At 39.9% G+C, this 124,092-nt stretch overlaps 4 protein-coding genes across 7 annotated transcripts in view; 2 read left to right on the top strand and 2 right to left on the bottom strand.

Annotated features, from left to right (window-relative positions):
• The first annotated feature begins 12,448 nt into the window (after window positions 1–12,448).
• On the top strand, window positions 12,449–15,362 carry RPS20 (ribosomal protein S20). Its single transcript, XM_083876779.1, has 4 exons — window positions 12,449–12,570; window positions 13,826–13,925; window positions 14,659–14,732; window positions 15,145–15,362. The coding sequence occupies exons 1-4, from the start codon at window positions 12,568–12,570 to the stop codon at window positions 15,325–15,327; spliced, it is 360 nt and encodes a 119-aa protein (XP_083732905.1). The 5' UTR covers window positions 12,449–12,567; the 3' UTR covers window positions 15,328–15,362.
• Window positions 15,363–17,676: 2,314 nt separating this feature from the next.
• LOC310919671 (kinesin-like protein KIF20A) lies at window positions 17,677–40,915 on the top strand (the record flags this gene model as incomplete). The annotated part of the gene is made up of 18 exons (XM_083879106.1): window positions 17,677–18,035; window positions 19,191–19,265; window positions 22,318–22,437; window positions 23,343–23,481; window positions 23,572–23,756; window positions 26,986–27,082; window positions 27,576–27,773; window positions 27,858–27,969; window positions 29,436–29,507; window positions 30,974–31,120; window positions 31,728–31,893; window positions 33,329–33,499; window positions 34,158–34,297; window positions 35,744–35,909; window positions 37,454–37,571; window positions 37,654–37,721; window positions 39,290–39,409; window positions 40,640–40,915. The coding sequence occupies exons 1-18, from the start codon at window positions 17,823–17,825 to the stop codon at window positions 40,913–40,915; spliced, it is 2,583 nt and encodes an 860-aa protein (XP_083735232.1). The 5' UTR covers window positions 17,677–17,822.
• Window positions 40,916–43,009: 2,094 nt separating this feature from the next.
• Window positions 43,010–93,821, bottom strand: LYN (LYN proto-oncogene, Src family tyrosine kinase). Of its 4 annotated transcripts, none has more exons than XM_083874957.1 (13): window positions 92,799–93,167; window positions 71,461–71,597; window positions 70,207–70,255; window positions 70,009–70,114; window positions 69,467–69,565; window positions 69,258–69,361; window positions 67,630–67,779; window positions 66,277–66,429; window positions 60,265–60,447; window positions 58,665–58,741; window positions 51,139–51,292; window positions 49,671–49,802; window positions 43,010–44,637 (listed from the first exon to the last, which is right to left on the bottom strand). In XM_083874957.1, the coding sequence occupies exons 1-13, from the start codon at window positions 93,022–93,024 to the stop codon at window positions 44,435–44,437; spliced, it is 1,773 nt and encodes a 590-aa protein (XP_083731083.1). In that variant the 5' UTR covers window positions 93,025–93,167; the 3' UTR covers window positions 43,010–44,434. The 4 variants fall into 4 exon arrangements, with proteins under 4 accessions (XP_083731083.1, XP_083731084.1, XP_083731085.1 ...); XM_083874958.1 differs by having other exon boundaries at window positions 71,524–71,597; XM_083874959.1 differs by lacking the exon at window positions 92,799–93,167 and adding an exon at window positions 87,696–87,982.
• A 29,773-nt stretch (window positions 93,822–123,594) lies between these two features.
• TGS1 (trimethylguanosine synthase 1) overlaps window positions 123,595–124,092 on the bottom strand; it is a 21,622-nt gene continuing 21,124 nt past the window's right edge. The window contains exon 13 of the mRNA XM_083875511.1: window positions 123,595–124,092. This exon is cut by the window's right edge and continues 686 nt beyond it. The gene's annotated coding sequence lies outside the window, so the exon portion shown is untranslated.

Here is a 124,092-nt window from a genome sequence, read left to right as displayed (position 1 = left end):
AAAGCTCAGGAGGATTTTACCAGTTTGTAGAAATAATGATGAGAGGCAGTAAAGATGGAGCCAGTCTCTTCTCAGTGCTGCTCACTGACAGGAATAGATGTAATGGACACAAATAGGACAGGAAACCCCATTTAAATGCAAGAGAAAACATTTTTACTGTGAAGATGGTCAAACACTGGAGTAGGTTGTTCAGAAGGATTGAGGAGTCTTCATCCTTGGAGATACTCAGAACCCAGCTTGACATGGGTTCTGAACAAGCTGCTCTAGTTGACCCTCCAGAAGGAGGGGGTTGGACTAGAGTCTCCAGAGGTCACTTCTAACCACAGAAGTTCTGCAATTATAATAACATTTTTGGATGTTTGAATTTCAGACATCTCCTGAATTCTCCTACAAAAATTTTTCTAGCTTGAGCCTATTTTGTGTTTCCTTCAGGGACAACATGCATGCAAGGATCACTCTGCTTCTTTTCAATGGCTTTGTTGTCTTGGGGGGAAAACTGGTTAAAATGTTTAAGTGGTGTAGTCTTGATCTTAGTTTTGGGGTTTTTTTGTTGTTTTATTTTGGCTTTGTTTGCTTGTTTTTCTTTTAAAAGCCTGACATCAATAGATCTGCCAGAGAATCTTGGCAGATTTCTTCTCCTTGATAGTCTGAAAATAAAAAAAATATGGAGTTTATGTTAGTTCCTTGAAGGTTTTTTTCCCCCTCTATTTTTATATGTAATCCACCAGACTTTTATCCTTTTTGTTTTCTTCATCTGGATGCAGCTTTGGGTTTTTAAAAGATTCTTTCCTGCTTCTAAAGCTGGAATGAGCTAATGAGTGTAGCTGCACTTTGCTCTTAACGTTGTCACACTTGCATACCTCCAAATAAGGTGTTAGTAGAAGGCACATGAGCCTATCAGAGCAGTTGCAGACAATTGTGTCACAACTCTAAGGGGATTCTGTTCATCCAGACTTTTCCCTTTCTATAAACTGGTTTTGTCCTTTATCTCTCCTTCCCGATACCTATGTATGCAACACAGTTCCAGGTGGTTAGCAAGACATGGTTATAAGTTATAAACCTTAAGGGCTACTGTTACCTAGTTTATTTATTCTCTTTGTTTCTGGAACTGATTGCCAGTAGCTTGATCAGCCTAAACAGAAGATTTATTGAAGTATTGCACAGATTCAGATGATGCAGCATCAGTGTAAGTCTGGGAATGGTGGCATTGGAATGTCTTTGATGGCCAGGTATGCTCTATTCAAGGCATGGGTTCTCTGATGCTAACATCAAATAAAAGTGTACCTCCTCAAATAAAAATCACCACACATCTTGACTGGAAAAAAGCCTCATTTCTCCCAGCTGGTAAATGTAAAGGTCAGATCTCTCGTGTCTTACTATTAACCGAGTTTCACTGCTTGATATAATTATTTTCCTTGGAAACTCAACTATTCTGGTGTTTAGTTCTGTTTGTTTGTTTGGGGGTTTGTTTTTAATAGCAGCAACCTAAATGCTGTTTCTGGGACTCTGGGATGCCATGTCATAGTAGCCAGTTTCTCAAAGTGAGCTGCTTTTTGTTTTATGTTCTCTGTCCCTAAGCAGCACAAGCTGCCTTTCAAACTTCCAGCTCTGCAGCACTGAGAGCTAACTATTCAAAACTGGGTGGGTAAGCTCCTGCCTCATAGCAGTCTGGGGTAACCACAGCCTGCATGGAAACTTCAGCTCTTTCTCATTAATCTCCCACCACCTAACTACCAAACCTGGTTGCATTCACTAGTTTTGGAAAGCACATAAAAAGAAGATGCTGTAAAGTGCTTGCATTCTCATGGGTAGTAACCAACAGCAGTAGCCCTGGACATATTATCCATATTAGAGTGTTGTATTTTGTGTTTTCTTGGTTATACAGACAGTATTGTCCACTAAGGGAAAGCATGAGTTAAAAGTTCTAATTCTGCCCTTTTTTTCTTTTCTTTTATACCAAATGGCATCACCATCCCAATCTCTCCTGACATGTCTCCTCTTCTTCCTCAAATGGGCACATGTGTAAAGCTTGACAGAATGCACTTAAGAGATTTTATGTAATTTTACCTAATTCAAACTGAATCCTCAGATAAGATCCAATACTAATTAGTGCTGGAATTGTTTTAGGTCAAAATTAGGTTTTTTTCATACCTTACAACGACAAGCAACTTCTACATGCTATCCTGAGTTCTGTGAAGTGCAACAATTATTTTAGCAGTCAAGTAATTACAAGAAAGATAAGAAAAGATGCCTAGAAGTATGGGAACAATGCAATTGTAATAAACAGTTTCTAGGAAAAATGAGAAATAAGGAAAAGAAAAAGCATGGAAGCTTATAATTATGTATTAATCTTCAATTACTGTAACTATTACTGAATAATATAACTATTACAATTACTGCATTATTACTGATCTTTGGATCCCAAGTAGAAATATCAAGAGACATTTCATAATAGGTTTTAAAAGAAGTTAGCATAAGATACAATGCTTGATGCTATGCTCTTTATTTGGCTTGTTCTATTGTTTGCTCCTCTTTCTACTTTTTTGTTTGTTTGTCTGTTTTTGTTTTGTTTGTTTGTGTATTATGCTTTATCTCAACCCACAAAGAAAGTGGTAACATCACTATTTTCAGACAATAAAAAATACTTCACCACTTGGAAGGGGGCACATCCTCAATTCAAGAGGTAGGATGGGAAGCATGAAAACATAAGTCTGAAAAAGTATGGGTTGCTTCTGTATTCTGTGGTAAGATATACCACAGCAAAGAAAACAAACAAAAACTGTTTTATACAATATACCACAAATATTTGTAAATTCAATGAGTTTTTAAGTGGATGCTTCCCATTTGACTCATGTATCAATTTTTTGCAGTGTTAGGATCTGTGTACATAATTTCATCTGCTACAATAAAGATGAAAATAGGGATAGAAAATGGTTATTTTTAAAATTAACTCTACGTGGAACATTCTACTTTTACTTTGTTCTAGCTATTTATCTGCTGCACATACCTTCATGCAGCACTCAAAAAGGCTCTTTCTATGCTTCAGTTAACCCAGCTGCCAAATATTTGTCTGCCCGTCAAAGAAAAGCCTTAAAACCAGCTAAAGAAGACAAATGGAACAAAAAAGTCTACTGGCATCTCTCCCAGTCCGTCAGTAGCTAAGGATGCCATGGGACACTTTGACAGTAGAGGCACCACCATGCACCACCCCTGGACTTCTCTGAGCACGAGGCTGAGCTTTGCTGTCGACCCAGCCTGAAGTTCAATGGCCCGAGTGTTCAGCAGAGCAGGGAGGTGATTGCATTTGCCTTTGCAGGGCACCTGGGATAATAGGGCAATTCATAACTTAATAAATATTCTACTGCACATGTGCCAGGCTACAAAGAGCAAAGCAGGCTGCAAATTGGAAATGTAAATGTCCAGTCCTTTTTAAGTCACTCCCTTCTCAAGGGCAGAATGAAAACCAGTTTTATTTTCAAGACATGTATTTTTCTCGACCACTTGAAAATGGTGAAAGGGTTTTGATTCAGATATGGCACAAATGAAGGTGGTCCCAGAGACGAGTATAGAAAGTTGCACCTGAACAGAGATTGTGAAAAAACTGAATATGAATAAGGGAACTGATAGGCTGGGGAGGCTGGATTTCTTTTAATAGTAGTTGATAGAATACATTGCATAATATAGTAAGCTTAGAGAGATACCATACACCTTTTCCACATCCTTGTTTTTCTCTTATCCAACAGTTCCAATGAAATGGTTTACAGATAACACAAAAGCTACATGCAAAGCCTTTGAAGGAATGTATCACTGCACTAACATGCCAATAGATGAGTGTCACACTGATTTCTCTTTATTAACAACGTGACAGAACCCCAGACCTCCCCTAAAGTTGTCAATCCTTGTACAGCTTTTGGGAGTGAAATGATTACTAGTAAATGTTTTCTGATTGAAAGGGGAAAAGTAGATATTCCTAAAATTTAATAGGTCATTCCTCCCAACAGATGACTTTCAGAGGAAACAAATGTAGTTACATTTTTTAAAATGTTTGCATGGTTGCGTAGTTTGTTTAAAAAGTTGTATACTGAATTGGAAACAGCATTTGAAAAAGTGTCCTGATCATAAAAATCAGCACTACCTGACTGATTATAGGGAAAGAGCTATTTGCCCAGGGAGATAAGGGAGGGGGCTGGAGGAGGCAAGGATATAAGCCAGAGACAGGGAGAGACGAGATCCCCCAAAATCCAAACCTATTTGCTATAACCTTTTCAATCAGTGAAGCTCTCACTGAAAAATAAGTTTTTTATTATCATGTGGCTTTCTGTGTTGTACGCTGGAGATACCTGCCCACTGGACTGTCATCATCCTGCAAGACTAAGGTCTTGAACTAGTGCTTAAAATCAGACAAGGCCACTGATTCAGTTCAGAGTTGTCACGATTCCACCAGGTCAAAGTAGTCTCTTGGTTTGTTGAAAGAAGCACAAACTTCCTCTCACTCCCTGCCCCTCAAAACCCCAACTGGTCTTGAAAATTTGTCTAACTTAACCCTCTGCAAGCCATTACCAGTCCCCAAACTGCCTAAGAGAGCTTTTTTATTTCCTTTTCTTTGTGATTGCACTATTACTAATTATGATTAGTTAGTGCTATATTTATGTAGCACCAATAACTTAGCAATGCATGCTAGTACACAAGTAATGGTAGATTCTTCATTGGAAATTTCCTTTATATACAGAAGCTTTTAAGAGTAAAAAATTCCATTTTCTGTATCAAAGGTGTGTTGCTGCTTTTGCCTTTTTTTTTCCCCTAGGAAAAATAAGAAGCAATTCCTAGGTATTAGCATAAGCATTTGTTCCTGCCAGAATAAAGGGATTGGCTCTACCTCACACCAGGAATATTTCACAAGAGGTATGAGAATCAGTTATTCCTCTGAAAGGACATACACCTGTGGCAGTGTGGTAAGGGGCTATTGGCAGGATGAAGTGACTGCTGGATGCTCTCAGAAACAACTTCCAACAGTCATAATTATTGAAAGACTATTTTTAAACATATGGATTTCATATATAAACTAAAAACATGAGGTCATAATGCTGAAAAAATGACAAGTGCCAATAGAAAGTGGCAATACAGAAGCATTAATACTTCTGAATTTTTTTTTCAGGGGAGATGGGTACCATACTCAAACCCACTTTCTGTGTTTACAATACTTAATTTTACTTACCTAAAAATTGAATGCTTGACCACAACCCTAATAAATGTTAATACTACCTTTTCCTCAGCTTTATACTTGTAGAAAATACTGCTTCCCTTGATTGGCATCTGGCAAACCTGTTGCTGGGGATTTCACTGTGCATGGAGGCAGGAATATTTGATGTGCAATTGTTTGCACATCAGAGCACGTTAATCTACATGTAGTTGCTCTCATGTTATTTAAGTGATTGCTGCAGGGGAAAAAAGACTTTTCTGTTTTATATAATTTCCTAGGGGGAAAATATAGCAAACTATATTCCACATTTACAACCACATTTTGTAGACTGGTGTGAGAGGCCATGCACATTTTCATGAAGCAGGAACTTCTGGCATGCATTTAGGTGAAAGATAAGTTTAATAGACTTGCTGTAATCTCTGAGTAAGATGTTCTCTTAAACAAAACTTCTGGGTCTTCTATGAATGGTATTACAAACTCTATGGTTGTTGTTCCTGCCCTGCTACTGCAACCTCAAACTTCCATGCAGTAAACTGCAGCTGCCACTTTGCCACATTAGCCTTGGGGAGAAGTTAGTAAACCCTTTGAAACTAAAACTTCTTCATATTTGATGCCTCTTGGATCACTTTCATGTTATGTTGTGGATCTGACCAGCTGTTCTGAGCAATCACAGCATGATGGTTTCCTCAGTGGCTACTAACTCCTGTTTCTAAAGCACATCTTTAACACTACAGTATCTCCTTTAGTTCCAGGTCCTAAGTTCTATATTACTATTCCTGTTTCTGTTGGGTTTTGAGTAATTTAGCTTGGCTAGTTCACAGAGGGTCACGTCATAACAGGAGAAGTATTGCTGAACTGGCTTTAATCTTTCCAGATGCCAGGGTTGGGAAGGGCACCTCGAGTCCCACAGAAGCCCAACACCTGGATGCAATCTAGATAAAATTCCAAGTTGCAACTAATATCCAGCTCTAATAGTCCTGTAACACAAGGTGGAAATCACCCCTTTAAGTCTCTTCATCATCTGTGGCAAGCATTTGCTAAATTTTGTGCTTGCAAACATCCACCATCTGAAAACCTGCTGGATCAAGAATATCACAAAAAGATACCAGTTCTAAAGAGATGGGGGAAAAATCTTCAGGAACAAAAAGCCTAAACATGAGGGAATGCATTCCATATGAAGAGAAATTCTTCTAGTCACAAAGCAGTGTGAGGCCAGAACCATTCCTTAAATTAACTCTGTTCCATGACAGAGAAGCAGCACAAGCACCATGAAACAATTCCCTAGTACTCTGTCTACATTAGATTAAACTGGTCTTTGGATGAAAAAAAGCATGAGCAGTGACTTCATAACTGGGCTCTAAAACACATGGGCAAATATGTGCTACATAGTGGTAAACAGAATTGCTGTAAAACTTAACACCATTTTACCATTTTTTTTCCTCTAGGACAGACACCTAACCATGCTAATACCCTGCAGCTGGCAGCTTCCCACAAAGTCTTTGCAGGAGGCAGACATGAGGAGGACAGACAACTCCAAAGTCTTCCATAGCACAGTATTGTGACAGTTTGTATGCACCAGTATGTGCCACTAGTTCGTTAACACTCTCAGTACAAAGCACCCGTAGAGAAGCCAGTGAGGTAAGAGCAGCAAAACAACCTGTGTCCTGGAAGCCATTTCCAATTCTGGTGTTAAAACAGCTTGTTCTATTCAATGAGTCACATAGATATTATTCGAGTAGGTGCAAGTTTTCAACGTGTTCTACAGACTACTGCAGTCTTGAACTATTTTCACAAAGTGAAACAGATCACAACAAACAGTGCCAAGTGGTGCTGCCTCAAGTGGCCAATTCCGGATTGGAGATTGGTGTGGCTTTTTTTTTTTTTTTTTTTTTTTTTTTTTTTTTTTTTTTTTGTATTTGATTAACTTTTCCCCATATGAAGTCTTCTGAGGTGATTTCCAAAATGGAAACTGGATGCAAAACCCCCACAGTTATGTTCGTATGCCCACTAGTTCTGCTTTCACTGGGCTGATGCTGGGGATTTTTTGTACAGGAATTGTATGCCCCACTCTTGGTAACCTGGCCTGGATAACAACAGATGATAGAGTAGGAATGTGAGTATAAATAGTGTGTGTGAACAGAATACCCAAACTGACATGTTCTGAGAAGATGTTTGCCCAAAACCTGATAACACTAAGAGGAAATTAACTATAACAAAGCTTGCTTAAGACAATGACCACCCAGATTAAATGGTAACTAGGAAATTAGATTAACAAGAGCCTTTTGAGGGGGAAAAAAAAGCTCAAAAAGCAGTATGAGAATTTGTGATTATTAGAAGAAAACTTGTGGTAGGTGCTAATATTTCCTAAGACCCTCCTCATCAGACATGGCAAGTAGTTGCCACCCTCCTCCTGGTGCAGACTGGGGAGACTGACAGGATGAAGGAAAAGCGGGGATCCACCCCTCCTGGTATGTGGAATAGCTGCACAGGCTTCCAAAGGTGGGACTGTGTATTGTAACACACACTTCTTGCAAGAGTGGAAGTGCATATAAGAAATGTGTGACTATGTAAGTGGGATCAGTTGTAGAAGGGTATGAAATTAGGAGGTGCTCACCAGCAGTCTGTAAGCCTCTAATATTGTGATTTCTGTTGTAGTGCTGATACTTATCCACAATATATAGTTCATTGATTACCAGCAATTCCATGTTGCTAATCAATAAACCACCTTAGTTGCTATCAAGGCTGTGTGAGTTACACAGTCATTTTCTGCAAAACGTGGTTTTTCCATTTTTCCATTATTACAAATTTGACAGAAGCATCCCATCTGCAGAGCAAGGATTGGAGAGAAAATAAACATTCCTGCAGGAAAGCAGAGAACACATAATTCATCAATTTGAAAAAAAAATTAAAATTGAACTAGAACAGGATGAATTCAAATGTCCTCCTGAAAGTTCCCCAGATGGACAGATTCGATGTCACTAGAAATGCTGTAGCATATCAGCAGCTTTGTAATTTTTAAACAGTGATCTGTGTCAGAAAAACAAGGCAAAACAGGCTGCAAGGGAAAAGTTTTGCTCTAACCACATCAATATTAGAAGCCAAGTGTATTATCTGCAGGCATAAAGCACATATTTAGAAGAGCTTGTGGTGATAACAATGAAGTTCAAGTTGTCCACTTGAAAACATCTTGTAACAATCAGTATTTGTGGCAATGTTTGTCAACAGTAAAGGACTCCATCAAGGCACAGTTGCTCTTTTTCTGAATCACAGGCCTAGTTCATGTTTTCCACGCTTACATGAGGAATTTCTAAGGTAAAGAGAGCCTAGTGTTTTGAGGGGTGGTTGCATTTTTATATGTTGAGCTTTATGCTAGAATTGGCATGAAAATTTAGAAAATGTAAAATGGACAGGCTAGGTGCAATATGAGAACTCCAGCTGTGCATTCTGTCTGCCTGCTACCTGCAGAGAGCAATCCCAGTCAGCAGCTACCCATTTACACAAATCAGTCTTTTAATGGGGAGTATTTTTTAGTTCCAGGTTTTTTCCTGAAGTTCCAGTAGCTCGGGCACTTGTAGAGATAGCTAATTGCTGAGCAAAGAACTTGGATGAGAGATCTGCAACATGATACAAATGAGAAACTTAACACAAGAGGATCAGCAGATACCTACATTTAAGAACAAGGAGATGCTGTAGCCTTTCTTAAAATGGTTGAAAATAGCTTTCATTGGATTTCTCCTGACTGGTTTAGAGACTCAACCATCTATTGATGACCTTTGTGGAAGCCTGCTTCATATGATCCTGCTTCACAGGTATTTGAAGACCAGAAGCTCAAACAAAACCCTTAGAAGCATGTTCGGATCCCAATGACCTTGGAGAAGGAAGTGATTTACAAGTAAACAGCAATATGTTGATCACCACTAAAAGCAAATACTGGAGGTATTAGGCTGGCATAACCAAGACAGCTTCCAGGGAGCTGCCCACATGAAATAACCACTATGAGAAGTGACACAGCAGATTTAAGGAAGCTACTGTGAGCCCTGCCAAAACCATCCACGGGCCACCAGCGTGAAATAAGCAGAATAAATCTACTCAAAATAATGAATAACATTCACAACCCAAGCAGCAAAGCCTGGGGAGTATGTCTGTCCTTTGACCCAGCCAAAGGTGCATCAGAAAGGTTCAACATTCACCAGAAGATAACAAAAACTTGCATTTCATTAAGTTACTACAAATGACCTGATTGACTTCTGTCACCTGTAGAGACTCATCCCAGGATCTACTCTTCTGAAGGACTAACTAGTCAAAGGAAGAGAGAAAAAATATCCCCAGTAATCTGTAAACCCCAAAACAAAAGAAAGAAAGTATCATGAATGCACATGGACTGATACTCTGCATGATAAAACATTAAATTAGGTATCAAACTGTTTCTGCTACAGACTACTAAGTCACATCAAAAGCGTGTCTTTCTTCTTAATCATTTATCTTCATAATTACTTGACATGAGAGAAACATTCCTGGAAGCTTAATCTAAAAAGCACAGGCTGTTGTGTATTAATTTAAGTCACAGAATCCCAATCTTTTAACTAAAGTTAGCATTGTCTGGGGAGAAAAACCTACATGAAAAGTTATATGCAATAAAAGGAAAACCAGGCAGAATACAAAATATTAATTAGAACTTTAAAATGACAAAACACAAGATAAGCAAAAAGTTATATTTAGACCAGTATTTTACCCTCATGAATAGCAAGAAGGAGCATTTTTTAATTTATAGTGTATTTCAGAGAAAATAGAGTTTAGATAAATCTTTGTGAGAAAAACAACATGTATCAGAAAATTCCAACAATAACCATGGAAAGCCTTAAACATAGGAACAGAAGCGAGGCGGTTTTTAAATCAGCAGCTCCAGATAGCCTGCATCCAAGAATTTTAAGAGCTGGCAAAGGTGACTTGTGTGCTGTTAATGTGGATTTTCCATAAGCTCTGAGAAATCTGGGGAAGCTCAGGAAAAAAAAATAAAAAAAAAAAGAAAAATCTCAAAGAAAGCTGAGGTAATGCCAATACTAGGGAAAAAAAGTAAGAAAGGAACAAATTCAGGAACTTACGGTCAACCTCGCCTTAATCCCAGGGGAAAAAAAACAAACCCAAACCAACTTCTTCATATAGGAACAAGAAATAAATGAGCAAATTGTACTTAAATTACACAGCTTAAACGTATGGAAAACATATCTTTTTTGGGATTACTTTTTTTTCCTCATGCAATTATAGAATTTATTTGGTAGACAATAGGAACAGTGTTGATATAACACATTTACACACTGACTTTTTCAGTAGGACACAAAGAAACTGGCACAGTTGTGCAGATACAGTTAATAGCAAGCAAATTAAAGCTAAGGCTACAGGTCTGTGTCAATCAGACATATTTCTAATTGAATCCCACAGGAATTAGTTCTTGGCAGCAAGGTACTCAGTATTTTATCTGGAAATAAAGTTTACTAAGAACATTCATAAAAGCTCTAAGCAAATAGTGCAGCAAGACTGCTGATTGGGAACCATCTGGATTACTGGAAAACTAAGTGCTTCAGCATGATCACTGTGAGGTCATGTATTTAAGAGTGATGAATTTAAAACACTTATAGATGGAAAACTTCCTCAGGAAGTAGCTGGAATAGCTGGTAACAGAATAAACATGGGTTCCTTGTGTATGAGTTCAAAAAATAGTATATATGTAATTGTTAAATGGCTCAGAAAACAAACCACCAGAACCAAATGATGTTTTTGTTGCAGGGAGGAAGAGACTAGAGAAACGTGACTATCATCAAAACAGATTTTCAAGTATTGAACTCCATTGGCAAAAGACATTGCTGCATTTCAGGAAACAGCAACAGGATGACAACTTCTGTATTCACATTTCTTGGAGCTGCTTTATCAGAATACAGCCCCTAGTATACTCAAAGAAGATATTAATAAATTAGAGATTTCAAAGAGTACATATAATCCAAGTGCAAACAAGCCTAAACAATGGAATAGTTGGTAAATAAAAGTTAACTGCATCACATAAAGTTTAAGAACCAAATGAAGACCTCTAAAGCAACTGGTAGGGAAATATATATATATTAAAGAAGAGTGTGATAGGTGAATGTAAGCTTATTTTAAAATACCAAGCAAGCTTTCTTGAATAACTGTAGTAGTAACTAAGCTTCCAGAGGTGCAGTACTTATGCTGCCACTATACATGTCTATGATTCCTGGACAGAACTCCAAATTAGAATTTAATTATTAATTTTAAGAGACAGTCATAGTGACCCTACTATAGGCCATCATCTCAATACACGCTTCTCTGCTTCTCCAGTGATGTAACCTGAAACAGACATATATAAATATAAATATATATTAAGCAAAACGCTTGGTTTAGGACTAACAATTATCACTGTCCAGGCCAAATCAAAGACAATGCTCAGTAAAAAATAACCCTCCAATGCCCAGCCTGAACAGATAATGGAACTTCCATTAAAAAATTCATTTACGTTCTTAAATTTAAGCATGAATAGAACTTTTACTTAAAACTTCTGCTCTTGCAGCTCCACTGGACGGAATCACAGAATCCCCTGGGCAGGAAGAGACACCCCTGAGCCCAGCCTGAGACCGAGCACTCCCACCTTCAACCGGACCATGGCACATCCAGCCTTTCCTTAAACACCCCCGGGAACAGTGCCCGCCATCCCCCTGGGCGGCCCATTCCAATGTCTAATCACCCTTCCTGTGAATAAATCCCCACTAATGTCCAACACAACCCTCCGGTGGCACAGCTCAAGACCGTGTCCTCTCGTCCTGGCGCTTTCAGTGATGAAAGAAGATGAAAAGACCCAAAGGCCCAGATGGGAAGGGGCTCGCCATCACTGGAAGCGATAAAGGGCCAAATCCCGGCCCTCCTCCCGGCAGAAGGCCGAAATCTCCCGGGAAGGGGAACAGGAGCCCAAGGGAGCCGAGCGGGAAGGGCGCTGTGTCCCGCAGGACGGGCCGGGCCCGAGGAGGGGGCACAGCAATGCCGGCCCCAGGCCCCGCTCCGCTCGCCACCAGCCCCAGGCCCCACTCCGCTCGCCGCCAGCCGGGACTGCAGGGCCACCATCCCCGCAGGAAGCGCAGCCAGCCCGGCCTCCCCTCCTCACCCCGCCCCGGCGTTTCCGTGCCCGGCGGGCGGGTGAAAGGTCCCGGGACACCCGGATGGAGGCGGCGCCACTGCCCTATATAAGGGCCCGCCGCCGCCACGCCCGCCTCTCCCGCGCCGCCGCCTCCTGGCTCACCGCTGTTCGCTGGGCCCCGCGCTCCCGAGCCCGGCAATAAGTCGGTCAGGAAGGCCCCGCTGCCGCCATGGTGAGGCGGGGAGCGCCCGGGGCGGGTGGGGAGCGGGGCCGCGTGTCCGCCGTGCCCGCCCGGGCGGTGAGGCCCTCGGCCCGGGGAACGGATGGCTCTGGGCTGCCGGGGCGGCTCCCGGAGCTCCCCCCGAGCCGGCGGGCGGGGAGGGCGGCCCTGGGCCCGGCAGTGCTGTTCCCCTCGGAGCGGCACCGCGGGGAAGCGCGGGCGGAGGGGAGGCGGCCGCGGCCCGGCCTGAGCGGGGCTGGCCCGGCCTCGTGTCGCTGCCCTTACAGGCCGCCCCTGTTGGGGAACGACTAACGCGGTCAGTCCATGCGGCAGGTAGCGCCTTATCGTCAGTGCAACATCCCGCGTTTCACAGAATCACAGAATAGGGCAAGCTGGAAGGGACCGCAGTGGGTCATCCTAGAGCACATGGCACAGGATTGAGTCCAGACGGCTCTTTAATATCTCCAGGGAGGGATATGCCACACACAACCTCTCTGGGCAGTCTGTTCCAGTGCTCAGTGTTCACCTGCACAGCGAACAAGTTCTTGATATTCAGGTGGAACTTCCGTGCATCAGTTTCTGCCCGTTGTCTCCTGTCTTAACTGGTTGGCACCACCGAGAAGAGTGGCTCTATCCTCTGGGGAACCCCCTATTTATATTTTTATAGAGACATATGTATATATATTTCATTTTTCTTAAGGCCTTCCTTTATCCATATTTTTACTCCCATTTCATCAGCTCACTTAACTCACATTAATGCCCCATTATTTGCAAATGCTTAAATGCTTGAGCTCCTCAAATCAGTTTCCTGAGTGGCCGCATTAACCTTTCTGGCCAGGTGCCCCCCCTTTTTCTTTTTTTTTCTCGTGGTGTGAGTTGTTGCAGGTTTGTTGATCAAGACTGCTACTTTATTTGTGGTGAGGTTAAGTTGTAAGATACATGAAGTCTGATTTTTTTTTTTCCTGGAGGAAAAGGAATGTTTGTGCCAGCTGTATATAGGCAAACCAGGGAAGGGTTTGCTTGCAGCTTCCCACCCTGAGATGCAGTTAGACACTAAAAAATTGCTTTTCCTTAGAGTTAGGACTTTGCCCTTTCATTCTCTTCCCATTATTTCTACCATGCTGCCATGCCCTTCAGATAGCTCTTCTACTTAATAGTGTTAAATAGTCCCATAGCTTTACCCTTCGGAAATCTGTTTCTAAGAGGCAGTGGATAGTGTTAGTTGTGTTCACTGTAATGTCTGACATTTGTAACTTCAACCTTTTAGGCGTTTAAAGATACTGGCAAAGCACCTGTGGAACAAGAGGTGGCGATTCATCGCATTAGGATTACGCTGACAAGTCGTAATGTAAAATCACTGGAGAAGGGTGAGTAGTACTTCTGTTTACTTGGGTAGCTTGTCAAGTAATGAATAATAGGTGCCATGTAAGGCGTTGCAAAATACAATGTACTGAAACTGGTTGTAATTAAAGACGTTACTGTTTGCCTTTTTGTATGTGCCTTGGCTTGCAAAGCCAACCCGAAGTGCTTCATGCACCAAAAAGTGAATTCCAATATAATTTTTAATGAAAGTTAAGTGTTTTGGAGGTTTTAATTATGCAGAAAACTTATGTCATAATGAGTAATGTAAGAGAGTGCAGCTTCTCCCCTTTAGTTCCTATGGGGAATTTTGAAATAGTTATGCTTTGAATGTATAAGAACTGGAAGTCACTGGTTTATCAATATTTTGTCATTTGTGTTATGAAGAGTTTAGTATAACAGTCTTCAAAAAAAATTCTTCTTGTTTAGGAACTACCTTTGCCACTGTTTAAACATATAATAAAAATGTAAAAAAAGTTACTAGACACAGGATCTTCAGGCCACTAACAGCTTAAATATGGTTTAAACTTGTAGTAATGTTTTTGCTTACTGTTGCACCATATTGCTCATCATGTCACAACGCTTCCAGTTGTACCTGGTTGGCTATGAGGATAATGCTTAAAATGAATGGCAGTGATCACTCATACGCTATTCTGAGCCAACATCTTGTTTAAAATACTTGCTTAAAAATCAAGAAAGTAAAATAGTTCCAAAACTGACCTATTGCATGTCTTTTTTCAGTCTGTGCTGACTTGATCAGAGGTGCCAAGGAAAAAAACCTGAAGGTGAAGGGACCTGTTCGCATGCCCACCAAGGTACTTGATACTGTTTTCCTGTCTTAAAAGTTGGTTTTCTTCCTGCAACTGTGTGCTTAAAATCATATTTGTTAAAGGACAAAAGATGAGATGAAAAGCAGTGCTACTAAACCGAGGGTGACCCATTGTAAAAAGATGATTTCAAAAGTTACTTTGACACCTAGGGTAACAGTTAAGTGCAAAACATGTTGAACGTGGAAGAGGCTTTTCTGTTCAGTTTATTTTAATAATGAACTCGTTTTTTAAATAAAAATTAAATATGTAGGGAAGGAATGTTAACATCAGTAGACCATAACTTAATAGGTAGCTTTCTAATGGCATAGATGCCATACATTAGGTGATCATCTCTTTATGTGATTGTAGATGACTCCTCTCAGTGCATCACCTAAATACCTCGTGTTTGGCTTTTCAGACCCTGCGGATCACTACCAGGAAAACACCTTGTGGTGAGGGTTCCAAGACCTGGGATCGCTTCCAGATGCGCATCCACAAGCGGCTCATTGACTTGCACAGCCCTTCTGAGATCGTGAAGCAGATCACTTCCATCAGCATCGAACCGGGCGTAGAAGTCGAAGTTACTATTGCCGACGCCTAAATGATGGTCATCGTTGAATAAAGCCGATTTACAAATTTTTGTCACTTGCTTCTTTTCTTACGTGTGCCAAGAGATAGTTCTGTGATGGTTTTTGTGAAGGAGGACAACAGAAACCACAGGCAGAATGCTATGTGAGAGGACTGTATATTTAAGGAAGAATATGCCAGCTGTAAACACCAGGAAAATTAAACTTTGGCATCCTGGTTTCATTGGAGGCTGGCAACTATATGGTTGTTCAGCACTTAATGAAAAATATTTTTTTTAATAATTTAAGGCCTTGATTTTTGGCTGAAATCTTAGTTTATACACAGACAACTACCTGTATTAAAATTCATATTTAGGTAAAATTACCAAGCTTGGATCTTGCTGTGCAAGACTGAACTAACGCTTAGATTATTTGGAATTTTTTTTCCCATGTGTGTTACCATCCTGGGGGTGCTAGTTATAAAACTTGATAATTTGTGGTGAACATACTGAAATTAACAAGTTTATTCTTTTGACATGCATACAGAGTCACAAAACTGAACTATGGAAGTCTCTAGTTTTCAGGTTTAATTTCCATAGATAATAATGCTAAGAGTAAGCTTCATATGTAAAGCAACAAAAGAGACATTTTTAGTGCTGCTTTTAAGTCTCTCAAATAAAGGAACTGTGATTAATTCTTAAACCAACAAAACAAAGCCCAGAGTCATAGAAAACAGTTTTGTTTAATCCATTAAGGATCAGGTTGCTGCTTCTGCAAGCATAGGAGAGAAGTTGAATTCTAATTAAAACAAGTGGTGGTTCTCTGCAAGCAGCTTCAGGTCCTGCTTATGTTAAGGCCTAAAACTGACCAAAGTTTGAGCTTTCTTACTCAAGAGATAAAAGAGGTCTTCATTTTCCTTAAATTTAAAGCCTTAAAAGGATTCTGACCCTCAAGCACGCTTGAGAGCTTTGGCAGAAGGGAGGTGAGTGAGTTAATGTGAACAGATTGTGTCAAGCCCAGTTCCTTGAGAAGCAGCTCAACATGTGAGCAGAGGGGAAAATACTCAACACAAAACACCTGTGTCTTCCATATAGTCTGTTTCTGGTAATATGCCACAAATACAAGCTGCCTGACAAACACTTCTAGCTGTATTTTTTAATTTATTTGTGTTACATGGGTTGCTCTTTACAGGAATAAATGGGCAAACAAATAGCACACAGGGATAGTTTACACTAACTGACATAAATCACTTGTATTCCGGTAGTCTTTTGATTATCAGAGTAGCCCTGTGACTGAAAGCACTTGGAGGGATTTAGGCACGGCTGGCTGGGTTTGACACCATTTCTGCCTTTGGTTTTCCCTGCTGGTCAAAACTGTGGAACAGTTTTGTATCTGTTCACATCTGGCTGTACCTCTGCCTTCCAGGGTGCCTCTTAAACACACACAAATGACCTGAAGTCCCACCGATCTTCTTTCAGCTGCGGCACTTCAAGGATCATTTCCTGTGTCTCCAACTTACCCATAAACACCATAAAGATGCAACTCTACCTTTGTGTCTGTGTCCCGCCCTGTGCAGAGACCCCGCTGCCCGCCGCTGTGCGACCAGGCCGGCTCTCCCAGCAGGGCTGTACCTTTGTTACCGGCGGGTGGAGGGCGCTGGGCCGCGGGCTCCTCCAGGCCCATCCCGCTTTCCCCGCACGTTTCGCGATTTTATTTCTTTTCTACTTCGTTCTCTATTTCTACACCGCGGCAGTGCGGGCACGGTTACACAACACCCACGCTGACTTTATATAAGTCTCTCGGATGGAAATATTTAGGTACCCGCGCCTCCCCCGCCCATCCTCCCCCTCCCTCCTACTCCCCCCCCTTGTCAGGCGGAACAGCCTCCTCCTCTGGCCGCCCGGCCGTCCGTTCAAACCTCTTCTTCACCGCCATGCCTTACTAAGGACGATAAGCAAACGCCGTGACTGCAGCACACGCTGCTCTCTCCCGCTCCATCCCGCTCCCCCCCGTCCCTCCCTCACGACCCGGCGGCTCCACAGCCACGCGCTGTGCGGCAGCGCCCCCTGCCGGGCGGAGGGAGCACCGCCCGTGCCCACCCGCGCTCGGCCAATCAGGGCCCGCCTCCTCCGGCGCTCGGCCAATCAGCGCTCGCCTCTCCGCACAAATTGCCCCTCCCCGCGCGGCCCGGCTGGCGGGTTCCCGCGGGCGCCAAGGTAGCGGCGCTCCCGGGAAAGCTGAGGGGGAGCGGGGCCAGGCCTCACCCCGGTCCTCACCTCACCCCGGTTCTTTCCCCCGGGTGCCTGCGGGTGTTGGGCCTTCTGAGGAGGGGGCTGCAGGTGGATGAGAGCCGTGCCCAGCCGAGGCTGTTAGCGCGCTTTCCCTTCTGTGTTTCCTGGTGTAACCCGCCAGGTGTTTGGTTTGGTTTGTTTTTTTTACGGTGGTACTCCCCAGACTTCTCTAGATAATCCCATCTCCTTCGGAAGTGCTCGTTTATATACGAGCTGGCCCCGTCTGTGTTATACTCCATATGTATTTTTGTCCGTTCTCTGAGAAAATGATGGGTTTGTTTGTTTTTTTCCTTTCCCTACAAGTTCCTTTGCAGAGAGCGATGGCTGATGAGGGGAAAAGCTGTATTTCCACGGAAACGTGTGATGTGTTGGAATCGGTTTCTTTTCTGAGTGTGGAGGGTAAACCTTCACCTTTGGAGTCAACAGTGTTGCCTAATACAGAGGAACAGCAGGTGTGGCTTGGCTTTGCAAGGTGTCTTCTGGTGATGCTGGGTTGTTTTTTCGTGGATTTTGGGTTTTTTTTAAGCTTTAGAAACACTTTTTGATAAGAACTGCTGTACTCCTCTGCCCGAATATGTGTTTGATTCTTCCACTTATTTCTCATTGCTTAGACACAGGTCAGAGCCTGCACCAAAGGCATGGTCAGTGCTATGCAATGTGATGTGCTAAACTTTGAGGAAAAAAATGTAAAGGACTTCAGTAAATTTGAATGTAATGAGGCTGGATTGGGTTTTTTTTAATAAGCTTTAAGAAACATATGGTTCCTCGAAGTGAAAGCTCATTAAGTGCTTGGAAATAAAGATCTATAATGCTCTGCTGGGCTCAAGCAGAAGAATAATACAGCCAACTATGGGTTTTTAGAGGGATACCTTTCCTGGGTGACTTTTCCTCAGGTGACTTCATTTTGTCTGATTAGTGCTGGTCATGACAGGTCTGTGGAGGGCTCTAGTAAATTCATCTGCTGAATGAAATGTTGCCAAAATAAAGACTGAATCTCCTTGGCAAAGGAAGGAGTGCTGGGATCCCTCTAAAATTCTCCCTGCTATTATTACTTTACCTGGGCGGGGATACTGTTGTGTAATGGTTGGGGGGATGGAAAAAGCCACCTGAGCAACTGAGAGTGGTTGTTACTGTGAGGAAGAGGAGGGTCTGCTGCCTGGATGGTGGTAAGGAAGTGATCTCTTGGGGCTAAGAATGCACCAGTCAGTGCGAATTGCACATATTCCGTACACAGTGCTGTGTAGCAGCTGTTAGAATAACACAGCTTGAATTCAGTACAGCGGGAGACCAGAAGGTGGAAGCACTGCAGTTTGTGCCTCTGATAGTGTGCTCTTTTAAAAATCAAAATACTGGCTTTGTCATGAAAGGATGCTAAAAGGAGGGGAGTGGGGAGGGGACACAAAAATAGGGTTACTTAAGGACAGTAGAAGGTAAGGAAGGAAATAAAAGCTTAGAGTCTGAACTTGACATGAAAGGAAAATGTGAGACATTGATATACAATAGGAAACACTGTATCAGATATGTATGCTGATACGATTTGAGGCTGTTCTGTTTAAAAAGTGGCAATTATAACTGTGTTTTGTGTCTTTCTTCTTTTTAATGAATAGGTATATGAGCCTTTGAAAGTCTTCTTGAGAGTGAGGCCCTTTTCTATAGCAGAGCTTGAAAGCCATGACTCCCAGGTTCGTTGTAGAACTAAGAAATAACATTTTTCTTCTCCTCTGAACAATGCATGGTATTATAAGGCAGAACTTTCTTTTACATAAGCCATGTACTGCCTGCACATGGAATTATTGGGCACCTGGATTGATGCAAGATTTTTTTTTTTTTTTGACCCCCACGATTTTTAATAATTTGTATGGTATGGACATGCACACCTGTAGTTCTTCAAAATTCCACTGAGTGTGTTATTTAAAAATTGGTGTCAGCTCTGTGTAGTGCTCAAGATACAAAGGAGTTCCATGGGAGAGATGATGCAATTCTAGGCGTAATTGGAGTATTTGACCCTTGAGTTTCTTTGAAATGCTTGAATAATTTATCGCCTTATCCTGGTGACTTCTTGCTCAGCCTGTCAAAAATCTTCTGTACCTCTACACTATCAGATTCAGACGCTTCAGCATTTTATACGTACACATGTACCAACATGAAGAACTGCTCCCCTTCCCTTCATTGTGATCACTGATGTAAAGAATTCCTTTTGCTCTCTTTGGAGGACAAGGTGTCTGTATCATAACTCTCAGCCCTTGTCTTTGCAGGCTCTCTGATCAAAGAAAGGTCAGCTTGAAGAGCTCTAAGAAGGATTTAATAATAATTCTTATTTGCTTATTGTAAATTACTTTTTAAAAATGCATTCTTGCTTTTGATCTATCAGAGTTGGGACATTTGTATTATTTTCACTTGGATAATTCTTTTCCTGGCCTCAACTTCCCTTTGTCTTTGCTTGGTCAGCTCTCCTTGAATAGTGTGTACTTCCACAGTGTTTCCGGTTTGGTAAATGACAGTCTGAGCTGGCTCCAAGTGTAAATTGATTTGCAAAATTAAGTTGTTTCATGAGTTGTTTAGCACTTTCCTCTTTGGAGTGAGACGTTTCTTAAGCGCAGGGAGGAAAAAAATGAACATTGAAGTTTGTACCAAGTTTTTTGTTTTCATGTAGTTCAGGCTGAAATTGTTGAGCTTCCAACCTATTAGCTGTATAATCTGTTTTGCATGTGATGAAGGCTTTTTTCTCAGCCTCCAAAAACAGAACGATTGAAACATCTTCAACATTTTCAGTGTTTTCTACTTGCTTTATTATCATCTGAATCTAATAAGAAAATGCTTGGTAACAAATGGAAGAACCCCACACAAAACAGTAAAGTAAACCTCACTTCCTAATTGTTAAATCAAACAGATCAATTTAATTTTTAGGTCTTTTATTCCTCCTTGCCATGGATAATTTTCAGGAAAGCCCCTTTGTTCCAAATATGTGGCACAGAAAAAAAAAAAAAAAGAAAAAGTAGAACTTGAGACCTATTTCTTATAGCTGTAGGCTGATGCTTTAAACAGAGACAATCAGCAGGTTTACTGATCAGCTGATGCATATAATGATTTATGGAAGTACAGCTTAGGAGCTCTGGTGAAATTCTCTACTCCTTCCAGTGATTCTCCAGAGTCACTTGTGGGAAAGCAGGAAGTTGTGGTTTTTTGGATATAAATGATGTGTACAGTGCCAGAAATGGTCCAGCTCCTGCCAACTTTACCTGCAGGGTTAGCTGGGGGAGGCAAGTGGAGTGAATTGTTACCAGCTGGCTTCCATCTCTGCAGATCTGATTGCTCTGGGCCTCTACTCGCAGGCTTTGGTGAGGTTGGTGGCAGCTGATGGCACATGCTGCAGATCCTGGATTATTCTGTAGCTCTCTAGAGTTTAGTACATCTGACCTGCATTCCTGTCCCTGGTGATGTGAGAGAAATGTTAAAAACTATATAGGTTCAGGGTCTGGCACAGTGAGCAGGTGATTGCTCTAAATTCAGAAAGCAGTTTCTTAGAGCTTCTCAGAATCACAGAATAAGATGAGTTGGAAGGGACCTGCAAGGATCATCAAAGTCCAACTCCTGGCCCTGCACAGGACAGCCCCAAGAGTCACACCGTGTGCCTGAGAGTGTTGTCCAAATGCTTTTTGAGCTCTGTCAGGCTTGGTGCTGTGAGCACTTCCCTGGGGAGCCTGTTCTAGTGCTCAACCACCCTCTGGGTGAAGAACCTTTTTCTAATTCCCAAATTAAACCTGCCCTGACGCAACTTCAGGCTATTCCTTCATGTCTTGTCACTGGTCACCAGAGAAAAGAGAACAGTGTCTGCCCATTCTTGTTTCCTCGTGAGCAAGTTGTAGGCTGCTGGGAGGTCTGTACCAGTTAATTACTGGCATAGAGCTTCTAGATCAGTTAATAATCAGACTTATTAATTGAGACTCCTAGGAACAACAGTACTTGCTATGTACATACCACACATGGATTATTGGTCTTAGAAGTTCTGGCCAGTCTCTGAACATAAATGTCAGATTAAGTTACAATCAATCCTTTCAGATGATGCATCAAGACATTGTTAAGCTATACTGGGAGTTCAGTTTGCATCTTTGGTAGCCAATCTGGTGTAAAAGAAATTTTCCTTTAACACTGCATCCTACATTTATCTAGTTAGTGAGTGTTTGGTAATTATATTTCACCTTTACTTAATTGAGAAATAGCAATCAAATTACTTGAAACTAATTCAGTGTCTTTCATTATTGGTATCACTATTTATCAATCAAAGGATAATGCTTCAGACTTACTTTACTTTGTTAATTCTGCTCTTAGTCTATTTCACACTGAAAATGACTGATGTGGAAAAACAGTAGATTTCTATATAATTTTGGTTTTGTAGTGATTGTGCAAGTCACAGTCACAAAATATGAGGGTTTAGAAGGTGTTCCCAAGGAAAGGTTGCTGGAAGGAATGCTGGTAAAATTTTTTACCTCTTAGAAAACCCCAGAGGATTGCCTTGTCTATACTCTGGCTTTCATGTGAAGTGAATATCTCTGTAGTGAAATGCCTCAAGATGATATATGTAAATTGTGGGATTTTTTGTAGCTCTGGTGAGTGGGTGAAGACACTATGCTTCTGGGGAGTTGTTGGAGGGGATGTTCATTCTTTGTTTTGTTCAGATGGTTTCTTCCTGAAAAAATTTGTTGTGTTTTGGTTTACCTTGTCTTGTTTTTTAAGGGTTGTGTAACTATTGAAGATGCCCAGACAGTAATTCTTAATGCACCCAAAGAGTCTTCTGCAATGAAAAACAGTGAAAGAGGGATTGGTCATGCTGTGCATAGCTTCACCTTTTCTCAGGTAGACCATTCAAACTTTTGGCTTTTTTTTTTTTTCACTATAATGAAAGCTGAATTTTGTAATATGTCATGCAACATGATTTTTCTTTTAATTACATATGGTGGTACTTACCTTTTTTTTTTTTTTTTAAAGAAAAGACTGCTTATTAATTACTGATAAGCTGTCAGGAAAGCTGTATTACAATGGAGGTGCCTATCAGATGAGACAAGGAAGCTTCTTTGGCAGTTCTCTTGTTTTCTTTGATTAGATGCTACAGAAACATCTTGTAGGCACCAACTTTCTGTGGTTCTGCTGTTCCTGCAGGTGTTTATATCTCAGAAGTCTTACAGGAAACCTTATATTTGTAGGAATTTATGTAAGCATGTATTTAGTAACTTCCTTTTGAAATAATAGTAGCTTTACTGCTTAAACCTTCTATACTGAAAGCAAATGTCTTAACTTTAACAAGAAGTTCTGTTCTTACAGTACCAAAAGATAACAGTTCCAGGGATTGAGTTTTTTAGACCACTGTAATGCTGATTTCCTCAGCTTTACATCTCTTCTGATTTTCAATTGTGGGTACCTGGTGAAGAGTACATCACCAGCAGAGCTCTTGAAAGTATCCACTGAACAGTGTGTGCTCAATAGAATTCTGAGCAGCTTATTTTAGGAGTAGGAAAATATTCAAAAATGAGTGCAAGCCTGAGTGCCTCTCAGAATTAAGCAGGTATCCTGTGAGAACCCAGCAGAAAACGTTGAATCAGAAGGGGTTCATGCAAGACAGGAAATTAAACTGGTGTCTTACCCAGCGTACTCTCAAAAATTAGTCATTTCTAATCAGTACTTAATATTTTGGCTTATCAAACTTCTGTGTGCTGTTTGTTATTCCTTCCTTTTTTTTTTTTTCTTTCTTCCCCTTATCCTAGGTCTTTGGACCAGAAACTACGCAGAGTGAATTTTTTGAAGGCTCAATGAAAGATATTGTAAGAGCATATGTTAATGGAGTGAATGGACTGGTATTTACTTATGGAGTTACAAATGCAGGCAAGACATTCACTATCCAAGGTATTAAATATTTGCATGTATAAAAACCAAGTCAAAACCAATGACAAGTTTGCATGAATGTCTACACTTAATTTTTAAAATATTTTTAAGGGACTTCAAGGGATCTTGGTATTTTACCTCGCTCACTTGATGTGATTTTTAACCACATAAGAGGAAGACATTACCTGAAGATGAACTTTAAACCATATTTGAGCAATGATGTTAAGAAACTAGAAGATGAACAAGTTAAGCAAGAAGAAGCCTTAAAAACTTCTGTTCTTGCATCACTGAAAGAGGTTGGTGACCAAATGCTTCTTAAAGCTGTTCTCTAAGACAGAAATTTTTACAAGTCTTTATTCCACTACTGATTCTTTATATATATATATATATATATAAATCTATAGTATTCATACTTGGTGAACCTTGGAATAATAAGACAATTGGCTGGTTTTGGAGCTCAGGGTAAACTGGAAGAACTTTCTGCAGCACACAGTTGAAACCAAAAACCGTCACAAAGCCGAATCTCAATTTCTAGAGAGAAGTCTCCTCTTTAGAGGAGCAGTTCTGACACTCTGACAGTAGCCTTTGAAAAGTCTGAGAGCTACACGACCTATCTAAAACCTGGTTCTTGTGAAGTGGCCTTTCTTGTAGGTTGGGTTCCCAGGCTGGATCTTGGTGCAGTCATTTAAATGCTTGTACTAGCTCAGGAGAGATGATGGCACTGTCTTAGCAGAGACAGTGAAGAAGGCAGAGTCTCTTTTGGTGGAAGACAATCTTAAGGCAGATCAAGAAGTTTACAAACCTGTGATTTATGTAACCTTTAAAGAAACTTTGATTCATCAAGTGAAGTGAGATGCCGCAAAATGAATGTCCTAAAAGGATTCCTGTCTGCCTTAGGGGATAGTATGTGACTAAGGCTGGTTTCTGAAAACTATAGGTAAAATAGAGAAGTCTTTACTGTGGCAACCTCCTGTTCTTATTTTCTAGTAATTTCTGTTTCTATGGCAAGAAAGTGTCTCACCAGAAAATGGGCATCCATGTATTTGGGACTACTTTATACTTTTAAGTCCAGCTGCAGTTTGCTGTCAGTTTCCTTTTGTTCAGAACATTTTCCCCTAAACTGTGATTCAGTGCATCTAATCCCAGTATGCAGTAGGCTCAGGTGGTTATCATTCAAAGCAACTCTAAATTAATTCTGGGATGCATAGAAATAATAATTGGGTTATCTTTTTTCTGTGGTCTTTAATACTAACCTTGTTTAAGTTCTCCAGTTAACCCTGAAAAAATATTCTTCTATGACTCAAATTCATATGTGAAGTTCCACTCTAAGTTCTGTTGCTTAATTTAAACACTGCAACCCAAAACTTTGTTTAGTCTGAGTCTGGTTAACACTTGAGGAAATATCTCAGATGAAAAATCTGAAAGATTTGAAATATTACATATTTATTTTGAAAGTATTTCTGTGTATGTGCATGGAGGATGAGGGGTCTTAAAGAAAAGTTGAAATGGTTAAGAGGATAGCAAGTAAATATGTTTAAAAATTTTATGGAAGCTGCAGCCTTGAAAAGAAGAAGCAGGAGCCCAGGGTCTGGAACAAAAGGTCAATGTCTTATTTTAAGATAACTCTGTATTTCCTTCCATTAAATCACTATCTGACTTATAGCTTAGTAACTGAATGTTGCAGTAGGTGAGCTAGATGCTGATTCACTGCAGTGGAAAGAGAGCAACACTCCACCATCAGGAAGCACAGGTAAAAATGAATCGGGAAACTATTACAGGACAGGACCTTGTTTCTGTGTTACAGCACTTCCACGGAGATAGTTCAATGATCCCCAGTTCTGAAGATGTGCCTCTTGATAGCTTGTGAATGAATAGCATCACTGTTTGGATGCTCTCTCAAGCTGTAATCTGAGAGCAGATTCGATTTTGGGCTTGGCTTTGGTTTATGTGGATTTCTGTCAGCTCATTTCCCAGGCTCAGTTTACACGTTGTACAGAAAGACCTTGCTGTTCCTTTCATTTCTCTTGGTTTTAACTGCTCTGAGTTACTGCAGCACTTAATGTCCTACTGTTTATGTTCTGTATGCAGTACTGCTGCAACAACTCTTGCTTAGCATGGTTCATACCTTCCCTTTCTTTCCCTTTTCTGGTTCTCTTCATGGAATTAACAAGTGTTTTTTACTGGATTAAAGGATGTGTTATGTACATTCCTATTCCAACCTGTTCTTGTATTTTCTATTAAATGTCAGCTTCTGTTGGCAAACAATGTCAGTTCCTGTTCCCACTTGTTTTTAGGCAGTCATCTTCACGCTCTTTTCAGTATTTCATTTTAAGAGCAGTGTAGCAACAGTTAATTCACTCAGGTTTTTTCACAAAACCTTTACAAAAACTTATAACATGCACAAGTAATGTGGAACTGGCTTTTCTAAATTCACCTGCATTTCTGACATGCATAGATGAGACGCCATGTGTGTCAGTCCCATATCCTGCTTGGCACTTCACAAACAATGAGTAGGATCCCTGCTGTGGTTAGACTTCTAATACTCAAGGAACACAATCGTATAGACAGTGCAACTTTTGCAAAATGGTCATGTATGATTTTGTTGTAATTCTATTCTATGCTATTTATCTTTAAAATGGAAGATCTCAAACTGTGGTTTTGTGCCTCTCTGTAAGAATTCTGGTTTGGATATACCAAGTGGGTAACATTGGCATCAGTAGTCAATCCACAGTCTATTAGTGCTGCTTTTGAATAGCTCTAACACTAAGGTTTGTTTCTCTGGATCTGTTCTCTTTTACTGTAGGATGACCCTCTCTCAGGAAAGAGAAATCAGGGTGAATGCCCTGATTTATAGGGGCTATAAAATACTGAGAGAGAGGTAGTATGTAAAGATGCTGGGCTCTAGTGAGAGTTGCTACTTTGTTACATCAGTTTTTCACCAAAGAACAGCCCTTTTACCTCTGGAATCTTGACGGGTTTAGGACAATTCTGTTGGTGTAAAGAAATTCAGCAAATGTGTGTATTTAAAGAAACTATGCTATTGTCTATTTTTCATAGCCTTTTAGTTTGGTCTGAATTAAAGCAACATAAACTGTTGTTTTATCATAACTTAAGTCCTACTACCTTGGCAGTTAATGGAGGAAGCTTCTCCAGTTCTTTTGGATGACTGAAGCACTGTTCAGATTTGGTCAATAGCTCATAAAGACATTCTGGGCTGTTGCAGTCTAACAGAATCCTTTGTCTCCCAGGACTCTAAAGTTAAGTCTCCAGAGTCAGCAGCAACTGGCCACCAAAACTGGTTGCTGGGAGTAGCGGCAAGCAATAATTCATGTGATGGACAGAGCATTTATTGATTATAGTTCAGTGTTATTAAAAAACATTTCACTTTCAGCCAGAGTGAGGGTGGCCTAATACTTAATATTACTTCAATATTTAAATCTGAAGTACTGGAATTGCTGTCATTTTTAACTTCTGCTTTTCTCATTGCCTGTTTATGTGGATTTAATAGTCTTTTATTTTCTCAAGGAGACAGAGAGCATCTCAAATGCTATAACAAATTCCTGTGATGCAAAGTTGGATTCTTCTAACTGTACTTCAGACAATCACCCTTCTAACTCCCTAGGTAAAGTGGAAAACTGTTGTGTGTGGGGAAAAAATATCATAAATTAAGAAATATTAGTGGGTGCCTACCAGTGGATTAAAAAATTCTCTATGCTGTACTGCTAAGTAAATATATATAGGTTTTGACCCAATTTTTGTCTCTTTCCTCTGTAGAAAGGGTATCCATATAAAAATATTTTGATAGTTTCACTCCTTTTGGGGGGAAGAGGGAGACTTAGTTTTGCAAATATAATGTATAAACTGCTGGAAGTCTGTGATAAAGCGAGGCCATCAGCTTAGAACTTGGGTGTATTCTTGTAACAGATGACTGCTGAGAAATTTGAGCATTTTTGAATAAAGCTGAAGTTATCCATGTGTATCTAATTGTACAACATGGATGTCTCTAAGCCTTCTCCTTTTAGCAGTTTCTGTAGGTCCTTTTAGAAGATTCTATGTACTGATTTAAAAATCTGTCAATGAATTCATCTTTGAACTCTTCCTCTGTTTTGGGCTAGGAGAGAAAAACTTTGCTCCACTTGACATTCATACAACTAATACACACCAAAGAACACAAGCAGCTGTGTGGATTTCCTTTTGTGAAATTTATAATGAGTATGTGTACGACCTATTAAATATTTTGTCTACGTCAAAAACTCAAAGGCGCAGAGTTTTAAGAATTTGTGAGGATCAAGGAGGAAATTTTTACGTTAAAGGTAATAGCACTGTTTCATGACCTAGGAAGTTTCACAGAATTTCTCTGGTGATCAGAAGTGTGTGTAAAAGATCTCTTTTTGCAGATTTAAAGTGGATTAATGTTCAGAGCACTGAAGAAGCCTGCAAACTGCTAAAAATAGGAAACAAGAACCGAAGCTTTGCCTGTACTAGAATGAATGAGCAATCAAGTAGAAGGTTTGTTCCTCTAATTATAAACATACTCTGTCCCTTTTGAGGGGAAGGGAGGGGATTTTAGAATACGTGTGAAATGAACCACTCTTCAATAATAGTTTCATACTTCCCTTGATTATTCTGGTTTTGTTATGAAATTCTCTCTGAAAGAAAACTAGGAGGGACTCTGTGACTAATAGCAGCTGGACTCAGGTTACTATTCGTGTCTTTGGACAACCAAAAAGATCAATCACATTAATTTTTGGATGCTAACAGGGCTCTGCATCTTGGTAAATGTAGTGGTGCGGAGTGAGAATGGCTATGTGAGGATGTTGAAGGAAAAGCTGGTTAATTTTTTATAGCTGGCAGTATAATTCTTGGAAAGCTGGAGCCTGTCACTAGGGGATAGAGGAGGGAGCAAGTCATGTGGTAACTTGCAGTGCTGCTAGATTTTCTAGATGCTTTTAGATTGCTTTGTTCAAGCTGAGCTTACTTTATCATAGGTATTAAACTCCTAGCTTTTTACCCAGCTCTGGACAGGGATCAGGGAGAATCTGGCTTTTGATGGAGTGAGAGAAAATAAAGAAGGTTGTATAATTTCCATTGCAAGTGCCTTCTTTCTTGATTTTAATGACCTCTTAATTTGTCCTTTAAGTGTGAAAGGGCCATGTTTTATTTTTAGCTAATACAATCATAGTGTTACTAAGCCTGCTTTTTCCTCTAAAAATCAAGAATTATGTTGTTTTGTATTAGCTAAAGACAGCTGCTGTTAAGTTTCATGCTCTGCTTACAGTTTTATGGCTAGAATGCTCACTGCTTAAGGCATATACTAAAGAAGTTTGCGTGCTGTGTTTCCTGATGAATCAGAAAAACTGGGCACTTCTGGTTTCATGACTTTTCTCTTTGGTTTCAGACAGCATGTCCACTGCCTGTGTAGATTGTTCTCTAAACTAGAGTTACTGCATTTTCAAGTGTTACAAATTCAACCTTTCTGGAAAACAGATTTATTTCAAAACCGAACAAGTAACTGTTTATATTGAAGTAGGCAAAATTATGGGACTGTAAAATTTGAACTTATTCCCTTCTCCCCACCATTTGTTTCTAAGTTAATCCTTCAGATTTGCTGAGTTCAGATACTGCCTAAGGTTTTCTATATGAAGTGGCTACATGACTACCCATCTTTTGATCAGTAGACTTTAGTGAACTGGCTTGTTTGTTTTTTTTTTTTCCAAGACAGTTTGTAGGCTTCATGTGATATTTTTCCTTTTCGTTTGTGGAAAGAAAGTCATAAAATACAGCTTTTATTGCTGCTTTTTGCTACTGAATGAATGCATTGCAAAAGTTACTAATGTATTAAGGTAACTAGTGATTTAATTCTTGTCCTTTCTTTGGCACTGAGCTTTCTGTAGCATACAAATTTTACTTTGCTTCAGTGCTTCATTACCTAATTTTCATAACTGATTATTAAAAAGGATTTCTTTCCATTACAGTCACAGTATATTTTCCATCAGGCTACTCAAGCTGACTGATGAGCATCAGCCACGTGTTCTTGGAGTATCAGAGTAAGTGAATGTTTCATGTGATTACCAAGAACGTAAATACTTTGGAAAAATTAATAAGGTATTAGCATGCCAGACTGGTGAACTTTCTAATAAGCAACAAATCCTCCAAGAGTTGAGAAGGAAATCAGAACTCACTGGGCACATCAACTGACTGGAAGCTCAACAGGGACAAGCACAGAAGTGTTTTCCTGTCTTTTACTCGAAGGTTTTGCTGGAGCAACTCTGTCAGTAATGCATAAATTGAGGAAAATGTGTATTGTCTCACATAATGGGCAGGTGGTGGCAGAGTAAGACTATGCAGCACCAGACTGTATGTCCTGGTAAGCACAATTCAGATGTCTGGCTGGTAGAGGGTGATCTCTACAGCTGGAGGGCAGCACTTGGTGCTGAAGGCCCAAGGCGCAAGTTGGGCCAGTCTGTCTTTCTACTCTGGGACCAGACTGGGCTTTATGGGTGGAATGTTTGTGACAACACATTTGGTGTGCTCCTAGAATGCTGACTAAAATCCATCATCCCAAAAGAATGCTGGTGACATGGTCTCAGACTGCTCCAAGGTCCAGTGTACAGTGAGAGGGGATTATCAAATGATTTGCTTAAAAACCACTCTCCATTACTATAAAATTCTAATGTAAGTGCACCCTGTGAGAGCAGTGTTAAGTCCTTACATTTAAGTCTCTGCTCTTTTATGGTTTAGAGGAAGTAGCCTAATCTTTTGGCCTGAAGCCATTTAGACAGCTTTTTTTGGGATGGTGTCTTTTTTTCTTCTGATTAATTTAGCTTGATACAGAAAAATGAAGACAGCCTGTAACAGAATGTTTTAGTTCAGTCCTAGCTCCTACTGATTTCTCCTGTCTGCTGAGCAGAGATGGTAATAAATATATCTCACTGTGAGATAACACCTTTAAATGTCAGATGTTACAGTGATAAATACTCTTAAGAAAAGATAACTTGAGAAAATGACTGCATCTGTATTTTTTTGCTGTTCTCTGCCATAGTCTATCCCCCTGGCAAAGCTTGCAGCAGCTGTTAGGTGAATGACAGAGTTTGTATGTTGCTTAAGGAAGAAAAACGCTTTTCATTTTGTGCTAGAAAGGATAAAGAACATCAGGCTTTTGTACATTTTGATACATGTGCCTTAATAATTTATATAGGGCTTACATCAATACAAAAGGTTATGGTCTTGCAAATTATTTTTAAAAATAAATTTATAAGTGGGTAATGGTTTGGTCACATAAATTATCCCATTTCCAGAGCTTCCTGTATTTCAGTAGCTTTCCTAATATAAAGTAAAATTTATTGAATTTCTTGATTATCCAGGATGATTTTCTGATTGTAACATATTGTGCCATGAGGGACAATTCAGTGGTCTGAGTTTAGTAACACATGATTGCTATAGCCAAGCAAAGAGCTCTAAGGTGAGCTGGGAAGGACTTCATGTGTGTGTTCTGGATAACTCTTTCATTCAGGTTGTCTTTCTGTGACTTGGCTGGTTCAGAGAGGTGTAATAAAACACATGTCTTTGGAGACAGATTAAAAGAAGCAGGAAATATTAATAACTCTCTTCACATCCTTGGAAAGTGCATTGCAGCATTGAAGCAAAATCAAAACCCAAAGTAAGTGACAAGTTATTTACATGCCAAGTTTTAGGTGGAAACACTAAGTATCCCTTTATGTTTCTGCAAGCACTGTGCACAGAGAAATATGTAAATCCACAAAATCTTGTAAGTCTTCCTTATTATAGATGCCACTGGAATACCTGAAAAGAATGTTTTCTTCATAACTGGTGTTGGTGGAGAGCAAAAAAAGTCAATTTGCAGCAAACTATCAAATTTTTTTTTTTACTGTATATGAACAATACACTTTGTGTACAAAGCTCCAATTTTGTCTTCTTCCCTTCCACTTGCAAATTATGCAGGCAGATTCATCAGGCAGCTGATAGATGACCTGTACTTAGCTGTTGGCTTGTTTTACTATCTGCTTTGGAACACTAGAGAACTGTCATGCAGACACTATGCTAATTTTACTTTTAAATAGTTCAGTTTGTTGGAGAGAGTCTATGAAATCCAGGAAGAATTTAGATGTAAAATAACTTAGGCTTAAATATGAGCTACTGGATCTTTTTCCTGAAAGAGAGAAACAGAATTAAGATAAGCTAGAATAGCTTGCAATTTCACAATTTTTTATTTTGTTTCATAATTTCCTTTTTTTTCCCTCCCTGAGGATGAAGCCAAGCTATATTCCATTCAGAGAGAGTAAATTGACTCGTCTGTTTCAGCCATTTTTTTGTGGGAAAGGTAAAGTTTGTATGATTGTAAACATCAATCAGCATACTTCCACATATGAAGAAACACTGCATGTGATGAAATTTTCAGCTATAGCCAGACAGGTAAGAGTGTATCTATTTTCACTGTTAGTCTGGGGGTTTGTTTGTTTGTTTGCTTTGGGTTTTGTTTTGTTTTTTTTTTTTTTTTTCTAGTGATTTGTGAAATGATCAGGTTGTATGGCTTTGAGTGTGATTTGGATTCTTGACTGATCATCTTAGTTCTTCTGCATGTGGCCTCTCTCTAAAAGGCTTCTAGTAGTCTTGCCCATCTTCAAACCTATTTGTGGTAAGAAGTTAAAACAACAGCAGGTGTCTGGCTGTTCAGTTCAACACCACTGATGTTCTGTGTGAAACACAGGGCACTTTCAGATGTGACTGATTTATACCATATATCTGAGCAAATGCAGGATTTCAATTCGAACTGTGGATGACCTACTTAACCTGGGTGGAGTTAAACATCCATTGCACAAGATGAGTTGTTTGTAACAGCTTGGACAGTTGGTGATTGTAAAAAGAGTATCTTCTTATTTTGTAGTCTAAATGAGATCTGCAACTGCATTGCTCCTATTTGACTAAATGCAAGTAATTAATAATAAAAAAGTCTCTTGGCAAGCTTTTCCTCCATCTCCTTCAGTACCCTTGTGTGGATCCCATCCAGCCCCACAGACCTGTGTGTGTCTCTGTGCTGTAGCAGGTCAATGACCATCTTCTCCTGGATTATGGGGACCTCCTTTTGCTCACTGTCTCAATCTCCCATTAAATTCAGGATTTGGATGTCTGGCCTTAAACTCATTCAAGTTCCCTGAAGCTGCTCCTTGCAGGGAGTGGGATGGTGGGCTATGCTGTGTTTCATGGCAGAAATACAGTGGTTTTTTTAGTCTGGAGGCACAGATTAGTTCTGGCATGTTATTACAAATCTGTAATAGCAAGTCTAATATGATCTCAGAGAGGAAGATTTTTCTAATTCTCTTCAGGTGTGACTTTTGTTATAAGTGTGTACTGTGGAGACAAACTTCTCTGATATGTTGTCCCATGACATAGTTACTTAAAATCTTTATGTAAATAGCATGAATTGCTGAATCCTGGCCATGGTATTTCAGGAAGGAGCGAATATTATAGGGATTTTCTGCTTTTCATTAACTTTGCAGGAAACTACACCAAAACCCTTACATTTTAGAGGAAGAGAAACCACCTGTCTAGACAAGGATGCTAAGTTTGCTAGCAGATATTTCCATTTTCACTCTTTCTGGAGTACTTAAGTCTTATATTTATATTAAAAATATATTGCATTTTAGGGTACTGAAATCTTATATTCATATAAGAATTATGTTATATTGGTAGATTTTTTTTTTCTGCTAAAAGCCATGTAAGCTTTTGTTGACATCCAAGTAATCATTAAATATTATGTAAATACAACAATGCATTTGTGCCACTTCTTCCTGGTATTCTGATACCTGCAATATTGACAGCATTGGTAAATCAACTCTGGATTTTTCAGGTTATCCAGACAATCCTGCCCAAAAATTTTGGTTATTTTCCACCAAAGCTAGTTGGAGGTGATGGCAAACCTATCATGCACTTTGATGCTAACACATCTGTAGGTGACTTTGCTGACATTACTGAAACCTCTGCAGAAGAGGAAGTGGACATCACCATTCTGAGTCATGAGGTAAATGCATGTCTACTTAGAACTGCACTCAGGAAAGCAACTGCTATTAGTTCTAATATTGTTTTAGCATAAGAGATGTGCTGGAAGCTGCATCAAATGGGAAGTTCAAGTTTCTGTTCAGTATCAGACTGACTACGGGTGGCCTCGTTCAGTGTAGTTGTGGAAGGATCCCCTGTGGCTTTCTAGTTAGGTCAAGGGCTAAATTTTGAATTCAACTGATTGCCCAACAAGAAAGCTAAGGAAGCAGTACGTATCTTTAAAATAACATAATTTAGTTTTTTGTGTCTTTTTTTTTTTTTTTTTGGATACAGCAGTAACAAGTTCAGATGCAGCACTTAAAAAAGAATTGTATACAATCTAATAGCAAGAAACTGTAAAAATCAAGTAGGCTGTATGTTGTTGCACTGTACAGACTAATATTTAAATGCCAAAACAGAAGTAAACTTTTTGATAGCAAACACCATCAAGATGGACACAGGATCTATTTGCAGTGGAAATTCATGTGTGAAAATATTTAAACTTTGGTGCAGACCCCCCAAAAACATAGGCTTGTTAAAAGTTCCCTCTGTGGATGGCTGCCTGTATGACTATTTTGTTTGAGATACATGTAAATATGTGTTTCAGTCTTGGTTTTTGTACTGAAATATTTAAAATTTAGGACCTCTTGAAAGCTGCAGAGGATTTAAAGGAGAAGTTAGTCGCAGAAAGGCAAAGTAAGCTCCTTCTGGAGGTGAAGATACGTAAAGAGATGGCAGAAGCAATGTTTCGACAGCTGTTGGAAACAGAGGAAGCCTGGAGGCAAGTCATATTGCAGTCTGCTTTGAGGCTGAAAGAATTCCACGTGTATACATGCATACATATGGATGTATACACATCTCTGTGTATATTCAGGACATACTTACTCATGTTATTTAGAGAAGATAGGGCTGGACAGTTTCAAGACTTCTGAAGGAAAGCAAAGAAAGAACATTCCCATTTACAAAGAAAAAGTAATCCTGCCTTCTGTTGAACTTTCCTCTGTTTAATTTGTAATTACTGGAGCTTGTCCTGGCTTGTTATTACTACTTAGCAGATGTGGAATATTGTTATAGGTACCCCACTGAGACTTATGATTCTTCCAAAACATACACTGTCATGTCAATATGCATGCATGTGTTTAAGGTAGCTTGAAGTGTATCTCTTTTGAGCTCCTCTGCATGACTTATGAACCATTGTTAGTTTACTGTCTTAAAAATTACTGTGGCTCCCTGCACTGATGTTAAGAATTTAGGAACTTCTTTTTCAAGTTCAGATTCCTCAAGTTGAATTCACTTCCTCTTAACTCTTCTTTAAATCAGTTTCCTGCTGTTTGAATTTTTAACAAAAATTAACACCAGGTTTCCAGCTGAGCACATTCTGGTTTAACACCTGCACTAGCTTTAAAATTGTTTGCTTGCTTTTAGCCAAACACATGAATTAGCACTGATGCTTTTTCTCTGTTGAGATGATATTCTGCATCACTGATAGGCCATGTTTTTAAATTTTGACAGTAATGTAGTAATATGTAATGTATCGAAATAATAGGTGAAGAGGGACTTCTCACAAGAGTATGAAATGACAGGACAAGGGGGAGTGGATTCAAACTGAGAGTTGGTTTAGATTATTTTTTCATAACAACCAATGTGAGTGTGATGAGGCACTGGAACATGTTGCCCAGGGTAGTTGTGGATGCCCCATCCCTGGAAGTGTTTAAAGGATGTGTGGGAAAGATCTGGTGAAAAATGCCTCTCCCCACAACAGGCAGGTTAGAATTAGATGATCTTTAAGGTCCCTCCCAACCCAGGCCATTTTATGATTCTATGGAAATGAATTTGGCATTTATCTTAAATGGAAAAAAAACCCCCAACCAATACCCAAAGTGAAAGATGCCCCCAGGATATTTGCTTCAAATATAACATCTAAATGGGTGTGGTCAATTCTATTATTATATGTTCGTGGATTTTCTTATAGGTTTGTTTAGGTTTTTTGACAGGTGTTAAGTGTGTGTTCCTCTATGGAACTTTTTTGGTTTATGCCAAGTAGAAGTTACACTTTGGTGCAAGTCTGTAGGATCATTGAGATTAAAAGGAAAAAAATACTTCTTTGTCTTTTTGTTTCACTATTTCTGATTAGAGAAATAACTTTAATACTGACAGTTGAATACATATAGTCAAATATTATAGCTGGGATGCAAACATATCATAAATAATAACATGTTCTCTTCAGCAACCGCTTGGAAGATATGAAAGACAGTTATGAAGAAAAACTTGAGAGCAAATTTGAAATGTATAAAGAAGCCATTAAGAAACATGCATATATGTGTGCAATGGAACAAATTGAAGACCATTATGTTCCCATAGAAGAATTTCTAGCTGAACAAGAGAAAGTTGAGGTATGACTTGACTGCTATTAAAATATGTTCTAGCCTCTTAGCTGTAAATTTTGCTTTCCTTTAAGAGAATCACTCTGGGATTTTGAATGTAACACTACACAAGGAAAATAACTAGCAGTTCAACCGTGCTGTTCTGTGTTCAGTGCTCACCATAAGCATACAGATATCTTCTCTCTGACACCACCAGCTTTAGCACACCTAAACCTCATTATCTTTGAGGGCACAGTTCAGTTAAAACCAAATAATCTTTGTTTCTGCAATGATTGGAACACCCAGGGGAATAATGTATACAGGAGTCTGGATGTAAAGTAAAATGTTGCTCTGAAAGGCTGATGGGGAATTTGTTACAGGATAGCTATTTTAATTATAATTGATCTCTGCTCTGGAGGTGGTGGGAGGATTGTGGGATAAGAAACTGATGAGAAATCAAACTTCATGCAGGAGAGAACTGAATCTCCTGAATGTACTTGAACATAGAATTGCTCAGAGTTGGCATTGTAAGTTTCTACTCCTTTTGCAATGCAGCCAGGTTAGCAATGAACAATTCAGTTTTCTAACCTCTGCATGGATGGTTAAGTGCATCCAGGCAGCAGATGAGCCCTGTGGGTCTTGTTGTTTTCAGAAGGTTTTTAGTGGAAGAATAGAACAGCTGTGGTATCCACTAGAGGAGCTTTCTCACTGCACTCTGCTGTTCTGGAACTGATAAGACATCGCATTTCATGGATAGGCAGCTTCCTTTCAAGACATGAGAAGTGGATTTCTCATGTAGATTGTGGTATATAAATGTTTCTGCTTTTACAACTCTCCATTCAGGGGCAGAAAAGCAACATCATATTATGTAATGGCCTGTGTTTTTCCAGCTCCTTCACATTTGTCCCTTTTCCTCACTTAGACTCTGTTTCTATGTTCAGTTAAATCCTAGCTATATACTATATTAAAGTGGACAAAGAGAGTTTTATTAGTGCTCTTATACTGACCAAGAGGCTCATAAGGGAAGATTCAAAGAGCAAGATGCTTTTGATATGAAAATATGGAAATCCCTGACATATAGAAGGGTTAGTTGACAAAGGAGGTCACAGCATGAATCTGAGTGGGCAGCTTCAGAGAACCAGAATTAGGTGAATAACTTTTCCTGGTGATGCCACTTGTTTGATTTCTCACTCTGAAATACCACCCCAGCAATCTGACAGATTCTGGAAAAGAGTTTGAGATTGAAATGTAGCTCTATGAAGTATCTTCTTCCTTAGTTAGCAAGCTAACTTGCAACAATGTTTTAGCACATACACACTGAAGTTTCCTTTCTGCCATGTGGCTACTTTTAATGCAGTTTGGAAATCCTCAGACTGGAAGAGTTGACTCCTGCATAAAGACACTTCCTCCTAGATGGTTTTGTGACCTGGGTGTTATCCCTCACTGTGATTTCCTAATAGTGATCTGTGAAATAATTTAAAATTGTGTGTGGTGCATTTGATGTATGTGCAGTAATGCATCATATTAAGCAGAAATGCAGACAAATTCTGCCATATGCCCTTATGTTTTTTCAGGATAGAGAGAGAAAAATATTGCAATTGGAAAGGCAAATTGATGAACAATCAGGGAGGCTGTTGGCTCTGGGAAGTCTGAGCTCAGATATTCCAACTACTGAAAATAACATGGAACGAGGTAGGAATGTAATCGGGGTATTCAAAGTTCAGTTTAATTCTGGTAATGTGTATAAGCAAACAAACTCTTCTTTTTCCTATAGATCGTATGGACGGCACAATGAAGAGAGCCAATGAAGCATTGCAGAAACAATGTGAAGAGAAGGAAGAGGTAGCTCTTGCTTAGTATTTATCTGGGGGTAATGATTGTAAACTGTGTCCTGGTTCAGTGCTTAAAGGTGTGCATTGTAGACAAAGGCATGAAGATCCTGCAAATGAGCATTGAGTTTATAAAAGAAAGCCCTTGCTCAGTTGTGGATGACTTTTGCAAGACACTCCTCTGGTTTTATTCTGGTCTATAAAACCATTTGCTACCGTAACAAGTCATGGTGAATGTAGTGTGAGTTGGAAGTAAGGAAGTATGTTTAGCCTTGTGTTGGAATTTATTGTAAATATTACTGCTGCGACCTTGGTGCTTTTCTTCCTGAAATTCTGCCTGCTTCTGCACAGGGGAACAGTTACAGAATCTGGTAATAGTTTAGATTTTAGATTTAGAGTCAAAATAGTGCCTTAAAGCAGTCCTTTCTGGTAGTACTCAACTCCACTATAACCCTAAACTTAACTAAAGGTGAATATCTCTGTTTTTCAAACAAGATCTGTGTTCCAAATACCATATAGACATGGGAATTATGGTAAACATTAATTTTTAAGTATTCATTTTTATTCTCTTCCTTGAGTGATCTTCTTATAAAGATACAGCTCGTTGCCCATGTGTAAAGAGGATGGGGAGAGGGGAAGAGATAAGTCTTGCTTCCTTCTCTAATATCAAATATGAGTAGGGATTAGAGAAATAGTTCCAGCTGGTTCTAATAAACCGTGTAAATGGAAAGTTAACTTAAATCCCTTTCTATTGAGAAAGAATAATCCAAAAATAACTTCTCCCTTACAAAGTTTAATGTCTCGTGCTATAGCCATAAGGATTAGTTTTCCACTCCTGTTTTTGAGAGCTCTTCATTTTTCCCTATCACTTTCAAATTTTGGTGAAAGTTTGGCTTTTATGCTTGCTATGAGTATACAGTTATTGATTGTTTTGTGTGGCTAGAAAGTGTTAGAATTATGAAATTTATTCCTGGCAATAACTGAAGTGAGAATGGTTTAAACCAGCTGATTCCATCAGTGCCTTTCTGCTGCTTTGCCTCAAAGATCAGTGGATGTGTGACTTGTAATTCACCACTCTTTTCTTCCTATTCAGCCATTAAACACAGGCAAAGGGTGTGAGATTTTTTTAGCAACTTTGTAGAAGTAAACTAATGATAATATCTATTGTTCTACTTTGGAATTTTTTTGCCTCCTGGGGCTTAGGCTTAATTCATTAATATTCCCATCAGAAAGGTGAGGTCTTCTGTGGTAACTGTGCTCCAGTTCTTTATATAAATAGTGTTAATGAGACAAAAGTGTTCTTTTAACTACTCTTACTGAAATGGAGCAGGCTGTTCCACATGCAGCACAGTCTGTGCTACTGGTCATTGATTGGCAGGTCTGTAAATCATAGCACCTTCAACAAAATAGCCTTTAAATGCTCCAGCTGTATTTTATCACCTGAAATGATGAGCTGGGACATAGGAGGTTGACAGAGGCAGACTTTGTTTTGATCTTGCAGTTTGCACTGTTCTAGTCATAAACAAAATTAATGTAAAACATGCTGTTTTGAACTTCCATATGTATGGGCTTTATTTTCAGCTTATAAAATCTCTGAAGTCTAAAATACAGAAGCTAAATGAAACCCTTCTAGAAGCTAATGAAGGCTACAGAAAAATGGCGGAGGAAAATAGTCAACTGAAGCACACAATCATGCTCAAGGTTAGTCAGTGATTAGAAAACAACTTTATGGCTTGTATCAATACTTGTACTGGATGCTTCTGCATCTCTTTACATGTAAAACTGTTAAATTAGAAATTTGTTTTGATGTTAGCATTTTTTTCTGTGCCTAACTTCCTGAATTATGAGCTCAGAGCCTTTGCGTTTCACTACTTGACTCTGAATCTTGGAGGACAAAACTCATTTTTCAAATTAAAGTGATAAGACTGTCAACAGGGTTACTCTGCTGACAAAGCCTGCTAATCTAAAGTTGTTGTGAATTACTGTCAAGCAAAGAAAATACTACTTAGAACTCATAATGAAGCATGTTGCTGAGGCAAGCAAGGCGTCAGTGCACAAATATTACTGTAACAAGGCCTAAGGATCTATGCCTTTGGAACTATACTTGATGGTCCTGCCAGAAGTGGCCAAACTGGATGAGAGATACAGGCAGATAAAGAGTTTAATACAGAAATAGACATACTTCCTTCAAAAGCAGGGACTTCCTAAAGTTTGCAGCACCTGACCTCAGATATCAGCTAGATTCCTAAGTGGAAAAGAATGAAACAGAAAAGAATGAGACTTTTGAACTCTTGTCACTTTGAATCTATGCCTCACTTGTCATCTGCAAATCTACAGATAACTGCTTAGTGATGTCTTTCTTTGAACATTAGATTACTTTCTGGATACTTTTTAGTTTAAATCTGAGACTGAAAATTATTTGACTTGAACTTCTTAATTGGAAGATACCTTCCTATCAATTCTTAATTAGAAGGTGATTTTGTTAACCTCAGAGATTAGAGAGTGTATTTAATGCTCTGTATTCTGCCCACTGGAAGCATTCAGTCCTGGATAGCAGACTTACGGCATAAGAGGTTTGATTTGGCCAGTTTTGCTTTCAGAAATTGCAAGGCAGGAAAGCCACCTTTATCTGATCTAGAACAGATCTGTTTATCTCTTCCTAGAACAACATCAATTCTTTGCATAGTGTGGCAAAGCATTTTAGCATCAGCCTTAGTCAGACTTGGTCTTTAACTAGATTTTATGGCCCTGTAGTTTGCTGGGTTTTTAATTACTTTGATGTAATTTAGAGGAAATGGGTATTGAATGGCCATATGACATAGTAATTACAAGGGTGTTTATGAGTTTAATAAAATAATGTGAACCAGAAAATGAAGTGCATGAGAGAGACCATGCAGTGTTCACATACTTAACACAGCCTTATCCTCAAAGGATCAAGAAATGAATAGTCTTCAGAACTGGGCTAAACGTGTTCTGGAGCTTGAAGAAACAGTGTCTTCCCTGCAAAAAGAGCTTGAAGAACGGAAAAAGCATTTCTTGGCGGAGGAGTCAAAACAGCAGAAACCCAGGAGAGGTTTGCTGGCTAACCTGAAATCCACAGTAGCATCCACTGCCAGTACACCTCTTGGTAAAGGCTGGGGCAAGTATGAAGAGGCTTCACCCTATTCAAGAAAACAAGTACTGTTGCCTCATAAAGGCAAAGAATAGTATTTGGTAAATCCAAGTGTGCATTTACTGGGCTTATTTATTAGTCTTAAACTGTTGGTAGCTCTTTTTCACTCTTAAGATGCCATCTTCACTGTCATGTTGACTGACAGAAAAATGTTTGATACAGAACTTTTTTACTTGAATCAGGGTTGAATTTAGAGCTATAAAAGTTTGGGTCTTTTAAAAGCACAAAGATGTGCTTTTACTGTTGATATAGGGATATGATTTGAGAAATATATATTTTAATTCTGGAGTAACTGCTATCATGGTCTTCTGTACTGATAAATGTGTGGTTCATGCAAAATGGGATGTCCCTCATCTGCTGTTCATGATGTTTTTAAGTTATTTTATTTCATTGCTAATTCCTAGAAATCTGATGGCTTGTGAACTTAATCCTAAGTAGTTAAAATAGCATGGTTCTTCAGTTTTCTCCAGGTCTGGTTTTGACCTGGAAGCCCCCTTCTTGGGACCAAACTAAGCAAACTGCTAAAGAAGGCAATGAAATGAAATCTGATCTGGCTCCTTGCTATTTCTCAGCTAACTTGGCTTTGTAAAGAAATTTGTTTTAATAAAATTTGAATTTCCACTAGGAATATGTATTAAACTTTGAAAAATTATTTAATAAAATTTTCCTTTGCTAAATTCAGCTCTGACTTAATTTTGCAAATCAGCAAAACCAAAATAAGGAAAGATGTTATAGTTAGAGCCCAAATAATGATAGTGATTGGTATAGGATGATCTTGAGTTGAAAGAATCACATCCTTGATTATATTGCGTAGCTTTTATCTAGTAGCTTAAGGATGAAAGACTGTATCATGATAAAATTTGAAATAGCTTTCCTAGAGTCCTTTGCAGTCAGTGAAGGTGATGGGTTTTTATAACTACTGTTGAAGTAAAATGCCTGTAATTGCTGGAGGCTTGCTGTGGAATTGTAAGTAAATTGGATTGATCAGTCCCTGTAATGGTGTTTCTCACAGTGGAAGGGCACCGAGCTCCAAGTGAGAACCTCACCCTCCCTGGGGAGACAGTATGTGGTGCAGCCTTCCCCTGTGACAGGAGGACAGCCTGTCTCTGCTGGGACTCCTCTTGCCAGGTCCTTGAGAGTCTGGGATCAGTAATCACTCTGAGATCTATTTAACAAGGCTGTAAAGGTTGTACTTTAGCCATTGCTTTGCTCATGTTTTGAACTGTTTCTGTTAAATACAGGGTTATCTGGCTTTAGTAGTTCTGAAGGCCTATAATCCCTGCAAGGTAGAATTTCTAAAATATTTTTCTAGTCCCACATAAACTATTCCAGATTTTAAAAAATATTCTGATGCAGTTATATAAAACACTGAATGTTGCTCTCTTGAATAAGAAAGCTGTTACGTACAAATTGCTTTAGGGGAAGCAATTAAAACAGAAGTTTAAAATTCATCAGAACAGGCTCATACTGGAAAATTTCCATAATACATTTCAAACTACACATTGGCAGCCTGTCTAGCAACTTTATGTACCACTACCTATAACCTCCTCTTCCCTGTTCTTTCTGTGCTCCCTCATAGTTCCCAGAGCTCTTTGGTTGGCTACAAGAAATGGTTTGAAAGTCAAAGTTACATTATCTTGAGCATTTTTTTCCTTCTTCCTTTTTTTTTTTTCTCTTTTTCTCTTTTTCTTTCTTTCTTTCTTTCTTTCTTTTTTTTTTTTTTTTTTTTTTTTTTTTTTTTTTTTTTTTTTTTTTTTTTTTCAGTCTTAAAATAAAATGAAGTCTGTAGTGAACTACTGGCCAGTACTGAACTGTTAATGTTTTCCCAAGAGTTGCTAAAGCACAGTGTAGCTATTGCATTAAAGGTTTTTGAGAAGCTGTTTTCAGGAACAGCTGAGGGTTGGTTCTTCTCTTCATGCCCTCCAGCACAATAACAAACCACATGATGGATGCAAAAATGGTTGGTTTGGTCCTTTTCAGTATCTCAAAGGTGATGGGGTGTAAGGAAAGCAGAATCCATTAATCTCGGTCGTGGTGATAATCAGAGATTGCCCTGTTCCACGTGAAGTTACCACTGGACAGAACATCAGCTGTGTATCTCAAATTACTACCATACAACTTGCTTCAGATTAAGTGTTTATTAAAATTAAAAATCACCATACAATAGAAACTATTTACATATTTAACTGATAATCTATTTAAACTGCACAGTCTGACTGAAGGAAGCCACTGGAAAAGAAAAGCCACAAATACTTCTGCTGCTGAGCTTCAACTGCAGGCACACTGAAGCTTTCACAGAAAGGTTTTAAGCTTCTGCAAAGTACCATTTGCCTAAATAACTGGGCTGAAGGATGGCAAAGATGTGCACCGGGTTTCAGTTGTAAGAACCAGTGTCACTTTGAAAAAGAAGTAATCTATGCTGTGGTTACATTGCAATTGCACTAACTCATCTGTTTGGGTAACTTGATAGAACAATTCAATGTAAAGAGCTTAGCAAATCGCATTCACTTTAAGAATTAGATTTGTAATACTGAGCAATGAACAACAGTGTCACTGCAATGTAATTTGATATCCTATTGCATGTTTCCACAAATTGTTTTTGATAGAGCTAGAGCTAGTTTTAACTTTCAAACAGATTTGAGGTTAGTTGATTAAAGCAGCAAAAATATAAGGAATATTCTTGAATAACCACAGAGGATTAAAAATGAAGATTAAAATATTTTCACTGGTAACAGTTTCAGTAACTGCAATGAAAGTATTAACTTCCTTCAAGATCCTGTGCTTTTCCATGGACTTCAGATGATGACTTTGGCCTTGTAGGAAGCTGAAGGTTGAACACAGAGTGAGTGAGATGTGCTGCCACGTCTGCAGTCATGTGTGTTCATCTTGCACTTCTGCATCTGTGATGGTTTTGCAACGCTTTGAAAATTATTTTAGATTTAGGGTTTTACAGCAGTAAAACAAAACTTTTTCAGTATAAAGAATTACATATATAACTCTTCCTCAAAGGAAACACTGCTGTTTAGAAGTCTTACAATAGGTGACATTATGCCTGATACTAATGTGAAATAACAAGAGTATAAAAATAATTTTTGCAATATGCTGTATTTCAAAAAAGATGATCTAAGAACATCACTATGTCTTAAATCTGTAAGTTCTCCTTTTTACCTTTTTTTTTGAGAACAGCTGTTCATGTATCCTCTCAACCCTTTTATCAAGGTCTCCTTGTAACATATTGCATGACGTAGATCCTAAGAAGGTCTTGTCAAGCTGTACCAGGGCATGATTGCTTTCCTCCCTTCTCCCTCCCCACCCCAAAAAGCCTGTTTGTTTGGGGTGTTTCTACAGATGCAAAATACAGAGCCTTTAAGGAGAACTTGAAGCTTTAGAGGAACTGTTTTAAACAAATAAAAACATGATTTCTCTGCAGAATTATTCTTTCCTTCAGCATTTCAGCTTCCACGCTCAGTTAGGACATCTGAATGCATGAAGTAACTGATTTGAGCAGTCTGTTCTAATGATAGTCTGTGCCAATAGAAAAGGTGTTCTTTGTTCTATGGCTGTTGCTGATACTGCCCTTCTGTTGCTGTGTAGAAGTCATCAAGCACACTCTGTAGGTAATCAAAGGTTGGCCTCTCTTCTGCTTTGTCTTTCCAGCATGTTTTCATGATATCATAAAGCTCAGCTGGGCAGGTTTCCATGCGTGGCATTCGGTACCCACGCTGAAGAGCAACCATCACATCAGAATTGCTCATACCTTCAACAAAAACAAAAAAAGAAGAAAGATTTGATGAGATTCTCTATTCCTAGAGAATTTTTTTTCTTGTTTTTTACTTCACTCTAAAGACCTTCACCCATTAGTATAAGACCCTTGCTATTTATTAAAGGTAGCTCCCAGCATGAGTTCAATAAACAAGGTCAAGGTGTGCACCAGCAATGAGAGACTTGCTCTGAAAATTCTGGTGGGAACCTTTCCATTTCTGCAGTTGAGCATCACAACCTCTTTGGTGCCTAGTCTAAGAAGACTGTGGGAAATATCACAAGGGTGTTCCGTTCTTCTGACCAGTCCTGTTCCAATTTATTCTGCTTCCTGTGGTGGTGTGATTCCCAGCAAAAGCCTACCCTGGCACCAGCCTTCATCTCTAGCTGCAGAGCTACTGTTCTGCTTGCTGGAGACCCATCCATTCTGAGTTGGAGAGCAGCCTCTCTGTTTGATCACACTGCCAGGCAGCCTGCCCAAAACTTTCAGGTTTTCTTCTTCATCAGCTTTTGTGTAAATGCTGCTGATTGCAAGATAATGATTTCATAAGTGACTCTGCAGTAATTGTAATAGGCAGTTTCCTCTCTTGTCCTGTTCCTGTCACGCAGAACCATCTTGCCAGCTATGCTGAGCTTTGCTTTTTTTTTTTTTTTTTTTTCCTGCTGTTTTTTCTTTCAGAAGATAAGAACTGTAAGTACCAGCAGTGCATCCTTTGTCTCACATGCCAGCTAATGTCACATGAGAGTCCTGCCCTGGACTCCATCCTCCTTCCCTGCTTTTTTTTTTTTTTTTTTTAATTTCCTGTCACCCCTCCCTCCCCCCTTTATCAAACCTTTCAGAGACTGGTTCACAGAACAATTTCAACACCTACTCTCAGAAGGTCAGCTATGCTAGGGCCAGCTTTTGCTATTTTAGGCTCACCACTTCCTACCCAGAAACCTGTCTTTGAGCTTATCCCTTCCTCTGCAAATCTAATCAACCCAGTGGTGCATTACCTCCTCTGGACACAGACTCTTTTCTGTACTGTTTGTTCTGATGGCTGGGCATGCAGGAAGCACCTGCTTCAGCCCAACGATTCACTCTCACCAGAGAAGGCTTTCCCTTTTGAGAAGGGTATCCCAGAGCTCTCAGCCACTGGCCCCTCCTCAGGCTAAATGCTCCATGTGGTGTAGTTCTGCCCAAGACTACAGTTCCTCCAGGTTTTCTCAGGCCATTCAGCTTCTGGTCAGGGTCATTCAGGACAGACTCCTGCCCACACCAGCTCCTCAGAGCAGCTCTGCTGGGCTGAGAGGAGGCAGGATGGGTCCTGCTCTGAGCAAGAGTGGAGATGCAGAGGTGGTGCTGCCCTCAATCCTTGGTGCAGCTCTGCTGCTGCAGACTGTGCAGACCTTCGTATGTATTATCTGACTGCTATGGTTTAAGCCACTTGGCAGGTAAGAACACATTTGAATTACAACCAAATGACAACTTTATCCAGTATAACTACTTGGATTATTCAAGATGACCATAGTTCATATAGTTGACTTCAGCTCAAGCCTGTTGGCTTTAAGCTTTTCCAAAAATACTCTCAGCCATGTAATCTGAGTCTGGATCAAAGTGCTTACTTTGGGCACATCTTTTGTATTTTCAGTTCCTCTCTGGAAGCAGAAGGGAGGTTTTCCTGAACTAAGATTGCCCATGTGCAGAGAAGAAGTATTTCAAAGTAGGGGAAGGGTGTGTTGTCACAGAATAAGGAATTACTGCTATATAGAGACAAATTAAATACAGGAAGAAAGTCAATAAAGCATTTTATAGAGAACAGTGATTGGACTGCTTGAAGCTAAAGAAATTAATTGTATATAATATATATAGTAAAATAGTTATTCCTGCCATACACAATCGTAGTTAACTGTGCTGCTACTGGGCTTTTGTGCAGAATGGGAATGATTTTTTGGGTTTAAGTATTTCATAGGACTGTGCTTAGGTCTGTTGTCTGCAGGACTGATTGTTACATTGTGAGTGCTAAGGACAAAGCCTGTGTTTCATCTACCTTGCAGGAAAACTATCTGTTTAATATCTATTTGAGTTCAGAAGCAAAAACTGAAAACACTTTTATCAGTATCCCATAGTAAATATGTTGTGTACATACTTCCATGGTTTTGGGGTTTTATTTAAAATAAAAAGAGTTACCCACAGTCCACACAGTGTTCTCAAAATAGCTACTTCCTTAACTTTACCTTTTAAAAATTGTTTCAATTTTTTCTTTTTGTAGCTAAATAATTACCTGTCTTACCACATCCTGATCAGTGAAAGAAATATATCCTACATACATATTTATCACACCCCCTCTTGAATGCTAAAGTTTTGGTACATGTCTGTTAATTTATGCTGTGTTACCTGTTAGGTTTCACAAAGACACATTTCTTTATGAGGGCCTGGCAAATGATGTGAACAGAGTGGATGGAGGAAGAATCCCACGGTAGAGAAAGGGCCGTACCTTGTGAAGGATAGCAGACAGAACTGGAAAGCAATTATGGATGTTCCCAGTCCTGACACACTATGTAATCACCCAGAAATTAGGTTTTAACTACCAATTAAACTTATGTGCCCAGAGAATCAGATACTTTTTTTGTATTTCAGAGGTAGTTCCTGAAACCACAGTTCCACTAATGGCTTTGAGTTCCTCAGGAGGAGAAACAGGTGTTAGAATTTAAGAACAAAGATCACAAAAGCTCCAAGTTTCTTGGCTAGAAATGCTTCCTACCAAGTTGAGTACAGGTATTAGCTACTTGCCAGTTTCAACTCCAACTGTTTCATATGCAGCTATATGCTGAATAATCTGGTTGCTAGAGCTGGTTAATAATTGAAAATAACTGAAAATTTGAAGCATTCCCATTAGAAGTGAAAAATCAATTTACTGTTTCTGTCCAGTGGCTACTGGTTACAGCCTATCACCAAGTTACTATTGCCATACTGGGGTAATTTGCCCAAATCTGTCACATCTCTTCATGTAAAGTAGATAGGTCACCCATGTATTTTGCTGTGATTCTGATTCCCAGAATGAACTTTCAGTCTAACAGACTATTTCAATTTATACTTCTATTCAAAATAGATATATATCTCTCTTCCATTTTAATGCAAGCAACACCTGCAAGTTATTAAAGTCTTCTAATATGCAGTCAAGAGCCTTCCATATGTAACTGCTGGTTGATAAATGAATCCACAGTGCAGAGAGTATTTATGGTGCTCATAAAAATGCTCCCACATTAAAAAAAAATGCCCAGACTTCCCCTAGAAGAGAGATTTTCCCACAGCAGTGCAGCAGTACCATGTCTGCTATACAGATTGACTTTGTTCTTAGAATAAAACCATGATATGGCTTATGAAGGTAAAGAAAGCAGATTTAGCTGCAAAATTAAGTATTGGATTGGGTTTTGTATTTTTGTAGTGCTGGTTTCCAGGTGACCTTGTAGGTTTGCTCAGAGAAAGACCATTTCCTAAGCAGAAATACTTCAAAAATAATCTTGTGAGCCCAGCTCAGTGCAGGAATTGTCTCTACACACAGGCAAGTGCTAGTGGTGGGGGGGGGAGGTGTCTTGACTGTGGGACAAGCCATGCATTACTTGGCTGCACACATCTCCCCTCGATCCTTCCTTGGGACATGAGCACTTGATAAGAAGAGCTTGGGGAGGACCTGCTGTGCTGTCAAGTATTTCATAGCCCTCACCTACAAACTGACCCAGAGCACCTAGCTGTGCAAGCTGCCCTATCACCTCTGGAAGTTTAAGGGGGCTAGCCTTGACCTTAAATGTTTTCCTGGCCTAAAAATGTGCCATGAGAATGTCTAGTTTGGCTCTACCTCTTGTATGGAAAGTCACTATGTCCTTCTGTAGCAGTGTCAAGTGCTGCCATCATCACCCCTTTCCCATTGCCCAAGTTTTGTGGGATTTCTCATCTCCCTTTGTGCACACTTCTCCAGAGCTGTTCAGCCTGCTGTCACTTCAGGAACTCAGGTCTGTCCTGTGACCATCTCTCGCAGTTCAGCATGCAGAATTCCAGCTGCTCATGAAATGTTTTCACTGTTTAAACAGCAAGAGTCGCTGCACTGGAAGCACTGGGAAAACTTTGCTTGGATGAAATAGATGGTCTCCCTTTCCTGTCAGGATCCCAAGGTTCTTCTCAGAAGTTACTCTGCCTATGAGAGGTGCAGTACAGGTGGACATGGCTGTACTTTCCTCATTTGCCCACAAAAGAAGGGAATTTAGGGCAATGTCCCATAACCTCAATAAGCTTAAATGAATGCAGTCTGTTGCCCAAAATGAATCATCTATGCCTGCGATGTAACAATTCTATGGGCATAAAAAACCTCTTCATACAAGGTGTCTCTGTGTGCTGGAAACATTAATATATGTCTTGTTTAACAATGAAAAATGAAACATGAAGCACAGGACCATCTCACAGCTGCCCAAGGCAGCTCCATTTGATGTGCACACCTCTGTGGCCTTGAACCTGACTGTATGGACCAACAAAGAGTAAACATTCCTAGTGGTACATCAACACTGCTTTAGGGTCTGCTTTCATATTTGTTTAGACTAGCTAGCACTGACAAATACAGTCTATTTGTTGCAAAAACATGCTTTCTTAGTATCTTCACATATTATGCTATTAAAATCCCCAGCAGCTTAGAGAGCACTATTAGAACTTGCAGCACTGCATCCTCACCATGGGACTGTGCTTCTGTCCACAAAACGGGGGTGTCATAAATGCAGGATCTGCATTTGCTGCAGTTGTAACAGCTTTAGAATATATAAAAATGACTTTATATAAATATATAACCATGGTGTCATTAGTCTGTTCGTTAAATTTACCCTGGAGAGAGGTATGTGCACCTGACACATACAGTGACTAAGTTTTCAAAGCAGTAAGATTACCTGTAAGACATATTTCCAATCACTGGTGTCACTATTGTCAGATGCCAGCTCTTTCCCTGAATATTTTCTTTATCGTTTAGCACCAAAGTATAAATACAGTGTAAAACCACAGGCCCATACCTGGATAAGGAATCTTTCCATATGTAACAATTTCATACAGGAGAATCCCAAATGACCACACATCAGATTTAATAGTGAAAGAGCCATAGTTAATTGCCTCTGGTGCCGTCCATTTAATAGGGAATTTTGCACCTAAAAAGAAGTACAATCTCAAATAGTCACTTCAATCCATTTCACATTCAGCCATAGATACAAAAGTAGTAGCAAGACATACCTTAAAAAGTCATATCTCAAAATAACTGTCTTTATATTTAACTAACTGATTCCAGAAACTGCCATTTAAAAGCAAACTTGGTTAACTAAGAACATTCAGGCAGTCTTTGTTGGGAATACTACATTAATTCATTTGACAACGAGGAGTAATACAAGCAGAGTCTCTCTAAGCCCTTTTTAGCCTCCTTTAACATTCTGGCACAAAATACCAGGTGAGGTAGGAAACTTTTCTGATAGCAGAAAACACATCAAAGAAACTTGACATAAAAAATTTATAACCTGAGAAGTTAATTTAATCAATATACAATGTCCAGAGCCAGCTAAAACCCACAGATACAGGTCTGTACCTCTGAAAACTGCTTAATCAGACCCTTCCCACTGATCTATTGAATTACTATAACTCAGTGGCTGCTGAGTAGCTCATCTTCCTTTTATCTCAGCTGTAGTGTGTTGTTCACTTTCTTCTTCATACTTTAGTTCTTCCCCTCTCACCCTATGGTACCACAGTGTGAAAACCTGAGGCAGTGTCTTTAAAAGGAGAAGGGGAAAGCCAGCCAACAAACCACTCTGGAAAGTTACCCTTGTGCATGGAAGCATAAATAAAAACTCTTCACTACAACCAACAAAGCACTTCTTGAAAGGATCCTTGACAACATTAGCAAAACACTCATGGCAAAACCCACACATACACTTTTCAGGGCATGTTTTTCTCTTGCCAGTCCTCATCTTGTTACCTCCTATCCATGTGCTGAACAGGGACATGACCCGGCCCTCCAGAATCCCTACCATGCTGCTGAACATGCAAATTAATGCTGCAGCTCCTCAAATAGCTTCCAGGTATTTGAGTAACCAGTTCTGCTAAAGTTTTTCTTGTTACCAGCAACTAGATGTGCTGGGGTTTCTTCCTTTCTCTAAGTGAAAAGAGGTCCATATGACATTTAAGGAATTTAAGAGAACATAAGATCAGTTTCTTGGCCTTTAATTCTGTGAGATGGAAGCTGTGACTGTGCAATTACTTTGTTCAATTTAGGAAAAAATTGTATGCAGTTAAATACTGTCAGTTGTCTTTCAAATTTATTTAAAATAAACTCAAAGCCTGGGCAGCACTGAAAGGTTATTTGTTTTCTTTATTCATTTTAGAAGTTGCTGGCATTAGAATGCTGCCTCTAGGAAGCTGTTATGGCATTTTCTGTCAGATACAGCCTCACTGCCTCCCAGAGGCTGAAGTTTTAAAGACAAAAATAAAAATACATACCTTCCCTTGCTGTGTACTCATTGTCTTCGATCACTCTTGCTAGTCCAAAATCAGCAATTTTGCACATCAGTAAGTCTGAAACCAGAACATTTGCTGCTCTCAAATCTCGATGGATATAATTTTTTCTTTCTATGTATGCCATCCCTTCTGCAATCTGTAACCAAAAGAACAACTGTTTTGATATTTCAATACCATACAGCTCCATTAGCAGGTCTGATCTCTCTTTTTTCAAAGGTATCAGCAAAGCCACATCCATTTATTCATTATTGGTGTCTTTGGAGAATTTTTTAGATGGAAGCCAGGAAAGGGGGGATTGCCATGAAAAACCTATGCACAGATCCAGTCCTCCAAAACTCTGCTTACAGTAGCAGCTCTGAAAGAATTATTTCTGTGAATAACAGCTGGCAGAATTAGATACATATGAAAGACATTTCCTGAAACAGAATCTTGAATAAAATGTTCCTAAGATTTCTATTAAAACATCCTCTTTCCTAAATTATTAACCAGTTTGTTTTCTAAATACTAAGAAAATATAAGGAATTAATCACTTAGGATACAGGTGTTCTGATGAAGCAGGTACTGATAAAGCAACAGCATAGAGAAAGTTAAAAATATCCAACAGCTTTCTTTCCTGGACAATCAGGAAGCAATTACTAAGATAGGGGAAACAACTTTATTTTCTTCTACAACAACGTGTACCTGTTCATACATGAGGAGTTTCTGGCAACAGCCAGCTCTCAGATAGTATTGTAAGTAAATATAATCTGCATTTCAGCACCCCAAATTGATTTCCAAACCAAACTGGAAATTTGAGGATTAATTAATAACCTCAAAATATGCACAGGGGATGATTTTTTTCTGCATTACTTTTTTTTTTTTTTTTTTTTTTTTTCCTCTCTCCCTGAAGGAAAACATTTTCCTTTTCAGGAAAAAAAAAATTGAATTAAGTGTTTCTAAACTCAGAGTAATAAAACTGAGGTGTAAACTGTATTCTGCCCAAAAGTTTAAGAGGAGCTAAGAAAAAAGAAACCGTTGTCTCTGGAAGCCATTAGCTTTTATCTTTCTGTTCAGACTGGTGATGGAACATTCCCAGTCAAGGTTCCACCTGTGCCACAAGGACGTCTGTGGGGGGTGACAGACCCCTCTTGGCCACATGATTTGGGGAGCACCCACGCCCTCAAACCTGCCAATGGAGCAGCAGTGAGGGCCCTTCACCAGTGCCAGTCCCTGGCACCTTCACCACAAGCTCTTTCCTCTCCACCTGAGGAGCAGCCAAGTGCACAGATCCTTCCCCAGCACCAGAGGTGCTCCTTTCAGCTGTGCAGTAAAGCAGGCAGAGCAGCTGGCCAAATCTGAAGAGAACACGAACATCACTTCTGCTTATTCGTTTTTAAAAAGTCCCCGAGGGGTACTGCCAAGGCACACACTGCCACCGCTTACAACACAAAACTACACACTCTTTGTTCCTCTTTTTCGGTTTAAGCAATGGAAAAATAGAGCCACTTGCACTCCCACTTCCTTCCATTGCAAACCTCTTCTTACAGTCAGATACATTCTCCAGAGAAGTGTGACATTGCCCTTGCACAGTGCAGGAGGGTTCTCACACTAAACCAAGAAGAAACTCTGATGGAGAGAATGAGCAACACCTGCATTTCACATTTTCTAGAAATAAGTAAAACACTTGCTAATGAAGGAAGTAGCTACTAGTGAATAATTGCCACTGAGAGTCTTATTAGGCACTTACAGACACAACAGAGGAGCAGTATTTAATTTACAGTCTGCTCTGCCTCTCCCTCCTCTCATGCCATTACATGGGTTTGGGGAGGAAGCAGAGATGAAAGGGAAGGTTTTGCTGTAAGATCGATGCTGAGTTTGGACTGGCCAGCATGGCAGATACACCCAAAATGCTGACAGGTCTGGCAATGCCCCCCAAAAATACATCAAACACCAGAGAGGAATCAGCTTCCCTCCTTCCCTGCACAGATATAACATTTGGGCCAACTGCTGGATAGGGAATGAAGAATCACTTCACGGAAAAATATTTGTGATCATGATATTTAGTTTCCAAGTCCAACCAAGAAAAGCCATTGGAAAGACAATTTCATTTCCTCTTATTTGTGCTAGATTCACTGAAAAATGCAGAAAATTCCAAGGAAAAAATTAATAGTGAGGAAAATTGAATCAGAGAAAGAGGGGAAACACAGTGAACAAATAATTGAATTCACACATTTGGTCATATTAGACCTTTGCTTATGGAAAAGAAGAAAGAAAAAAATTGAGATTTTTAGATTGAGAGAATGGCTGCCAGAGCCCACGTGATAACTTCTAATGATTATTGTTGGGTTTTCATTGCCAAATGAAATGTTAATGCTAGAGAAATTCATATGAACAAAAGAAAATTAAAGCCTTTTCCCCTCTCTTTTAATGATCATTGGTACCTGTCAAGACTGTTCAGCTACACATAATGTCTATTCGGGAGCAGGATAGGAAAGCTAATTTGGGCTTCAGGAATATGTCTTGTGGCCTTTAAAACAGAATTCTGCCTACATGCTCAAGTGTTACTGCCAAGAAGGGAGCAGTTCCCTATCACCTTTAATGAACTACTGACACACACTTATAGAAAAACCCAAATTTAATCCTTTTTAAAACAACCCAAACAAATCTCTGCATACTGGGAACTGTGCACCCAGGGTAAGAATGAAAGAGGTGTCCTCCAGGAGAAATACATCACTCCACAAGCCAGTCTCTGTAACTGTAAAGCTTCAGCTAAAAGTCATGGTGGGTGTGGGACAGTGGCCTCAGAGCCATTCCCAGCTGCCCACATGGGCTGCTCTGGCCCACAGCTTGGTGGGATGCTCCTGCCAAAGCAGGTAAAGTAGCCCAAAAACCAGACTGGAAATGAGTGCAAAACACTGAGGGTGGACACAAGCATCCTGTTGGTGCATTTTATGCAGAGGAAATTATGGAGCATACTCTGAGTTTCACACTGCCTTAAATCAGGTAATTCTCTCCCTTCCTAGAGAAAAGCCTCACTGAAAACAGCCTGGAGCTTTGAAAGGTTTGATGTGGAAGTGTTATTGATCTGGACAGGGCTGTCTTTGGTCTGGGATCAACCTTTCAATAACTGTACCTTCCAATAATGTCCAGATGCATAATAAAATAAAATATACTTCTTCATCACAGAGTTTTCAAAAAGTCAGTTCATCTTTATGTGACTCTTTGTTTGTGAAGAGGGTGTAGGCCCTTTGTATCTGGCCATTGAAAACTGTTGCAAAAGACACAGATCTTCAAATAATACATCAGTGTAATAACAATTTTCAGTTTTCAGCAGTGCTTATCCTAAAGGTAAAGTCAGGAAAGGTTGCAAGATCATATTCCTCTTGCCCCAGTCAAGCAGCTATGTAGTTAAAGCAGACTTACAGGGAAAAAATTATTATAAAAGTAATGTATATCATTATGCACTGGAACATTACAATGTATCATTAAAAATCAAAGAAGCATGAAAAGGAATACACAGTGGAAATGTCACAATGCCAAATAAGACTTAAAATTAATTGTAATCTAGGTATGACTTTTTTCTATGACTTTAAAAAAGAGGGTAAAGAGGGATTGAAACACTGCCTCAAAAATCTCTAATTATTTTATTCTAAGTTTACTATTATTTTGATGGCACTGTAGCCTTGGAAGACAGAAAGAAGTTGCCAGTTAACCTGTAGGTCACAGAAGAATTAATGAAAGTATCAGCACTGCATGAGAAAGAAGAAATGACAGTTTTTAGGACAAAGCTTTGACCCTTTGGAAAGTTATGAGTTTGTTTAGTAAAAAAAACAGGTATAATTTTCCTAACCACAGCCACTACACATGTGTATCCTATCCTACATGGAAGGTAATGGATTTGCATAAGAAGCAGGAAGTTTACACATACAAAATGTTTGCTGAACTCATGTCATATGTTTTCAGCAGAGCTAATCAAGCAGGAACAAATATGAATTCAGGAAATGTGAAACAAAGAATTGAAGTCTCTTCTGGTAAGTTGCCTCTGGGGCAAGACAGAAACCAACTAGTAAAACCCTGAGTCTTCCAGTTGCTTTAGGAACTGAAAGAGCCAGGCTGGTGCTGACTTCTATGGGAGATGCCACAGCTCAACTCTGCACTGACACAGATATTATGTGCTTGAAGACACATTTGCAAAACTCAGTTTCTCTTAAAACATCCTCATTTTGGAGACTTCTAACATTCATCTTCAATGGATAAAATTGTCTTTCCCAGGGCATAGGTAACATTAAATTCCCCCAGTCCCAAATGTGCCGATTAAAACACAAGAGATACCTTCAGCTCTGACCTTCAGTCAGAGAGCAGGTTGCTTTAGAAACTGAGCTGGATCACCTTCCTAGCAAGCATTTTCTTGCCATCTTTCCCACAAACCTCATTTCATGAATCATGACCATTAGTACAGAAAGTAAACCATCAAAGATGTAAGTGTAACCCAGTAACAGCTGTCTCTGCCAAAAATGTCCACCAGCAGGTGTGCTCACCTAACTAGACAGCTAAGTCAGTATAGGAGAGCAGGAGTGTATTTGATTACTTGCTTGAAAAATGCTGACTTTAAAAAAGTTGTTTATTTCACCTAGAGGAGCAGTCCTCATTTTGCAAAGTCAGAATATTTCACCTCTTGCAAACACATATTTTTTTCAAGACTCTTCAAGGCAAAGGAGTAATGAACTCAGAGAGTGGAGCACTAAACAACAGCCTGGCAATGCAAACAACCCACAGTGCTCTTCACTTGGAAAATCAGCTTCAGCTGGGGTTTCTTGTACAACTAACTGCCTGTACTAGATTCTTTAGCCAGCTAATAGTCAGAGACCACGTCCTCCTGTCTCTTTCTCCCATCCCCAGTCCCTCCTGTGTCTTGTAACATCACAGATGGATGAAGGCAAAAATAAGCTAATACTCAGCTACCATTTCTTGCATTTTCAATGTTCCTGAGAGGCTGGGATAGCCTGGCAAAGTGCTTTACCAAAATGGCATGATAGACAGTAATGTAAAGCTCAAGTGTGTGTCCAGCAAGAAAACAAAAACAAAAAAAAAAACAACCCAGAAGAAGCCTGATCTTATTTAAGAATAAGAATCTTCACCACAAGCTTCCTTCCATGTTAATTTTAACCTTTTCTGAAACATATCTTTCCAAATTTCTTTCCCCTTTGCTCTGCAGAGAGGTTAATGTCACTTCTGCAAGAATAAATTAGCATTCCATTTGTATAAACCAGAGTCGCACCATGAAAGTACACACATTTTGTGTTCTCCTTTACACACAGCCTACATTCAGAAATAATGTGATCCATGGGTTACCTTAGCAGAGGTCTGAAAAGATTTTTGTCCATCTTTTGCCCTAAAGACCTATCAATTGGTTCAGACTCCCAGAGATAGAAAAGACAGGTGGAACATTTGTGTTGGTCAGAGGGAAATCTCAGGTCTGGAGCCACACATATGCAGCCTACAAGTCTATTCCACACAGTCTTGTTATCACACAGTGGCATTAAGGGCTCTTTATAAATGTGCTCAGAAAACCCTACAAATTCTTTCTGCAAGAAAAATCCCGGTATCTCCCTTCCAAAGTTTTGTTTGGGCCTCAGCCAGAAATAACCTCAGAGAGGCATTCCTGAACAATCCTTTAGGATGACTGCGAGCTAGTCTCAGAAATTTCTCTTGATGGTCTACCTCTTATATGACAAGAGGGACTTCTCATGTCACTTGTGCAGCATGAGGTCCTCCTGGCCTCTGGGGCCAAGTTCAGGAACTGCCTCTGAGAGGTTGCTGTCAGATCAGGGTGACAAGTGAGGTCCATTTGAAGTGACCTTCAAAGGTTTGTGAATGACAATCTCTGAAGTGATTTACCCAAGTTGTACACAGAGCTGCTCTTTAGTTCATTACCCTTTCTAAGCCTTACATTGCTAAAAACACAGTATTAGTTTAAAATTAACAATATCCCTAACTAGAATAAAAAGGTCTGCTGTGAAACCACATGTGCTTTTCTCTCCACATCTCAGGTCTTCTTTCATATTAATGCTCACAGACAATCTTTTCTCTCTTGAATTTTACACACTATTTTCAAAGCTACCTTTTATTCTCTTGTCTGCCCACTGTTACTCATCTCTTCAGACCATGACCTGGGATCCAGCAGGTTTTCCATACCTGCAAACTTTTATCCCACTAAAAATAAATTCTCAAGGACAAATTACCCAAAGAGTTCAGACAATTTAAAGAGCCTATAGCCACACTAAACCAATAATTATAGGAGAAATAGCTCTTTCATTGAGTCCATGTGAAATAAAAACCTATATTTGATATATCGAACATCTATATAACAATATAATATACTGTAGAATACAATAGTTCCAGTTGTAAAGGACCTTCAGTGATCATCTAGTCCAAGTGCTTGACCACTTCAGACCACTTTAATCAGAAGTTAAAGCATATATCAAGGACATTGACCAAATGACTTTTAAAATATGTCAGGTTTGGGGCATTGATCACCTCTCTAGGAAGCTTGTTCCTGTGTTTGACAGCTCTTTTGGTAGAGAAATACTTCCTAATATCTAATCCTATAATTATATGTATAGCAGTAATTACATAAAATATTTATATAATATTCTTATTGTGAATTTTTGGTATAAATTCCTAATGGTTTATTATATCTTTTATTGTTTTCCCATCTTTCCTCATGAGTTATAACAAGATAGCATAACAGGGTACAACAATCTGTAAACTCTAACGCATAAAAAAGCCCCAAAAAAGCTTGGTTAGCAATAACCTACCAGAAATACCATCATTACCTACTACTAACATAAAATACAACCTGCAAAAGCAGAATTATTACTCTATTTTTGTTACACGCCTCCCTGGACACCTAATCCTGATAACTGTCTAAGACAAAACACTGGGCTCTGGGACCTTCGGTTCAGGCTTTGACACACAAAGCACTCTGGAGTCTCTCTTCAGATTTCATTTGACAGAGGTAACTTGTATATTTTGAAACAATGATCCTGGTGCATAAATCATACACTAGTACATGAAACATCCTTTCACAATAATTTACCTAAGAATTTGAAAACAAGAAGAGTACACTGAGTTTAAGAGGAGTTTAACCAGTTAACCTAACTTAAGAAGTAAAAAAATTACATATTTATTAACTCTGAAGTAATCTGATATGCAAAACCTCATAAACTTGTCCTTTCAACTCATAGCCACTCAAACTGAAAGTAGCCTTTTCACAAAGGAAGGCAGCTGGGCACTGCTGCCATCTGAACAGGTCACCAGCAGTACCTAAGAGTTAAGCCTAACCACATATACACTTTGAAACCTCTTCTATCTATTTCCTCCTTTCAGTTAACCATATTTATTCAAAATTGATCTGTAAATTCCACTTTTTTAAACGTAAAAAATCTGTAGGATAAAATGGCCTAGTATGAGTTTCAGACTCTAAGAAGTAACCCCCAATAATTCTGAGAATATTTTTAAAGTTTTACCTGAGCAGAGAAGTCGATCAGCTTTGGAAGCAACAATTTACTTCCTTCATCACTCTTCAGAAAATCCAGCAAACTTCCTGTTAAAACAAGAGAAAGATTAAATCAGTGCATCTTAGTACAAGAATAAAAGTCACAGTGGTTCCCCAATTTTCTGGATAACAGAACTGATGCACTGAGGTATCTCAATGTATTTTCAAGTTGACTACAGTAAGACAGTCTCTTTGCATGATTTAACGACAGGAACATCCAAATTAGCATGTCAGACACTCAAGCTTTGCCATTTGCCTGGCTGTAGAAAACTCCCAAGAGACCATATCTTAGTTCCATGGTGCTGAGTTTGATAAGAACCCTGTGGACCATCAGGAAAGGTGTCTAGGAGAATCACATGCATCAATCCTTTCCAAGTCATACAGACTAAGTGCCTCAACATTTGTTCATTAAGTTGCCAGCAAAATTGCTTGAAAACAGAACAAATCAAGAAAAACTACTACCCAAGATAATCTGAGAAGGAAACTTGGCATATTTTGTGTAGTAATGGTCTACAGAGCCCTTTCCTAGTAGTGCAGCCACTCTTACAGGACCATTCCTCACTCACCTTATTACACACCTTTAACAGTTCAAGATCCACATAAGGCAGTTCCAAAGGTTTGTTTTAATTGCCTTGCTATGATACCAGGAACAAAAGTTAGCTAGGGAGTCCAAAGGAAATAGAGCTATTCTGGGGGTTATCCTCTGACTCAGAAACAATAGAAAATGCTGCATTTAGGAAAACTGTAAAAATGGTTTATCTCACAAATGCAGTAATGCATCATAAAATGAAAGCCTCGGCCCATCTTAAGGATAGGTGCTCCTTCCCTTAATATTTGAACATTCAAAAATAACTCTATCATTCTTTTCTTTAAAAAGAAAGGGAACTAGTTTAGGAGAAGCAGAAGAGTTCACTAAACTATTGCTTGCAGATTGTTGTGGTTTAACCCCAGCCATCAACCAGGCCCCATGCAGCCACACACTCACTCATTCCCCACCAGTGGGACCAGGGAGAGAATCAGAAGGGTAAAAGGTAGAGAACTCATGGGCTGAGATAAAGACAGATTAATAGGAAGAGGAAAAGCAAAAGCTGTGCTTTTGTACACTTTTGTGTTAATTTGTAACAACAAATTAATCCAGTGTTTCCCATGGGGGGACAGGTGTTCAGCCATTTCCAGGAGAGCAGGGTCCCATCACATGTAATGGTTACTCAGGAAAACAGATACCTTCACTCCAAATGTCCCTCCTTCCTCCTTCTTCCCCCACTTTATAAACTGAGCATGATCCCACTTCATAAACTGAGCCTGATGCCATAAGGTCTGGAACATCCCTTTGGTCAATTGGGGTCACCTGTCCTGGCTGTGTCTCCTCCCACCCTCCCATGCACCCCCAGCCTCCTCACCAACATGGGAGCACAAAAAGCAGAGAAGCCTTGGCTCTCTGTGATCCCTGCTGAGCAATAACAAAAACATCTCTATATTATCAACCCTGTGCTCAGCACAAATCCAAAACACAGACTGGGAAGAAAATTGCCTCAGCCCAAACCAGCACACAGATCCAATGTTTTTCTCACCTTTTGCCATGAATTCTGTTATAATATAAATAGGCTCCTCCTTGGTCACTACAGCATAAAGCCTAACAAGCTTATCATGCTGAAGTGTTTTCATGAGGTTGGCTTCCTCCAGGAAGGCTTGTGCAGACATTGTTCCAGGCTTCAGAGTCTTCACAGCCACTTTGGTACTGTTATGATAGTAACCTACAAGGAGGAAATAGGATCAGTGCACTGAAGTCACTCTGTAGCCCACAGTGTCCTGACTAGCAGGAATTTATAAAGCAGGTGAGGTTGGATTCCAGGAATAGCTAAGAGTGTGACAGCAAGTGCCAGATGTAGCACAAATATTTATGCTAGAATTCCTTTTTATTTTGCAACTTATACAGCACTGCAGAGAAAAATGATCCATTCCCTATTTTTAGAAAACAGTTATCTGAAGAAAAAAAAATAAAGCAAGCAAATGATCTTACTTCACACCAAGTTTCCATTCACCAGTAGCCCCTAAAATACTTTGTCAAGGCATATTTCAATGAATGTCCACTTAAACTGCCTCAGAACAACAGAGCCCAAGGACTGGCTAGAAGATTCTGAAATATCTTAAATCCCATGATTATAATTATTTCATGCATGCCAGTCTCATGCTTATAATCCTTCCTGTAACCCTTAGTGCTCGAAACGGAGCATTACGGGAAAGAGCAGTCGAAAGGTTCTCGTGACCAACAAGGACACACTGCCAGGACTGCAATCCTGCAGTGCTCAGCACAAGATTTAAAATGTGATAACTTCTTATCACACAGCCCATGCCAGCAGTGGAGGAGAATGTGGCTGTGGTTCATTTCTCTGTTTAGCAAACCTTCTAATGTAACATTCTAATTGTATAAAAAGTAACTATCAGTAAAGAGAAAAGCGGCAAATTATTTTCAGATTTAATGTTTGCCAAACATTAAATAAATGTTAAAATAGCATTAAAAAATGGAATAGCAAGCACTGATCCTAAAGTTTATCTTGTGAAGTCATTTAATTTGAAAAATAAAAGAAATAAAAGAGCGAGAAAGAGGGATATAAATGCAACTTTTATCCCCACCACATATCCAATACAACATTGTAGAAATAATTCTCAGAAGAGGTAAAACCTTCATGACTCAACAAAATAACTTTGTTTCCTTATTCAGCAACAATCTGGATCATTGCCATGATGGATACACCTCTAAACTGGAATCCACCACGTCCTTATGTTATTTATCATCCAACAAAAGAAATCAGTGGACAAGCAAGCACCTAGTTTCCAGATCTTAAGTGATTGCTCTGAAAAGAGCACTGCATCTTTTTTGAAGAAGGATCATCACCTGAGAAAAGCCACTATGCCAGAATCACAAAATATTTATCTGCATAATTATTAAATCTATTTTTCCGAACATGGTCAGGTAAAAACATAACAAAGACATTTCTCTAAGTGACCTAGTAGTAAGAAATTACAGCTACAGATCAAATCCACTGTTAAAGCTCAGGTATGTGATTTAAAACTGTCAGAAAAACAGATAATAAATATCTTTCTTTCTGTTTAAGAAGCAGGAAGATGACTTGTATCATTTCTACTATTCCATCCCATGCCCTAAAACACAGCATGAGGTCCACTCTCAATTTGTTGAATTCTCTACTGAACATACTAATTAATGCAACTATTTCAGTGAAGCAATTATGACCAACACACTTAACATTAACTACATAACAGTGTTTTATATTCACTGAAATATCCATCAAACTTGGGTCTTTCTTACAGATAGTTTTTTTTACTACAACATCCGTGTGATACTGAGGTTTTCTGCTGTAAAAAAGTCTACCTTGACCCTCTGGTGGTAATGTACAAAACAAATAGCTGGTGAGAGCACTAAAAATACCTGATTTTGGATTTCTCTCATGTTCATTTATTTCATTGTGTATTGGGAGGGATGGGACCAAAACAAGGTGGTTGTGAGCTCTAAGAGCACACTCTGGTATTTCTAACAGCTGCAGAAGAAAATACACTTCCAAAGCACATATTACTTATATTCTAATTCAGAGCTTATTGAATAACAGAATCTTTTACACCTGAGATGCAAGCAAGATGTGGCTCATTAATAAACTACACCATAATTGCTGCATTTGCCTTGTTAACTTTCCTCTTAGCCCTGCTTGAGAATTCTCTTCATGGATTATTAATACCACAGAACATCATGATTCACATCATATCAGTTCACACTAGGAACAAAAATGCATAAAACATAGGCCCTGCTCTTGCAGTGCTGCTCTGGTTCACCACATCACTAAAATAGCTGCTCAGAGGCACTGAACTCCATGGTCTAAAAACCTTTCATACCATGGTAGGAAGTCAGTCTCTTTGCATTTTAGCTACTGTTAAAAGCCAAATGTGGAGCAAGTAATAGTATGAAAGTCTGAGGATTGTGTGATGATGTCTCACACAACAAGCCATGTTCTCCTCTACATGTTAGAATTGAATTCTCAAAAAATTTTAGTGTTTCAGGTATTTCTTTTGGAGTTGATTCCTATTATTTTGACAGAGTAGTATCTTGCATAGCCAGGTTGTCTCCAATTTCTTGCATAGACTTAATCAGGCCAAGGTGTGATATGAACTTAGACAATTGAGGTTGAGCCTACCATTTCTGAACAGGCCTGTAGATGCAGAGCTTTGTGAACAAGCCTCTAATACCCACCTTTCTCTTTCCTCTACTTTTCCAGTAATTCTCTGCAGGGTATAGTGAGAAAAACTTGTTTAAGCAATGGAGATATGACACTGCTAGAAGGCAGATAATGACTGGAGCAGTTACTATTGGAGGAAGTACTGGGAAAGAGTCTGAGGAACAGCAGCTTCTCTGCATCCAACTGCATGTCAGCACTTCACTCCTTCACCTACTACAGCCATCACTCAGCTACAGAACGGAATAAGGCAGCAGTGGTTCCATCTCTCACTAATTGCCACACAGGCCATTAAATGGGAAGGCAGAAAGCCCAGGCTGCACAAGTGATCACCAAAATGCACACATAAACACTAACTTGGTAGCCAAAACCCAGAAAAAATATCTAAAAAATGAATAAAATTGTGCTTGTATTGATAGAAAATACTGGAAAACTGATTGCAACTTTTCTCTGTGTAAAAGCAACTTTTCAGAGCTGAAGGAGATGCACCTGCCCATTCCATAAAATAAATTCTCTGCATAGGTCATACAAGAATACAGCCAAGTCCTTGGGGCATATGGAGGCCTGCTTTTTGTTCCTAGGATTTTCTTACTCCTTCCATAATATAAGTTAATTTCCTTCAAACTGTTCAAGAGGTAGATATCCACATGGAAGCCCAGAAAGTAGTTATAGAGATAGTAAAAAAGAAAAGACCACAAAAGCTATAATTGCATATCTTCACATTGCAGTATCAGTATTATCTCTATATTTCCATATCTCTCAGAAACACTCAGAAGGGACCTGTGGAAGGCATCTGTGTCCAATACCCCCAGGAACATCTAGAACTGGATATCCAAGATTGTGTCCAGTTGGCTTTTGATTCTCTCCAAGAATGGAGACACCACAGCCTCTCTTGGCAGCCTGTGGCAGTGCTTGTTCACTCACACAGGGAGTGTTTGGAAGGAACCTCCTGTGTTTCAGTTGGTGCCCGTTGCTCCTGGCCCTGGGCACCACTGAGAAGAGCCTGACTCCATCCACTTTGCATACCTCCTTCAGCTATTTACATATATTGATAAGATCCTCCTAAGCCTTTCTTCAAAAGAGAGATGCTCCAGTCCCTTCAGCATCTTTGTGGCTCCTTGTTGGACTTTGTCCAGCAGCTCTACATCCTTCCTTACTCAAAAGCACAATTCCTCTGAGTGGGACACTGTTCCCTCTGAAACCCTAATTCTAAATATCCTTTATCAAGAAGAAATTTATTTATTAATTAAACCATAGAAGAATATTTCTCCCTAATGCACATGATGACTGAAAAATAATTTTGTTCTCTGTGAGGAGGCAGTGTAACAACCAGCTCTTGAATCAGGAGAGCGCAGCAACCAGATTATTGCTTGGCACCTCTACATAACTCCCCAAATCCCTGGGTGATCATTACAATACACAGTGGTTGCTGGCACCCTGCACAACACAGCTGACCTAATATGCTTTTCCATCCTGAACTTCCTTGGTTCTAAGACTAACCATGCTCCTGATTTGAGAGGATCTGTGCCATGCAAATCGTTCTCTTTCGCTTCAGAAAGAAAGCAAAGAAGAGGAAATGCAGCAATGGCTTTCACAGTACATTAGTTTTTCTCACAGTGCAGAAATTCAGATGTGGGGTTCAGGTCCAATTTAGATGTCAAAATAATGACACAAATAAGAGGAAGCATCTTGAAGCAGAAAGACCCTTTTAAAGTTTTATTCTTTTCTGTATGTGCAGAAGTACAAAATGATCTGCATTTTCAAGCAGGTGATTAACTCCTACCACAAAGCCTTCCACAGTGTTTCAATGTAAGTTAAACATTTGTTGCCCTGGTTTATTAGACAGAAATAACTGCACAATCATTGACACTTGTCCTGACTAGTATCTAAACTGTCATTCATTTTTATCATAGCTAGAGGGTTTCTTAAGCCTTTTCTCGTGAAGGCAGATAAAAGGCTGAATTTGACTGTATTATATTAGAGATGTGTTGCTTGCACTTTTTATATGATTTATACCAAAAGATTGCACCTAAGACTCAAGTAGAGCTTTCTGATTGACACTGTAGTTGTGCGTGTATAATTTGCCACTCAAACAACATTAGTCTGTTCTTTTTTTTTCTACAAGAGAGCATCTCTTCAAAGCAATGACATTCCTGTCAGACTGACACACTCCCATGGATTATCAAAGACCTCTTCACAGCTCTGTGTCTTCTAGCCAGCTTTGGGATACACTTTTAAGTTGCTCAGAAATACTCTGCCTATAGAATCTTAGGTCTTAAAATTAATAATGATCCTCATCACCATAATATGATATTTTATCATAACAAATTTATTCCTATTTAATCATAATGTCCCAAAAAAGAGATTCAGGGAAAGGCTAAGAGATATGGCCTGAAAAAACATCTTAATGAAGACTTTGGGAGGAAGATATTGTTTACCTCAAGTAACTGGCAAAAAGTGTGTAAGCAATGAATAGTACACAGAAGACTGTGGAATAAGGAAGCCAAAAGAATACTCTCATGTCAGAATAGGCAGCATTTCAAAAGCAAGATAATTAAACCATTTTCACAGAATGTGACACTGGGCATAGCCCTTTGCCAATAGGAAGTCACTAAGGCTGAGGAAATACTGCTTGTAAGCCAAGAAAGGAGGTTATTCAGGATATAATAATTATTAATAATTTTCTGCTGGGTATATATTAATGTTTACAACTTGTAAGTCTGATAACTGTTTTATTATAGGGGTCTTGCATGATGATTCAAGGCATGGGCTGGTCAACCTCTGGTCTTCTTACTACATAAATCATCCACTTTCTGAGCAGCACACTGGCAGACAACACTCTTGGGTTAAGCGTGTTCCCTTTTTTCACCCAGCACTACATTGCAGGAGGCATCTTCTTCACAAATGGACAATGAAATGTCTATACACAATTCTGTAAAAGACATTCTTTCTTTCTATTTCATATTCTTTAACACTTTCTGATTTGAAACAGTTCTGAGAGGATCATGGATTTTGAGATTCAGAAGCCATGTCTTACTATAATCCTTTATTTCCGCCTCAAAACATAACAAAAAACTCTGATGTCTTTGACCTTCTAAATTACAGTGCTTACTCACTATTTTTTTCCTTTAAAAGAGACCAAAAGGGCTTGTTCCTCTTCCTTGTGAGGTATCTACCCCCTTTTACAAGCCCTCTCTCCTCAAAAAAAGGTATATTCTGGGCTTGATTTTGCTGTTTTACAAGTATATAGGATCAGGATCATGTCCACTATGTTTTTGAATGACTCTGAAATGACACTTCCTTCAGAGTTATATACTCATTTCAAAAGAACAAACTTACCCATCCAGACTTCTCCAAACTGACCAGCTCCAAGTTTCTTCACTAATTTAATAGATTCCCGTGGAATTTCCCATGCATCTTTATCCCATGGTTTTTGAGGTTTGGGACTAATACAGGCTTTTTCCAACTTTCTGCATAAGCCATCTGATTGCCCTGGTTTTCAAAGAAAAATCAAAATATATTACACTCCTGTGCTGCAGGACTTGAGACAAACATTGCTTAATTGCACTAAACAGTCCATAATAGTATTCAAAATAACCAGATACTATGATGAAAATGTAACCTTTCTGGTGCTGTCACAAAAGTTTAAGTGTCTCTGATCTGAAATTTCACCTTCAGAGACAAATTTAATAAAAAAGTATCACATGCATCTGGTTACTGTCAGATTACTGAGGGGTTTTAGTACAATTTGCACCAAGTAAGTATAATATCAGATCTGATATTATTGACACTATGTTGCTTAAGATGCACATTGGAGTCAGGTTTTGGATCTGTATTCTGAATTTGTCATTAAATTTTCTTGCAACATGTTTTCAGACAGATGTGCATGCAAGCATAAGTAGGTCAACATTATTTTTTTCTCCAGACACTGACCAGCTATAACTTTTATATGAATGTTGAATAATTCTCAGGTTTTCCAGCTATGTTGAACAGCTAGCACACACAACTAACTAGTCAGAAAAATTTCATGGCCAAGTCCTCAGAATGGCTTTGAAAAATTACTATGTGATTTTTATATCTTACATTTTTTTGTCTTGTCTTTATTCCCAGTTACAAGATTAAAAAAAAATCTGTATTTTGGACCTATCCAGCAGGAGGTTATGCAGAATGAGAAGTCAGTTTTCCAGTTAAAACATAGGTAGATTTGTCCCTTCCTCACCCCCCCTCCCACTCTTTTCTTATTTTAAATAAATGTATACATTCTATGTGGGCGCAATTTTATTTCTTTGAAGTATATGGAATATTTCTTCCTTTAAAAATACATAAACAAACACATTTACAGGAAAAATAAAACCAATTTCACACTCAACCCTAGACACAAGACAACCTTCACAAGTCTATATGTGTTTCTGCTAATCATGAATAAAAATTTACTCTCAAACATTATTTACAATGCAGGCAGTTCTTATTACAGCTTCACATCACCCTAAGTTTGATGAATTGTATTATAAATCTAGTCTTCATTTCCCAGTGGTATGCCATATATTTGATAACATGCATGCCTAATTCATTTAGGAAAAAGAAAAAAAGAAAAAAGAAAAGCTTTGAAACAAAAGAAGAAACCATTTATTTTCCTTCACAGGAAATAATGGCTGCATTCTATTAAGTAATTCATTAAATAATGTAACTTACTTTGATAATGTTTTATCATATCATTGATGTTAGGAAAAGTTATTCTTGGAGAGATGTAAAATCCTCCATTGTCTAGACTCCTGATTTTGTAGTGCTTAATAACATCACCATGCTCTGGATCATAGTCTCGTATGGAGAGAGAATAGCTGCCTGTGGATAAAGAAGGAATGCTCATTAACAGATAGCAAAAATCTAGAGTCCACACATGCACAGTTCAACCTAAGAAAACCACCATTTTGTCTGCTTTTCTTTTTACACCCTTATTTCCTCAAAAAGCATTTTGCAATCCACAGGAGGAAGTTAGCAAAAACCAGCCCTGAACTGGTCACCAAAATGCTTACAGCCACACTTTCTTTTTCAATCTTATTCAACAAACTCACTTGTACCAGGCAGTCCACATTCAGTGCCCAGTTCTGCAGAAAGTCTCCCAGATCAAATAGAAGTGGCTGGGAGAGCAGCACCAAGCTGTGACCCTGCTCAGGCAGAAGCTGAAATCTGGAGATCAGCATTTTGAAAAAGGAACATACTGGTTGTCATGGATAGTTTGAAGATGGCCTCAGGCATAGAGGAGGGAGAGCAGATCTGTTGATGTGCTAGATCTGTTCATCCCTAGGCAGTCTTAGGGAGCCTAACATCATCTAGGATTTAAACTGGGGCAGGAAAGCATCCACCTTTAACTACAGCACTCTTTGTTCCTTCTATTTGTGCAATTCTTGTCCATTTTCAAAGGGTAAAAAGGGATCTCAACCCCTTATCTCTCATCACACACATATCCCAGTGATTCTGGAGGTACTTTGCCTTACTCTCAGTATTCTATGTAGAATTTAGGAGACTTCCTTTGAGAACTTCATTTAGGAGTCTTCAGCTGAGAGTACAGTGATATGGGCCCTTTACAGATGATACCTAGTCAAGAATCTGCAGTATTAGAGCCCAAAAAAGCTACCCTGGGGAGTGGAGAGGCATGACCTGCTGAAAGGCTTCATGTGTCTTCCTCTGGAGGATGCAGTGTTACAGCATCCAGCTGGAATATCCCATCCACACTTACAGTCAGAGTCCACAGGCTGGGGCAGAACTTCCCATGCTCTTCTCAAAGTCCCAGCTGAAGAACCTGGAGACTTCACTAAGCTTTTCAGCACAAACCACTTTGTTTACAGCACAAAAATTTGGTGTTTACAGCACTAAAAAGCTTTCTGAAAAGAATCCCACTGCACTGTCAAACCCTCAATACACATTAACTACAATTTTCAACTTGTAGCAATGGGTACAGACCCAAAAATAGAAGACTATAGAATGCAGCAGATACTATTACAGTAACATGTCTTTCAATAAAGGAGTTGCAAACATAAAGAACAAAAATAGAAGCCACTTCTCATTCATTCCTGCTTCTTTTCAGTGTAATCACACACATAAAGCTTTTTTTTTTTCCTCTTATCTCAGCTTTGGGTGTTAGCCTGCAACTCTCTTTCTTTTTCTGGTAATTTTCTCATTCTTATCACTCTTACAGAACTGCAGAAAATTCACACAATAGGATGCACTGCAACTACTCCACACCCAGTGCCAATTTTTATGTAGACTGACTGCATGCTTTTATCTCTATATCAATTCCAAAGTACCACCCCAAAACCTACCTTTTAATGTTTCACTTTCTCTGATAAGGAAAGCCCCAGGACCATTTCCTGGAGCCAGGAGTTGTCTTTCAGCATCTTTTCGGGTTATGTCTTTGAAGAACCATCTGAAAAGTATTTCAAATAGTTAGAACCACCTCTTTCCCCACCCACAAAGGATACACCACCAAAATGAAGAATTTTGTCAGAATTTGGAGACTGGGAGAACTTACTCTTCTGTTTCTAGGGTGTTTACTTTTGCTACATAGTTGCTGGGAATGAAACCTTCTTTTCTTGTAGTGAGCGATTTTGCTCTCCACCATTCTCCGGATCTGAAAAACAAACACAGTAGTATTCATAGGAAAGGAAAATGATAAATTGTTATTTAGGTTTTAGTCTGCTGAGAGCTTTGCCCAGGCTGGAGAGAGAAGCACAATCTTTCCTCTGAAGTCAAGAGTGCCCTGAGAAGCCACTGGCTCCACTGGATCAATGTTTGATCACAGTTACAGAGGCCAGTTGCCAAGTCAGAAAACTGTAGACTCAAAAGTTGTTTAGGTTAGAAGGGACTCAAAAGACCATCTATGTCATGGGCAGGAACACCTTCCATTGCAGCAGGTAGGTCAAAGTCCCATCCAACCTGGAATAACTAGCATTTATACTATCACACGTAAGGGAGGTCACTTATCTTTTATACACCCCTGGTATGAGTAGGACTGTAGAGGGAATTAGATGAGCCCAAAGAAAATCTGCAATACAACAACATTGTCATACTTACTCCTCAATAACTTTCAATTTTTCTCCTTTTTTGAAGGACAAGTCCTCTTCATGAATGCCATCATAGGGATACAAAGCTACCACAATGACTCCATGCTCCTCTGCATCTATAAGAATAGAAAGAAAAAGGCATGTTCACATCACTTTGCAGGCTGACATGGGCACAGCACACAGCTGTGAGATTTCTACAGAAACATACCTTGACTCACAAACCTCTGTCCTGGTAAGAGCTGTGCTTCTGGATTTGCCTACAATAAAATACATCTTTAATTAAGCAGTTTCAGATCTTAAATTACAATTACATATTATACAGTTGCTTTGGTAGCATCTCATATGTCTTAAAAGGAAATGCTCAGATTTTTTTCCCACCATTCTTCAAAATATATATTATACATAAAAATATATATTATTCACAAGACAATATAAAAATATAGTAAGTCCCCCTAGATTTTAAATTCGGCAGCTCAGACCTTGTGAAGGTGTGGCACAAGTTGTGGGGAGGAAGTTCACAGCTTTGAGACTTCTGCTGAAGAGGCTTTAGGTAGGGCAATTAAGCAGGACAGTTATTACTGTGTAGCTGTCATGCTACAGAACTACAAGTATGGTTATACCACTAAGACTGTGGAAGAAAAAAAAAAAAAGAGTAATTAAAAAAAAAAAAAAAAAGTGGGTTGTGATGTGTGTTCATTGACTGAGCACACACTGAGTTCACTGTGTCAGCTGGGGAGAGAGGAGAGCAGGGAGCCATTCACACCTGCAGAGAGCAGGTCCCTAAACAAGGGCAGGCAGGAGACACAGTTTCCTCAACACAGCAGAGAAGGTGGGGGAAAAAGAGGGTACCAGTCATGCTGCAAATCAGCAAACCCACTTGGTACCTAGCAGAATTCCCCATCCTTGAAATGCCAGGCAGCACTCATGGAACACGTTAGCCTGTTCCTAACACAGCACAGTGCTGCTCTCTTCACCACTGCAGCTCCCCTCCCACCCTTACCTATAAACCTCAGGCAAGGCCAAGGAGTGGCCTTCAGTGACTAAAGCTGACTAGAGCTGATAAAGAATCCCCCATGATTACTCCAGCCTTTAACTGGAATAACCAACACCTGGTTCCCATAGCTTTTAAAAACCCAACATCAATGTTTTAAAAAATGCATCTAAACTACTTCAGGTTTTCTTGTGTCATCTACAGACATAGTTATATCTACTCAAGCATTGCCAAATTACTTTTTTTTATGCAGAAAACTATGACAAACATAAAGTAGCAAATCACCATGTTTTAAATTTTATTCCTCTAGGTACTTATTCACTGAGAGTGAACTGCCCAACACTAAAAGCCCAGTTGTGGATTAATGGTAATTTGAATTTTTCCATGCATATGCTTTGGATTGAAATTTAAGTTATGCCAGTCATGCTTTGTTCTTGCTACAGGAGTTCTCTCCTGAGACTATCTACTTACTGGCCTTTGCTGTTTATTGGACGTTGGATCCCTCACATAAATAGTTCGTTCAGTTTTACGTACTGGTTGATTCTTCAAATCTAGCCCATCTCCATGCAGATTCTCTTTCCTTTTTGATTTTATACACCCCATATTTCCTGTTGAAATAAAAAAAGTATTAAACAAAATCATTGTGTTGTAAACCAAGCCCTTTCCCATGAAATCATCTGGGCTACATAGTAAAAATGTGCTTCCTTTTCATAAAAAATAGTTCATGGGAAAAATAACTGAAGGTTAGGCCCACACACTGATAGCTCTTTTCTGTTGCAAAGGAAAGAAATGACAGGTCTCAATCCACAGGTAAAGTAAATAGTTATTTACTATTTCTTCAGATTTTTTTATATTTTCTCCCCAAACTCCCAGCCCAAACTCCTTGTATCTTTCTGATACTTCTCTGAGCTTTGAAAAAGATATAACAAAAAAGCAATTATTGTAGGGATAACTTTTATCTGTATATTTAAAAAAAAGACTCTTTTGGAAGACATAGGAAAAAATTCCTGTCCAAATTCTGAGAACTGCATCTGGAACTAACGATGCCTGTATCTCCCCACTTCATTTTGCAGATGCCAGTCTAGCAGGGAGCTCTGTTTGATTCAAATCCCTGTCTCACATGAGGCTGATGACTTGTGCAGTCCCAGCTCCGTGGCAGACACGCTGCTACTGTGACCTCCAATAATGCATCTCCTTGTTCACACAGCAGCCTAAAATACCTGACATGTGTGCCAGTGACGCCAAACCCACCACACAAGGATGTCTTTTTCAGTACAATTTAGAAGGCTAATCCTTCTCTCAGGATGTGCATCCATGCTAAATCAGATGAGATACAGCTGTTAGCATCTGCATGACTGGAACCTGACTGCTAATCCTGTGATACAATTACATAGTACTCCAGCAAATATATACACAACATTATCTCTGCAATTCTCCCTCCAAGGAGAGTAATTATACTTACTCTTCAAAGAATCCACTACGAATGCTTTTCAACCATCTCCTTCCTTCCTCTCTCCCTCCTTTCAGGTCAGTGCTCTAATGCTAGGTTCACAGTCACATTTTCCCTTGCAGGCACACAGTCTCACTCCCCCCCTGCCCTAATTAATCTTTAAAGCCAGTTCTTTGAAGAACAATGTAAAACCTAAAATAAGAGCTTGGTGCAAATATAGGCTCAAGTAAACAAACACAGCTGGAGAAGCTAAAGCAGGTTGTAAGACTCATCCCATTTTTACTTTCATCTCTAGGATAGAAAAGGTTCATCAGGGTGAGCAGGTAAAGTAGTAGTAGAAGTGTCCATTGCCAAACACAACTGTTTCAATGGGATGGTGCCTTGCAGCTACAAAAATTAACCACATTGGTCTGGGTTCATATTAAGACTTTTCTTACTTTTGTAACAATACCTATGATAATCACAATCCTAACTGATTCCAAGAATAAACTGAGACAACAAGCAGTCCCACATGGCATGTCCTAACTTCCAAAATCACCTTCATTTAATGTCCTATCCTGCCACTGAGGAAATACTACATAATGACACCTGCACTGTCTTATCCACAGGTGGAATGTTTTCTTCTAAATATGACAGGAGAATACTTCCTCTCCTACCATTTCTGCAAATTATCTGTCACCTACTGCCAACAAGTCTTGGATGTCCATAAGATTTCAGCAGTGATCTGTGATCCTGGTTTAAAGCAGCATTAGAACCCATTGCTCCCCTTCTTGTCTCTTCTTGAACTAAAAATAAAAGGAATCCTACAGAAAATCAATAGGCACTGATCAGGCAGAGAATAAGGTTTCTCTTCTTGAGTGTCAACATTTCAGTGTTCCTACATTTTTTTGAATGCACTGGAGCACATCTTCATCCAGGAGCTTTCCTTAGAAGCAAATATCTCTAATGCTTAATTTTAATGCCTCAATTTTTTTAATGCTCAGCTCCATGTGGGTTACATACTAGTTATTTTGCAATACTGAGAAGGATTTTTAAATGTATTTGATTATTTAATATATATTTATTTTATTTAATTTTAATTAACTTATTTAATTTATTTTAATTTTATAACTGTGAGTATGTAGATGACTCTTGTTCTGTCATTAATGGTACATAGGAAATTCCTGTACACCCACAGGCAGACTGGTGTTTGCAAACTCACCCTAGACATCAGGAAGGCCAGTGTTTAATTACCTCCTGTATCTGCAAGATCAGGTATTTATTCACTTAAGTGCTAACCTTTTTGCTCTTGAATAGTTCTGCTTCTACAGAACAAACAGCTGAAGCGGAGGGCATGAAGTAATTTGATCTAAGTTGTCAGCCAAAAATCCCTTTCCCTATTCCTGTAAGAAATCTGAGCACATCTTTAGAGACTGCAGCATGCCCAGTGTCAGTCTAAACTCAGAGAAAAGCATTTTTTACTCAGATTTTTCTTCTGCAGCTGAAAGCACTTCCACAACTGTAAGTTAAACCTGCTGTGAGGCTGTGCTGATAAGCTGAAGGTTGACATTGACATTTGTTCATGACAGCTATGACTGATCAGTAATTACTATGTAGAGGTGATCACTCAAATACAGTTTGTGAGATGACCCTTGTGAAGGCTTCAAACAAAGAGAAGATCCTGAGCCTCATCAGGAAGTACTGTTTTTACTGGGTTCTTTTCCTCATAGAGATGAAAGTCCACAGTCCCCAAAGGACTTAGTTCTACATGAGCAAAAAGCCCCAGCAGTCGGTGCTGAAGCCCACACAGCTGATTCAAGGGGGTTATTACCCCTTTCACCCCAGTATAGCCCCAAGGACTGAACATTTAGCAGGAGCCAGCTGATAACAAGGGTTTACCTAAAGGTGAGTCCCACACCGCATTCTCCCAAAGCATCCCCATTCTTGCACTCCAGTTCTGCTCCAGAACACGAATTACAGCTTAGCATGTGGGCAACTGCTTCAGGAGTGGGATCCTGACCTAACTAAAATGCCAGTGCAGGGCAGAGTGTATAAATAAATAAAACATTTCACTTGCTGTAAATGTTTATTTGCCTAGCGCTCTGTTGCTGTGTCACAAGGAAATGTTTTGTGCAGATAAAAAGAGAAAGAGAACACAGTAAGCAAAGAGCAATACAGAGGGCCCAGCACCATGACAAACCAAAGTCCATTATTCTTTATCAGAGATAAAAATAATTTACACATCAAAGAAAATGCTGCCAGTTGCTACTCAGATGTTTCTCATTCCAACAGTTCTGCAATACAGGAGACACTATTTCCTATTCATGGTTTTCATTGATTGTCCTGTCCACACCTCTAGACATGAAAGATAAACACTGAATTAAAAGAAATTCTATTTAACATAGCTGTGAATCTTTATAAATAGATATCTAAAAAAAGCAACAGCTTCTCTTTTAATAAAGAGCATCCTGTAGTTCATGGCTAAAAGGTAAACACAAGTACTTAGGTTAACAGCTGCAGCAAGGTGGCAAGAATCTAGGTTCAGGCACCCTTCAAAAAGCCACAGGAGTATCCATAAGAACTGTCATGCAGAGCCTCTGCAGTAGGTTTTTCCAAGACATCAATTTTGATGTCTACATTTGCCTTGAATTTTCCTTCTCAATCCCCTATCTCATCTTGCTACTACAGCACTTGGGTCTTAGTTCCAAAATGGTTTGGGAGGAGCGGAGGTCAGAAACATTCTTCCTTAATTGCTGCCTGTCCCCAAAGTGGAATTGCTTTATATGCCTTTTTCTACACTTCCAGCAAAGTAATGTATCTAAAGACACAAGACTTCCTACTGCAAGCAGTCAAGTTTCATGTGACCATCCCCTGTCCATCCACCATCATCACCATTTCAGGTTTCATTTCACCCCAGTGCTTACCCTTTGCATCATCTACAAAGGTGATCTCATTTTTTGTTTTGGGTTCATAACCATTCTCTTCCTTTTCATTTTTGTGATTTTGTTGCATACAACATATATGGTGCATATTAGAAATTATTTCCTACAAAACCCACTTGATATGTCCAGTCTTTTCTTGATCAAAGTCATGTCTTCATGGAAATAATTCTCAAATCTTCATAGATTATACTATGGCCTTTCCAATAATAAGGTAACTTAAATAATTAGAACTACAACACTGAGCATATAAGCTCTATTTTATCAAAGAAGTATGTATTTTATCCAATAAATTTCTGTTGTTGAAAAGGTCAATAATGATGTATCTAAACACCAATGCTCTATATGGCTTAGGGTTTTAACAGGTACATAAATAAAATCAAATCATATTTAATTGAGTACGAAGAGTAAACTCTTCATTTAAACCACACATTTCTCATGCACAAGAATAAGGAAAAAAAATTAAGAACCCCCCCCAACTTACTCTGAGTGTTGATTATTGCTTTACATTTATCTTCGGGATCAAAGAACAGGAAGCAACTGTTTATATCTGTATATAAAAACCCAACCGGTTTCACACTTGGAGCTTTAAAGGGGGTTTATAGAGCAGAGGAGTAAGTAGTTTTATTTTTAATACCTATTTCAAAATTTGACACCAATACCATTGGCCTCCTCTGTTTTAAATGTTTCATACTGGCCTTTAATGCCAGTTGGTTTGCTGCTGCTTCACCAGTTATAGTCAGAGGTAACACAGTGATGTCTTCATCAGATCTCCTGAACTCCTGTGCATTTCCCTCAAGGTCAAGGCAGAAGTGTCCCGAAACTCAGAGTGATCAACTTAGATTAAAACTGCTGGGGAGGAAGGATCGTAAGCCTGCTCTGCTCAAGGACACAAACACCTGCTTTCTCAGAAGCTCATCCAACATTCTATGTCACTTCAATCAACTATTCAAATTCATAATTCTATGAAAAAAAAATTTAAAAAATCTTAAATGTAAGGACTTCATTTATCTTAACCTTCGGTGCTTACTTTCACTTTATGTTGATCTTTTTCTACATCATCTGTGCTACCCAAGTGTTGCAAGGATCTCCTTTTTCTCTGTTATTGGGTCTATGAGGAGGATTATTTCTGGGAAACCTAGGTTAATTTCTGACCCATCCTCCCATGGCAAAGCAACTGCCAAGGAATACAAAGCAGGAGTTTAACTAGAGGTGGTAAAGCTCAGAAATGGCTTATCAGTACTGCTCTACACATATTTGTGCCAATGAAGATTTGCCACTAGACCATAGTGAGAATAAGAGTGACAAAAATAAACTATCTGTGGTTGGGAGCAATATGAAAGCATCAGCTGGAGAGCGACTGAAAAGAAGTTGTCTTCTCTTTCTTGCCAGTCTCAGAAGTTGTTCTTATATCTGCAATTCACCATATATATCTATAGCTATATATTAATGTAAGAATATATAATATTATCTATAGATACACATTTCAATTTTACTGTAAGTCCTGACTGTCTGATAACTTTCATCAAATTAGACTCATGAAAATGCAGAAACCTGGGGTCAGCTTTCACTTTGAGCTTGTTTCACTTCCTACATCTTGTTTTTGCACTGGCGACCAGCATGGGGAACTTGAGCAGTTTCTTCCTCCCTTGCCTTTCTGCTAAAATGGTTCTGTATGTCTCAGCCAATCCTTGCCGCGTGCATTTTAATATCTTTTTAAATTTAGCTTATTTCTGTAGGTCTGGATCACCTCATCTCTGTGTCTCCCAAATGGAATTTATCCCTTATATGGGGATAGACACACAGGGACACAAATCACCATTTGCTCCCTGCAATGCTTAGGGAAAGGAGCATGGATAACCTGAATCTACTCAGTGCTGGCTATGACAGACTTGGCCTGTGTAGATTCCCACTGCTCCTCAGTTGTGAGAAGCTGCAGTCCAGCTGCCAGTATTTAAAAGAAAATGGAAAAATAATGAGGGAAGTCTTTTAACTGCCTCAATCATCTTTGTGGAAAAGGCAAGACAAAGTTAAAACAATATTTTGATATACATATCTATATAAACAGGCAAAGAAGAGAAACAAGTTAATCCTCAGTGTAACCAACATTACTGTGGCAGAAAAGTATGTAACAAGCACGTTACTGTAAAATTTCCTCAAAACCTGGTCTCACTTAAGTTAATCCCTCAAATTTTCCAAGGGTGCATGTCTGTTAGAGCAAGCCAACATAGCTATCTAGTTTATCAACCATGATTAGAGCAAAGGACCACCAATTACTCTCTGGGAAAAGCAGATCTGTTCTAGGCAGCACAATCACACTGCACAAGCTCAGAAGCAAGTTTGCCATGTTCCATTTTTAGAGACATTAATGGGCGATGGTGGGGAAGAACAAAATATTATTGCTGAAAGTTTTCAGAACCTTATTCTACTTGGCTTAGAAGTTGTCACATAAGTCCCAGTCCCAAAAATGTTTTGGAGACAATAATGGCATTTAGCCCTTCATTCTCTTGGGAGATTAGGAAGTAGTCACATCTCTCTCAGCCTCTCTTCTAGACTGTAAAGACCAAACCCTCTCAGTTTTTTCCACTTCCACTGATTATCCTAGCAGCCCTTCTTCACATCTGTTTCACTTTGAACCCATTCCTCTTAAGTACAGGAGGTTGGAGTTGTCCAGGTGTTTCAAGATGATTTTCAGCACTGCCTTGAAGCAAATAGTATTACTGTTTCTTCCATCTACTGATATACATCACTCACTAAATCCCAGAAATTAATTTATGATTTTTATACTTTCATCATGTTGGTCTGTCATAATCATATGGCCATCCAATAAAGACATCCAGGTTTGTATCACTTTTCATAACGACAAACTACTGCCACAGAAGACTCTCCTATCCCCTGTGGCATTATCCTAATATTACCAATATTAAATATGGCCATTACCCTAATGTTAAATTTCTCCCCATTGTTTTCCCAGGTTATTTGTCATGCACAATATTGTCAGCCACCTGTGTGTTTCTAATGTCTCTTAATATCACAAGGGGCCTCATATTTTTCATTGCAAATGAAAGTGCTTTTTAAAAGTCTCAGTGTAATGCTAATGCAACATCAGGAAACAGAAAGTGGTCCTGCTAAGAGAACAGTAGTAGTTCCTGTCTGCTGCACTTCCCCCTGTTCTGCTTCTTTCACAATTCCTTCCTTAGCAATTGAGACCAAGACAAATTCTACTTTGTCCATGCTATCTCAGATTATTTTTATGCTTTCCTATGCCACTTACAGAAAGCACAACTCTACTACCTCCATGCTCCCAAACACCTGCATTCCTACTACACTCATACATCTCTCATATTTATACTTTCTCTGCAATGTTCAGTTTTGAGTATTTCTGCCTCTCCTCTTCAGAGCCCTGATTCCCAACATAAATACACAACTGTCTCAGTCCAACTAAACCAGTCTGGGTAGGCAGACACCTTTGCTGAATCCTTTACCAAGCTGATACTGCTCTCAATGAAATTCTCACTACCCATGTCTCCTCTGTCATTTGGTGTCCTGCTTTTCTTTCCCACATTTGCCTTTGTACTGAAATGAGGGGTTAGGACTCTGCAATATTTATAGTCCACCTCCTTAAAATAAAAATTCAAGTTACAACAGGGCCAAAAGGTGAACTGCTATATAACTATATTGGAAGTGGTCTGTGGATTAGAATAAATAGAATGGTTTGGGTTGGAAGGGACCTGCAAGATCATCTAGTTCCAAGCCCCCTGCTATGAGCAAGGACACCCTCCACTAGAACGAGTTACTCAGAGCCCCATCCAACCTGGCCTTGAACATTTCTAGGGATGGGGCAGCCACAGTTTCTCTGGGGGCCTGTGCCAGTGCCTCACCACCCTCACAGAAAAGAATTTCTTCCTAATATCTAATCTAAACCTGCTCTCTGTTGCTCTGATTTTTTAGTTTTCTGATGTTTTTACATTTCTACTAGAGCTTTCTCATGAATTGTAAGAAAAACAAAGACAGATGTTTGGTAAATAATATATTCCTTCCAGGAGGAAGGACAAATTGATAGACTTCTAAGTTGACCACTGGGGTCAGAGAGGTGTTACTCTCATCCCCCAATCCCTGATCAAATTCCAAAGACTATATAAGTCAGAATTTCAAAATAAAGCTTCTTCTTTTTCTTGCTCTTAACCTGACAGGTGAGTGCCCTTCTTTTTGTGTCCTCTAGCAACACCCTGTCAGTTTAAAGCCATTCCCCCATGCCCAGTCACTCCATCCCTTATAAAAAAATCCCTCTCCAGCTCTCTTGTAGCCCCCCCTGTAGCTGCTCCCTGGAGCCTTCTCTTGTCCAGGCTGAACAACTCCACCTCTCTCAGCCTGTTTTCACAGGACAGGAGGAGTCATACAGCAAAAATCCCTCAACAGCTGACATAAGAACTGAAAACTTTTGGTGAGATAAAGTATCTGGAGTTGCCATACTGATGTGTATTGATGTGTTTCTGGAAAAGACAGACCCGTTCTGAGCAGCAATATCATATCATATCATATCATATCATATCATATCATATCAATCTTATTTCCTATATTCCCCATTAAAATTATTTTTATTTTTACTAGATGAGGCTTTTTAGGGATGCATTAGCCAACACAAACTAACATATTGCTATACTAAATGGCAAATAAGTGACTTAAGTTATCACATGTCAAACTTCCAATAGGAAGGAGTGCTTTGGTAAAACTAATTCTATCAAAGTAAACATTTTTCTATATTCAAATGGCCCTTTCCAACCTTTGCCTGTTTTGCCTTTGAGTGTCCAGGGAGAGGGTAACTTTATTCAGTGCTTGGCTAAAATACACAGTATTTGCTGGAGCTCATAAATGATAGCATTACACATATAATAAATATCATCATAGTTGATGACATGAAAGGTAGCTCTAACAGGGTTGGGAAGTTTTGGCCAAGAAAAACAAAAATATTCTATTTTTCTGTAAATTCACTACAGTTCTGTCTAGATTAGTTAAAATCTTGGTTTCATGCAGGAATTTTGGCAGTGGTTAAATACACATTAAAGTAAACTAAAATCAGCAAGAAACACTGAAAATAATGTCACTGTGGTGGTATAATGATGTTATAATGCTTTCAGAAGGATTAAAATAAAATCCTGAAACAAAACATCACACTGAAATGAAGCAGAATTTGTACAAACTACTGATCCTTGTTTATTCAATTGAAGAAAAAAAAAAACAACCTACCAAAACACAAGAAAGTTAATCTACAGAAGACTGTAATTTTGCTAGCCTTGCATAATAGACTTTACATATTATGAAAATGTTCCAGATTCATTTAGTCAGTATTTTTGGCACTAATTTTAAACCACGTCTTACATTAAAATAACATCTGTTTTCTGACCTTATAATACTTGCTTCATTTTATTACAATCATTTGCCTCAACTGCATCCTCCAGAATTTTGAATCAATATCAACAATGAATTAATTCACTTTGCCAGCCCTCAGGCAACCACATCTTCCATTTCCTTAACTTTTTTTCCACTGTACTATATCTTTTGAAGATAGGGGAAAAGGTCAAATAACATCTTAATTTGACATAACAGAATAAATACTTCTATCAAATTCTTCAAAAGGATCATATGACATGGAACAGAAAAGCTGTGCCAACACATTAACCAACTTAAAGCAAAGGTTCCCAAAATACTTTAAAGACTTTAAAGTGTAATTCAAGCTATAAGTAAAAATGTCATTTTCTTGACTGGTAAAAACTCTCAGTAATGACAAACAGCAGCCTCATATAACCAAATCTCCATTTCCAAATGAAAATTTGGCCAAACCACTACACTGAAAAGGATCAACATTCTCCCTAACTATTAGGAAGTGTCCCAATCCAGCTAGCAAACCCCAAGGACGACATCTACTTTCCAAGTTGAGTGTATCTATGATTCACATACTGGTTTTTTCAGCTTTAAATGGATGATTTTGGCAAATAATGGCAGTGTGTTAAATTTTCAGTAGTCTATATTTGCCTTGCCAATGTATGGGCATAACATGTAATATACATATTCATGTATGTATGTTGCTATGCATGTCTATGCCTGCGACTAAAAATAAGGATCCTTCTCCACTCCTTTTTAGTCATTACAGCAGTAACTGTGGTATAGGAAAATGAGAAAGTACCCATAAAAAAGACAAAGGTGTTGGAGTGAGGTCCAGGAGAAGCCCAAAGGTCTTCATCCTCATAGCAAGTGGCATGATGGAAGGATAGGACAAGCTTCACACAGTTTCTTTGGAGAACATAGATCTGGGAACTATCCTTCACTCTCAAGAGTAGTTACCTAGCTATTCATCCTCCCCTTGTCTTTCACAAACACTCTGCCTCCCAAAACAAGGTGTAGTTGAGAGATGTGCAACCAGAGCTTCTATGTGAGTCCAAAAGGCCTGGTTCATGCCCACAGTGGCTTTACTCAAGTGTTGATTTCAACATACTGTTTGATGTATTGGAAAGCAAAGGCACAACCACACAAATCATCTCAGTATTACTGTGCAGTGCCCCATGCCTGCATTTACAATATTACACATGAAAGAGAAATGAGAGCTTCTCCCTGTTATCACTGAGCCTCAGAAGACAATAAGAGACAAAGTGAACAACTGGCTAACTTTTTTGAGTTTGGGGAATCATCACCAGGCTGCACCCTAATGAGCTCTTCAGCTGAAATTTGTTACTCTGCCTTCTCCAGAAGGTGCAAAGGAAGGTATATTTACAGGTAGGAGCTGCTACTAGAAACCTTTGTCTCCTTCAAGTAAGGCAGCCTAATGCTCAACCTCCACATGCCCAGACAAAGGGATTGATGGGACTCTTGCTGAAGCAAATTATTAATAGCTACTATGACTAAGGGGAGAAGATAGTTATTTATGAAGGTGGCCTTCAATTAGTTAATATGTAGTTGGCAATAAAGACTATTTTGCAGTTGTGATCTCGTTCTTTAAAGTGTGCCTGCAATTCAAACCCATTGTTATACTGTAAACAGAATGCAAAGATCATGAACACCATGAAATTATCACAACATGAAATCATAGAATTGTTAAGGCAGGAAAAGACCTCTAAGATCAACAAGTCCAAACTATGTCCCCAACTGCCACATTTAGAGAGGTATTTTGAATGCTTTCAGGGATGGAGATCCTACCACTGCCCTGGGCAGCCTGTTCTAACACCCAACCACACTGTCAGTGGAGAATTTTTTTCTAATATCCAATCTAAATCTCCCCTGGCACAACTTGAAGCAATTTCCTCTTGTCCTGTTGCTTGCTGCTTGGAAGCAGAGATCCTACCTGCACACAACCTCCTTTCAGGGCATTGCAGAGAGTGGTAAGGTCTCCTCTGAAACTCCTTTTCTCTAGGCTAAACACCCCCAGCTCCCTCAGCTGCTCCTCATAGGATTTGTGCTCCAGACCCTTCCCCAGCTCTGTTGCCCTTCTCTGGACTTGCTCCAGAACCTCAGTGTCCTTCTTGTGGTGAGGGGCCTAAAACTGAACACACGATTTGAGATACGGCTTCAGCAGTGATGAGTACAGGGGGACAATCCCTGCCCTGGTCCTGCTGGCCACACTATTGCTGGTACAGGCCAGGATACCACTGGCCTCCTTGGCCACCTGGCCAGCTGGCTGCTGACCAGCACCCCCAGGTCCTTTTCTGCCAAGCCACTTTCCAGCCTCTCTGCCCCCAGCCTGTAGCGCTGTATGAGGTTGTTGTGACCCAAGGACAGCACCCACTATTTGGTCTTGTTGAACCTCATGCAACTGACCTCAAGCCATCAATTTAGCCTGTTGAAATACCTCATCATGTCAATAAAAACATGATGGAGGACAGCAAATTCACAGCCAGCAAGTGCTGATGAAGGTTTTGAGGGTGGTCTCATAGAAAGCATGCCACTTCTCCTTTGGGTTTATCTTCTGTGTTCAGTGTGTTTTATAAAAGAGAGAAATGGGGAACAGAACATAAGTGCATATTAGCTTTTGTTCTTTCAAATTCAGGTAACTATATCCCGAGGGAATAAATCAATTTTTATAAACCTTACCTGGTTTCATGCATTCTACAACCCACTTTCAACATGGATTATGATAGTTATGGCTGAATCAGGGCAGAATGACTTCTGTGTCAATGGATCCTTACTGCAACAGCCTCGCCATTGTGTAACTCATATTACTTTGCCCCATGTGCATTTCCCATTCTGCTTCATTGGTCAGAAGGCTTCTTTATCTGCTGTCAACTCCGTGTTTGAATGCTGATATGTACTCATGACTAAATTTGCAACTAAAACATAGCGTTCTTGTTATAATAGCATCATACTGTGTCTTGAGCACATCTAAAGCACTGAATTTCACAAAAGAGAAGCAGATTTTTTAAAACTATCTCCAAACACCAGAATACATTTAAATTGTAAAAGACAGTTACTTCTCCAGCAGATTGCATTGTGTTTCATTAGCTGTACAGCACTAGATAAACACAGACCTCTCCTGAAACAGAGGACATTGTACTGGGGTATGTAATATGGATTCAAGAATGAATTCTATGCTCAGATAAAAATTTGGGGTTAAATCATTCATGCTGATGTGAGCTAACACTCAGAGTACAGTTCCTCCTGAAAGTTTGCAAACATTGAACAAGTTTGTTCAAGTTGCAAGAGGAAACTGCAAGAGTTCTCAAAAACAAAACCAAAAACATCAGTGTCAAATTCAGTGCCACTAAATTACATGGCAGAAATGAATTTTTTTGCTGTTCGATCCCTGCAGGTATACTAGACCAGCATTCAGCACTAACTGTTAAAGTATCCACAGGAGGAACCACTTTGTCTCATTCTCACTGGTGTTAAGTAGCAGAATCTCTCTTGATTTCAAGGGTGTAAGAACATCCTCCAGGTACTGGTACTTCACAGAAGCCTATTTATAACTCATTCATTTTACTTAATTTTAAACTCTGTGTTAATTATTTTCCTTCAAGGGCGTGAATCTAAACCAGCAATGTACCAGTTAGTTTCTCACTCAGCTTAGTAAACTGTTTCAAGCAACTGCTGCAATTTGTGACACATGGGGTAGCACCAAAGGGTATCATCTGAACCAACAGTTTGCTGCAAACATGATAAATAGAATTAAAAGAGCTCAATGATTAGCAGTTTTGGGAGGTTTTTAGATTGAGTCCTTGAGATCAGATGGGTTTTTTTAATAGATACAAGTACACTTCTCTTAAGTCTACCAAACATATCCTGAGGGGCTGCAAAATTTCACTGATTCGGGTCTGAAAGCCTGTCATATAAAGAGGGAAACATGCTCTAACTAAAGTCTTGTGAAACTACATTCTCAAGCTGGGGTGGCAGTAAAAGGAAATACCTCACTTAAGGAAATATGTCACTGAATGAACATAAATAATTCACATCCAAGTTTCTAAAGCATATTTTTTCACATTTATTGCACACATGAGCATGAATAAAAAGTTTCTCTAAAGTTAACCAAAATTAGAAATATTTTACATGCTTTCTATTTTCATAAAGGAGTGTGAGTGAGAATCTGGAAGCTCTCTTTGAAGGAAAGATTGTAAGTATCTGGTGTGACAGTTCACTTGACTGTTCCTGCTTCAAAGTTTCTAAGGAAGAATTGAAGTGCTTCAATTTTAAACACAGATATGCCTGCAGATGATCTTTCTCAAGGGCAAGAATGAATAGTTTCCTGTATTACCAGGACAGCAACTATGAAAGTATATTAACTTGATTAAAGTTCTTTTATATTTGAGAGAAATCATTCTATACTGAACAGAAGATCTGACTAGGGGACAGATTTAAAGATGCATGTTGCATTTGCTCCATATGCTAATTTATTTCATTTTCAAAAATTGATTAATAATTTGACCTCTGCTACTATTTTAACTTCACCTTGAAATTTCTTGTTTTCTCACTCTAAAAACAACCAACATTTTTGTATTCACAATATACCACTACTGGATTGTGCAGCACTTAGTATTTTCTGTTATATCTAGTGCTGCTTAATGCTCAGTAGATAGCAGATGAAAACCTACCAGTTACAACCATAGCAAGTTTCACTGAACCAGGCTCTCATCCTGCAAGTGACAGCACACAGCTTGCAGACATCAGGAGACTCACACCAGGACTTTCTGCACAAAGGGCAGAACATGGACCATAAAAAAATAGGACAGCACTCCCAATATTTCTAGCTGATTTAGACTCACAGTACACAATAATTATTTTCACATTCATATTGCAAGAATTTCACAGCACTACTATTACAACCATACTGGCTGCTCATTAAAGTTTATAACCTTTATAACTTTACATAACTCAAGCATTCAGCTCTCAGGCAGGACATGTGATTATGCTATACTCTGAAAAACTGCCTTAGATTGTGCACAAGCCCCAGTGTTTAAATGTGACTTCAGCACTCATGGCCCATGCAGCTAATTTTCAAAGCAAGAACTAAAACCAAATCAGTGTTCACAATGGTTATCCAAGTTTGTTTCAGGAGAACAATAATGAGTCCACAACTTGCATTTCAATTCCACAGTATTAAGTGTTGTGCAAAGAAGATGCTTTAAATATTGGTAAGACTTCTTCATTGTTTGGCCATGCATGGGAAGTTCTCAGGACAACATAAACCATATGAGAAAAGGTGTAGGAGGGGGGGCCAAAATCCCTAAGAAATCAGAATTGGGGTTGATACTGAGAAAAAAATTAAGCAGGAAGACTCCAAAAGCAAAGAGACAAAAAGAAAAAACAATCAAATAAGAATGCAAAGGGTAATAAATAATTGGGTAGAGACAATTATAGTCCCTAGGAAAGCATATATTCTCAATCAGTATGACAAGATATTGAACACGTAATAAATGTACATATTCTGAGGTATGAAGAGAAATTACTTTCCTGTGTCATACCATACAAACCACCTGCTTTTATTGCAGGAGTATGAAAAAGGACCTTTCACTCATCCAAATCTAGTCCAATACATATGATTTGAATAAGCCACTCAAATGCATTTTTGACACTTGTAGCCTTGCTTAAATGTTCCATTAGGAGCAGAAGTATCCTGCCTGAAGCACCCTTTTCCCACTTGTTCACTCAACCAAAACCTTTTCTGCTGGTGCCAGCTCCATTGAACTAGGTTCTTCTAAACTTGCACTGCCTTCTCAAAGCTAAATTTCTTAAGTTTCACTTTCTGTGGGGTCACTGTGTGGGCCACACCAACACCAATGAGCACAGAATATCAAACCTGCAATCCTGGAGCAAGAGCTGTTGTCTCAGCACCACATCCCCACAAGACCAAGATTTGATTTCTTCTCCACAGGCCAGCACAGATGCGGATAAATCCATGCTTTGCTTCCTTGAACCAGAAGTGTTTACAAGGAGGGTCAATGCTGGCTCAAAAACTTTTTACATGCACGACTACACAGCACACAAAACTGTGCATGCAACAGAAAAGAAACGTGAACAAAGAAGGTCAAAGCAGCATCACAAGAAGGGCAGACAAAGTGGCAGGGGACAATCCACACTGACCATTTTCATAAGAGAAACCAGTTTTAAGTCGGTTTGAGGTCACAGCTTTAAATCAGATGTGTCAAACAGAAGTTAGCAGTCTCTAAAAATCAATTACACCTACACATAAACTGTACTTTAGACACAAGAATCTTGCTGACCACCTACAGAAATACAAAGTTGCCCTTAAACAAGGCACAGCCTTAAAATACTCTGAAGACCATCAGCAGCCAGGTTGCAGGTTGCTACTCCACTGGACTTCACATCTCTTCCAGTAATTCTGGATGAGTAATCCTTGATAAGTAGTTTACAAATGATAATTAGATTATGAAAGGTGCTTTCCCAGAAAGGGAAAAGAAAATTTGCTGCAGACATCTAAATCAAGAGATGAAATAAACAGTTTATAACACTGACAGTCCTGAAGACAAAACTGGAGAGAAAGAAACAGCAGAATGATGTTGGCAAAAAAAAAGAGAAAACAAACAATGATGGGCGAAGAAAAAAAGGAAGTCAGCAGGGTAAAGACCAAAACATGGATTTTTCCAGGAAACTAGGGAGAAAAAACCTCAAAACAAACAGCACATTATTACTAATGAAGACATTTGAAGCAGTGTGCGTCGAGGACTTTTTTGGAAACACTGGTAAGCTTTATAGCAGAGGGAGGGGAATTGCTCCCGAGGAAACTTAGCAGGAGAAGAGGCAAGCTCTCCTGGTCAGGCATAGTGGGAGCACTGCTATCTACTGCATGCCATCAATCAGGCCATCCACATCGCAAGAGAAATGGGCTTAGAATTCACCTCAGTATGACTTGGTGCTTCTCCACTGGTGCCAGAAGAGCTGCTGCAATCTCTCTTGAAGCCAGTGCAAATTCAGCTGGACAGAAAAAGGAGGACAAATTGCCACACCAGCAATCCAGCAGAAGAGTTGCTTAAAAGGCAGGTTTTCCAGCACCCCTGACAGGCTGCAATGCTTCCCTCCAGTCTTTGCACAGTTCAGCACATCTTTTGCAATGATAAGCCTGGAGTTACAAAAATGTACTTTGAATCCCATTTGCACATTCTGCTACATCACAACAGCACATTCAAATGACTCTTGCAATGTATTTTGAACCAGTCGAACACAGAACATCCAATATAGGATTTCCTCTTTCTCCTGCCCATCCCCTTCCTGTTTGTTTACCAAAAACTTTCACTTCCTCAGTGACACTGACACCAGCTCTGGCGATCACTTAACCCTGCTTCTCTGGTCCTCCTCCACTCATACCTGAATCACAGCTCCCTGGGGCATTTAGTACTTACTGAAGGGTTTTAAAAATCCATCAAAACACAGGGTAAGGCTGGGGCTGCCCTGGAGAAAACCATTTTCTGTCCACTGGATCTAATGAATATAAACTTCATGATTCTGGCAAGGGACACTCGGAGCAGGCAATTTCAATATATGCAATAGATGGGCTACTATAAAGATCTTTCCCAACTCAGTTGATCCTACCAAGAAATATTCTTTTTGTCTGAATTCAGTAAAACTTAGCCATAGGTCAGACCTACTGATTTATAAATGTGTTACCACTACATAGGAATTCACTCAAACATATTATTTAACTTTTGGTATTAATTTTGTTCTGAGCCCCTAGTACAGTCATAATTGGAAAGAGAAAACCTGCATAGCAGCCAAATATATTTCTGCATTAATTCCTGTGATACCATATTGCTTCAGTTTAAACCTAAGATAAAACCTGAATAAGATTTAATTCAAAAAAACCAAACCAAACCAGATTTGTATTCACCTATCTGTACAAACTAATGAAGGAAACATGAAAAAAGCAATAGATTGTAGATACCACATCAGAAAACCCACTTTACAGATTATGCTTTTTTTGACGAACTTCCTGAAACAGCTTTTTTTAAACCAGCAAAGAAGTTAAAAGCACATCCCAGAGGGAGTCCTTTCCCTTCAAAATTTTATCATTTCCATACTTAGAGCAGCCCTCTAAAACAGAGAAAACTGCAGAAGGTGCCATCGCAGAAGAGTAGATGCATCCCATACTTCAGCGTCTGGGGTGAACTATCACGTGTTCCAGTTTAAGATTGCCTATCACAGCTGGCCTTTGCAAATTAAAATAAGAAATTCTACAATATGTCAACCACAGGAAGAAGTAGCCTTCTGCCACATGCAGCAGAGACCATAGAGGAAGAAGAACACTTTGTTCAGAGTGTTTATCATTGTAGTCCTTTGAACTGAAGATGTAAGACAAGTGTGCTGCACAAACACAGGAACCAATTGTAGATACTTAAGATGCCAGCAGTTTGAAAAAGATAGGCAATGCTGACCTAAGGGAGAGCAAAGGCTGGCCTGGACAGTACTAGTCCACCCTTTTAACCCACCAGTGAAATGAGATCTACCCATTACTCCCTCCACCTTCCCCTAGCGTCCTCCTTCTTTTCTTCCCAGCGAAGTGTTACTTTGTGTCAAAATACCTTTTTTCTTCATTTGTCTGACAAAAGTAACCAATCTATTTACTTCTATGACCAGTTCTTTAGGGCACAAAACAAATACAAGTATCTCATAAATAACTGGAGGAAAGGCTTCCAGGACATGATGAGTTCTGCTTTTGCGTTTTGTTCCATGAAGCCACATTTTTCAGGAAAGATGCTGAACTCAAACGTGAATAATTCAGTCTCGGAAATTACAGCATTTAATGACAATGTCAACAGGAAATGTATCTGAATCAGGCAGAAATAAATATGAAAGCACAGACCTTTCCATCCTTCCCTGAAGGACAATGAAGTTTAAACAAGGAACAGTCACACTAAGGACAGTTACATTGCATTTGTCTTTTATTAGTACAGGGTGATTTCTTTGAGAGGGCACCATTGCTGTTTACAGGGTGGCAGACTCCTTCACCCTGTATGCGTCATTAAAGACTGTTTTCATACAAATGCAATTTTACATTTTTATCTCCTGTTTCCTGTGGTATGGCTTAGCAAGTCTGGAAGCCATTCTTATTATACCATCCCTAGCATTCCTACATTCTCATTAAAGAGGGGACAGAAATAAATGGAAGAAATAGGAAGTAGGAAAATGATCAACAGGACAAAAATCCTAATTTCCAGCTGGGCAACTGCTTTTTCCTATAGAATGAAGCTTTTTTGCTTAGAGACAGAAATCCCACAGAAGCAATATTACAACAAATGCTGCTTAACAGAATCACATGGTTTGGTGTAATTATTTACACACTCAGCTTCATTGCTTCAAAAGGAAGTATCATTCCCTGCATGTAAAGCTCACACAACGCTCAGGATCCCCTGCCCACAGATTCTCCTCCCATCCCTTGCATTAGCACATGACAGCTCACATCCTTCTGGGATCTCTGTAGCAGCAGACATCCATTTCTGTGTACAGCCATGCTACCACAGCAGATTGCTAGGAATCCCAGGTTACACCTAACGCCCACCCCATTAATTAGTTAGTTAAGTTAGTCAGTTAGTTATTCCCCATGTGCTTGTCTTCTGTGTTCACTCAGTTTTGAAAACGGCCCCCTGAACCTCAAGACTAAAAATGGCTTTACAACTCCCTGGACAGAAGAAAAAAAGTCACTCAGTTACTCAGGATATGCACATATGGGAAAGAGGAAAGATCTCATCCCCTTCCCAGATCACCTAGCCCTTTGACAAAAGCAAAACTTGTCTCATGATCAGCATGTGTTCTTCCCAAAACCTCAAAGATTCCGACTAAGATTCAAAATAACACGCAGAGTAGAGGCAGGCAAAGATCTCTTTTCGTGACAGCAATGGAATCACATCTGAGATTAAATACGGCAGGACTTAAACTTTCCCAAATAACTACAGAGAGGTCAATGTTGCTTCCTGATGTGCCTCACAAGAAGGGCCAGGGGTAGCATCTCTGATTTGGTGAGACACCCCACTGAAGAATAGGTACTAAGCTGAGCCAGGAAGACCTTGGACTTGTTTTCATTGCCTATCACAGGAATTGCTCCCCACAAGACTTGCTGTTCTGTGATGCCATTTAGCTTAGAGGAGTCAGAAAGGCCATAGGAAGAGAGGTCACTACAATTACATAGATAAACTGGGGAGGGGGGGAAAGTACTATGAAGGAGTTACTTATACATTCATAAATGCTGATCTATTCATAAATATCTGCAAGGAATGGTTTCACATTTATGGAAACTCCCTTGAAAAGGGTAACATTAAACCCCATAGTATTAAACAACTTGAAGGCAACAGGGTTTAACTTCACACTGTAAAGTTTCACAATTGATTGCTTTGTCAGAAAGAGTCATTGCACAACTCCATTGGTCAAGGGCCTCAAAAAGGAAGGCCTACGCCTTACCATGTTTTCTGTATATTTCTGTAGGAAAAACTTCTTATTGACTCAAAAAGTAGAATAACTTGAAGCCAACCAGCTACTGTATAAAGATGATAATTCTGTTAACATGGTTAAAACAAAATTTATTCCAACAGCACACAATTAAAATAGATTTTTACGTTATTAAATAAATATTTTTTCCTAACTAGTCTGTAGCTCACAAAGTTGAAACAGAGAAAGAAAAAAAGCTTTAAATCTCAGAAGAGATCCATAAAATGATACGTCTTTTGATCTCACAGTTCATTAATTTCAATCTTTCTCCAAGGTTTCATAACATCCTATTAACAGTATCTAACTCATCTCTAGCCTGTTGCTACTTTTTCAGAGAAAACTATTTGATTTTTTTTTCTCATCCATACTTTCAATGCTGTTGATAGTACGTATTAAAGAGATAACACCTATTCTGTCCTCAGTGTTGGGATGGAAACAATCCACACAAACACAATTCGACTCTCCTTTTGGTAAAACTGAGCAGTGTTTTCCCAACATAGCTCTGCAATTTCTCAACACATATCTTCTGCTTTTTGCTTTAACCCTACAGTGATACTGTGTTGAGTGCAGACTTATCTACGTGGCACTTTTACTTTATAGATACTTTTAATTAACATTACTATGCCTAAATTGCAAAAGTGTTACAGGCACTTGATGGAATCAAGCTTAAAAAATTTAATTTTCAATTTGTATTACGACGCCCATTAAGATATACATTAAGATTGGTCAGAGTGCTTCTCTTTCTGCAAAGGTGGCAACAAAAGGCAGGAGATGGGATATTGATTAGGGTTTCAGGTGAAACCAGCTCTGTGCTCCTTATGTACATCCAGGGAATATAACCTGGCTAAACAAGTTTTGAGTGTTTATCCCTTTGGTCTTTAGTGCCAACAGAGGGGAGTGAGGCAGCAAGACGAGTTTGTGCCAACCCATTCACTGCAAACGCTTCAGAGATGGAATTTCAACAGAAACTCTGAACTGCTTTACTGAAGGTCCAGCATCAGCCGCTAAAACCTACAATTTTAAGGCGAAAACCTTTCAAGACCATTCCTCAGGACCTGTAAGAGTAGCCTGCAAGAAACACCGTGCCCCAAACATCACAACACCATCTTCTATCTTTCCTTTAACTCCAAGCACATTTGAACACACAGTTAAAGAGGAAGAAGCTTCAACTTGCAGAACGCACCAGAAATTATGCTCCTCGAAAAAAAAGCAGCGTAAGAAGGAATACCCAGGGATCACATCAGCTCACCTTAGCCAAGGCTATTGCTTTGGCTTGAAACGCCGAGTGCAGCGAATTAACCAGCGAATTTCACACGCTCCCGGGCACCAAACAGCCAGAAGGCTCCGGATCACAGCAAAAGCCAGGCAAAATCACGCTTTTGAGAATGATTCTTTTATCCCAAACGCGCTTATTTCCCTTCAGAGCCCATCCAGTCCTAGCGGGCGGGTCGGGCGGCTGCGGCAGCTCCCTGAGGGGGCAGGAGCGAGGGAGAACCGCCCGGGAAGCTCCCGGGGAAGGCACTTACTTTCCCGGGCGCGCAGGCAGAGCGGAGGGAGGGCGGGGAGCGCGGTGTCGCGGTGTGCCCGTGTCCCGGTGTCCCGCTGTCCCGCTGTCCCGGTGTCCCGCTGTCCCAGTGTCCCGCTGTCCCGCTGTCCCGGCGGCGGGCCGGGCGCTGTTCTGGCTGCGCGGGCGGGGCGCGGCCGCGGCCGGTTCGCAGCGCGGGGACTTCCTGCTGCCGGCAGCATTTGCATGTGGGGGACAGCGGGGACAGCGGGGACAGCGGGGACAGCGAGAGAGCGAGAGAGCGAGCGGGGGGCGGCCCCGGGCCGGCGGTGAGGCTGTGCCAGGGGCTGCAGAGGGGTGTCGGGGGTCAGCCCCGCCGGTTTTTTTTTTTTTTATTATTAAATTCCCCCGAGCGAACATCAGCAGGGCAGCGCCCCTCCTCTAAAAGTTAAAAACTCTGTTAGTCTTGTCTTGTTAGGCTGCCTTGTTCCACCAACCAAAAAACCATATTGAACTTCAAAAATCCGCTCTAAGCAGCTTCTAAAGTCCATTGGAGGCTTGGTTGAGAGAAACAAAGAGCAAGTAAGCTTATCTTTCAATTTTTTTTTTTTTTTTTTTTTTTTTTTTTTTTTTTTTTTTTTTTTTTTTTTTTTCTTTCTAAATGATTTACTAGCCTGGTGAAAAGTGAAATAAAAAATCTCACAGGTCAGCAAAACAGGAAATATGAATGCGTGGACGTAGCAGGCAGAGGATGCAGGTGAAAAGCTTTGCAAGGGCTAAAGTCAAGGTGTGGTGTGTGCGCTGCCAGGCCGCCTGGGCGAGTTCAGCTCATGGAGATTTCTAAGGCAGGATTTCAAATGAAAAGCGTTTTAGGTTTCCCTATAAAAGTGTTTGGATAATGGATCAAGTTTGAGAAACAAGTCAAAGTGTTACAAGATGCAAGACACTCAATGGCACCTCCGTACACTTTCCCCAAGTCCACCAGCACAGCCTAACTGTGGGTTGGAGTGGATGTGGGAGCTGGTGAGGACTTCTAACAGGACATCCAAACAGCTGAAAATAGCTCGGTGCAGCTCACAGCCTGCTGGGTTTATGGGGAGAACCTGATTAATGCCGATAGGACTTACAGATCTTTGGTGCTGGTGTAAAGGACTGCCACTCATGGGGATGTGCAGCTGGCACAAGCGCTTCACTCTGGTTGGGGTGTGCTGCTGCAGTCCCCTCTCAATGCCCTGGCTCCTGCACACAGGTCACTGCCTTCATCCTCTAGAAGACTCAGTCCATAGAAGCAGTGATACCATAATCTGTCACATTTCTTAATCAGTCACAGACGTCCCTGTGTAACTCTGGGAAATAATGGGCAAGAGTTTCTGATCTTTTTTGAATTGTATCATCAAGGATTAAAATAATATTGTGTAAATGCTCAGTGTTAGACCAGCCTCTAAAAGTATAACAATAAGGAATTCCTCAAGTTCTCTTAATAAAAAGTTGGTAAATATTTTCTCCCATCCCCCAACTTAGGTAAAGCTATTTCATAATAACAATAATAAAAAATAACAATGAGACAAACCAGACAACAACCTTTTTCCCAGTAGAAAGTTTATACAAAAAGGAAAGATCTGACTAAATATAAATTGACTTTGTTTTGGGGATTTCTTTTGGTAGGAAATTTGGATTCCAAAAGTTTATGTAAAATGAGCTATTTCTGTTTGGAAGTGCACTGTTAGTACCTCATGTTAATACCATTTTCTTCTGTAGGGCAAGCACCTTGATCTTGTACCTTTCTTCTTGGAGAAGTGCACAGATCTTACACAGATCCCACATCTGTCTAGTTTCCCCCCCTTTCCTCTTTATTTCTTTGTTTCATTATCAGGTATTCCACTGAGTTTAAAATTCACCTTCTTCTAACAAACCACGGGTGAAAATAAAATTTAGTTTCATAAATGCATAATAGATTCCAGCAGTCTAGTAGAATACAATCTTATCTATGATGTGAATAATCTGGAAAAATAAAAGAAGTGCTTACTTACCCTTAATAGTTTGCTGTGCAATAGTAAATTAAGGAGATGTAGAACAAACTCATCAGGTTTGCTCTAAAAGAACTAATATGAAGAAGGGTTAGAGTAGAATAAATACATTGTGCTTTATAAATTTTTTTAAAAGACAGGTTGTTAGTATTATTTGAAATGTTATGGGTTTATGTATCCTTGTTCCCACTGTTAAGAATATGTACAAAATCTATTTTAGAAAGCATAAGCAGGAAAGGAACTTTCTCTCTCATTATATATTCATCAAAAGGGAAAAAAAAAAAAAAAAAAAAAAAAAAAAGCTGATTCCAGCCTCACTACATCTGTAGGTCAGCTGTTCATCACGTTTTAAATGTCTTTGTGCATAGATCAAGAGAGATGGGGGATGGTGTAAAATGGGGCAAGAATGAAACGTCAAGCCTGTCACTGTAAGGGAAGTCCTTGCAGGAAGGACTGTGAGTCACATTAGCCAGCCAGTGTTCATGCCCAGCAATCGATTTCCCACTCTGGGAAGATTTGACTCCCAGACAATGTCTCTGCTGCTGAGTTAGGCATGGCTGCAAGGCAGTGCTCCAATGTGGAGGCCAGCTGGCAATGGAGGAGCCCACGTCCATGCTCTTGGCATCCAGAATGTGGGGACTACCCCAAACGGGCCCATGTGTCCTGGTTTCTGCTGGAATAGAGCTCATTTTCTTCTTATTAGCTGGTGCAGTGCAGTGTTTTGGATTTAGTATGAGAATTATGTTGGTAACATGCTGTAGTTTAGTTGTTTATGATTACCTAAACTCAAAACTTTTTCAGTTTTCCATGGTCTCACAGTGAGCAGGTGCACAAGAAGCCAGGAGGCTTTTGAACTGGCCAAAGGGATGTTCCATACCTGTCATACCCAGTATATATGTATATATATATAAAATATTATATTATTGTATACTGGGGAAATTGGCCAGGAGGGGGCTGGTCATATCTTGGGGGTGTGCTGGGCACTGATTAGTGGGTGGTGAACAAATCTATTGAACAATACTTGTTTTTTTCTTGGTTTTTATTCCTCTCTCTTTCTTTCCTTTTCATTACTACTACTACTACTACTAGTAGCAGTACTACTATTAATACTACTACTACTACTATAATTATTCCTTTTTACTTTGTTTCAATTATTAAACTGTTTTAATCTCAACCCCTGAGTTTTTACCTTTTTCCAGGTCTCCTCCCTGTCCCACGAGGAAGGGGGCAGTGAGCGAGCACCTGCCTGGTACTTAATTGCCTACTAGGGTTAAACCACAACACCATGTTGACTTTCAGGTCAACTCTGGAATATTTTTTGAGAGGGGTAAGTGGCCTGGGCCAGGGATGAGTGGAGAAATTTGTCAGTAGACTCAGAGGGATGTCCAATGATATTTGGTTGGGCACTGTTAATTACTGACTTAATGAGCCTTGTAGGGTCCACACCAAACCCTCTCCATACCTGTGTAGATCCCAAGGAATACCTGGTTTCATTCAATTAAAGAAAAAGCAGGGGAAAGATCACTTTGTTCAAAAATAGATTTTCAAGGATTTTAATTCTTTATGAAAGAACAGGGAAAGTTAGAGCACAGACACATGTAAAGCTAAAACTTTTAGATATCTGGCTGTTTTGTATGAGCCAGAGTTGTGGAATCACAGTAGACACAGCCTTTTCTTTAGAAATTCCAGCACTTACACAGTCACTACTTGTATTGTTTTTCTCATGGTCTTATCTCAAGACATTATCGTTAAGTAAATTGCATATTGTCAACACGCTTCATAATAAGGTAGCAATTTTTAAACAAGTAGTAAAGAGTGGGTTATAATAAATGAGATACAAGTCACGCAATCATTCTTCACTCAGTGTTGCTGGAGAAAATAAAAGCAGCATATTCTTTAGCATTAATTTTTTCATCATTTCCTTTCCTATTGTAACCTACTATTTTAAAGAAAGTCATGTTGACCTAGAAGCACAATATTTATAAATTTTATTGCAAATATGTTCTTCATATGCTAAAGATGGGTTGTTTTTGTTTGTTCAAAGAAAATTAATATAGAAAATAAATTTTATTTTCAAGTATGATACAAGTTAATGCACCTTATATGTGGATATTTATCAGTTCCTGGTCTCATTTCCAGTTTGGAGCCTGGAAAAATTAAGTTTCATGACACTGAAGAGAAATTAAAACAAACAAAGAAACAAACAAATAAACAAAATCTTAGATTTTAAAGGTAGTTGCATTATGATTATTTGAAATGTATCACATAATAATTTACAATCTTGACTAATTTTGTGATTAAAATTTTAGAAAATATTTAAAAATACTTTGAGAAATAATGCACAGATGCTTGTAAACTTTGTATATTGACTCAACATGCATTTGACCTGTTGTTCAGACTAACAATACACATGCTAACTAGGCTAAAGCTCAGAAAGCTGGTATCTTTCCTGTAGGCAATGGTCTGCCTAAAGCATAGCCACTTGCATTTTATTACACTGATATTTTCTGGCCATAAATCCTCAATTCAGCATTTTTTATTTCATCTTGTTACTTCCAGTTTCCATGAACAACTCATAATAATACAGCAGATAGAAAAAATATTCACCTCGAGATTCTCTAATTCTGAAAGTTAGTAAAAGCTGCTTCTTCTGCATCTTTGCTGATCTTAAATAATTTATTTACCTACCATTACCTGTTTTTATACATGGAAATCTTTGCCATTTTGTTTGCACTTGTTTCATGGATGTGAGCAGAATTGCTATTTAGTGAATCAAATCGGGTCCAATACCGGAAGCCAATTTGAGAACCATCTGCAATGAACTAGATTGTGCTGGTGGGACAGCATCTTGAGTCCTGATGGAGATTGGAAATGGCCTATGTGCACTCTACAGAATATCCCAATTGCCTTTCTGTGGAAATGGAAGCTCAAATAAAGGATTGTAGTTCTCATGAATATCATCTCACAGAGCCAAGAAAAGCAGCTGGACTGATGGATTCTTCACAGTTCATTCAGGTAGTCAATGAGAATGTTGAGCTGACACCTAGTGATTCCATGAATCTTCCTCTTAAAGATTTGTGGCCATTTGCAAATATCCTTATTGGTCTGAAGAGACCGCCCACACTAATAAAGAATGCGTTTAATTTATGTTTAATTTAGTACACAGTTCTGTGATCACTAACATTGAATTACCTGAAAGAACAGATTTAAGCTAATTGAGGAGCAGGTGTGTGTGATGATTTCAAATTAGCAAGATCACACAGTGGTGATATTTTGTTTGCTTGTTTATTTTCTGCCTGGTGTTCATGGCATTGCACCTCCTATTACCAGCCTGGACGGGCATTCAGCCTGTGTCTTGTAGGTCCTGCACCACTGAGACTGCTAGTTCAGAAGCAACATGATGTTTCAGGAGGCAGTTTCCACAGTGGGCTGTTGTTGAAGAACAGCTTTCCTTTTCCAGGATCAGCTACTTGCTACAGAAAATTTCCCTGTGGAAAGGCCATTGTTAGCCTTGCTGCCATGCAAGGGCAGTGCAGTGCTCAGGTTACCCTTGAACAGCTGCATAGCAGTGGGCAGGTAATCCCATTGCTGATCACAGCCACACAGCTGTATGAAGCATCCATGGACTACATGCAAGCTTTCATTTTCCTCTGGGACAGCACACAGCATTGGGTGACATGTGGATGTTGAGTTAATGAAGTCACAGCTGGTACCACTGAGTAAAAAATTGGCACCAATTGAAGTTATGAAACCCCTCCCCTTGTTGCACAGGGTTTGTGAGAAGCATTCTTATCTGGGACAGAAAGTAGTTATCACTGGAGCAACTCTGAGCATCAAGCAGAAGGTTGCCTTGGTTACATGAAACCTAGAAACACCTAAATTTTTTCTGGTGCATTACTCATCAACTTGGGCTTGGGAAGGTGACAGCTACATATGTAAGTTAGGAGGTGACATCTGCAACCCATAAAGTTCTCAACCTGCACTCTCTGTGGACATGGAGAATGTGTTGGAAGGCTATGCTACCTGTATGGGCAACCTCATAGGGGTGATCTCTTTATTCCCTATCTCCTGACCTGGCACAATTTTCCACCTTCAGGAATGTTGAGGGGAGCTAGCATGGATCATTTTACAGATACTTTACTGTTGTCAACTGAGGCTGGCTGGTCTAGCAGGACATATAGCACTCACTCATTTCATATCTCCTGCCTGTCTGATGCTGTTCAGCCATGCCATGTACAAACCTGCAGCTGAGCCCATTTAGAGTTGTGGAGTTGCTGAATAACCCTCATCTTGAATGAGCCTGCTTACCTGTTCTTGTACTTAGCAGCAACTTAGCTGTTGCTAGGACCTCTGGATGGGGTTTCCAAATGGCAGTGCAGCATGCCTAAAAGGCTGCTGGAGGGCTTCTGAACTGCCCTTCCAAACCAGCCTCCCATCTGTAGACTGTGTCCTTCACAAAGACTCAGAGCCAAAAGAGCAGATGGTGGCAGGGTAGGAGTGTAACAAGTGGAACTACAGCTTGTCCCTCCACCAGCTGCAGCTTGATCGTTTCCTGTGAAATTCGTGAGGGTCATGTTGTCAGGGACAACCTGACTAATTGTTTTGTGTTGAGTAGTTGACAGCTGTTTGCTGTAACTTGAAATCACGCATATGTCGGGTATGAGCAGTAAATCATCTTTTCTCTGACTTTCCTGTTCCCAGTTCTTGTTTCCCCATGAAGCTCTTTGTATCCTGTTCTTGGAGACAGGCCCTAGTGGCTTTGGAATCCCAGCTGTGCCATCCCATCCATTTCAGCTCTGCAGCTCTTTGCCCCAGACTTTGGAATATTTTAAATTTCAACCTTGGATATCTCTTATGTCATCCAGCCCTTCTGTGAGAGCCCCTAAAGAATGGTTTCAGCTGGAAACAAAAGTAGAAAGTAATTGAAAAGCAAAGGCAAACAGAAAATCATATATTGAACAAAACTGGACTCTATTTCCACACACACGGAGAATGTGGAGAATGGGCACCACCACAGTTCCTGTCCTGGATATGGTGTAGCAAGTAGCTCCTAACAGTGTCTCCTGCTGGGAGTGCCTGCTCTGGCAGGAGTTGCTCCTCAGCAGCTGCTGAGCCTTGGGTAAGTTATCTGGTGTGGAAGTGTTCAGGGTAAGATATGAAGCATACAGGAAGGCTAAGTCTGAGGTAGCAGGAAATTCTGAGGAAGTAGGAATTGCTGATATTCTCTATGGTTGCTATCAACCTATTCTGAGTCTATGGCAATACATGAGCTTTGTCACCTGGATCCACTCTTTGGATGTCCTAGGATCCTCTGTGTAGTATCACAACCACCCTTTTATTGCATCCACCCATTTGCTGCCCCAGGACTGGTGAGTTTACTGGCTATCATACACACCCTCTTCTTGCTGTTCTGTTTTTGGCCACAGTCATCTGAATTGGTTTAGCAGGTAAATACAAGTAATCCTTGCTCTTTCCTTATCTAAACAAGTCATGAAACTTTACAAAGGTTATTTGAAAGTCTAGACCAGCAGCTTCTGCCCTGACTGGATCTGGTCAGCTGTTGGCAGCTTCTGTGTGGTGCAGCCTAAGGGGTGGTTTCTGAGGAACACCAGCTGTATTTAAGGCTTGTATAGGTTTATGGCATGACTGTGAGTCAGTGACAGTGCTGTATGAGCAGACAGTGAGAATGCTGAGGCAAAGGAAAGGGTCAAGGAAAAGATCTGGTGAAAAGATGTGAGGCAACGCAGCAATCTCAGGTAAGATCCATGACAAAGCAATCTGACTGGCAAGTGTCCATTAGAGATGACCAGCACAAGTAAGACTGCAAGCTTGCAGCTGACATCCAAGGATGGTTATCCTTGAACAGGGCACAGGCAACAGGACATTTAGGCAGACTCTTGGAACAGTGCTGGCTGTGAAAGAGTCACTGAATTTATATTCCAATCATCTTAATTTAAAACCAGCTTAAATTTCATTGATACAAATTTAAACTATAAAAGCATTATACTGTATGTATCAGGGCAGTGTTTTGTATCATACAGCTACTACAATGTTGGTCCAGTAGTATTTAAAGTGAGATTTACTTTTGTGTTGGACTGCAGCCTTGGAGGCAATATACACAACCTAAATGTCAAAAGCAACTTTAGACTGAGCTCTGGAGTGATAAGGCTATTTTTGTAGATGGCATGCCTGTTAAGAGATGACAGATTACTTAAATTAATTTTCATCCATCTGAAGTAAATTGACAAGCATATTGGCAATGTTTTTTCTCTGGTCCATGCTGTAATATTAAATTTTATTAAACAACTTCCATTAACAAGTTGAACCATTCATACTACTAAACGAGGTCATTAGTGCAACCTGAAATTAGGTTCCATGCATGTGCAGACTGCTGCTGCTGAGGCAGCCCTCTTGCCCATAAAGATTAAATTAAATAATTTTAGCTTCCTTGTACTCAGAAGTTACTCAAGCTTACTCACAAAAAGAAACACAGACGTGCACTGTGTAATCCCCAAACCAACAGAGAAGCATACATTACTTTAGGCATGTAAATTGCTTAATGTTAATTATAGCTAATTTGCTATTTGCTTGTCTATAACAGAATTTCTTCAGGTGCAGCTGTGAGTGGTCTTATGAAATGTGCAGACCCAGAGAAAAACTGAATGAACCCAAACTTTAATGTGCTTAACTAAAATAAAATACACAGTAAATTCTAATTTAATTTCAATTTCTACATAAATTATTATAGAAAGAGTTCTTCCAGTTTTATATTTGTGCTAAATAAAGCTGGTGAACGTAAACAGGAAAAAACTGCATTATTTTGGGCTTGAAAATAAAAAAAATATAATATATGTTTTCCAAGTCTTTCACCTTCCAGGAAGGCTACTAAATAGGGAGCTACGAAGAGAATGGAGGATATTAGAACCATCCAGAAGATGTGTAGCTACTAAGGAACTCCCAGCACCTTGCATATTGTCACCAAAAGAGTTCAGTTGGATTCAGAGAATCATAGAATCACAGAATGGTTTGGGTTGAAAAAGGCCTTAAAGATCATCATAGTTTCAACCCCCTGGCATGGGCAGGGGTGCTTTTCACTAGAACAGGTTGCTCAGAGCTCCATCCAGCCTGGGACAGGACTTCCTGGGATGGGGCTCCCACAGCTTCTATGTGCAACCTATTCCAGTGCCTCTCCACCCCCACAGAAAAGAATTTCTTCCTAGTGTCTAAGCTAAACATGCTGTCTTTCAGTTTGGTCATTCTCTCTTGTCTTTGTCACTTTTTGCTCTTGCAAAAAGATCTTTCATCTCCTTTCCATCTTTCTTGTAGACTCCCTTCAGATACTGAAAGTTCACAATTAGTTCACCCCCAAGCCTTTTCCAGGCTAAACAAACTCAATTCTCTTAGCCTTTCCTCATAGGAGAGGTGCTCCATCCCTCTAATCATCTTGGTGGCTTTCCTCTGGACTCACTCCAACAGGTCCCTGTCCTTCCTGTGCTGGAGACTCCAGAGCTGGATGCAGCACTGCAGGTGGAGTCTCATCAGAGTGAAGCAGAGGGACAGAATCCCCTCTCCCACCCTGCTGGCCATGCTTCTTTGGACACATTTGGCTTTCTGGGCTGTGAGTGCACATTGCTGGGTCATGTCCAGCCTCTCATCCACCAACACCCCCAAGTCCTTCCTGCAGGGCTGCTCTGGATCTGTTCATCCCCCAGCCCATGTTGAGACAGGAGGTTGCCCTGACCCAGCTGCAGCACCAGCACTTGGTCTTATTAAACCTCATTAAACTGAGATTCCTGTGCTTCTTGATATTGTCCAGGTCCCCCTGTATGGCATCCCATCCTTCAGGTGTGGCAACTGCTCCACTCAGCTTGGTGTCATCTGCAAATTTGCTGAGGGTGCACTCAATCCCTTTGTCCACATCATGAATGAAGATGTTAAATAACACTGGTCCCAATACAGACCTCACTTGTCACTGATGTCCATTGACACTCTGAGCCATTGACCACTACCCTCTGGATGCAACTGTCCCTTTGATTTTTTTATCCAGCTAATCAAATCCATCTCTCCCCAAATTAGAGAGAAGGATGTTGTGGGGGACCATGCTAAGGACTTTACAGCAGTTCAGATAAATTACATCTGTAATCCTTCCCTTGTCAATGGTCTTAGAAGGTCACAAGGTTGGGCAGGCAGATCTTGCCCTTGGTGAAATTCCATCCCTTATTGATAACATTATTATTTCAATAAAGGTCACAGTTTTGGAAAACTATTGACATCTACTTAGATGACTAATCAAATAGATTAGTCAGGAAGATTTTTTAAAATGGAAAAATTACCCACAGCAGAGGTAGATGATTCATCATTTGCAGGTATTGCTGAAAATATAAAATATCTAACTGACTGAGTAATACACTAAATATTTCCTCTAAAAAGGCAAATGTGCACATATTTTAAATCATGGGGGCTGTTTTCCCATTGCTTGGTGACATTACTCAAATGTTGCTCTGCTTTGCCATCACCTCTGCATTGAATGCAGTGCATTGTCAGGGACTGACATTACCCAGCCTTCTAAGAACCTGCCTGTCCTGATGTGTCAAATCAATGTCTGCCAGCTACAGTAACAGGGTCACTGAGCAACATCCAGTTGATCTGTCAAGCTCATGATCAGAGGAAAGGTTCACAGTAGTCCCAAAGCACTAGAAGACATTTCTATTAGTGACAGCTACAGCCCTGACAACCATTTTGAGCAAAAAGTGTTATGTGACTCTTTTCCCAGCAGCTTCCAGAAGATGAGGATTCTTTAAAACAAATGAGAATTGTGGCTGCACAGCAAGTTCACGGACATGCCTTCTGTGATAAAGAAAATAAAGGAATCTGGACCTGGGAATCACTATCTGCCACTCCTACTCTCTATCTAAGGGTTGTTTGTCTTAGACATGAATGTTTGTGAGAGAACAATTCTGGTGCAAAACCCATAATTACTCATTTTACTGGGCAACTATCTTATGTGAATAACCTCCTACTTCACATTCTCCATAATTTATGCACACAACTGCAAAATTAATTAGACTTTTAGTAAGCCATTTTTGATAGAAAACCACATCAGCACTAGCCTTCAAAATGAATCAGTGGAACAACAGCTCTCTCAGATGAAAGCTTGTTGAAAAAAGATCTTGAGATGCTCTAGTAATCTAGTAAAAAAGCTACTACAGAACACAGCTGGGAATTATGTGGACATTTTTCTCATGCTATTTTTTTGCCTTCCTACCTTCTATTTTCTTTTGCATGTGGCATCCTAATAGCTCTGGGCTTTGCTTTTTCAAGGTTTCCCTCCTTGTTCTCTTTATTCTCCTACTTTTCCTCCTACCCTATTATTTTTCACCCCTTCCTCGTCAGTGATCAATTTGCAGACTGGAGCTGGTTCAGCAGAGAGCCCCAAAGATGGTTAGAGAACTGCATCACAATGATGTATGAGGAAAAGCTGACAACTGTGTTAATCATGGAGAAGAAATGGCTGGATGAAGGTCTAATTTTAGTCTTCAGCTACTTGAAAATGTGTTATAAGGAAGAAGGTGCCAGGTTTTTTGAATGTGCAGAGTGAGATGATAAGATGCAATGGCCAAAGTTACAGCTGTAAAAATTCCAGATGGATCTAGAGGAAAAGTATTTTCTTCATTAGGGGAGTTAAATCAACAAGTGCTCAGAGAGCCTGTGGGATCTCTATTCATGGAGGTGCTCAGAAATCCTAGACAGGACCCTCAGCAACCTGATTCAACTTTGAAGCTAGCCCTGCTTTGTGTGAGAAATTGAACATTAAAGGTCTTGATCTGCTAATCTCTGTTTCCTTAAGGCTTTCTTCTCAAATAAATATCTCTTCACCCCAGTCAAGCCTTTTTCCCTACCAGGTCAAGTGTCAGCAACTCTGGCCCCAAAGTGAGACTATGCTTTTTATTCATGTGCACACCTTCCACTCCACAATTTTTTGTCATGCTCTCCCATGCCTGGTTGTCTTTGAATGGGAAGAAGTTGCTTTAGCTCTTTGCTGATCTGCAGATAGTGGCTAGAAGAAATCCATTGAACAAGAAATCTGCTGGAAGAGTCACACCCAACTTGGTGCCCATGAGCTTGAGCCCACCAATTGAAATTGTACCCTGACGCTGTATCCAATGTCTGCATAGGATAGTACTTCCACTGTGTGCAGCTATTTCCCTGGTTGATATTTAAAAGCCAGATTTAGAAATATAGCTCTTAACATCCAATATGATGTAATGACAAGAATAGCAAAATCCTGATGAAGAAACACAAAACCAACAGAGATATTAAGACACATTTGTCTCAAGTATGAGACAAAATGTATGAAAAAAGACAAACTTACAATAATTGCAATAAAGAAAATTATATTTGTATAATTATAGCAAATATTCTAATTGCATATAAACAAAAATCCAGGTGGCAAATATCTGAGATCTGCATGATGACTGCAGTCATTAATATATTGTTTCTTGAAAGGAGAATTACAAATAGCAATTTTGGCAAGAGTCTGGTTTTGGCTACTAACAGCAGTATTAACTTGCTTTTATGGCATGCAGAGTAAAGTTAAGGCTGCTCACTAATTGTAAACTCACAAAGAAACCTTGCAAGCTGATGTTTCCTGAAAGGATTGGCCCAGAATACAAGCTGCTTAGAATGAGAAGATTGGACTTGATGACTTGATGATCTCAGAAGTCTTTTCCAACCTAATTGACTCTGTGATAAAAATATTTAATTTTGGCACTTAGAAATGTCATTGAAATGACAGATCCCTCAGGCACAGCAGATAAAGTCTTCAAGGACTAAGCAGCCCATTTACTTTTGATCTCGTGGCTTCCCCCTTATCTGCACAGTGGAGACTACAAATGAAAATAAACAGGAACCAGCATGGGCTACTTTAAAAAAGAGAAACAGTGAAAATCTCTGTGAAGGAGTCCCATGGGATTCCCACTGCTCAAAGAAACTCCCAGGTTGCATGAAACAGACAGAGGAAAGAGGAACTCAGTAGTGTAGAGGACTTCACCGAACATCCACATTTCAGTGGCATGTGCCAGGAGCAAGCTGACAAGATCCCAAATTTTTTGGACCTTCAAATGGGGAGTGGTTAATGTGAGGAGGCCTGGGGGGAACAACAGCCCCCAGCTAATGGGGGTGAGCTTCACTCAGTATTCTGAGACTGCTTTCCTGGGTGTTGCACTTGTGAGGCTCTTGGGAGGAAAGGGTTAAAACAGGAAAATTGATGAGGAGGGAATAGTTTTGCTCAAAGTTACCTTGAAGTTGGGAACACTAAAAAGTTGATGTGGGAAAACACTATTTCTTATGGCTACTATTGTTCATCCTCTGCCTGTTTTGAGAAGGAGAATTCCTGTCAAGGACATGCCAACATCTTTTGTCACAGTGAGGCAGGCAGTGAACTACCTCCCTGCTGCCAGCTAGGATGAACTTAGCCAAACTTAGGAGCCTGTGTCCCTGTGTCTCTGTGGCCAGGCCTTGTTAGTGAGGTCACAAAATAAATCTAGTATTTGCATTTTGGCTGCTCATGTTCCCTGTACGTGTGAATTCACAGAGGGGGGAGTGTGTCTGCCACACTGGACTGTGGCAGGATGTGAAAGCAAAGAGAGGCAGATGTTTGCGAGGCACAAAGATCTCTGTAGGAGAGTCTAATGGTCCTTGTTCAGCTGACTGGGTGGGTGAAGGCAAGGCTATGCCTCAGCTCAGCTCCAAGGTGGTCAGGAAGCACCTGCCCAGGACCACCACACTGTGCACCTGCCTCAGACAGCAGCTGTCTGCAGCACTCTGAGGCTGAGGGCATCAGGGGGGTCCAACTCCTGTGCAGAGCACTCATGCAGCATTTGCCAGAGCCTCAGGCAGCCCCAGGCACAGCCCACAACTTCTGGGAGGCCACACCATGTCACCTCCTGGGACACCCCTGCTCTGCAGCTGGAGGCTCCACCACCCACACCTCCAGCCTCAGGAGACTGGGGCAAAGCCAAGCTGTGAAAGGGCAGTTTCCTTTGTTCCTTTATTATTCTCTTGCATTGCCTGCAAACAAAACCATGAACCTTGAAGACAGTTTGTGGCATACTAAAGGAAAGGAGCTGTTTGACCTCCATGTAAGCCATCCACCAGTTCTCTGACAGAGATGCATTTTGGCCTGACAAAGCAGGTTGGACAGAGGCAGTAGGTGGAGAATTACCCACTCCTCATACAAAACCAGGTATGTCACCTTTGAACATGCCACTGCACATGCTTTGTGATGTGCTTTTTGACATTATCCAGTAGTGGGTTGCATTGAAGCAGGCATTAAAAAAATAAATAAACAAAACAATAGATGTAAATGTGAAAACCTAACCTTCCCAGCTCCACTATTTATTTCCTGGGATGATTTAAACAATTTTTTTTCCAATTAACTACTCAGAAAAGACTATTTTTGTGAACTGTTCAACTGTGTCAGTCATCAAAGATAAAGGAAACAAGTACAACTTTAAACTGGAGTATTAGGTGTGCTCTGAAGTACAAAGAGCAGTAAAGGATTACAGTGATTACACCAGACTAGGTGATAAGAACGTAATAGAAAAGTGATAGCACAATCACCAACAACAAACACTGAAAGCAGGTTAGTGGGTGAACTATATATAGAGTTCCCAGCTATTACAGAAATACAAATAACATCTGGGACAAAGAAACACTTTTTTTCCTCTGGCATTTTTTCATCACATATTTTACTAAGCCAGCTAAATCAAAGGCTTTAGAAAACAATAGTGTGAGAACAATTAGAAAAGGACGATATGGTTCGGGTAATACCTGAAGAAAAGCCGGGAAAGCCCAAATTATTCAGGAAGGCTATTTCAAATAAGAGAGAGAAAAAGAAAAGGCTCTATGCTACCAGTATTGAACAGTCTCAAGAGAAGCTGCAGAGGCTGAAGATGGATGAAAGAGGAGCTCAGGGGTTAGGAGGGCCAGGAAAAAATGGATAGTAACCTTCAACTTTTGGTTAAAGCTAGAAAGTGTTTAGAGTGGTTCCTGGAATTAATAGGTGAAACCCTTTTCACCCACACCAATAGTAGTTACTGTAATTGGACTTTGAGGCTTGAAGCTGGGACTTTTTGAGGATAAGTAAACATATATAAATGTTAACCTAGAGACAGACCCTGCCCTAAAGACTTCCAGTCTAGACTTAAGGCATGAATCTGATGTGGAAAGCAGATAGGGAGTAGAAAGTGTTTTGTTGACAAAACCTGTTGTGAAATAGATGGAACTGGATGAGGAAAAGAATCAGTGATTGAAAAAGAGGGGGAAAAAGTTTGCCAATACAAAGAACAGAATGCCTGCTGCCAGCATACCTGTGACCAGATAAGGAAAACACTCGAAAAATGAGGGAGTGGGAGAAGTCCAGATGAGAGGTGTGTAAAAGAACTATGGGGACCCTCTCACCCTGGAGATAACAGTGATGTAATTATCAAATGAAACCAAGGAGCCTTATCTTTATTGTTCTGCCTGCTGAAGCTCTGTGTATATGAGAGAGAGGGGAAGAACAGTGCCACAATTAAACATATGTGATAGAAGTTAGACATTGGTATTTCTTCATTTCACTGTCAGATTATGAATTTATGAGACTTATTTATTGATAGATTTGGTTCCTGGTAATTATTAGTGGGATTAATAGAAACCATGGCCACAACAGAAGACCACAGTGCTAGGTACTGTATAAACAAAGTAGAGCATTTCCTGACATGATGTAAAGGGAATATATAATAAAAGACAATTAAAAATTAAATAAACCCCTTTTTAATACATGACTATTCCAGTTTCATCAACTTCTAAGTGTCATAGTAGCAACAAGTTTGAAAAAAGGGATTTTGAGGAGGGAGATAAATTTCAGGAGGTTCCAGTTAATTCATGTGAAGTCGTGCCTCCAAAATTCTGCCAAGAACTATTACTGAAAGTTGTGCTTTATTGATTTTTTTCTCTGTCCACTAATTTCCTCTCACTTGAACTGTCAACATAAAGCTGTCCGTTTAATTTTTGGTGATTATATATGTATACTCACACATATGCAAACTGTCTCTCAGGCTTACTCTAAGATTTTTGACTAGATGTTTATCTTCCTTGGATCAGATATTTTTTTTTTCTCCCCAAGGCCTTTGCGTAAGATCAGATTGGCTTTTTATAGATCTAAAGTCTAAGATCTAAAATCTCTGTTTGTACTTGCATATAGAGTAGAAAGAAGAAGTATTTTATTTTGCCAGTTATTCAGCTTTTCCTTCTGTCTCTTTAAATAAGCCAACTCTATGACCAGGATTATGGTGTTCTGATTTCTTGCTTTCTTTTGTTGGGAGCAGCATTAGTTTGACTTCAGTTACATCACTCTTACTAGTATTCTGGCTGTCTGTATCTCTTTACTGATATCTAAAAGAAATGAATGAAATCTCTTAGAAATTCTCCTACTGGGCATGGAAGACCTAAATATTTAGCTGGGGGTGAATAGTCTTGAATTTGGGTGAGAGAAAGGATTGGTGGCACAGAAATGCTCCTTCCAGGTCTTTCCCAGAAGAGCTCCAGCAAAGAAACTCCTCCACAGGGCAAAAGGCTCAGGAAAATAACATCATTTTCTCTAAACTCACTCAGGAGGTTTTGCCTTTGAATTACCTGCTGCTGGCCAGGAGCAGAGCACAATCCATCTGTATATCCCAGCACCAGTGTAGGTAGTAACCCCAGAGGTGGCTGACTTCCCTCTGCTGATGTGGGAGAGAATCCAAGCAAAGAGGAGCACCTAGACAGGACTCTACTGCCACTTTCTTTCCTACTTTGCTATTTGTGTTGTAGGGGAAAAAAGGGAGAAGTTAAAGAAACTGCCCAACGGCCACAGGATGTCCTGTTGCATTTATCTGGCGATGCAGGCGAATGACTCACCCAAAATATTTGATGATCGGAAACTATAATGTTTTTCTTTCTTTTTCACATTTCTTCCTGAAAATATCAAGGATTCAAACTCTGAAACATGGTTAACGCTATGGTTAAATGACTATTCATAAGGCTATATGAATTCAAGGCAAGAATGAGGAAACTTTGTCTTTGAAGCTTGTCATAGTCCAGAGAAAGTCACACGACAAGGATCTGTTTGCCCATCTCTGAAAGCTGTGCTACAAGAGAGGAAATGGTATCACCCCAAACGCTGGCAAAAGTCCTGCCCAGAGCATATTCTTTGACATGAGTTATAGACTGAACCTGATTCTTTTGGGGTATTTTGTAATTTAAAAATGCCACTGCATGGTTATCATGCCAGCCCCAGCTCAGAGCAGCATTAACAGAACAGCCTTAAGCTGTTCTCATTTGGTGTTTCATGTAACCCAGTGCAAGGTTGCTCACCTGTGAGTGTCCAGGCTGTAATCTCTGGCACTCAGCCTGTGCACAGCTGTGGGGACAAACAGTGTCTGCTTCCTCCCTTTGTCACATCTCCTCTGGCCCAGCTTGGCAGCAAGGGAGGCTGAATCCCTGTCCCTGCTCCAAGGGATATGTAAAGTAAACAGAGATTGGTTATGAAGCCTGGCTTTATATAACATACCTGTATTAAGAAACAACCTGTCCAAAACAGATCAGGAAGGGAAATACAATTATCTGCATTTTATACAGAAAGAGTGGAGGAACTGTTAGAGATACTTCCCCAAAATCCCATGGGAAGTCGGTGAGAATGGAAACTACTTCCAAAGAGCATGTGTGTAATAGCAGGGGCATACAACATTTTCAGAGAAGAGCACACAAGTCCTTCATTAAAGCTACAGAGAGAACAAACCATGTGTAAATTGAGAGAATATCCAACACACATTGCTGTAGGCTGATTGTCAGCACACACTTTTTGACCAGTAAAGGAGGAAAAAAAAAAACCCATAAAGCTTTGCTAAATGCAAAGACAGTTACAGGACATTTCATGAAGAACCAATTTTTTGCGTGGTCCTGTCTAAGAGGCAGCTAAGAAATATTGGGAATGATAACTCATGAAGAGTGAATACAGGGTCAGGATTACCACCAGGTGATTTTATTTACCTTCAGGATTTAAGACTGGTTTCATATTTACTCAGCAATCACAAAATGAGTTATTTATGTGTGATTTTTTTTTCATTGTGTTAATGAAGTCAAGGTTATCATGTGGTTCCTTGATTACCTTCAGCTGGGGAACTAAGAAAACATCAGATCCCATGACATTCACAAGGCTGTGAGAGTTGATAGGACTGGCTCTAAGCACACAGAACTAACTCTTCATACTATGCTTAGTTTTGGTACTGAGCACTCAGTTATTTCTGGGTAAATTTTCTACCTCTCTCTTTGCTTATAAAAGGATTTTCTCAGTGCTATGCAATAGAGATACAGATAGGAAATGCCAGTTCCTGTCCTGGGGACAGGCAGAAGAAGAACAATTTAAGCATCTCATTGGTTTGGCTAGGCATTGAGAGCTGTTCTGACTTTCATCTCAGAGTTTTGGACCCCAGTACAATTTGCATAGAAGTTATTGTTTTATAAAAATCCACTGTGTTATGCAAAGTAAGGCATAACTAAAGGCAGTCTAAGAATATCATAAAGACTCACAAAGTCCCTGCCTTAAAAAGTCCTTTTATGGGCCTTTTCCAAAATAATAGCTCCCTCAGGCTCAAATGTCTCATACCCAAGTAAAGATTTTGTTTAATTCATAATGAAGTTGATTTGTCTGCTAGATTGTTTCCCATGGATCAGTCTGTTCGCAAACACAAAACATACCGGCATCCAGCTGGGTGTTACTGCTGCCAATTTCAAGACGATAAATAGTTCAGTGCTGAGCAAAATTCAAAACTTTTATTCCACAAAGCAATAAAAGCAGTAGACATTGCCTACTGACACACTGCCAGAATAAATATTACCTACTGTACAAGTTTCCATTCAGATCTTTCATCAGGTCAAGGTGCAATCACAGACATTATCAAGCTTTATTCTGTATCAAAATACTTTTCATGAATGATTGAAATATTTATACATTGCATTTTCAAACATATTACTCATTGAATCTTAATGACCTAAATTATCCTTCAACAGCAGTGTTTAATGGGTTGGTACTGTTCTCCTGAAGACAGGGGGTTTATTTTGGGATGCAGCCTTTAAGGAAGACTTAAACAGCTTCTTTGGCATTTCTGGCACCCCAAGACCTGTTCTCAGCATGTAAAAAAACAAGGGAAAGGGTCTGAGTTCATTGCATCTACAATGTGGTCCCTAGCAGAAACCAAGCCAGGAACAGTGTTTTGAGCTCACTTTTATGATTTGGTTGTTGTTTGCTTTATTAACACATCCACTTACCTCAGAAAGGAGGATGTATTGATTGAATGCAGTAAGTGGACCATTGACAGATTAGGTTGGGGAGCTGTCTCATGGTGTTGATGGAAACACTTGCTACAAATAAACCTGCTAGATATCAAAGAAATGTCCTAGAAAAAGGAGAATTTGTATATTTTTTTTCCTTTAAATAAACCCATTATGTTCTAACCTTGGCATGTTCAAGGGAAGAGTAATTTTGGCTCTTCCTGCATCTTCAGTAAAGCCACATACCAGTTCACAGCAGTGGGATGCCTGCTGGAGCGAGGTGTCCTGTGTGCCAACACACACAGGCAGCCATCAACAGGCCTGGTTCTGTCCTGAGCTCCCAGAGGGCCATTTCATCTCTCTCCACGCTGCCAGTTCCATGGAGGATGTGTTTGCTATGTGAGCAATTTAGGCCATTGCACAGATAGGAAACCCTCTATCAATGCTGAGAATAAGAGAGGCTTTGTAATGGGCCTGGAAGGTGAAGGCACCTGGTTCATGGCAAATGTAAGGTGTGAAGTGAGCATCACAATGGATACACACCAGCAGCTCCTTTATGTTCATAGTGTGAGAAAATGATCTGAGATGCTTGATCTGGCAATAGGAGAGCAGCAAATTTCTGGGTGAGAAGGTATTTAGGGAAGTGAATGACATGCAATTATAGCCTAGTGAGGAGCAAAACAGTTTATCTGATTAGACAGAGCTGGTTATGCCACAGTTTCTGGGCTCTACTTAACTTGCAATCATTAAGAGCACAGATTTAGCTTTTCTCTGAGAAAATAATATTTGGCAGACAGGAAGTGGACCATAAAATGCATACACGGTCTCCTAAACAAGGCTTTAAAAAATTTCAGCCACTTCTATTAGATAACATAGCCCCTTTTCCCCACTTTAATGCAAGTCCTTGTGGACCATCTTACAAGGTTTCATACGGTTTGGATTTTTTTTTTTTTTTCTTTCCTTGGTTTGTTCTTCCTTTGCAATGCCCCTTTAGAGCTCTGTCCTGTAGAATACGATAACATTTTCAGGAAAACATTTTTTATGGTATAATAACCTACACTAAGCTTTATTGCATGAGTAATGCCACACTATTGAATCCCCCTGTCTCTTTGCTCTGAGTGACTTGCTCTGCTACTTTGCTTCATTTTAGGTCAGACTCAGATATACTTTCTAAGGCAGTTTTTAAAAGCAGCTCTACACACTGCTCACCAGCCTTGTTTTCAGCTAGATGGGCATGCATAGCATTTTTAGGCTGCTCCAGACTGTAGCCTGGCAATGGTCAGCAGTGTCCCCTCCCAGGGCTGGAAAATGTGTGCACAACTGGGAGGAAACACAAGAGCAGCCCAGGAGAAGATAATAACGGAGCTGTTCATTCAGGAAGCTTGAAAGAAATGTGCTCTACAGCAATGGGACAGCTATTGCTAAGGGATTGCACTTTTATTTCAGACAAAAAGATTAATTTTTTTTTTTTTTGCAGGATACATCATTTGATGGGAGAAACTCTAAAGAAATAACAGGAATGAGTGATGGAAAAGCCAGAGGTAGGAAAGATGGTCTTTGGGACATTGAGAGTTAAAACTTTAAGGTTGTACTTTATTTATGGAAAAGAGCTATGAGCTTTGTGTATATGGTAACCAGTCCCAGATCTTGGAGACGTCGAGGTGGCAGAATCAAACTCAGAACTCTAATTAGTGTAACTGAAGAATGAGTGTACTTATTATCTGATATAAAAGCAATTTTAGAAACTCTCACAGTTTGGAAATAATAGTAATAACAGTAATTGAAAACATGAACTGACAAGTCACTAACAACCCATTATATCATGGCAGAGTGGATGTGCCTTGTACCTTTACAAAGCACCTTTCTGCAATCTCTGACATGAACACACACCCAACATTGTCTCAAGAGCTGCTGCACAGAAGATGTTAAAATATGTCAAAGATCAACACCCAAATCATGGTGTTTCTGCAAGGTCTTTTTGTTTCTGGAGTAAGGTGGAACTCAGAAAAACTTATCAGTAGCTGGCTTCAAAAACATTTACTGGTTTGCCTAAGCAGGTTTGTTTCTTGGTGTAAATTAAATCAACTCTTCTAAGCTAATTGTTTTTGCTTGGATCAAGACAGATGTCTCAACCTTCTCTTATTTGGGCTCATATGAGATAAGAATAAAACTAAAGGACATGTGAAGCTAAATGACTGTCCCAATTTATCACACAGAGGAGTGATTCAGAGTGTTGCACAGAGGCTCATTGCTTAAGCTGGAAGTCTCAGGTAAGGACCCTCTCCCCAGGGAGCTGCAGCTTATCCTTGCCCACCCCTGTGCTGAGCTGAGGCCGGCCAGGCAGAGGAGGAGGCATGAGTCCCATGTTGATATTTCCTCAGCCTGCCTTGAAAGGGGAAAAAAAAGACAAAATGTTTTCTAAAGAAGAAAGAAATTTAGTTAAACACAGACTGGATGCTGTAGAGAAAAAAAAAAAAAAAAGAATAAAAAAACAACAAACCAAAACAAACCCAAAAATAAATAAATAAAGAGCTTTCTTTTCTTCCAGTCATTCTTGTCTTCATGTCATGGAATTCCATTTTCAGGAGTAGTAGCATGATGCAACTGAGAAAACAGCTACATAAAAATTCCCCCTCCCTATTCCACATTGGCATTCAGCTGCTCTAGGATACCTTATCCTGTGGCTGCCAAGGAAGGGTGACTAACAAAGGAGGCTGGGGGTGGAAAAGGGAACATACTTGCATTCCTTGTGTTTTCTCATTTTGGAATTTTATTCAGTCTTGTGCATAGACAGGTTTATAGAGAGAGAAATGCTGCAGATTTTAATCCAGACCTTAATTAGCTCCAGAACTAATGAGCTGTCAATCAATTTGTCTTCCTTCAGCTTTTCTGTGTACCCTGCACCAAGACCAGCTCAGCCACATCTAGGCTTGCATTTCCTCCAGATTTGGGCAACCTCAGAAGATGAGATCAATCTGGACTGTTGTGCTGAATTTTCAGTTTCTCAGAGGAGTCTGAGGAGTTGGGGTCTGCCTTTGTCAGTGTTCCCTGAGCTCTGCCCAGGGCTGTGATTTGCACATTTCCATCTGTGGACAGCCCCAGTGTGCTCACTGCCATGCACACTGCAGTCATGCTGTGCTGTCTCCTTGTGCCTCTCCGGATGTCTGCCATCTGGCAGAGCCCACTCCCATTTGCAGCACTCTCTGAAGAGGGTGGTGGATTTGCTTGCCACCAGGCACACAAACACACACATTGTCCAGGGCTGGCTGTGTGCCCTGCTCCTCCCAGCTGAGTGCAGCCCACCCACTCTGTACATCTCAACCTGGATGCATAACCAGCTTAGTATGCAATAACAATTATTTCCAATTTCAAAACAATCTTGCCCTACTTGGTACTACATCATTAATTTCTAAGAGTTGCATAATTTCTTTTCTGAGTTACACTTGGTACCTTCTACCTCACAGCTCCAGAACTGTGTTATCTCAAGCATCCATAGGTATAAGGATCTGCCAGCATTTGGGACATCACAAGATGGAGACAAATGGGCAAGAGGGGGAGGCAGGGTGTGAGATAACCTATCTAGATAACTGTGGTGTTTACATAGCAGCATCTGCTATTTCAGGAAAACCCATGGTACGTATATAATTAAGAGAATAATATTTATTAGCAAATTCATCTCTGAGACAACACCTGTAAGGATATCTGCAGCTCTCACATGAGGTGACACATAGATTTAGTCCATAGAAAAAGGGAAGGGAAGGGAAGGGAAGGGAAGGGAAGGGAAGGGAAGGGAAGGGAAGGGAAGGGAAGGGAAGGGAAGGATTATAATTTTGGAGGCAGCCAGGATTTGGGTGTTCCCTGTCCTGGGCGATGCCAGCACTACTCCAGTTCCCAGTTGCCTTTTTCTGCTACAAACCAGCCCTCACAGCTTGGAGCAGGATGGCCTGCATTCATATGGACCTTGCCTGCAGCTGGTGGCTCCTGCTTGCACAGTCCCATCTGGGACTGCTGTTCCCTGGAGAATGAGATACTGGTAGCTTGCCAGCCAGCCTGAAATCAGCCACCTCAAACTGAAACAAATTTTAAATGAAAGAAAAGTGAAATTATATTGATATGCAAACCAGAAGTGTTCGGTTGCTACCCATAGAGACAGACAGACACAGAAATATGGAGAAAGACAGATAGGCATCTGGCAGTGATTTTCTTAATTTTTTAAGATGCAGTTGGCCCTCCAGTTTTCCCAGCTAGAAAGTGTCAGGATGCTGAGCTGGGAGGGGTTCAGTCACCCATAAGACACTGAATTAAGGCACTGGGCAAGGCACCTGTTATCTCTAGTATCTCCAGGCTGGTAGTTTAATTTGTATCACAAACACATTTTTAAAATAATTTTGTGGCTTCCCTCCTTACTTGTGGCTCCCAGTGCAGCACAGTCCCTGGAGCATGCATTCTGGATTCCTGCCAGGGGAAACTTAGATCACTCCAACCATCAACACACATGTGAGCCACAGGAGCGAGTTACAGCTGGTCTGTGATAAAACCACAGAGATGTGTGGCTGCATGGGTTTCTGCACTGGCTGTTTTCCTCTGCAGGATCCCTTCCCAGGGTGCTGCATGACTTGCTTATATGGACCTAGCTGGAGTAACTTCTCCAGCGTGGCTGGACACTGATTTTGGGATTAGAATCTGTGTTGCTGTCATAGGAAGGAAATATGACAGAGAGAAGACTGAGAATCTCCCCTTGGCTACAAGGGAGGGATTTGGGGCTCACACCACCCATGGTACCAAGTAAGCATTCAGCCAGAATAACCAGGTATCAGCAAGAAGTCATGAATTCAAAAGTTGTTACACACACATTTTTTATTTACTACACAATAGTTTACTTGCAGCTCTTTTGTGTTAACCCCTCCATGCGCTTGGCAAATCCATTTTATAGTGCAAACAGAAAACTGCAGCATTGCTATTTTCTCCTGTGGTCAGAACACTAAGTTCTCACACCCCAGAAGGTAACTGCCATCATATAAGGCCCAGACACATTTTTGACCTGTTTTAAATGAAGATCTAACCAGAAAAGGGGACAGTGCAAATGCTAGCCTGCCTAGATGGAGGCTGGCCTCATTCCACAGCCTGCCTCCTTCCCCTGAGTTTCTTTGGGGACCCATGGGGAGCTTGAAGTGTACCTGGTACCACCCTGCTGCCTGTTCTGGTTACATTGGCCAGTTATTCTTTATCCCCAGCTGGCTCCCAGGCCTACCAGTTGAAGCATTTGTGGCATTTTTCTTAAAAATGCAATTTTCCTGGTGTGCTACAGGGATTGAGAGTCCTGCCGTGGCCAGCACAGAGCAGCTTGTGTGCTTACTTCCTCAGCAATAAGCTGTGGAAATTGATAGTGCTGGTGGAGATCCTAGCATTGTCACTCAGCATGTGGTCTCAAAAACATGACTTGATAGCTGTCACCAAGGTAATCTGATTTCTTTTCTTGAGTAAATGAAAAATAAAGATCCCTTCACAGCCCAAAAGGCAATACAAAACTCTTATTACAGATGAAGAGAGGAAAGGAATGGGCAATGTTTGCTTAACACAACCTGAACTCCAGCAGTAATTTGATCTTTCCTTAATCCTGTGTTATCTAAATTACTGCAAATTGCCATGGATTTTTGCCATTCCTCTTTGCTGATGATAGTCCTGCAGCAGTGCAGGGCAGCAGCATCTTTAGCATAAGCAAGAACAGTGCATTAATCCAGGTCTGCTCCCAGGCAATCCCTCAAGCACCTGCAGTAGCCTGGGCACAACAATCTGCTACTCCTTTCTCTCTTAAAACTCACGAAACTTTTTGCAGGACCAGATAAACTGTGATCTGTAAATTCTGGCTATTTTTTATTTCTCACCTGAACAGCTGACTGCCAAGATGGGACTCATTGCTCCTTGGAATTTCTTCTGGAAGTTTTCCCAGGTCTCTAATCCCTATCACTTATCATGTCTGTCAGTATGCTCTGAGCTGGCCAGATACATTCACTTCCCTCATGGTTCATAACTGTCAAACAGCTGCTCCTTGCTGGTTCCCTTTCTGGGCTGAGTCGAGATTGTGAAGCTTCTAGGCATTTTTGCATCTTCTGTGCTGAAATGGCTCTTTTTTTTCTTATTTTTTCTCTTTTTTTTTCTTTTCTTAGCTCTCTGGACTGTTGATTATGCCAATTGGATTCTTCTTGGCAGACCTTGACTCTGCAGCCTCTGCATCCATTTTTGAACTGCTTTTCTACTTGCAAAGTAACTAAATGATTTCTCCATTTTGAATTTTTTTAAGAAGTGATAATAACTATGGATTATGTCATTCTTCTCATTAACAGAGAAAATAAACATGCAAGAAGTCAGATTGTTTCCAACTTCAGCTTGTTTATACTAAATGCTTTGATCTTTTAACAAAGCCGGTAAATTGGAGCAGCAGCAGGGACAAGCAGCGTGGTCAATCCAAAATGCTGAAAAGTCATGTCAGCTGCTATCTCTATGCCTCAGGCCAAAACATAAGGTGAACCTGCCTACAAAGCAATTTAAAATTAGTTACATTTTGGACATTCTTATCTGATTTCTGAACTATTGTAATGCATCCAGGTCTTGTTTTTATGTCAGCTGTTTTTTTTTTTTTTTTTTTTTTTTTTTTTTTTTGTTGTTGTTGTTGTTGTTGTTTTTGTTTTTTGTTTTTTTTAACTGCAAGGACTACAGATTTATTTATAGATGAAGGTTGGGCTTGTTTGTTTTTTTTTTGTTTTGTTTTTTTTTCCAAACGGTGCTCTTTACAAGCTGCAGGAAAAAAAAAATTCAAAAGACTGCCAGCAAAGTCACAAAATTTGGCATTAAGAAGCAAAAGTGCTCACAAGCAGTGTGTCTTGTAGAAGCCACAACCCAGGCATGATGTGGCTCAGCTCTGGGAGGGCCCTGTGGGCCCTTTGCTCTGTCTTGCTCCCAGTACTTGGCTCACTCTTTGGGCCATCAGGAGCCCCTGCATGTTGGTGTCCCACTCTGCATGACATGACCACAAGAGTTGTTCTCAAACCTGACTCTACCAGCACCTCTTTCTGGCAGGGTTAAGGAATACCCTGGTGGGTAATTTCTGTGTAAGGTGTAGAACTCCCACAAAGCCTCATTATTCTAGTGAAACTTGCCCTTTCCGTGTCAAAACCCCCCACTAAACACTTCCTGGAGCGTGGTTTCTCCTGCAGGAGGAGCCCAGAGTTCCCCACGCAGCTGCTTCCTGGGGAACTCCAGCTTCTGTTTTGGGGTCCACTTTCCAGAAGTACAGATGTGAGCCTGAGCTCCAGATAGCATTGCATTTGCTGGGAACATCCAATTGTTCTGACATCTGAGGGAACCCCTTGGGCAAGCTCAGCTGCACCCTGCACCCATGGGAATCCCTCCCACACCAGCACAGATGTCTGGCAGAGGCAGTGCCCCACAGGTGACCCTCTGGGGTGATGGGCTCTGCCAGTCTGGAGTTCCCCTAAACAAAGCAGTCTGTGTTTAGCCTTCCCAGGCAGACTTGCAGATTAAGTTCGTGCATACCGGGAAAGCAGAGCGTACAATTCACTCCCCTGTTTGACATAATCATAGGCTGTCCTGCTGCCTGGAACAATTTAATGAATACCTTAGGACAGGTTTTCCTGTCAGATCACAATACTGCCTTTCACAAAAGCTCTTGCCACTGTTACCATCACTGTATCTGACAATGTGACAACATAAAAGACCCCCCCAGAGATCTAGGTAGTAGTGCATCAGTGAGACAAAAGTGTTCAAACTGCAGCAACCTGTGATGACTATGCAGAGGCATATCCTCTCTGATGTTCATTCATTGGCCATATTTTTAGGATAAATTCCTGGGAAAAGGCATTTAATTAGTTCTAAAACACTGAAGGTGCTCTGTGAGCCCCTGTACTCATATTTACACAGTGCTAAAGCTCTGCTGCTGCCATTGCACTCCTCTAATAAACCACAGCAGTTTCACAAGAGGTTGAAGCACAACCTTGAGAAAAAGGAAGAGAATGAGCAAAGACAGAGAGACAGGAAGAATTGTGCTGTCATCAACCCAGACTTGCCTCCAACAGCATAATTTTTTCCTCAGCAAACCCAGAGCAATGTTCTGGGTTTTCAATAAAGCTTGTGGGGAAGCATCTTGAAACTTGCTATGGTTTGGGAACTTTGCAAGGTGGCAGGCAAAGACCTCAGAGATGTGTGGAAAGCAAAAGCTCAGAAAATACACTTGCATGAGACTTGAAGAAGGGTCCACAAGGGGCTGGCAGCAAAACCACACTCCCTGACACTCTGTTGTGATACATGCTAAAAGACACTGATCCTTGGGTCTGTATATGGAGAAATCCAGGCCTGACCCCTTAGGCTGCAGGGATTTTGCAGGGAGTGTTTTGCAGAGCTGTGTGCACAGCTTGACTGGGAATTCCCCTGGGTGAGGAAACCCCTGAGCAGAGCCCAGTGCTGCCAGGGCTCCCAGGTGGGCTGCTGCTCTCCCCACCTCCACCCTGGGCAGTAGCCCTGCTCTCAGCATCAACAGGCACCATCAAAACCTTGAGAGACACCACAGTGAGTAGAGGTAGAAACCAAACCCTGCAGGAGACAAGCCCTGTTTGCAGACTCCTGTCTCCTCCCCACCTATGTGCAGCTCAGATCTTCAGAGCCTGGGTGAATCTCCAGCCTCACTAGGTTCAGTCATTTCAGCTGGTTTTAGCCAGTCCTATTGCTTCCTTTCAGCTCCTGATGGCTTCTGCAGCCCCCCAAGTAATAAGTTCTTTTGGGCATTTGGGCATTTTTTATGCTTTTGGTGGGTTTTTTTTTTTTCATGAATTAATTTTTGTGTTTGGGAGATTTAATTGAATCAACACAGCATCATTCCAACATGTACTTCAGTGGAGTGTGCATATTCCTAATACTCCATCCAGATGGACCAGGTTGAACCACTCCACAGCTTCATCATCTGACAGCTGAAACAGGACAGGGTCTGAATTGATTTCAAGCCTGGTTTTAGAGCATTTATTCCTCTGCTGGTGCAACACACACTTAAAAAGGTATCTTTACTGCCTTCGTAAAGAAATCTGAAACTTTTTCACCACTGAAAATCAACTTTTTATAAGTATTCTGGACTTCACAAAGATATTCAAGTGGCAGGAATACTAAGATGCCTGTGTTGGAAAGGCTACACCAGCAACAGTAAATCACTATACACTAAGTGATAGGATTACCCCCTTTCTTGGTATTTGGAGATGGGAAGGTTTGTGTACAAGGGGAGGACATTTAAAGCAAACAGTGATTATGAGACATGTGAAAGCTGAGAGAGCAAACCAAGTGAAAATAACCCAATTTTCTACTGATGTGTTCAATGAGTTACTGCAAGTAATTTTTTTTCCTTCTGCTATTTACGGGGTTTCCCTCTGCTAAATGTTACCATGGTCACTGTGGTGTAACATTAATTTGCTTATATAACCTCTGAGTTGCACATATAGACCCAGATGTTATTTCAGCAACATTACACTTGGGGAAGGTTTTCTAAAACCTGTACATGAAAACTTCATGGAACAGTTAATTTTTTCTCTTAACAGTAAAGGGGACTCATTCAGAGAAGGGCACAGTGATGTCCTACCATGAAGAGAGAGTTGCTCAGCCCTGCTGATGCTCTGCTCTGGACCCCCTGAACCTGCAATTAAGCTTCAGCCTTTCAACACATCTAACTTCATCTGCCATCACTTCTCTTCATGCCATGCACCAGAAAAAGAAATGAATGGGCTTGATTTAATGTTGGATTTATTTAGGATAAATCTAAAGAGATTAGGGACTCAAGAGCGTACTGGAAAGTAGAACCCAGTACGCATTTACTGCATTTAGTCCTTAGAAAACAAAAATCTGCATTTTTTCTGTAGCTTATTTTGTGTCTTAAAATGGGTAAAAGATCAAACTTCTATGAGTATTTGCAGTAGCAATGTAACTCTGTTGCCCAATGTATCATTTACAAAATGCTTCCTGAATTCAGACAGGGTATTAAAGAAGTGGCCATGAGCTGTCCAGAAATTTAAGTGTCTCAGCCTATGTTAACTTTTTTCGCCAATATAAGGCAAAAAACCATTTTACAGCAAGTCATGACTGAAGCTCTCCTCCATGAAGGGTTTGTTGGTTGGAATTATTAACAAAAAACTAAAAGTACTCACAGATGTATTTGAGGCTTAACAGATTGGTAGATTCAAAGCCCTGGGGAACTTCACCAGTTCTCTGCAAGTGGGTACCAAGGGCAAACATTTATCACAGCCCAGCAGAGTGTATTCTGACTTCAAGTTGTAATTGAAAAAAAAAAAACCAAACCCAAACAAATCCAAAACAAAACAAAAAAACCCCACCTTTTGTCCTTCTTGGTTAGAGAGAGGAACAGCTATGAACAAAGATATTCTTCTGCTTTTGATACTGCATCAAAATACACATCTGATATACATCTCCATGTGCTTGCAAAGCTCAGCAGAGATCTTTGAGAAATTGCTCCTTTTCACCATTAAGTTCATTACACTGGAAGTAAAAATTCAAATGGGTAAATGTTGTACCTTTTGTATTTTAGCTTCCACACTTTGTATCCTGTGCACTGAACAAAGGGTACACCCCACTTTCCAGGGGGTAAAAGTAAATTAATGGGCATTTCACCATCAGAGCTTCCTTTTATAGGAGTAGCATCAGCAAGATCTCAAAATGCTTCTAAAACATCTCCTTAAGGAGGAAAAAAGGAAGGAGGAAAAAAGGATCAAGTAATAAGACAAGGGTATTTGTATAAGGAGCAATAAGCCAAATATAGTAAAATTTTAGTGTACAGAGTACTGTGACATACACAGTATAATGAATCTACTCTTCTTTCAGGCTCATGGACTTGAATTTTTGTTTGTAGCTTGTAGTGAAAATCTAAAAGCATTATTACATTCACATGCCACTGCCACAGTAGGTTTAGAGCTCCTGTAGTATTAGCACTCTTGCCAAACTTCCCTAAGACTTAAGAAGTTTCCTCTTAGGAAACTTCTAAGAAATATTATTTCCTTAATAATTCCCTTAAATACTGATGCAGAGCCAGCACAAAACTTCTTCCTTGCTGTAGCACTGTGGCAAAGTGCAGTGATCCAAATTAGCCAAAGTATCTTCATAAACATCTTACAGGAAACACAAATGTAATAGTAACAGTTCAGCACTTGTCTGGTTCTGGAAAGACAGCAAAGCTGAAAAACAGCTATTTCCCAAGGGCTATTTTACTGCACTGCAAACTTGCACTGAGTTATAACAATCCACGCATGCACAACACTTTGGTCTCTTGAATTGTTTGGAAGAGTTGGATTTCATTCCTTAATGGGGAAAATAGATCCTCTTATTTGATTATTCTACAGTAATTCTAGTTTTCTTGGATAGCATAATGTGTGGTTTAGTGCTTAGCTTCTGCTGCCTTCAGCATCCTGCTGCACTCAAAGCAGAGGAGAAGCAGCATTAATTTATCTTAGAAATTATTATTCCTACATTCTTACCCCAAAAACAAGCTCAATATTGAGCTTGGGACTTAATGTAAAAGTTTATCAGTGAGAGCACCATAGCTATACCCTAAACCTATACCCTAAACATTTCTCACCTGCCTCCTCCTCTGCTTGGAGAACTGCACAAAGGCCACTCTTCCCCTCCAAACTAAAAGTGGGAGCAGAGAGCCCTCACCAGGAAAAGCTGGCTTATTTCTGCCCTCCCTGAAGCCTGTGTGAGAATTCCAAAGGCCTAGAAAAGAGGGGGGGAAAGAAAGTCCTCTGCTAACTGTTACAAACCTCCAGGCAGAAGGTTTCTTCAAAATATCTTTGCAATGAAGAGGAATGGCAGGGAGATAAAAAATAAAATAAAATGACAATACCCAGAGGGTAAAGTCCCACCTCCAGACAC

This window comes from Zosterops lateralis (assembly GCF_965231275.1).
Source record: "Zosterops lateralis genome assembly, chromosome: 1".
NCBI classification, from domain to species: Eukaryota; Metazoa; Chordata; class Aves; order Passeriformes; family Zosteropidae; genus Zosterops; species Zosterops lateralis.
Note: the sequence above shows the minus strand (reverse complement) of the source record. Positions and strands in the feature narration are given on the sequence as shown.

Coding starts and splice junctions, on each gene's coding strand:
- RPS20 (XM_083876779.1), top strand. Junction 13,926..14,658: donor TGTAAAATCACTGGAGAAGG/GTGAGTAGTACT, acceptor GTCTTTTTTCAG/TCTGTGCTGACTTGATCAGA. Junction 14,733..15,144: donor CTGTTCGCATGCCCACCAAG/GTACTTGATACT, acceptor TTGGCTTTTCAG/ACCCTGCGGATCACTACCAG.
- LYN (XM_083874956.1), bottom strand. CDS start 93,196: ATGTTCGCTCGGGGGAATTTAATAATAAAAAAAAAAAAAACCGGCGGG. Junction 71,598..92,798: donor CTGCCTGCGCGCCCGGGAAA/GTAAGTGCCTTC, acceptor TTATTTCAACAG/GAAATATGGGGTGTATAAAA. Junction 69,362..69,466: donor AACACCCTAGAAACAGAAGA/GTAAGTTCTCCC, acceptor AATACTTTTCAG/ATGGTTCTTCAAAGACATAA.